The sequence below is a fragment of the Xenopus tropicalis genome, chromosome 8, assembly GCF_000004195.4.
Source record: "Xenopus tropicalis strain Nigerian chromosome 8, UCB_Xtro_10.0, whole genome shotgun sequence".
Lineage (NCBI taxonomy): Eukaryota > Metazoa > Chordata > Amphibia > Anura > Pipidae > Xenopus > Xenopus tropicalis.
In genome coordinates this window covers 30,125,321-30,269,499 of record NC_030684.2, presented here as the reverse complement: position 1 = coordinate 30,269,499, position 144,179 = coordinate 30,125,321, and the positions used below count along the sequence as shown (strand labels likewise).

The 144,179-nt window shown below is 40.4% G+C and overlaps 1 protein-coding gene across 3 annotated transcripts; it reads left to right on the top strand.

Annotated features, from left to right (window-relative positions):
• The first annotated feature begins 53,128 nt into the window (after positions 1-53,128).
• crb2 (crumbs 2, cell polarity complex component) lies at positions 53,129-120,771 on the top strand. 3 transcript variants are annotated; one of them, XM_004918924.4, is made up of 13 exons: positions 53,129-53,399; positions 72,615-73,283; positions 76,051-76,246; positions 77,537-77,676; positions 80,353-80,532; positions 80,860-80,973; positions 96,940-97,881; positions 99,140-99,696; positions 104,603-104,768; positions 106,414-107,275; positions 108,046-108,162; positions 109,566-109,686; positions 119,925-120,771. In XM_004918924.4, the coding sequence occupies exons 1-13, from the start codon at positions 53,321-53,323 to the stop codon at positions 120,147-120,149; spliced, it is 4,368 nt and encodes a 1,455-aa protein (XP_004918981.1). In that variant the 5' UTR covers positions 53,129-53,320; the 3' UTR covers positions 120,150-120,771. The 3 variants fall into 3 exon arrangements, with proteins under 3 accessions (XP_004918981.1, XP_002937280.2, XP_031746761.1); XM_002937234.5 differs by lacking the exon at positions 119,925-120,771 and adding an exon at positions 114,245-115,869 and having other exon boundaries at positions 53,131-53,399; XM_031890901.1 differs by lacking the exons at positions 53,129-53,399; positions 119,925-120,771 and adding exons at positions 67,340-67,432; positions 114,245-115,869.
• The last annotated feature ends 23,408 nt before the right edge of the window (positions 120,772-144,179 follow it).

The window sequence follows — 144,179 nt, the reverse complement described above, 5'->3', positions numbered from 1 at the left end:
GTAATAATAAAACAGTACCTGTACTTGATCCCAACTAAGATATAATTACCCCTTATTGGGGGCAGAACAGCCCTATTGGGTTTATTTAATTGTTAAATGATTCCCTTTTCTCTGTAATAATAAAACAGTACCTGTACTTGATCCCAACTAAGATATAATTACCCCTTATTGGGGCAGAACAGCCCTATTGGGTTTATTTAATGGTTAAATGATTCCCTTTTCTCTGTAATAATAAAACAGTACCTGTACTTGATCCCAACTAAGATATAATTACCCCTTATTGGGGGCAGAACAGCCCTATTGGGTTTATTTAATGGTTAAACGATTCCCTTTTCTCTGTAATAATAAAACAGTACCTGTACTTGATCCCAACTAAGATATAATTACCCCTTATTGGGGGCAGAACAGCCCTATTGGGTTTATTTAATGGTTAAACGATTCCCTTTTCTCTGTAATAATAAAACAGTACCTGTACTTGATCCCAACTAAGATATAAATAATCTTTATTAGAGCCAAAATAATACCACTGGGTTTGAATACTGTTTAAATAGTTTTTGTTAGTAGACTTAGGGTAGGAGATCCGAATTACAGAAAGATCCCTTATCTGGAAGACCCCAGGTCCCGAGCATTCTGGATAACGGGTCCCATACCTGTACTGAAAAAGTATATGTTATGGATTTTACATGTGGGCTATTTTATACAATATATTTTTATTGAGACTTACATTGTTTCCTTTAAAAGACATTTTTCTGATTTTGGAAACCTTAGGATCCTTATGATTTGGTTGTTTGGCCTTCTTGCTTAAATGACCTATTTCTGACTTGGGGATCCTTAAAATTTGGTTTGCTGGTCGTCTTGTTCAAAGGTCCTATTTCTGACTTTGTGATCCTTAAGATTTGGTTGGCTGGTCTTCTTGTTCAAAGGTCCTATTTCTGACTTGGGGATCCTTAAGATTTGGTTGGTTGGTCGTCTTGTTCAAAGGTCCTATTTCTGACTTGGGGATCCTTAAGATTTGGTTGGTTGGTCTTCTTGTTCAAAGGTCCTATTTCTGACTTTGTGATTCTTAAGATTTGCTTGGCTGGTCTTCTTGTTCAAAGGACCTATTTCTTATTTGGGGATCCTTAAGATTTGGTTGGCTGGTCTTCTTGTTCAAAGGAACTAATTCTGACTTGGGGATCCTTAAGATTTGGTTGGCTGGTCTTCTTGTTCAAAGGACCTATTTCTGTCTTGGGGATCCTTAAGATTTGGTTGACTGGTGGTCATTAAGTGGTCCTAACGTGATTTGTTAGGTCTCAAAACTTCTAGTTACATCATTGCTCTTTTTTAAAGCCTTTTGGACCCACAATAGTGAAATGTTTTTCCACCATGTATTTACATGAAAAATTCTAATTTTGCATTTATACAACATGATTATTTCTACAGTACACTCTACAGTAAATCTTATCTATCATCTGTTTGGTTTTATTGTTTTCAGACCCCTAAGCTAAAATAAGAAACATCCTGGTATAAATGTATTGCTCCACATACAGTAGAGTATAGAATTATCACAAAAGCTATAGGTATCCTTTACATGCCATACTAAAGATCGCCAACATATAAAAGACAAGGCTGAAATACTCAAAGCACTATTAACTGTTTCCAATCTCAATAGCTTCCATGGATAACTCTCTAGAATTGCCTTCTGCCAGCTTTAACCCAATCTTGTATCATCATCCAATTTTTTGTCTATAATGAATCCCAGTTTGTTGCAGAACACAGGCTTGAAAATGGGACAGCTGAAAAATATGGGTTGGCCATCTTATATTACAGGCAGCGGAAAAGAAAATTCATGGTCTAATAAAATGAACTTCCATTGCCCAGATATAGTTAATTGAATGTTTTAGCCATCTGACAAATGCTTGCTTGCTTTCCAGGCAGCTGTTGTTTATGTCAGGATTTGCAGTGACAAGGGATTTTTTTTGGTCATGCCCAAGAACAATTGGTCATTGTCAAAATGATTATTTGTTCTGAAGTGCGGTTATCAAGTGAATCAAAGGCAAGACAAAAGTTATCAGCTAAATTGTTTGCAAATTTATATACATCCCACAAATATAAGTTTGTGAAAGTAGAGCAGTGGGCATGCATGTAGCAATGTAAATGAAATACATGTGAATTAAATTTTAATTTTCAGCTATACACACTTTCCTGCTACGATAGGTGAAGTGGTGCCATCTTTGCTTTAGGATGTACTAGCATTTGTACCTCTAGGGTAGGGTAGGCAGAGTATGGCACACACAGGCAGCATAGGGCAGGCAGAGTATGGCACACACAGGCAGGGTAGAGCAGGCAGAGTATGGCACACACAGGCAAGGTAGGGCAGGCAGAGAATGGCACAGACAGGCAGGGTAGGGCAGACAGAGTATGGCACACACAGGCAGCATAGGGCTGGCAGAATATGGCACACACAGGCAGCATAGGGCAGGCAGAGTATGGCACACGCAGGCAGGGTAGAGCCAGCTTCTGGGCCCACTGAGGGAGAGGTGATGTGTAACAGTGACAAGCGGCCCCCCCTTCCTGCCTGTCACCATCACATGATGCTCATGCTCGTCACCACTCACTAGTCCTGCTTTTTAAATTCAACTCCCCACTCAGCAGCACTTGTCAAACTGTGCCAACTCTCCCTACCACTTATTACCTCACTGTCCAGGGGAAACTTAAGGGGGGCTTGCCTCGGGCCCTTCTTTTATTTGGCACAGCACTACAGAGGGTAGTTGTACATGGTGGCATCATTGCAAAGTAAATAATTGCCAAGTAATTTAAAAAGGATTTTAACAAGGAATCAAGAATTGACACCTTCTCTCATCTGTTATTTACAGGTTATTTTTTTCAAAAGGTATCAGTTAATAGAGCTTCTCCAGCAGAATCCTGCATTGAAATCTGTTTTTCAAAAACACAAACAGTTTTTTTTTTTATATCTTATATATATGGCTAGCCATATTCTTCATTTTCCAGGGAGCCACAACCATGTGACCTGTGCTCTGATTAACTTCAGTCACACTTTACTGCTGCACTGCAAGTTGGAGTGATATCCACCCCCCCCCCCCCCCACTCCCAGCAGCCGATCAGCAGAACAATGGGAAGGCAGCAAGATAGCAGCTCCCAGTAGGTATCAGAATAGCACTCAATAGTAAGAAATCCAAGTCTGGCTTGGGACTCCTCCAGTTACATGGGAGTAGGAGAAACAATAGGTTACCTGAAAGCAGTTCTAATGTGTAGCGCTGGCTCCTTCTGAAAGCTCAGACTCAGACTCACAATGCACTGAGATGGCGCCTACACACCAATATTACAGCTAAAAAATACATTTGTTGGTTCAAGAATAACATTTTAAATGGCAGAGTGAATTATTTGCTATGTAAACAGTGTAATTTACAAATATAAAGGATACCATAAAAATTATGACAGTATCCATTTAATTTTAGTTCTTTGGTGGCCCTGAAGTCATAATTTTAAGAACGTCTGAATCCACATATCCCAACCCATTCCCTCCTTTGTTCAGACTCAGGAATAGATACTTACAGGTACCCAGAGTAGCACTAAAATATTTTCTATCATGCAGTACGCATAACATGGAACTCTGTGCACAGTCCGAGAAGCATCTGCTTTGGATGTTTTTTTAAAAGCAGAGCCAAACACATCTGTTTATTCAGGTTTTTTAAGTACAATGAAAAGCATGTCATTAATCAATTAAGTGCTATAAAATGTTATTATTATCTGACCTGCTGGCATGGTCACGTTTTTAATCAAACCACATCTAGTGGTATTAAAGATGCATGATATAGTGATGTATGATATAGTACAAAACAAAGGCAAGAAATAAGGAAGATAACTCATTCAATATGTATAAAGATTAATATGTAGAACAGGAATCCTCAATGTAAACAGCAAATCCTTGTAATTAACTGTGTATTTAGAGGTAATTAATTGTAGTTGTGTTTACAAATTAGTCATTCCTACATTGCTCTTTATAAGCAGCGGAGTTCTAGGGCTGCTAGCGCCTAAAGGTAGCCATACACATTACAATTCTGATCTTTCCTGCGGCCCTCCACTGACGTTCAGGGCTGAATCATCAGATAAGGAGGTAGAAACAGTAGGAATTCTACCCCATCTGACGATTCAGCCCCAAACGCATGCTTTTGCTCGGGCACCTTCAATGGCTCCAAATCTTTTGTCCCGCCCGATCAACGAGACAAACTATTTTTTGAAACTCGTTTTGTACGATATTACTGGTGCGTGTATGGCCAGCTTAAGGCAGAAGCCCGATGCTGCCCCCCACACCCACTCTGTGCCTATCTGTTCAGCATTGGAGTGGGTCAAGGGGGACCACATCGCTAGTACAAAAAGTGCTATCGCGTTTTCTGCACTAGAAATTCCATTTTAAAAAATAGAAGTTTGGCTCTTAAAGTTAACATAGTTGTTTTACCTGGTAAGTGGACACTCACTGCTGCCTGAGGCAAGGTTTGTATATTGTCATATGGCAGGACATCAAAGGTTTAGACTTTTAAGGGTACATTCACAATGCTCCATGCAGTGTGCAAAGTGCTAAACAAGGGTGTAATTTGCTTTTTTTGCACTTTTCACACTATGGGGCTGATTTACTAATCCACTAATCCGAAAAATTCGGATTGGAAAACAAACATTTTGCGACTTTTTCGTATTTTTTGCGATTTTTTCGGCGCCTTTACGACTTTTTGGAAATTGTCGCGACTTTTTCGTTACCAATACGATTTGCGCGAAAAAACGCGAGTTTTTCGTAGCCATTACGATTTGCTCGTATCTTGTCGCGACTTTTTCTTATTGAGCGCTCGTAAGCGGCGGGCGTAACTTTCAGACTTAGCATGATTTTGGAAGCCTCCCATAGGACTCAATGGCACCCTGAAGCTTCAACCCGGCCCAAGGAAAGTCTCCCATAGGGCTCAATGGCACTCTGCAGCTCCAACCCGGCCCAAGGAAAGTCTCCCATAGGGCTCAATGGCACTCTGCAGCTCCAACCTGGCCCAAGGAAAGTCTCCCATAGGGCTCAATGGCACTCTGCAGCTCCAACCCGGCCCAAGGAAAGTCTCCCATAGGGCTCAATGGCACTCTGCAGCTCCAACCCGGCCCAAGGAAAGTCTCCCATAGGGCTCAATGGCACTCTGCAGCTCCAACCCGGCCCAAGGGAAGTCTCCCATAGGACTCAATGGCACTCTGCAGCTCCAACCTGGCCCAAGGAAAGTCTCCCATAGGGCTCAATGGCACTCTGCAGCTCCAACCCGGCCCAAGGAAAGTCTCCCATAGGGCTCAATGGCACTCTGCAGCTCCAACCCGGCCCAAGGAAAGTCTCCCATAGGGCTCAATGGCACTCTGCAGCTCCAACCTGGCCCAAGGAAAGTCTCCCATAGGGCTCAATGGCACTCTGCAGCTCCAACCCGGCCCAAGGAAAGTCTCCCATAGGGTTCAATGGCACTCTGCAGCTCCAACCCGGCCCAAGGAAAGTCTCCCATAGGGTTCAATGGCACTCTGCAGCTCCAACCCGGCCCAAGGAAAGTCTCCCATAGGGCTCAATGGCACTCTGCAGCTCCAACCTGGCCCAAGGAAAGTCACCCATAGGGCTCAATGGCACTCTGCAGCTCCAACCCGGCCCAAGGAAAGTCTCCCATAGGGCTCAATGGCACTCTGCAGCAAAAACCTTGCCCAAGGAAAGTCTCCCATAGGGCTCAATGGCACTCTGCAGCTCCAACCCGGCCCAAGGAAAGTCTCCCATAGGGCTCAATGGCACTCTGCAGCTCCAACCCGGCCCAAGGAAAGTCTCCCATAGGGCTCAATGGCACTCTGCAGCTCCAACCCGGCCCAAGGAAAGTCTCCCATAGGGCTCAATGGCACTCTGCAGCTCCAACCCGGCCCAAGGAAAGTCTCCCATAGGGCTCAATGGCACTCTGCAGCTCCAACCCGGCCCAAGGAAAGTCTCCCATAGGGGTCAATGGCACTCTGCAGCTCCAACCTGGCCCAAGGAAAGTCTCCCATAGGGCTCAATGGCACTCTGCAGCTCCAACCCGGCCCAAGGAAAGTCTCCCATAGGGCTCAATGGCACTCTGCAGCTCCAACCCGGCCCAAGGAAAGTCTCCCATAGGGCTCAATGGCACTCTGCAGCAAAAACCTTGCCCAAGGAAAGTCTCCCATAGGGCTCAATGGCACTCTGCAGCTCCAACCTGGCCCAAGAAAAGTCACCATACTTAAGCTTGAATGAATCAGAACGCTACGAAAAAATCACAACATTTTGCGCAACTTTCAGAATGGCTACGGAAAAGGCGCGACTTTTCGCGCAAGTTTTAACGCTATGAAAAAATTGCCAGATTTTGCGCAATATTCAGAATGGCAACGAAAAAGTTGCGATAATTTTCCGAAAAATCGCCAAATACCGATCATTACGAAAAAAAACGCAATCGGACGCATTCGGCCCGTTCGTGGGTAAGTAAATGTGCCCCTTTGTATGGCATTGTGCAAATATATGCAATGGACCAATGTTCCCTTTAAGCTCGTGAGTATGCACTCAAATTTTGAGGCCAGAGAACACAGCAAATTGTGGTGTGCACAAAGAAATTTGTGTGCAAAAAAAAAATTTTGTATCCATTCTGAACTGAGCCAAGGGCTTTCTAAATCACTCCAAAATTGTTTTTAAAGTTTGTCAGAATGATGTGCTATTTGCTCTTTCCTTCTTAATAATTACAAATACTACAGTAGATAATGTGATCTAATGAAACTGTTTGCAGGCCTTATATTAATATTACAATTGGTGACTTTTAGAGATAGGTAGGCAGGCCTTTACCTTATGTTTCAGCAAGTGCACCAGCCCTTAGTGATTCATTCTATCACAGAGCCTGTATGTACTAATTATTTGAATATGAGCAGATCACAGTGAAATATGTTAGATCAGCAAGTGCAGAGACTGTAGCTAAAAATAAAATATACGGACAGGTCAGCAAAAATCCTATTAGCAATTACTACTTTGCTATGGATTTTATTGTATGCATTGTAATTACTGAGAAATGGCAATAAAAAAGGTTTGAATACACAAGACATGATGACATGGTATTATGCAGTTTTTATGCTTATGAAGTGGGTGGTATAAATGAAGCACTGAATTCAAATTCACTTTGAAAGAAACTTTGGAAGTCACTGATTGGACACTCACATGATTATGCACTGATGTGTAACGGGCACTGATTTGTTTGTATTGGTAAGGGTATTTCAAGTTTGTTGGTATATCATTGAGAAATGTCCTAACAAGGACCGAAACAATTTTTAAACAGGGTGTGCCAGTTTAAAGGAGGCATATCCTATAAAAATTAGGAATGTACCAGTGAATTATACTCCTCTAGATATAGAAGGATTGTGTTTAAAAAGTTGTGTTTCTGACTGATTTACTGAGAAATTCCGCAAAAACCCCACTAGTCCCGCCCATCTGTTCCACTTCCTGCTGGCTGAATTCTCTGTATGTGCAGGGGGATAGGAACCAATCAGCAGCTAGGGAACTGAAGCCTGTCTTTGCTTGTGTGAGTGCAAGGCTGTGATTGGCTATCCCCCTCCTACTGTGCTTCTGGCAGGGACCGTTAGGACACGCCCACTCTTCATTTCACACTGGACAGAGAAGTGATAGGATCTATAGGGAGCTCCAATAAAGGGGCCATTATTACAGATAGGGTTAATTTTTAGCACAAAGTGAAACCAGCACCATATATTATTCATAATTGCCTACAAAATTAGGGTTTTTCCCATTTATCCAATATGTCTCCTTTAATATAATATAATAATATATATATATATATATAATAAATGAAAAAATGCCGCACTCACGGGACTTATTAGTAGAAAATGGTGATTTATTACTCACAGCATAACCCTGACGTTTTGGCTGTTTCCACAGCCTTTTTCAAAGTGAACATAAGGTACAAAGCACTCAACATTTAAACTCAATATGGCGCCAAAAGTTACTGATGACGTCATACATTCCATCAATAAAACCTCCCAAAAATGTACGTGCCCAAACGGTACATAAAAACAAAACAAAATCGCTATATACATAATACATAAAAGTAAGTAAATAGTAGAGGATGAGCCCCCCTAAGGAAATAGTGCAAGAGTATAGCCCAAAAGAAAAATCAAAATTACAAAAGATATTGCCCGTAACCTGTATCGGCTGAACTGTAACTCACCGTTATGGGTAGAAATTCATACAGCACGGTGAAATAAAAGTAGCAGGTGAATCTGTTTGCGTTGCTCCTGAATTTGTAAAGGCAAAGGATCAGTGGAACGATCGTAGACAGAAGCAGTAGCGCTGCTGAGAGAGGCAGTAGCGCTTATGTTATATATATATAATTGTGAGCAAACACAGATTAACAGACAGATGTGGAAAAGCCCATTTTATTATAAACAGTTTCAGACACTCTGTTGCCAGACAGGAGTATAAACAAAATAAAACAAAACCCTTTTCCCCACTTGGGCTCTAACTATTACACAGGGTACTTTCCCTCTCTGTTACTGGTCCCCTACTGGGATTCCCAGTTAAAACCAAAAATACAACTCTACAGAGTCACAGGACCTTCACAGAGTCTTTTCTTTGTTTGGGAGAAAACCAGCAGTACTCCGAGCTATTCCATAAGGCACAGACCTTCCCTCTCTCAGTTCTCAGTCAGTCACTCTCACTGGCTGCTAGCAGATCTAGAGTTTTCTGCCCATCAAGCTTCTTCATTGCATTTTTTTTGCTTTTTGTAAATTTCCCAATTTTCTTGGAAGGTTATGTTAAGTTGTTGCGGAAGCTATGTAAAATTGCATACGTTTTGCCATAATTTTATACTTATCTTACATCATTTTCATGACTTTCGTAACACTGGGCAGCCAAGCTGCAGATGAAATTCAATGTTAATAAATGTAAGTCAGGCAATTCCTTGATGGAGAAGGATGTAGGGGTGGATTTCTCTTTAGAAATTCTTTTTAGAGAAAAGTTTTTTTCAATTGAACTAGGTTCATGAATGTTTACCAGGGTCTATTCTGTTTGCCATCTTGGAGTCAATAAGGAGTATAATTGAGGCTTTTGATGAGGTTTTGCACCTTCCCTGCAGTTAGGCAGGCTTATTGAACTTGATGGATGTGATTCTTTCTTTCAGCCTCATCTAATATGTTACTATAGTAGGCACACTTGTGCCTAGTTTGAATTCATATTGCCCATGGACATTACATAAGTGTTATTGCCCTCCCTGCACTATAAGAGCCAAAATTCCAATATAAAAATCAGAATTTTGTCTCTTAGTTACCAGGAGTAGCTTTTTGACTTCCCTGCTAACCTGCCGGCTGCTGCCACCTGAGTCCAGTTTCTCAACTTGCTTCATGGCAGCAGTGCCCCTGGCCCTATAACAAATAAACTTGGTGCTATCAGGGTTTTTTGCTTTTCCAGAACCTTATACTGTATCTTTAGATTACAAGAGAAGCTGAAGCTCTGGCAAACCTATTAAGAACTGAGGTGTGCCTCTGCTAGATCAAGAGAGGAGTCAGATAATTTGAGAAAGAAGAGCTTGGCAGCTTTGTAAATTAATGGCACTTCTTGAGAACAAGTGCATGGGCACTTAAGCATATTCTGTGTCCTTGTGACTAGAATACATTTACCTCTGTGCTATAAAAGATAAGCGGTCCAGGGAAACTATGCTCTGTGATGCTTTATTCTGCCACAGATGGAGGGAAACAGTCTGTATGAAAGAGGAAATCAATGCCATTCGTGTTCGCCTCTGTAGTGAGCTTCCAGCTGGCAGCAGTGATTGAAAACCTTTCCCTGTTTAATTCTAAGACTGATTTTATATGCCTACTCTAGCAAGATCTACTTAATGCTTTCCTGCATGGAAATGTTTGTAAATGTGCCATTTTTAGCACAGGGTCGGCATCAAATGCCACTATTTTTTCTGGCTACTGGGTCACACAGTGACTTAATAATAGCTGATAAGTATTACTGGCTTCGATTTTCCTGCATAGGTATACTTGTCTACATGCCACATAGAATGCAAATGAAAACTATTCTAAGCCAGTCATCGATCACAGCTCTTAATCTCCATATGTTGCATAAGCCTTAGGCAGTGGTTATGTGTTCAAGTTTCCCTTTGAGGTCCATTATCTAGTCAGGGTCCCAGAGCAAGGTTTGATATGTAAAAATTTGTTATCATTTATTGTAACATAGCACTACAATTTCACTGCATTGTGCTTTAGGATGGCAAGGAAGCATTTTCTCCACTTAGCCAACCCTATCTGCTGCTGGGCCTAGAATTTGGAAGCCTTTGCCACCGGGTAATGTGACCCCAGGCACGTTTGGATTGCAGCAGAATTCTCAGGAAACAGTATGTCAATCAAAACCTGAAGCTACTGCCATATACATTACATGATTTAGGTCTCACACTGTATATTAGACAGGAGGGTTCCCTATTGTGATATTAGCTCTCTAGGAGCACATTTACAAAAGCACGAACGCTTAAGCGTTCATGCGAACGCTCCGAGTGTATTTTCGCCCATTTTTTTCAGGCGTCCGCACGACTTTTTCGTACGTTTGCACGAAAAAATCAGAAAGGTTTTACCGCTGTTTACAATTGTTCGGTACGAAAATTTCGTGACTTTCGGATCGCCAATACGATATTATCATGACTAATACGATTTTTTCGTAAGCATTTTCGTGATATTTGCGATCTTCCGAAATTTTCGTTTCCAATGCGATTTTTTCCCATTCGTGATTCGGATTCGTGGATTAGTAAATGTGCCCCCTAGTGTCATTGCCAATGTAATTAACGTACTGTATTATAGGAAGCATTTACTGTCTCAGCAATTGCAGGTATTATAACAGCAGCAGCTTTTTCGTAACTAATGAGCAAAACCCATTGTAGTAATCCCTTATCCAGAACCCATTATCCAGAAAGCTCCAAATTACAGAAAGGTCATCTCCAATAGACTCAATTTTAACCAAATAATTCAAATTTTTAAAAATGATTTCCCTTTTCTCTGTTACAATAAAGCAGCAGCTTGTACTTGAAAACTAAGCTGCATGGGTTTATTTAATGTTTAAATTATTTTTAGCAGACTTATGGTATGGTAATCCGAATTGTGGAAAGATCCCCTATCTGGAAGACCTCAGGTCCCAAGCATTCCGGAAAATAGATCTGTAAGCATGGAGAGAAATACCAAAGGAAGAAAATGTGCAGTGCACCCACTGGACACCACCCAATGGCAACTCTGTAAGCAACTAAACAAACACTGCTGCACAATAAAACCCTCCCCATTGTGCCATTGCAGGTATAACTGGAAGATGCTGAGTCCCATGTGAAACCGATCTGACCATCCTAGACCTTAGTTAAGATAATTCAACTATAAAGTTCTATTGTTATTTGTAAAAGTTTCTAAAACTGGCTATGGATGATGACTTGGCACAATAAACAGATGTTTGCCTAATTTAGTCACCAATGTGGTGGAACAAAGTTGTCTAAACTAAGCATCCAGCCCTTGAAGCAACTATCTAACCACACAAAGGGGCCTGTGTATTGGGTCAGGCAGCTGATACCTATAAAACATAATAACATAACAAGCTATATGAAGACCCGATGAATGTCTGAAAAAGCCTTTACATGTACTGGTTACTAGTCATTAGGATGCAAGCTTGAAAAAAGGCCAGTTGTGGCCTGAAACGTAATTAGTGTTATCCAGGATATAGCCAAGGTAGAATAAAGGCTTTTTAATCCTATTGCATAGTGCAGATTAATAATTATATATTTGATGTTGTGATAAGTGACCACTAACAAAACGTGCACCAGTTGTGAAGAATTTTGGTGGAGATTTTTTTTTTCTGGTTACTAGTCATGCAAAGCCTAGTGGTTTGGCAATGTTTTTGATAAAGGCTGCCAGTGTTTACAAAAATACCCAAACTCAGAAATTGGAAAAAATGCATTACCGTATAATTTGAGATCACGTTTAATATTAAAATCTGAGATTGTGTTTGTTTCCGCCATTTAACAAAATAGCTGCACTGAAACGTAATCTTTCATTTTTTTCAAAGTGGAGTTTTCTAAACTCAGACTTTTGAGATTTATCAAAAAAATCAAATGAAAAAAATTGTCAGCTAAAAGTGTGAGTTTCCATAGAAGACACTGAGAAGTGACATTTATGCAATTTTGTTTTTCAACATTTTTTTTTTGCTATACAGGTATGGGATCCCTTATCCGGAAACCCATTATCTAGAAAGCTCCGAATTACGGAAAGCCTGTCTCCCATAGACTCCATTTTAATCAAATACTTCAGATTTTTAAAATTGATTTCCTTTTTCTCTGTAATAATAAAACAGTACCTTGTACTTGATCCCAACTAAGATATAATTGATCCTTATTGGAGGTAAAACAATTCTATTGGGTTTAATTAATGTTTTATTGATTTTTTAGTAGACTTAAGGAATGAAGATCTAAATGAGTCCCTTTTCTCTGTAATAATAAAACAGTACCTGTACTTGATCCCAACTAAGATATAATTACCCCTTATTGGGGGCAGAACAGCCCTATTGGGTTTATTTAATGGTTAAATGATTCCCTTTTCTCTGTAATAATAAAACAGTACCTGTACTTGATCCCAACTAAGATATAATTACCCCTTATTGGGGGCAGAACAGCCCTATTGGGTTTATTTAATGGTTAAATGATTCCCTTTTCTCTGTAATAATAAAACATTACCTGTACTTAATCCCAACTAAGATATAATTGATCCTTATTGGAGGTAAAACAATTCTATTGGGTTTAATTAATGTTTTATTGATTTTTTAGTAGACTTAAGGAATGAAGATCTAAATTACAGAAAGACCCCTTATCCGGAAAACCCTTGGTCCCGAGCATTCTGGATAACGGGTCCTATACCTGTACTTAAGAAATTCAATCAAGCTTTTAATGTTTTTTCAAGATCATGTTTCAAAAACCCCCAGAAATTAAGAAATGGACCTCCCTATGTAGATTCCCATTTTAAAGGGATTATCCAAACTTACGGTATTTGCTCCAAAAGAGAGTAATTAGAAAAAAGTAAAAGAAAAAAATAAAGGCTTGAAAAATCAGACCCTGTGCTTTACTTAGTAGGGATGGTACAAAAGGATGCTTGCTTGCGACAGAAAGATTCTTAAAGGAAAAGGAAAGGTAAAAACTATGTAAGCTTTATCAGAAAGGTCTATGTAAATACAGCCATAAGCACTCACAGTAATGCTGCACTGAGTCCTCTATCAAAAGAAACACAGGATTTCTTGTCTCTTTTTTTGTAAACATGATGTTCCAGTGTCTGACTTCCTCTCTCAGAAACATCCTTAATTCCTGTAGCCAGAGTCTGCGCAGTTCTCTCTTCTCTCCCCTCACCTGCTCCCCCTCCAACCAGAATGCTAAGAACTCCCCCCCACCTCCCATAGGAATGTGTGATCTGAGCTATAACCGCTAGACTGCAGGCAGGAAGCTACTTAAAATGGCAGCTGCTATCTTAAGCAAATGGAGAAAGCTTCTAAAGCTGTTTACTCAGGTATAGTAATGGTTTCTGGTTCACTAATGTGGCAAATCTATTGGCAGTAAAATGCCAATGATTTTCCTTCTCCTTTAAAGGAGTAGGAATTGTAGTTAGAGCCCATGATAATCACATAAGTATCCTCCCCAAAAGTCTGTGATAATTTGCAGCTCCACATACTCAAAGTACAGCAGGCACAGTCTATTCTTATTTTTAATGTTAAAAGGGTGGCTTTGGGTGGGATACTTTTTCAGATGACTTTGTATTTCCAGTGTATGGCATTCTCAGTCTTAGCTCTGGACATATGCAGTAAAATAGTTACCCACTCCATTACACTAATGTTTCAGTGGCCAATTACTGGAACTAGTCAGGTTAACTACTGAGGTTGCTGCAATATAGTTGGAGATTGTGAGATGAGAGAAAAAAAATTCTGTGCACTAACATTCACTAGTACTAACTATCCAAACATTTGTAACACTTTGGGGGGGAATTCACAAAAGTGGAGATAGCCCTTTTTGGAGTAAAACTGGTGTAAAACACTTTCTCCACATTCACAAATAGAAATCCACCTAAATACCAACTCAACCACCACTTTTAAGTTTTTTGTGAAAGACAGTTTTCAGACACTTTTGTAAACATGTATGTCTATCTTTATTTTTAAAGCGCTACTTATGTACGCAGTGCTGTACAGTAGAATACATGAATACAAACAGGGGGTTAATAAGATAATAATAGATAAATACAAAGTATAACAATAAATACAAATAAATACAAGGTACAGTTGCAATAAGAGTCAAGAACACAAGATGATGGAAGTCCCTGCCTGTAGAGCTTACAATCTATATCAGCGGTTCTCAACCTTCCTAATGCCGCGACCCTTTAATACAGTTCCTCATGTTTTGGTGACCCCCAACCATAAAATTATTTTTAAGACCATCAGAAATAGGTGTTTTCCAATGGTCTTAGGTGACCCCTGTGAAAGGGTTGTTCGACCCCCAAAGGGGTCCCGACCCACAGGTTGAGAACCACTGATCTATATATATGTAACATAGTAACATAGTGTTAGGTTGAAAAAAGATGTACGTCCAACACATTCAACCATAATGCCTATATATAACCTGCCTAACTGCTAGTTGATCCAGAGGAAGGGAAAAAACCCCATCTGAAGCCTCTCTATTTGCTGCAGAGGGGAAAAAATTCCTTCCTGACTCCAAGATGGCAATCGGACCAGTCCCTGGATCAACTTGTACTAAGAGCTATCTCCCATAACCCTGTATTCCCTCACTTGTACTGAGAGCTATCTCCCATACCCCTGTATTCCCTCACTTGTACTGAGAGCTATCTCCCCTACCCCTGTATTCCCTCACTTGTACTGAGAGCTATCTCCCATACCCCTGTATTCCCTCACTTGTACTGAGAGCTATCTCCCCTACCCCTGTATTCCCTCACTTGTACTGAGAGCTATCTCCCATACCCCTGTATTCCCTCACTTGTACTGAGAGCTATCTCCCATACCCCTGTATTCCCTCACTTGTACTGAGAGCTATCTCCCATAACCCTGTATTCCCTCACTTGTACTGAGAGCTATCTCCCATACCCCTGTATTCCCTCACTTGTACTGAGAGCTATCTCCCATACCCCTGTATTCCCTCACTTGTACTGAGAGCTATCTCCCATAACCAATCTTTTGTGAATTTGTCTCTAAAACAACATGTAAACGTCATTTTAACAACACTTTTTCCTGACTTTTTTTTCCAACATTTTCAAGTATTAAAATACATAAAAACCATTTTGGGGTTAGTTTTAGCCTCTGCCGCAATGTGCTCCTCATTTTCTATCTTTGCCTTCCGGATTGCTGTTTTACAACACTTGCTATAGTGTTTATAATCATTAAATGCATCTACTGTCCCCTCTATATTTCTTAAATGCTTTCCTTTTTTTCACTATTAACCACTTTTCCTCAGAATTAAGCCACATAGGGTGATTCTTAACACTTCCACATTTACTTCTTAAAGGAATAAATTGGTAACAGTAATGATTTAATATCATTTTAAATCCCAACCATTTCTGCTCTGTGTTTTTATCAGAAAACATAATGCCCCAATCTATGCCCTGAAGCGCTGCCCATAGGGAGCTAAAATTTGTTTTTCTAAAATTCAGGGTCTTTGTTGCCCCTTCGTTGTATATTTGTTTTTTGCAACAAACATCAAATGAAATAACATTATGGTCACTATTACCCAGGGGTTCAACCACTTGCACATTTGCTATACGTTCTGGGTCATTAGAGATCACTAGATCCAGTATAACATGGTTCCTGGTTGGCTCCTCAACAACCTGTGACATAAAGTTGTTATGCAGCAAGTTTATAAACTTGTTCCCATTTACTGTCCTGGCAGTACTATTGATCCAGTCAATATCAGGGTAATTAAAATCCCCCATTATTATCACTTGCCCCAAACTAGCAGCCTTTTCTATTAGTAACAGGAGCTGGGCCTCCTCCTCTTCGCTTACATTAGGGGGGCTATAGCATACCCCTACAATTAGTTTGGTGGAATCTTTATCTGTGAGAAGTTCAACCCATAAGGCTTCAGCTCCCTCATTTACCATCATCACTTCCTGGGCACAGTTAGAGGGACCTCCTTCCCACTAACACAGCCAGGATAAGGTTTAGGGGCCTCATTTTTTATACCAAAAAAGCAGTTTTAGTAAAGTGGATGGGCAACAGTGTGCCCACACTTGAATTTTGGCAACAACTCATAAATGCAGCATTACCCCTCATTTTACTGACTGATATTGGTTGGGTCCATGGGAAATTCAACATAATCTGGGTGAGACTCAGGTATGGGGGTAGGATGACACCTCACAAGGTGTCAAAAGGTAACCAGAATTGGGGTCTGTACTGTACCCATTGATGCCTCATATGGGCCATATAAGATAATATAGGTCTGAGAATACTTTTAGAATGGAAAACTCATGCTATGTGCCAACAATCTAACGACAATATATGTAACCCGTTTATGTTTTATTAGCTTTGAAATGAAACAGTATGTGTAAATACGTGATTATAGAAAATAATATGAATACCTATAACATATTTTGAGCTTATTTCAACTTTTTTATCAGGCAGGTGAGAAATGTTGTTTGCTATCCCCACATCTTTACTGCCCTGCTTGTGCAATTTGCCTTTCACGCTGCTGTAATTTGTGCTGCCGCTGTATAGTGGAGAAAAGGATCCAAGTTCTCTGACCCCTTCCAGTTCTAGGGCAAACATTGTGGAATTGATAGATGTCTGTCAAAATAGTGTTCCGCATTTCCCAATTGGCATTAGTGACCGAGTGACCTGTTGTTTCTCGTTTTATGATCGGGGGTGGCAATTTACTTTTAAGATAAACTGTAATCACCTTTTTGCCACAGCAAGCTAAAGACCACAATGGATAATATATATATTTTCCATGCTCCATTATTGCTAGAAGTGTCTCATGTAACCTTTAGTCAGGAAGAAGATTTGGCACAGTGGATAATGGCAATTATCGAAATAAATGATATATTTTCTGGGGTTCCGTTTCTTCCAAGTGTGTTTTGTCTACAAACATACATTCTGTATACAAAAAACAGTCCTCAGTACTCAGAATGAATGTGTGGCCATATACAAAAGACATATTTCTAGTGAAGAATTAAAAATCAATTGTGTGCACAAAAGGATATCATTATATTACAAACTCCATTCTGTAAATTTTATCAAGCATTCTGTCTCACAAATGTATAAAATCTGTAAATCAGAACCAGTTATGTGCAAAGTTACAAAATTAATTATGTAAAACAAAACTTGGACAAAATATGCAATGGTGTGACTGACTAGCATTTTTCAAGTTAGATTTTTATGACTAAATAGATGCTTGTGACAGAAAGGAAGATTTTATAGCACAGAATTCATACTATCAGCAAAATAAATACAGAGTTCCACAAAAGTAATAAAAAAAAAATTCTGTAAAACAATACTTAATCAATTTTCTGAATCAATACTAAGCAAGCATATTCATTATCCAATAACATGCAGGTTTTAATTGAAGCCCATTTACTAGCCTTTCTTCTCACTGTTTTAAGTGGTTCTATAAAGTGTTGACCCACACACAGAGGGTCAAAATTAGAACAATAAACACTTGTGTGGGGGCCACTTGATGTAGTACAATATACCAAACAGATATTTATAGTAACAATGTTAGGCCTATTATAATCACGCGTTATGTTGGGAGCAATAGCGTCTCACCTCAAGTTTTGTCTTTTTTAGAGCTCATTTATCAGGCTCATTGGCAATAATGGCAATTATCGAAATAAATTATGTATTTTATGGGGTGCCGTTTGTTCCAAGTGTATTTTGTCTACAAACATACATTCTGTATACAAAAAACAATCCTCAGTACTCAGAATGAATGTGTGGCCATATACAAAAGACATATTTCTAGTGAAGAATTAAAAATCAATTGTGTGCACAAAAGGATATCATTATATTACAAACTCCATTCTGTAAATTTTATCAAGCATTCTGTCTCACAAATGTATAAAATCTGTAATTCTGTAAATCAGAACCAGTTACGTGCAAAGTTACAAAATTAATTATGTAAAACAAAACTTGGACTTGGCGTTTTTTCTTGCCCAAGGTAAGAGGGGTGGGGTGGGACCCTGAGGGGGCAGATTAGTGACATGGAGAGGGTGAGACAGTAACATAGGAGGGATGAGTGGTAATGCAAAAGGAGGACCAGTGGTGTAGTTGGGTGGGCTGGAGGCCGAGCGACAGGAACCTTGTGTGAATTGGCAATAAAGATCTGGCTTGATTAGGGATTTGGGGCAGGTTTAGGGCGGGCCAGAGGTAGAATGACAGGTGGTTACAAATTTACTAGAAAATACATTGCTGGTAAATTTGTAATACTGCCCCCAGCCTTGGCTGGTATTTTACTGGCAAGGTGGTAACCCTACCAGGTAGCAGCCTTACCATCATAAACATCTGACAAGTCAATAAAACACAAGATATTAATTGCATTATTTTAGTTTTTTTAAAAAACCCTAACAGTAGCAGAATAAACACTTGTGTGGGGGCCACTTGGTGTAGTACAATATACCAAACAGATATTTATAGTAGCAATAGTAGGCCTATTATAATCATGTGTTATGTTGGGAGGAATAGCGTCTCATCCCAAGTTTTGTCTTCTTTAGAGCTCATTTATCAGGCTCATTAAGGCCATTATCAGGAACAAAATCTCTAGAAACTTCATTATATCAGACCAGTAAATGGGCTCCTGAATGTTATAGGATAATGAATATGCTTCCTTCCTATTGGTTCAGTAATTTGACTGACAGTATTGTTTCAGAAGTGGATTACACTCACTCTTTTCTGGCAATCAGCAGACCCCCAAGAACTCTTATGAGTGATACTGGGAACTGGGATTTCCAGCACAGTGCTTCCACCGAGTGGGCACTGAGGAGAACACCTAAGGGCATTTACACACTTTTGCAGCTAAGATTAACTTTATGTAAAAAATAGAAAAATGCTACGGGCATCTAATAAAGAAACAATCCTGCACTGAGGACACTTGGGGGCCTATCTGTCTCTCTAGCAGATAATACACACTGACTGTCTAACTAGCACAGATCTTTTGTAAACACAGTCCCTCAACTCTGGATGGGATTAATAATGCACAGAATAGTTAAATGCAGAATGTCCCTTCCCACAAGCTCTTATACCCCAGGTAGTGCTTACCTGCCCCCAAAGTACCACAGCTTGGATTTAGTAGCCGCTCCCACGTAGCAGGTACACAAACAAAACCTGTCCTCACACAGGGGCCCCACACTTGTAGCCTTGCCAGTATCCTCCCTTTGGAGGGTTACTCACCAGGGGGGCACTCAGAGGCCCACACTCTGGAGTTTACAGCTTACTAGTTCTTTTGTATAGATGTTTTTTTTATTCTTCACTAGAAACATGTATTTTGTAATTTTTTTCCAGTGTATATATGGCCACACATTTATTCTGTGTTTTGTGTATACAGAATGTCATTTTGTAGACAAAAATGTGCTTGGAACAAACAGCATAGTATTTGCATGGTTTCTGTGCTTGTAAATCTCTAAGATATTGCCTTTTTCTCAGTTCATGTATCATTCTTATATCTTCTTCCTTCTGTTCAGGGAATTTCTGATGAAGCTCAGTTATTCTAAGAAATCATCTTATAGTCACATAACAAGCATTTTGTTATTTACTTGAATCAGCATTGCTGTATAACAGGGAGCCATTTGTGTTTTTGAAAAATGGATTTCAATGCAGAATTCTGCTGGAGAAACTGATGCATTTTGAAAGAAAAGTGTTTTCTCATGACAGTATTCCTTTAACAGATTTAGGCCTAATTGCAAATGGAGGTCCAGAGTATCCCAAATTATATTCCAATGTTATTTGAGTTAACAGCTACCTTTCCATTATTTTTCGTAGAGTTTTAGGGTCATGATAATAATAACCAAAACGAAAAAAAAAGCAACATTATCGTTGTGTTGCATATAAATCTGCAGTTGATCGGGATCTGGTTTTTATGATGCCACAAATCAAACAGATGGACTTTGAACTAGACTTGAAGTAGGTGAATTGCTAAGCAAATAAATTCTTCCCATATCCACCATCCAAAATTTGTCCATTTGTGACAAAACAATTAAATACATGCTTTTGATGTAATTACTATGACTTGTACCAGCCTTCTCATAATGATATATATTTATATGTATATATCTGCCTTCTGTTCTGCACTGATGCAATAAATATGGTACGGAAGAGAGCAGATCCATCCCTCTGGGCTGTAATGACCCAACATCAGCATTAATAATTACTTGCATTTGGCAGAGGAATACTTTTGCATATAAAAGGAGCAAAAACCCATTTATCAGTCAAGAGGCAGACTAGGTGGTCTGTGTTTGAACAGTTTGTTTGTGTCAGACTCAAAATACTTCTTATTTAGAGAACTTCTGTAGCCCCAGGTAGCTCTATGTGAGGCTGTTAGGAAAGATGATAAACTAGAAATCCAGCAACATAAAAAACAAAAGGGCTCTTTATGTTTTCAAACAGTACCTCCATCTAGAATATGGAGAAAAGGACTCAATTTGTAAATAAAAATAACTTTTTGAGCCGTAGTCATATTTTTTTTTAATTACAATGTTGTTCTATAAGTTTTTGACCCCTAGGAAATATATAGAGCAATAGTAATAAGGCTAGCCCCACTGCTCAACTTAAAATACCAGTACTCAAAATGAATATACTCAAATTAAAATATCCTTAACTCAAATATTAACTTTTTAGGCAAAGATACATTTTTTTTTTAAATGCAGGTTAATAATAGTTTAATTTAAATGAATATAAAGGCGAAGGAAAGGTAAAGTACGCTTTATCAGAAAGGTAAATATATGTAAATATATGTGAATAATATATGTATAATAGTACTTACAGAACTGCTGCTCTGAGTCCACAGTGAAAAGAAACAACACATTTATTTCATTTTATTCTGCTTACATGATCTTCTGTGTCAGACTTCCTGCTCTCAGAAAAATCACGTCACTAGTCTGCTCAGTTTCCTCCTCTCTCCCTTCTCCTCCTCCCCCTCCTATCTTTCCTCTCTCCCCCTCCCCTCTCTGCTGTGTAATCTGAGCTTAGAGCTGTTCCAGGAGCAGTATGTAGGCAGGGAATTCAGACCAAGCTAAATTGGCAGCTGCTATCTTAAACAAACAGGGGGAACTTCTATGCCTGTTTACTCAGGTAAAGCATCCTGTAGAATATATATAGCATTCTAGCTTGCACTATTGACTATTGCCAATAAAATGCCAAAATGCATTTCCTAAAAATGGGCCTTTTACATCACAAGTACAGTGATAAAAGTTGAATTTTTTTGTTTTCTCCCATAATGTAACATTTTTTCTCAGAATTCCAGGGTCATTGTGGTTGTGAAGGGGAGCTCCGCCTGGTGGAACTACAACCAACACATCACAAAATATTGCCACAACTGTGCTTGAAATTGATTGCAAAGTCTGTTTAGCATAATTTTCAGGGTTCAGTGAGTGCTGCCTGTGCCATATTGTGCAAGTGCACTGTACCTTTTGACACAAGCACTGAGGTAACCATGGAGTAACTACCTGGTCTGGAGGTGGTGGTGGCTCCAGGTTTCCTCTGTATCAATAGTTGCAGCAGTGCTTGATTAGGAACAGGAAGGCAGTGGTTGTAAGGGCAACTATAGGTATGGGACCTTTTCATTCAGAATGCTTAGGACCTCAGGTTTTCTGGATAAGGGGTATTTCTGTAATTTGGAACTCCATACCTTAAGTCTACTAAAAAATCATTTAACAATGAATTAAACCCAATAGGATTATTTTACCTCCAAGAAGGATTAATTATATCCAGAGCTCTCTAAATAATCGGTTTCCGCATAATGGATACCTTCTATACAGATGTGCAAGGATCACACTTTGACACGCTTTAACAAATGGGGTTTTACATGTACCTGACTGCAAAGGAATTTGGACAAATGCAACTACACTTGAGGATATAAATGAGCCCTAAAATGTTGCCACCAATATTGTTTTATACTAATTCAGTAGTTAGCACAAGTACAAAGTATTGGTTTAATATTACAGAGAAAAAGGAAATAATGTAAAAAAAAAGAATTATTGACTTAGACTCTATGGGATATAGCCTTCCCATATTTTGGAACTTTCTGGAGTATTACATTTTCATATACTAGATCCTATACCTGGAAAATTAAGGGGAGATTTAACAATGGTCGAATTTGATTTTTTTTCATCATTCAAGTTTTTTGCGCAAAAAAACTCAAATTCGAGTTATGGTTCGAAAACTTGAATGTCTTGGTAATTATTAAGTGCAAAAACCCAAAATCTCGAATGTAAAAATTCACCACATAAAAGCTTGCAAGCTTCTACAGAACTCCATAAGAGTTGTCCTAGGCAAAGTCAAGCCATATTGTCAATTTGAGATATTCGAGTTTTCGAGTTGTATTCGAGTTTGTAAACCTAAAAATTTGAGTTATTTGAGTTTTCCTAATTGCACGAGCACCACATTAATTAATAAGTGAGCATTCGATATGTGAGCTTTATTGATTTAGAAGATCAAACTCAAAAATTGATAAATAAGCCCATAAAAGTAACTAAGGAGGATATACAGTATTATGTGGAAGCCCTGGTGGATGTGGCCACATCTTTTCTTTGCGCCTAATTTGAGCAACTGATTAAGACTCAGTGGTGCAATTACTGTGTTGTGCCCCCCCTGCAAATAATTCTTCATAGAGGACTTGTGTAGAGTAGCAAACCCATTGGGCCCCCTTCCCTCTGCCCAAGTGCGTTCCCCTACCTGCTCGCATATAAATCCCCACTCCCTGTCTGCTCTCCTACCTGAAAGCTGAAGGGGAGTGGGGAATAATATGCAACAATGGAGGAAGTAGAACCCCCCGTCAGGACCCTCCGTGGCTGCAGAGTCTACTTCCGTTATTGTTACGTCGCTGTTAAGACCTACCTTCATGTCAAGCATTTATGGAAAATACATCAAAGACTATTCTATTTTGACAAACACATCAAAGGTGATTCTATTTTATATAAAAAACAAACATTCATTTTTGGTTCAGCTTTTTATACATAGTGCCCTTTGCATTTTCGTTTTGAAGTCCACTTTCTCTGTAAGGAATGGCTTGGGAATAGAAAGTCATTTGTTTTTGTTCATTAAGATATGATTAATTATTTCTGCATTGGCCATTTTGCAAATCTTATCTCTTTGGGTAGTGAAAAGCAAGGTTTTGTAGGTTGGTGTATACTCCAGTTAATCCTTTGGGGATATATTTTTAGTCAGCCTATTTTTCATTTCCCACTCCTAGCAGATCAGGCAATCCTCTGTAGAATTCCTTACTTCTGCCTTTTGCATTTTCAAGACCTGTGAATATAATTACATAGTTAAGTTGGGTTGAAAAAAAAAAACCCAAAGTCCATAAGGTTTAACCCTTCCAAGAAAACCCCAACGCACACACATAGACCCATACTGACAGATCTACACGGTCACATACAGACCCACACTGACCTATCTATACACTCACATACAGACCCATACTGACCTATCTATCCACTCACATACAGACCCATACTGACCTATCTATCCACTCACATACAGACCCATACTGACCTATCTATCCACTCACATACAGACCCACACTGACCTATCTATACACTCACATACAGACCCATACTGACCTATCTATCCACTCACATACAGACCCACACTGACCTATCTATCCACTCACATACAGACCCATACTGACCTATCTATCCACTCACATACAGACCCACACTGACCTATCTATACACTCACATACAGACCCATACTGACCTATCTATCCACTCACATACAGACCCATACTGACCTATCTATCCACTCACATACAGACCCATACTGACCTATCTATCCACTCACATACAGACCCACACTGACCTATCTATCCACTCACATACAGACCCATACTGACCTATCTATCCACTCCCATACAGACCCATACTGACCTATCTATCCACTCACATACAGACCCACACTGACCTATCTATCCACTCACCTACAGACCCATACTGACCTATATATACACTCACATACAGACCCATACTGACCTATCTATCCACTCACATACAGACCCACACTGACCTATCTATCCACTCACATACAGACCCATACTGACCTATCTATCCACTCACATACAGACCCACACTGACCTATCTATCCACTCACATACAGACCCACACTGACCTATCTATCCACTCACCTACAGACCCATACTGACCTATCTATCCACTCACATACAGACCCACACTGACCTATCTATCCACTCCCATACAGACCCATACTGACCTATCTATCCACTCACATACAGACCCATACTGACCTATCTATCCACTCACATACAGACCCATACTGACCTATCTATCCACTCACATACAGACCCATACTGACCTATCTATCCACTCACATACAGACCCATACTGACCTATCTATCCACTCACATACAGACCCATACTGACCTATCTATCCACTCACATACAGACCCATACTGACCTATCTATCCACTCACATACAGACCCATACTGACCTATCTATCCACTCACATACCTAAACCATATATACCAACATCAATACTAACTGTAGATATTAGTATCACAATAGCCTTGGATATTAGGCTTGTTTAAGAAATAACCCAAGGCATTCTTAAAGGCATTAATAGAATCTGCCATCACAACATCACTGCCCTCACCATGAAAATCCACCTACGCTGCTTCAAATGAAAGTTCCTCTAAAGGGGGGCCTCTGGTGCGCTGATAATTTTTATAATAAAAAGAACATCCCCTATCTGCCTATAATCCCCTCTAATGTACTTGTACAGAGTAATCATGTCCCCTAACAAGTGCCTCTTTTCCAGAGAAAACAACCCCAACCCTGACAGTCTAACCTCATAGCTTAAATCTTCCATCCCCTTTACCAGTTTAGTTGCAGTCTCTGCACTTTCTCCAGCTCATTAATATCCTTCTTAAGGACTGGAGCCCAAAACTGCACTGCATACTCAAGGTGAGGCCTTACCAGTAATGATGAGCGAATATTTTCATCAGGCATGGATTTGCAGCAAATTTCCACATTTCGCCATTGGTGAATTGTTTGGTGAAACTTCTATGAAATTTCACCATGAAAACTCAGTCACGTCAAAATAAAAAGAAAAGGGCGCAGCCCTTTGAGAAATAGAAAACAGGACAGATCTGCTCATCACTCCTTACCAGAGACCTATAAAGAGGCAAAATGATGTTTTCATCCCATGAGTCAATGACATTTTTTATACAAGACTTTGGGGCTGATTCACTAAAGGTTGATAAAACGAGCGCTATTTATAGCATGCGTTAAAAATGTTATCACTTCTTATTTTTTGCGACTTAACGATCAATTCGTTAAGTATCAAAAGGATACTTGCGATAAATAAGAAGCGATGTTCTTGGCATTATTTATCTCGCAATGATTGATTTTCAAGCGGTATTTTCTGCTACGTGCGGTATTTTTAGCACATGCAATATTAGCGCATGTTATTACACACGTAACCGTTACTTTCTGAAAAATACCGTTCTGAAAATGACCATTTCCCTGAAAACTGGAAGATGCATCACTCTAGGAAGATCACATACTTGAAAAAATTCGACTGCAAAGTCCATGTTGTCACCACAGACAATCACCAGCTGCAATCTTGTATAGTAACGCCTACTCCTGGGAAGCGTTAAGTTTCATAGTAATTATCACCACATTTTATGCTTATAACGCTTCTTATGCGTTTGTGAATCATGCGTTAGTATTATTTCTATGCGAGAATTACCTCAATGCGTTAATTACCTCAATGCATTATTTAGTGCATGCGATATGTGCGTTAACGCATGCAAAATGACTTTGATGAATCAGTACTAATTTATTGCATGCTTTTTAACGCAAAAAATCATGCGATAAGCGTTATCTACCTTTAGTAAATCGGCCCCTTTATCCCAAAATCCTTCTCCATTAAGGATCCCCCAACACAATACCATTTAGTGTATAACTTGCATTTATATTATTTCTACCAAAATGCATAACTTTGCACTTATCAACATTGAACCTCATTTTCCAGTTTGCTGCCCAGTTTCCCAGTTTTGCCAAATCGCTCTGCAAAGCGGCAGCATCCTGCATGGAAGTTATAGTTTTGCATAATTTAGTATCAGCAAAAATAGAAACAGTACTGTCTATGCCCACCTCCAGGTGAGATATAAATTTCATTTAATAAACTGGGCCTTTATTTCCTAGCCTCAAACTAAGGAGATGCTGCAGTTATATAATAGATTATTCTTTTATCCAAATATGAAACCGTCCAGAAATAAAAACCATGGAACATAGACACATTTTCATGAGAAAATTCCTAGGGGTCTTTAATGTAACACTTGTCCGCTCGTAATTTGTTTTTCTGCATACAGGTATAAAAATATAGCAGTACAGGTATGGGATCTGTTATTCAGAATGCGCAGGACCTGGGATTTTATGGATAAGTCCTCTTTCCATAATTTGGATTTCCATAAGCCTACTAAAAATGATTTAAACATTAAATAATAAGAGTAAATTAGTTGGGTTTATTTAGTTCCATTACGAAAAAGGAAATATGTTTTAAATTGTTACAAAATATTATTAAAATGGAGTCTATGGGAGATGGCCTCCTCATAATTTGGAGCTTTCTGGATAATGGGTTTCTATATAAGGATCCCATGCCTGTACTTATATTCTATAACCAAATATTTAAACACTGTATGGCATTCCTTATCCAGAAAACCATTATCCAGAAAGCACCAAATTATAGGAAGCCCATCTCCTATAGACTACATTTTCAACAAGCAATTCTAATACTTCGAATTTTCCTTTATCTCTGTAATAATAAAACAGTACCTTGTGCTTCATGGTAGCTAAGCTGCATATATTGGTGGAAAAACAATCTTACTGGGAGAGATTCCTTCTCTGGAGTCCTCAAAACCCTGTTTATCTGATTCAACAATAATGATTTTTGCCCCTTAGGATGTATCTGGTCTCCATTTGCAGGAAATTTACAAACTCGTGCCTCTGGAAGATTTTTTTAGTAAAAAAATGTATTTTATGGTAACAAAACTGCTGTACCTATATATATATACAGTATATATAGACATGTACCTGATTTTCTTTAGTATTGATGAGCGAAACGGGGCCATTTAGCAAAAAAATGCGTAACTTTCTGCTAAAAAAACGAATTTCCTCTATGCTGCAACTGTTCTTCATAGGAAAAAAATGGCTCCCATGTTGCCAGATTCTTCCAAATATTGCATACGGACAGCTTCTCAGGCAGGTGGGCCCTGGGGGGGGGGGAAACAAATTCCACATTTTTGTTTGTGAAACTGCCACAAAAATTTGCTGCAACAAAAATTTGCCACGTGAGGAAAAAGTCGCTAAAAAGTTATGTCTAAAGAAGTTGCATGCCTCAAAAATGTCATGTGGTAGCCACATCTCGCTGCTTATTATTAGTGACCAATATATCTGAAAATGATGTATTGAGGAACTGCTGGCACAAAGCTGCCTCAAACCTGCAAACTTACAACTAGGGATGCACCGAACACACTTTTTTGGGTTCGGCCGAACCCCCAAACCCACCCAGAAGGATTCGTCCGAAACCGAATCCTTAAAAAAAGCTGGGATTTGGTCAAATCCCGAACCGAGTCGGCATTCGGTGCATCCCTACTTACAACACAGAAGATAGAGACCACACAGCAGACAATGTTTTTCCCTGGGAGCTTACCCCATTTATGTCGTTATTATGCCGTTGCAACCGCACAATTCAACATTTCGGGGGCGCTCCCTCCTGACCAATATTTGGTAAAGGCGTAACATTTTTGTAAATGATGGTCTTTTGCAACCATGCATTTGTTTTATCTTCAGCTTGTATGTCTGATCAGATTTCCCTCGTACTGTGCGGCTTTTCTTCAAGTTCGACACTAGAAAAACAGCTTTGATTTGTAGAGGCTTGAGGTTGCCTAGAATACTTATTAGGTCAACGTGCAGAGCATTGATTGTAATGTTAAGCAACAGGGCCCTCTATTGGTGATGAGGCAGCAGTGTATTTACACAATAACGCTGAATGCTGTCCAGCAAAACCCAAACGTTTCAAAAATTTGAGGATGCTGTTCTTTTATATTAAACATTGTCCTGCAAAGTGCTGTCTTCACAGGATTGTTTTGCTTTTATTGAGCACACATCTCACTGCTTAAAATGGACCAAACCTGCCTTTGTGTGCCATATAAAACCAGGGTCGAACTGGGCCACCCAGACCCGACCCTTGTCAGCGCTCCCTCTGCCCGACCGTTCCTCCACGATGCATTAAATTTACGCGTGCTCAGGGGAGGACTTTGGGTGGGGGACCCTGCAGGGGGGTTAGGGGGGCCGGTGTTATACAATGGTTTCCATTGGACTTCATTATCTATTTTTTTTTAGATTATGCATTATTGTACTTCTTCCTCTTACTCTTTCCAGCTTTCAAATGGGGGTCACTGAGCCCAGCAGCAGTTTCTTTCGCTTTCAAAGTCAACTTGTCTTGTAGAAATGCAAAGGTATACATACTGTTAAAAAAATCCAGAAAGAAAACACAATCTCTGTATACTAGTTTGTATAAGTAAACCAGCACATTTATTTCTTGGTTCTGTGTTTTACACAGTGTTTTACTCAGAGCAGTAAAAAAACTATAATAATAAAATCCATCTCGGGTGTCTAATGGTATCGAAGAGATATGCATGGAAGACTAGGCTAATAAGTGGGTTTTAATTACAGGTATGGAACCCATTATCCACAATGCTTGGGGTTTTCCAGATAAGGGGTCTTTCTGTAATTCAGATCTCCTACCTTAAGTCTACTAAAAAAATGATTTAAACAGTAATTAAACCCAATGGGATTGTTTGGGCTCCAATAAGGATTAATTATATCTTAGTTGGGATCAAGTACAAGGTACTGTTTTATTATTACAGAGAAAAAGCAAATCATTTATAAAAATGTCAATTATTTGATTAAAATGGAGTCCATAGGAGATGGCCTTTCCGTAATTCGGAACTTTCTGTATAATGAGTTTCCGGATAAGGGATCCCATACCTATAGTGAATTTTAGACCCATAGTCTATACAGAGTGCTTGTCTTCATTTATTTTATTGGTATGGTTTGTTTCAATCACACAGGTACATTAGGATATTCAGGATACAGTCATGATTTAAACAGCTCTGCCCTACAAGAAATTGCTTGTAACTTTACTGTGTAACATATAGAAGTAAAGGGAGAGCAAGCTACTTAAAACAAAGCAGTAAAAATCTGAAAACTATTCTGGAGAAAAAGAAAGAAAATCTAAAATATTCACTAGACAACCCTACCAGATACCTTAGAAGCCTTGACCAAGGTTATAGATGTTAACCTTATTTTAACCTAATAAATACTGCTGAAAACACACTAGACAGTGGTACAGGTATGGGATCCCTTATCCGGAAACCCATTATCCAGAAAGTTCCAAATTACGGAAAGGCCATCTCCCATAGACTCCATTATAAGCAAATAATGCAAATTTTAAAAACTGATTTCCTTTTTCTCTGTAATAATAAAACAGTACCTGTACTTGATCCCAACTAAGATATAATTACCCCTTATTGGGGCAGAACAGCCCTATTGGGTTTATTTAATGGTTAAATGATTCCCTTTTCTCTGTAATAATAAAACAGTACTTGTACTTGATCCCAACTAAGATATAATTACCCCTTATTGGGGGCAGAACAGCCCTATTGGGTTTATTTAATGGTTAAATGATTCCCTTTTCTCTGTAATAATAAAACAGTACTTGTACTTGATCCCAACTAAGGTATAATTACCCCTTATTGGGGGCAGAACAGCCCTATTGGGTTTATTTAATGGTTAAATGATTCCCTTTTCTCTGTAATAATAAAACAGTACCTGTACTTGACCACAACTAAGATATAATTACCCCTTATTGGGGGCAGAACAGCCCTATTGGGTTTATTTAATGGTTAAATGATTCCCTTTTCTCTGTAATAATAAAACAGTACCTGTACTTGACCCCAACTAAGATATAATTACCCCTTATTGGAGCCAAACAATCCTATTGGTTTTATTTAATATTCAAATGTTTTTTAGTAGACTTAAGGTATGGAGATCCAAATAACGGAAAGATCCTTTATCCAGAAAACCCCAGGTCCCGAGCATTCTGGATAACAGGTCCCATACCTGTATAACAATACAATATTTTCTGGCTTTAGGGCCCTTATTTATAAGGTCCTTCCAACTAACATGAGGGCATCCATTCCAATTAGAAGAAAAGAGGTTCCATCTAAATATTCGGAAAGGATTTTTTACTGTGAGAGCTGTGAAGTTGTGGAATTCCCTCCCCAAATCAGTTGTACTGGCTGATACATTATATAGCTTCAAGAAGAGGTTGGATGGCTTTTTAGCAAGTTGGACTGGTCCGATTGCCATCTTGGAGTAAGGAAGGAATTTTTCCCCCTCCACAGCAAATTAAAGAGGCTTCAGATGGGGTTTTTGCCTTCCTCCATATCAACTAGTAGTTAGGCAGGTTATACAGTATATAGACATTAAGGTTGAACTGGATGGACGTGTGTCTTTTTTCAACCTAACTTACTATGTATGTTACTATGTAACTGTAATCTCGATGTTTAAGGATCTACATAATGTGACCTTCAGCATCCTACTTTACTGCGGTCTTGGGACTTTCTTGGTTCTGTATTTAATATCATGATAATTTCATTTAGTGGTTAAAGTATATATATATATATATATATATATATATATATATATATTGCATCCTATTAGGGGGTTCCCCATGCTTTTGTTACAGAAATTAATAATGAGCAGAGTCCCCAACCCCTCAGTTTCTTTGGAATATTAGGCTGCGTACACCTAAAAATGTAACTCTCCTTGAGGCATAGACTTCCCAGGAGTGTGAACAAAATGATTAATGATTGAGCCAAAGAAATCCGACTTGTGTAACAATAGCTTTATGCTAAAAATGTAAGCTGTGCCCAAGACAGCTGGAGTTCTAAAAGCAGAATAAGATTAATTCTATCACAATGTTATCAACTAAAGGCAAAGTGACTTTCGAAGCAAACTTTTAGATCATTTGAAGGTAAGTAATCATTTCCAAGTACTTACTTATGTAACCAGTGCTATAACCATACTTGAGCTTCACACAGAACTATAAGACACCATTAATTATAAAGGGTTGTAAAACCCCACCAGAGTTCTTCACAGTGCATCACTGGGGGATGCCAAATGTTAATGATTATAACCTGATATCCCAGGCTTTAAGCAAAAAAGTAGCCTTTTCACTCAACTGGGCACGTGCTGGCCCAGGGCCAGATCAGAAATACCTGAGGCAGATTCAGTTTTCTGCTAACAGGAGTACCTGCTCAGGGTATCAGGTAAGTGATTATAATCACTGAGGGGGTGCCAAGCACTTGGCAACCCCCAGAAGGGAAAGGGTAACAGTGAATAGTAAGAGTAGAAAGGGGTAGAGGGAAATAGGAAGATTAGGAATAGAGAAATGTAAGAACGGTACAATAAGTCAGCCTTGATATAATAAAGGGTAGCACTTGAAATATAGTTTTAAATTCACATTTAATGTTCAACCAACACCCTAAACCAGTGATCCCCAACCAGTGGCTCAGGGGCAACATGTTGCTCACCAACCCCTTGGATGTTGCTACCAGTGGGCTCAAAGAAGGTGCTTATTTTTGAATTTCTGGCTTGGAGGCAAGTTTTGATGGCATAAATCTCTGTGTAAAGCCAAACAGAGCCTTCTATAGGGCTGCCAGTCCACATAAGGGCAACCAAATAGCCAATTCTAGCTCTTATTTGCACCCCCAGGAAAGTTTCCCATGCATGTGTTGCTCCCCAACTCCATTTCCATTTGAATGGAGCTAATGGAAGCCAGTTTTCACCACTCCCCTTTTTTAAACCGCACCCACTACAAACCACACCCATGTTATCACAAGAGCTTTTAAGACCATACCCACATTAATGGTGGTTGCGCAGCAAAAACCCAAATGGTTGGTGTTCACTGGGGGATAACAACCTTCATTCATATGTGAAAGAATGATGTCATATTAACATATTATCATACCCTTAAATCCATATGCGTCCTCCTCGACCCTGTGGATAGCACAGCAAACCCCAGCACATAATTACACATCTTAGGGAACATTTAATGGCTATCTCCAACTGCTAACAAACTCCCAGAACAAACCCCTGCCAGGTTCACCTCCCACAAGCAGCATAGGGAAGGCAGAGTATGGCACACACAGGCAGCATAGGGCAGGCAGAGTATGGCACACACAGGCAGCATAGGGCAGGCAGAGTATGGCACACACAGGCAGCATAGGGCAGGCTGAGTATGGCACACACAGGCAGCATAGGGCAGGCTGAGTATGGCACACACAGGCAGCATAGGGCAGGCTGAGTATGGCACACACAGGCAGCAAAGGCCAGGCTGAGTATGGCACACACAGGCAGCATAGGGCAGGCTGAGTATGGCACACACAGGCAGCATAGGGCAGGCTGAGTATGGCACACACAGGCAGCATAGGGCAGGCAGAGTATGGCAGCCACCCATAAATGATCCAACTTGGTCTCAATGTATTAATCTCGGGAGTAGGGGGGCTAAGCGATTTTCTAGAATTTTCTAGAAATTTAGGTCCGCTCCATTGAAGGTTAGAAGAGGTCTTCCTAGGAGAGGGTTGAGATGTTGAGGCAGAGATACTTGGTTGGATGCCAAGTGCTGCTAGGAGCTTATTTCCTCTGTCTGGGTTAAACAGTGTATATTCCTTTGTGGTTAACTATCAGCTTGAAGGAATATCCCCAGGGATATGGAATTTTGCATTCTCTTAGCTTTTGCGTTCTTGGTTCTCTCCTTTTGGCTAAAGTAACAGGTCCGCGAATATCTGCAATTTGTGGTTGTGGAAGTCCACTGAATTAGTGGTGCATTTTGTTAGGAAAATTGCCTCCTTTCCCTTGTAGTAATGAAATTGTGCAATTATATCCCTGGTGGCTTAGTCCTTGTAGGTTTAGGAGTGAACAATGTGCTCTCTCCAGACACCATAGACCAGGAGACAGGTTTGGGCAGAGATGGCAGAAGTCATTTAGGTATTTTGCAATATCAGGTCCTCCAATATTCTCAAGGATACCTCTGAATCTTAAATTCTGCCTCCTAGACCTATTTTTAATGTCCTCACAGGTTTCCCTAAGCTGCACCATTTCATCTTTAAATGTAGAGTTCTCCCAAATTTTTGGCTACGTCATCTGTATAAGTTTCCAGTTTATCGGTGTGCTCTCCCAAATATGTAAGATCTTTTTGTATGTCCTTAATAGCAGTTGTAACTACCAGTGCTACTTTTTGGGAAATAGTGGTTGTTAAGGTCTCTTTTAGTTGAGTGAGCTGCTGTCACCGGTTGTGAGGTGTCAGAGTCATTGACAGTGCAGTGGGACTGACATGTGGGAGTGTTGTGAGCTTTCCGTTTCCACTGTCAGTGAGGAGGGCGAAGCACTAAGTGAAGGCTGGATCCGGTGTGTTGCTAGGCCATTGGCGCCATCTTGGGAAAAGGCCTGATCATGCGGCTGCGTCTTTCTCAGGTAGGAGACATGGTAGGGTTTTGCTCCCTGGGTGCTTGTGTTCGGGCAGATAGATAGGATAGAGCTCTTACAGAGTTTGTGCATGCACCATCTAAGCTGGCCATGCCCCTGAACCTGCTTTCTTGTAATCAGGATGAATGCCGTTGTGTCTGCTGGAAGGACCTACTGGTAAATAAAGCATTAGAGAGATTATTATATGATCTATATATATATTTATACATAGCTGCCCTTCTCTGTACCCACTCTAATTCAATAGTATCCCATTTTAGCACTGGAGACCAAAATGGCACAGTATATTCTAGATGGGGCCTTGCAAACGCTCTGGAAGAATAACCCCCTCCTCCCATGAATATATATCCCTTTTAATAAAGCTCAAAACCTTGTTTGCCCTTGCCGCTGCTGCCTAGCATTGCTTGCTACAGACAAGTATGATCTACAAATACCCCCCATGTCCTTCTCCATTATGGATTTGCCTCCATGGTGCATCCCTAACAGCAGTGCTGTAACAAAAAGGTCAAGCCCACCCTAAGCCTGAAAAACATCTTCTACTAGGGGGGCCTGGCCCCATAACATTATGCCACTGCCTAATTGTAAAGGATCACAAAGTGACCCCTGCAGCTGTACTACATATCCTCAGTCTGAATTTATATACAGGTATAGGACCTGTTATCCAGAATGCTCGGGACCAAGGGTATTCCGGATAAGGGGTCTTTCCGTAATTTGGATCTCCATACCTTAAGTCTGCTAAAAAATCAATAAAACATTAATTAAACCCAATAGGATTGTTTTGCATCTAATAAGGATTATTTATATCTTAGTTGGGATAAATTACAAGGTACTGTTTTATTATTACAGAGAAAAAGGAAATTAGTTTTAAAATTCTGAATTATTTGATTAAAATGGAGTCTATGGAAGACGGGCTTTCCGTAATTTGGAGCTTTCTGGATAACGGGTTTCCGGATAAGGGGTCCGATACCTGTATATATATGATTCTGTGCCTTATCTATTTGATTTCAGTCATGGCTGCTATAGAAGATCATGTCTAGTCAGGGTCCGACTGGGCCGCCGGGACAATCCCGGTGGGCCCCGGCTCTAGTAGGCCCCTGCGGCCCAGACCCGACCCTTGCCGGTGCTCCCCCTCCCGACCGCTCCTCCGACGCGTCAAATTTACGCGCTTGGAGGAGGACGTCGGGTGGGGGGCCCTGCGAGGGGGGTTAGAGGGGCCCCTGCGGGGGGGGGGGTTAGGGGACGCACCTGGCTTGGGGCACCTGCAGGGTCCCTGGGACAGGAGCCCCGGTGGGCCCTTCACCCCCCAGTCTGGCCCTGTGTCTAGTGTGCCATTACTCTTTATGGGATCTAACCCTGATCTAACTTGATTTATTAATGAGACAAGGTGAAAATCTTGCTTACTTTCAACTGACGAGCCAATTTTCTATTTGTATTTTTATTAACTGTAGAGAATAGAATTGTGCTCTCTGCAATAGCGATCTTCCCCCCCACACACACACTGCTCCAGTTTGCGTGAAGTAGAGTATGGGGGAATGAGGGTTGTGGTATCAGGTATTACACCTCGGGGCAGGAGGGCCAGAATTATTCTGTATCCACCTGGATCTTAGCAGCATGGTGACCAGAGAGAAAAAAAAACTTTCAAAATGGGCTGAAAAAGAGTAAATGCTTCCTCCTGTTAGAGGACTTACAGAAAGCCTAGTATCAAGAGAGCTACAATTCATAATCTGAATATTTTGTGTTGGAAGGCAGGATATGTTGCTCACCCACACATTATAATAGACCGAAAGCCACACACAACAGAAAAAAAACTCAGAAGCCTAGGAATGAGCAGGTAGAATTCTAAAGAAAGAATTACTTTACTATTAAAATGACCGATCATCTACCCTGCATGCCCCTTGTGCGTGCAGTTTAAACTGTTGACGTTACGCTATAATAAGCAGGTCATAGAAAGAGTTCTATTAATTAATGTGCTAATTAACAGTCACTTCATTGGGGGTCAGTGGATATGCCCTAAGTTTTAAACCCTACACTCCTTCCTGCCCCTGATCTGTGCTGTCTTTGCTTGATATTGACGTTACAGGAGTGTTTGCATCTAAACTAGGTACAGTTAAGGGCCCAAAAACTAGTCAGTATAAGTTCATAAAAATAGTTTAAAATATGTGTTGAAAAGGCACTCTTTAAATTGAGGGATAAGCTGAGTTCATATATAAGTTGCATAAGTTTCTTTGAAAGTAACATAAGTTTTTGTATTAGGTTACGTAAGCAGCGTAAGTGTAGGGGGCCCCAGTGATGTTACACTATAATAAGCAGGCCATATAAATAGTTAATAAAATACTGTATATACTCGAGTATAAGCCTAGTTTTTCAGCCCCCAAAATGTGCTGAAAAAGTCACCCTCGGCTTATACTTGAGTTGGGAGCCATGGGTCCTTCCAGACTAGCACCCTCTCTCCTTTGTGTGCAAATTAGGCCACCTGCAACCAGACCCTCCAGTGCCCTGGCCTAGGCTCCCACTAGCAATACTTATTCCCCCTTACCTGTCCTCTGGGATCGGGTCTGCTGCCAGTTTGCCAATGCACATGAGCATGGGGTAGTACTCATATTGTTTTCCTTGACCCTCTTCTCCGCTTACAGAGCTAGTTTACTGTTTTTTTTTTAAATAAATATTTTAAAAACATACCCCTGATGCCTCAATTTATGTAATTTACTGGTTTTTATTTTGATTATTGAAACTTAGCAGAAGCTGCTACATTTCCCACCCTAGGCTTATACTCAAGTTAATAAGTTTTTCCAGGTTTCTTAGGTAAAATTAGGTACCTCGGCTTATACTCGAGTATATACGGTAGTTAAATTTATGTGCTATTAAGCCAGTCAGTTAATTGAGGGCAGTAGAATTTACCTTAAGTGTTTTTATTCATTGGTGGTCAGTGGAGTTTGCCCCTGCCTGCCCCTGTCACGCTTCTCTGCATTGTCTTTTTTTACACCTTGCAAACTCTGACAGGTATGATGACAGGGTATGAACCCTGTCATAATACCTGTTACCCCAGTTTTGGACCCCCTCCTTAGACTCCAAGGAATTCCCTGGCTCAGTAAGATCACATACACAGTGAGCATAGATTGGCCTATGTGGATGTGGCCCACGGGAAACCCAGTGGGCCACATCCACATATTCAACGTCTCTGCCTTATAGGCAGTTCAAGTCTTCTAAAATTGACGATAGTGTATGTGATTGTGATTAGGACCTTAGATTGTAAGCTCCACTGGGGCAGGGCCTAATGCGATTAACGTGTAATCTTTGTAGAGCCCTGCATGAATGTGTTTGACGCTATATAAATACCAGTAAATAAACAAAAATAATGATATCACTGAAACAATTTCCTCTGCTTCTTCATTGTTGTTATACATTTCATGCTATTACTAATTTTGACCAATAGGTGGAGGCTATAGTCTGTTAATTTGATTATAAATGCCATTTGGAGAAAAAAATTTTACTTTTTTTGTTGTAACTTCAAAAGGAAAGCTGTATAGTTTGTTTACATAAAAATTTTGATTTAACTGTTTAGTAGAAACTTTTAAATAATCATTTCCAGGGACACATCTATGTAGCTCTTTTAAATCTCAGAATTATGCAAAGGCCATTTTAAGCAAATAACCCTGATATTTAAAAATAATTTACTTTTTCTCTCTAATAATACAACATTACCTTGTACTTGATGGTAATTAAGCTGTATTAATCCATATTGGTGGCGAAACAATTCTATTGGGTTTATTTAATGTTTAACTGATTTAAGGTATGGGGATCCCTTGTCCAGAAATCCCCAGGTCCCAGGCATTCTACATAATAGGTCCCTTACCTGTTTGAGAATTTTTTTTCACCGTTTTCTCTCACTGTGTACAATCTAGCACAATCTAATAGGACTAGCCATACAGGTATAGGACCCGTTATCCAGAATGCTCGGGACCAAGGGTTTTCCGGATAAGGGGTCTTTCCGTAATTTGAATCTCCATACCTTGTCTACTAAAAACTTAATAAAACATTAATTAAACCCAATAGGATTTTTTGGCTCCAATAAGGATTAATTATATCTTAGTTGGGATAATTTACAAGGTACTATTTTATTACTACAGAGAAAAAGTAAATCAGTTTAAAAATTCTGGATTATTTGATTAAAATGGGAGAGGGGTTTCCGTAATTCGGAGCTTTCTGGATAATGGGTTTCCAGATAAGGGATCCCATACCTGTACCTCTATAACTATAATAAACAATAATGCTCGGGACCAAGGGTTTTGCGGATAAGGGGTCTTTCCGTAATTTGGATCTCCATACCTTAAGTCTACTAAAAAATTAATAAAACATTAATTAAACCCAATAGGATTTTTTGGCTTCAATAAGGATTAATTAGGGGGTTTCCGTAATTCGGAGCTTTCTGGATAATGGGTTTCCGGATAAGGGATCCCATACCTGTACCTCTATAACTATATAATAATACAATAACTAGCTAGATGTGTAGTTTTGGCAGTCTATAAAGAATTGCTTTGATACGATGAGCCCCCATATTTAGAAATGCAAAGAGACAACAATGGCAAGTTTTGCACTCACAATAAATGATAGCTGTCAGTGTGACCTTTGCTCTAAACAAAGTAGATCAACTGGAGACCCTGATTCATAAGCGATGGGGTATAAAATGGATTCCAGATGGTCGTGACAGAAGCCAGGCAAGATGCTGGCACAGGTTTATGTGACAGGGGAAGAGATAAGACACGTGAGCAAATACATTCTGCATTCTAAATAGACAGGTCTCCTTTGCAATTGTTTCTATAAGGGTTACAAGAATGACACCAGAGCAGCGGCCCACCAACAGAATCCACTAATGTTATGTTTCCACTGAAAGGACAAAGGCAAGGTGATTTTTTTCTTGACTAATACAATGGAACTACATAAAAATGACCATAATAATTAGAAGATTCGGCTCTATTTTACTCTTCCATTGTTACAACGGTACTGGGGGTTCTTCACCTAGCAGCAACAAGGTTTCTATTGCAGATTACTAGCATGGCCCAGGGGTAAAATAATGACTCTTATCCTGTGATACTTTCACTCTAACCGCAAAATGCAAAAAATCCCCATAAAGTATGAAAACAGAACAATGTCGACCATACTGTAATTTCCCCACAATGATTTAACACTACTTGTTGCAAAGTCTTTTCAAAACCATTTATGACCCCCAAATGCAAAGGCTGAATAGAATACTTTTTCTTCTTTGTTTTTTTTCCTTCAGGTTGTGAACCAGAAGCTAAGCAGGGGGTGAGCATGGTTTCACTGGATTTGTGAAAAACAAAAGGTATTAACTCTGCATTTAGCAAACTAAATTAACTTAGCACTACCATATAGGCACAAAAAATGTTGGATAATACAGAAAATGTAAAATGGGCACATAATTCAGTACTTCTTGAACACATAAAGGTCTGAATTACGGAAAGGCCATATCCGTTCTAATTTTTAAAATGAATTTCCTTTTTCTCTGTAATAATAAAACAGTAGCTTGTACTTGAACCCATCTAAGAAATAATGAATCTTTACTTGAGGTAAAACAATCCTATTGATTTTATTTAATGTTTAAATGATTTTTTAGTAGCCTTAAGGTATGAAGATCCAAATTACGGAATTATCCCTTATCTGGAAAACCCTAGGTCCCAAACATTCTGGATAACAGGTCCCATGCCTGTACTGAACAACACACGTGCAAACAATCTTGATTTCAAATTGTTTGTATGTGCACAAACAGCGAAGCTGCTGCCATGTCGCGAGTTGAGATTGTGCTCTCTACACTAGCCAATCGGCCAACCATGAACCCCCTCTGGCACTGTAAAGGTAAGTAGGGGGGGCTGAAGGGGGGGGGGGGGCAGACATGGCATAAGCCTCATAGCACACTGTTAATACAGATCCTCTCAGCTAAGACGGCAGAGGAGAATCACAATTAGGTTTTTCAAGCCAGCTGGAATAAGCGCAATCCAATCATATAATCCATTGAGATTCTTGTTAATTTAGCGAATACATGCTTCATTTTAATTGCCATTAATAAGTAACTAATAAGAGGATTTGGGAAAGGTCACTGAGGCATAAGGGCACAAATCTACATCTGCTTCCATAAAAGAAAAGACAACAGAGGTCTGCCAGCTTTTTTTCTTTATTTATTTTTGGATAATTTAGTGTAACATATACATGCTTAAGAAGGAATCTGGATGGACTGTAACTGTTCATGGGAATATTGTGCTTTTAGATATTTATTCTGTACACTCGTCATATTGAGTCATGTGAGGCCATACACGATTCATTCACATTACTGTAAATGTTGCTCTATTAATTGGAGTACAATTGCTTTAGCAACAGGAGGGCACCCATCTCTACTCATTTTTTTTTTCCTCTGGTGTTTCAATATGCCTGAAAAGTATTGTTTTGTGCTGTGGGACAGTAGAGTTCTTGCCTTTACTTATGATAAACCCCAAACATAGCAAACATATGCCAGCTGGGCTGATCAATGGCTTGTTCTAAGCTGGGGAGCCTTTGTGCATAATAAGCAAGAAGGTACCTACACATTTTGTTGATCCTTATTACACCCAAACACCTGCTAGATGTTTTACTGAAAACAAATAATCCAAAACATTTATTTGTAAGTATAAGATTCAGATATTTAAAACAATATTAGACTTTTATTTTTTATTTGACTGAAACCATCAAAGCATGGGGTTGCTGGGCTATGTGGTTCACAGCATTTACAGGGTAAGAGTTTTGGCTAAACCAACTCACTACATCTATCAATACATGGGTATTATAACGACATAAGGCACAAAGCCACAGAGTTTTATACAGGTCATAGAACCCCAAGATGATTTCTAATATTCTCATATATTACAGCAGAGGTTAAATTATTTCTTATAAAACACTAGATTTAGTTACATGTGACACAAAGTACATCACTAAGCAACAGTTATAACTAATGATATCACTGAACACTGTTTATAAAGATATACTTTACAGGATAGTAATTAGTCTTGTGTGTGTGTAAATATATATATATATATATATTTATATATCCCTGACGAAAGCTCCTGCGTGGAGCTGAAACGTTGTTCACAATAAACCTCTGATTTATTCCATTTTTTTGATCCTGTGACTCCTTTGTGAAAAACCTGTGTGTGCCGTCACTCCAGCCTGTATATATATATATATATTTATTTTTTGTTGCTGGAATTCAGCGCTGTGCTTCACTGACATTATTAGCAAAGATTAGGACAGTAGTTGAAAATGTTAATAGTAATTTTTGTTGCGGCGCCAGATAGCATTATAAAATACATTCCACCCTCATACTGACTTTCTGTAGCCCTTGCTAGTGTTTGGACAAACCCCATTGTTCGGGGTTTGCTAAAAGCCAAGTGACAGTATTTATTGATGAAACCTAGTACAGGTATGTATCCAGAAACCCATTATCCAGAAAGTTCTGAACTATGGAATTACTGAATCTCCCATAGATTCCATAATAACCAAATAATTTTAAAACTGATTTCCTTTTTCTCTGTAATAATAAAACAGTACCTTGTAAGTGATCCCAACTTAGATATAATGAATCCTTATTGGAGGCAAAACAATCCTATTGGGTTTATTTAGTATTTAAATAATTTTTAGCAGACTTAAGTTATGGAGATCCAAATTATGTAAAGATCCCTTTTCTGGAATACCGCAGGACCCAAGCATTCTGGATAACAGGTCCCATACCTGTAATGCTATAGCAAAAATACAAAAATACACTTGCAAATCACTACTCATGGCTATGCCTTCAATCTGCCTGAATGAATAATACACCTCAAGAGAAAAGGCATAGCAGGCAAAGTCTAATTTTCTTGGAATTTGTTCCAATGAACCAGTGGACCATACTCAGCAACCGAGGATAATGCCAGCTTCTATTCACACCCACATGATCAGCGCCCACAATGTACGCCAGACTCTGGGAGTTTCAAATTTAATTCTAAATACTGATAACGAATGTTTGAAGGGAGTGACCGTGATTCATCCACTTGGAACTGATCAGACAGCAATTTTAATTTATCTAATATTTATAGGTTGTGATAAAGGTTTATTTCTAGAACAAATTTTCAACAACTCATCAGTGAACAACCTAAAAAGCAAATAATGTTCCTAGCTTTAGCCACATTTGCAACATTAAAGGAAATGACATACAAGGAGATTAGTTGTCCCATGATTAAACTCCTCTAGCAGTGGCGACTTATCTCCTCAAATGCTTGCTTACCAACAACAATGTAAACCACCGGTAGGAAAACATATGTGCTGCCTCAGCTTTCTGAAGTTGCCTCGAAAGGACACTTTAGGACCTTTAGGGCTCTGGCACATGGGGAGATTAGTCGCCCGCGACAAAACTCCCTGTTCGCGGGCGACTAATCTCCCCGAGTTGCCATGACCCGCCATCCCACCGGCGAACATGTAAGTCGCAACTAATCTCCCCGAGTTGCCATGACCCGCCATCCCACCGGTGAACATGTTATTTGCGAGTCTTTTTCGGCGATTTCGGGAAATCGCGCCGCCGCGTTTGCCATCCCGCCGGCGACTTACATGTTCGCCGGTGGGATGGCGGGTCATGGCAACTCGGGGAGATTAGTCGCCCGTGAACAGGGAGTTTTGTCGCGGGCGACTAATCTCCCTGTGTGCCAGAGCCCTTAGGGCTGAGACATACAGCCGGTAGGAAGGCATACGTGGCGCTGCGATTTGCCATCCCACTGGCGATTTACATTCTAGCCGGTGGGATGGCATTTCGGGGAGATTAGTCGCCTGCAACAAGGGAGATTTGTTGTGCGGCGAATAATCTCCCCATGGGTCACAGCCCTTAGATCTAAGTTATCCAGAAAGCTCAGAATTACAGGAATGTCATCTCCCATAGACCTATAATGAAATCATTCAAATTTTTAAAGCATAATTCCATTTTCTCTGTAATAAAAAAAAAAAGTACCTTGTACTTGAGCCCAACTAAGTAATCCTTATTGGAGGCAAAACCTATTAAGTTTATTTAATGGTTAACTGATTTTTAGTAAAATGAAAGCACAGAGATCTAAATTATGGAAAGGCCCCTTATCTGGAAAACCCCAGGACCCAAGCATTCTGGATAACAGGTCCCATATGTGTCATGATCAGAGAAAAGGAATTTTATACAGAAGAGGGGATAGTTGTCCAAGAAACATTAGCCTTCTTAACAGTAGTAATTTCTAATAATTCATTCTTATTTCTTGCCCTCATGGGATATTTCTTGCCCTCATGGGATATTTCTTGCCAGCTGTAGTTCAGTCTGGATTTCCCCTGCCCCCAACCCCCATTCTTTTTAAGGCACTGCAGGGTGCCATTAAGTTCAGTATCAGTGATACCAGAGTGCAGAGCCAATGCATCACATGCCTCTGTCATAAAGTCCTGCCCTACAATCCACTTCAGCTTTTGCAAGGGAAAGGGAGGGTTACCATCTACTTCCCATCAACCCACTGGCACTTTTCAGGAGTCCCATCCTGCTGCTGACAAGCAAAACAGAAAGGAGGGCTCACATAATTTCAAAACCTATTTACACCTAGCAACCCCAGCTTTATTTATCAATAGATGTGTGATGGTTGCTATAGTACAGCTGGATGTAAGTTAAAATGAATGTTGACAGTGATGATTTCTCACATTTCTCAAGAAATTGTTACAAGTGCTCATAGGCGGAGGGTGACTTTTTTGTTTGGGGAGGCCATAGGCGGAGGGTGACTTTTTTGTTTGGGGAGGCTAAAGATGGCCCATACACAGACTGACCTACAGCTAATGTGAGACTTAGTGGATTCGCTGCTGGTGTAAAAAATTAACCTCCCAACTACCTCTGGCAGTTCCCACTGACTCCCAGGGATACTGTGCAAAAGTGCGGGTGGGGGGGATTTTTTTAACCCTAAAATGCTTACGATGTAAAAGCATTCATACGTGCACTTCTGTTAGGGGTTCTCTATACATTTGTGTTCAGTTAGGTTAAAGGGGTAGTTCACCTTTAAATTAACTTTTAATATGATGTAGACACTGATAGTCTGAGACAATTTGCAATTGGTCCTCTTTTATTTTTAATGGTTTTTCGGTTATTTAGCTTTTTGTTCAGCAGCTCTCCATTTGGTATTTCAGCAGCTATCTGGTTGCTAGGGCCTTATATACCAGGTAGTGGTTTAAACAAGAGATGGGAATATGAATAGTTAAGGGGCCTGCATGGAAAAATAAAACTGTAGCTTCACAGAGCAATACTTTTTGGTCAGTGACCCTCATTTGAAAGCTGGAAAGAGGCAGAAGCAAAAGGCAAATTATTCAAAAACTATATAAAATTAACTAGGAAGACCAATTGCAAAGTTGCTAGGAATAGGCCATTCTATAATATACTACAAGTTAACTTAAAAGTGAACCTCCCCATTAGATGTGTTTAAGTTAGCTTTATAGAGAGAGAGGCAGCAGGTACTGACATCCCAGGCACGTTATATACAGTGAGACACAGTCTTTATATACAAACCCAGCACATTATATGCAGCGAGACACAGTCTTTATATACAGAACCAGCACATTATATACAGCGAGACACAGTCTCTATATACCGAACCAGCACATTATATACAGCGAGACACAGTCTCTATATACCGAACCAGCACATTATATGCCATGAGGAGCAGTGGGTACTGATGGCACATATTCAGGCCCTGGCACTATAACACTGGCACTGATACACAACATTGGCTCCACTGTAACTTACTATAAATGAAAAAAACAATGACAAAAGTAAAAAAAAAAATAGAAAGTGCAAAAAACCATAACAAATATATAAAAGCACAATGAGCTTTGTCAGGGGGAAAAATTAACTTACCCTCCATCTGTTAGGGTAGGGGATAGGGATATTATAAATGTCAGATGACAAAAAACAATTTAATTCCAGCTAGTGGGTCAGTCTTTAGAACATATACAGTATAGTACCTGTGGGATGAAAACTGCAGCAAAGTTCAAAGCTGGTTCATGGGTAAACTTACAGTCTGCAGATTCTTCTTTTTTAAGTCTTCATTTCTGCAGTTTGCAAAATTTCCCGATCCCTGTCTGCATCTGTGTCTTGATTGGTCAATTTTACTGTCTGTCAAGAACGCTGCGCTCTAATTGGAGAATATACAAGAAGAAAGATCCAATCAGAGCACAGCTGATTAGAGCAGAACCCGGAGCTTGCAGGGACAGGAGAAGATTTGCAGGACAGCGCAGAAACAGAGCCAGGTTTTTTTATTTTATTTTTTTATTTTTAGGGTGCCAGAGCAGGTTTGGGGAGTCTTAGCCTCCCCTAGCCTTATTGAAAATCCGCCTATGCAAGTGCTGGGAGACTGGTGTGCGCTCTTACTTTCAGGCATGCTGGTCCTTGGACTCATCTCGGCATCCTTTCTGGCATGGAATGCGCAGTAGTGTTTGCCGCAGCGTTGTGGCATCAACAGATGCGCTGACATCACTTTGTTGCCAAATTCAAGCATAAATAGCACGCTTTCGCTTGTTTTCATTGCACAAGCTGGCTGAGTATCCAGACCTTAGCTAAGCTTTGTTTTTAATTGTTTTTTGATACTGAATCTTTGCTCCCTGCCCTTGACCCTTTGTCTGACTCTGATGTTGCCTCTGCCTGACCCCTTTTGTACCACGTCAACCATGGTAGCGTATAAAATCCCTGTCTTCCCTGCAGCAGAAAGGGCCCCAAAAGGCTGGGGTTGCCAGGGCTCTTCTATTTCACCTAAAAGGTTTATACTAGCAGTCTACGAGCTTCCTCATATTACAGTCCGTAGCATAAAAATTGAAATCGCGGGCATTGTATTTTGCCCTATTACTGCTACCTTGAAAACAAATGGGAATAAAAAAAGTATATATTTTTTAAAAAAATGAGAGGATATGTTATTTTGTAAACTTATTTTATGCCCATTTGTTTTCAAGGTTAGCAGTAAGAGTGCTTCAATGCCCATGGCACTAGGGTGCTTAATGCCCACTGAAGAGAATATTTCTTGAAAACAAATGGGAATAAAAAAAATTTACAAAATAACATTTTTTTAAAGAAATATTCTCTTCAGTGGGCATTAAGCACCCTAGTGCCATGGGCATTGAAGCACTCTTACTGCTCCCTTGAAAACAAATGGGAATAAAAAATTTTTACAAAATAACATTTTTTTTAAAGGGAGCAGTAAGAGGACTTACCATACCATAAAACAAAGAATGGGTTTGATTGCAAAAAAACAACACATATTTCAAAGAAAAATACACAATAGTGCACATAAAAGAGCAGCTCCTCTACATAAACTTCTGTGAACCATCATGGGAAACAATTGTAGACACTCCATTCCATATCACTATCTGTAGTCCGCACACTTCGTATATCCACAAAAGCATCTATCACTAGTTCTGGGCCCATTCCCCCCACTACAGTACCCCCCACGCCCCGGCAACCCCGCCGCCTTGTGTGTGTGCATCATGCGCCCGCACAATAGGGGGGCTGGCCCAAGCGACCAGGTTGTCTAGGGCGCCCGGTCAGCTTGGCCCGGCACCGTGTGCCAATATAATAAGGTTGCTATGATATCGGTATACTATATGTATAAATATGCAGAGCCGGACTGGCAATGTGTGAATTCTGGCAAATGCCAGAGGGGCTGCTGTAAAATGCTATAGGGCTGGGGTTACTATTTATTGGGCTGGTGGGGGGGGGGCTGTTAGGACCTCTGTGTACTTGAAATGACAGGGCCTATTTTGAATCCCAGTTTGGACCTATACATACGGTATGTCATGTATATTGCATGTATATTTATATATTTTACTCTTCTTCTTTTTATACTTCATATTAAACCCACTATACATTTGTAATCAGACTTACCTCTCCATACTCATTTGTGGTTGCCTGTACTGTCTTCATGGGAATATGATGTTTTTGTACTAGGCGTAAGAAACAAAATGTAACACATTTCCTGTGTCAGAGCTTAATTTAAGAAACCTTATCCAGTCCTTGAGCTGACTGCTAAAAATATTGTCATTCCAAGATCTGCCATGATGCTACTTCTGTTTGGTACTGGAACTTTCTGCAGGGTTCTGTTTGATGGTAAAAATTCATGCATGCCCAACTTGGCTGTTCTGTATGGGTCTCTCACAAGACCTGTTGGAGAGGCTGTGAAGTGGAATAATGTAATCACCCTTGGAATTTGCTGCTACAATGACTCTGTATCTATATTTAGCATTACTTTTAAACATTACTTAAAAGGTAGAAAACCTACTTCTATTTATATATAAATAACAATATAGAACATAATAGAACTAGAGTTTAGAATAAAAACTATGAAACTGGGTGGGTCTTGTTGCTGACCATAGGATGTTGAGAATTATAGTTTCTGACCATAGGGTGAAAATGCAGAGAATATTGGCTACTTCATGTCAGCATAACTATGGGTATTTGCTTTGCCCCTAATACCCTGGTCAGTCCCACCCCAAACTAAAAAAACTTTATGATTTGCGACAATTCGCATTTAATATGAAAATTTCTGATGTGCGTTAAGTTTGAAAAGTCACGTCATGCTTGTACGAAAATATTGTGGTACGATCCGAAAGTTACGAAATTTTCGTATCCGAACGATCGTAAACGGCACGAAAACCTTTCTGACTTTGGACCTTCAGTGCATGATTTTGGAAGCCTCCCATAGGACTCAATGGCACTCTGCAGCTCCAACCCGGCCCAAGGAAAGTCTCCCATAGGGCTCAATGGCACTCTGCAGCTCCAACCTGGCCCAAGGAAAGTCTCCCATAGGGCTCAATGGCACTCTGCAGCTCCAACCCGGCCCAAGGAAAGTCTCCCATAGGGCTCAATGGCACTCTGCAGCTCCAACCCGGCCCAAGGAAAGTCTCCCATAGGGCTCAATGGCACTCTGCAGCTCCAACCCGGCCCAAGGAAAGTCTTCCATAGGGCTCAATGGCACTCTGCAGCTCCAACCTGGCCCAAGGAAAGTCTCCCATAGGGCTCAATGGCACTCTGCAGCTCCAACCTGGCCCAAGGAAAGTATCCCATAGGGCTCAATGGCACTCTGCAGCTCCAACCCGGCCCAAGGAAAGTCTCCCATAGGGCTCAATGGCACTCTGCAGCTCCAACCTGGCCCAAGGAAAGTCTCCCATAGGGCTCAATGGCACTCTGCAGCTCCAACCTGGCCCAAGGAAAGTCTCCCATAGGGCTCAATGGCACTCTGCAGCTCCAACCCGGCCCAAGGAAAGTCTCCCATAGGGCTCAATGGCACTCTGCAGCTCCAACCCGGCCCAAGGAAAGTCTCCCATAGGGCTCAATGGCACTCTGCAGCTCCAACCCGGCCCAAGGAAAGTCTCCCATAGGGCTCAATGGCACTCTGCAGCTCCAACCCGGCCCAAGGAGAGTCTCCCATAGGGCTCAATGGCACTCTGCAGCTCCAACCCGGCCCAAGGAGAGTCTCCCATAGGGCTCAATGGCACTCTGCAGCTCCAACCCGGCCCAAGGAGAGTCTCCCATAGGGCTCAATGGCACTCTGCAGCTCCAACCCGGCCCAAGGAGAGTCTCCCATAGGGCTCAATGGCACTCTGCAGCTCCAACCCGGCCCAAGGAAAGTCTCCCATAGGGCTCAATGGCACTCTGCAGCTCCAACCCGGCCCAAGGAAAGTCTCCCATAGGGCTCAATGGCACTCTGCAGCTCCAACCCGGCCCAAGGAAAGTCTCCCATAGGGCTCAATGGCACTCTGCAGCTCCAACCCGGCCCAAGGAAAGTCTCCCATAGGACTCAATGGCACTCTGCAGCTCCAACCCGGCCCAAGGAAAGTCTTCCATAGGGCTCAATGGCACTCTGCAGCTCCAACCCGGCCCAAGGAAATTCTCCCATAGGGCTCAATGGCACTCTGCAGCTCCAACCCGGCCCAAGGAAAGTCTCCCATAGGGCTCAATGGGACTCTGCAGCTCCAACCCGGTCCAAGGAAAGCCTCCCATAGGACTCAATGGCACTCTGCAGCTCCAACCCGGCCCAAGGAAAGTCTCCCATAGGGCTCAATGGCACTCTGCAGCTCCAACCCGGCCCAAGGAAAGTCTCCCATAGGGCTCAATGGCACTCTGCAGCTCCAACCCGGCCCAAGGAAAGTCTCCCATAGGGCTCAATGGCACTCTGCAGCTCCAACCCGGCCCAAGGAAAGTCTCCCATAGGGCTCAATGGCACTCTGCAGCTCCAACCTGGCCCAAGGAAAGTCTCCCATAGGGCTCAATGGCACTCTGCAGCTCCAACCTGGCCCAAGGAAAGTCTCCCATAGGACTCAATGGCACTCTGCAGCTCCAACCCGGCCCAAGGAAAGTCTCCCATAGGGCTCAATGGCACTCTGCAGCTCCAACATGGTCCAAGGAAAGTCGCGATACCAAAGCTTGAATGAATCTGAAACTTTTGTTGGCAATAGCAGAGGGTTATTCAGTCATTGTAACTACTATCTGAAGCCCCCATATATTGGGATGCATACCTTGTGATTTGTCCCAGCTGAGGATGCTTCAGGTTATTGGTCTCGGGACTGGGTTCCGGGACTGGACTGGCATTCTGTGGATTCTGGCAAATGCCAGAGGTGCTGCTGTAAGATGCAACAGACACTAATGGGCTGGTGGGGAGCTGTTATGTCCTCTGTGTACTCGAAATGCCAGGGCCTATATTGAATCCCAGTCCAGGCCTGTTGGGATCTGTTTACTAATGCATTTTCGTCAGGGTCGGACTGGGCCACCGGGACACCAGGAAAAAACCCAGTGGGCCCTTGCCGGCGCTCCCCCTGTTGACCGTTTCTCTCCTGCTGCGTTAAACTTATGCACGCTCAGGGGAGGACGTTGGGTGGGGGACCCTGTGGGGGGGGGTAAGGGAGGCTCAGCGGGGGCCCCTGTGGAGAGGGGTTAGGGGTGCGAGGGACACGGGCGGCGGGGGAACTGCAGGGCCCCTGGGGCGGCAGGGGGGATAAGATTTACAGAAATAAGGGGAAATTTTACAAATGTCTTGCAGCTGATACACGTTTCAGAATTTAAAACTCTTAAACTATGCTTGCCACCTAGCCAGTATTTTACCAGTCTGACTGGTAATAATAATGCCCCTATTATTAATAGGGGAAAAAGAAATAAAATATAGGAAGGCTAGTATGTTTTTTCTAGAAAAGATGGCAACCCTATTTAAACTCTATACTGCAAGGTTGAAAAGCAGATATAATATTGTTTATAAAATAATATAAGCACATAAGCCTTACACAGGCAGATTTAAGCTGCTGATTTAGTCCCTTTATACCAAGGCTGCAACTTATCTGGCCATGTATGGGGCATTCTGAAGAACCTGCCTGACTGATATGTGGTCAAAAATTAGGAAAAATTCTCCCACGGAGAGGGCCACTTGGTTGCTGACGTGGTTCATTCCCCGATGGCCTGCATTTCCATTGCTGTGATGCAATTGTTTGGCTGTATATCGAAAAAAAATGATACCCTTGTTTACCACCCTTGACAAATAAGCAAATATTTCAATGTATGGCCAGCTTTACTCACTAAATTAGGAAGTCTTCCTCAATCAAGAAGGAATGTGGCATGGATGTATAAGGTCTTCTATAATAGACATGTCAGGACCCCCTAGGATTTACAAATTGTACACATTTTAAGCACAGGGAAACAAAAAGTACGATGCAAAGTAAAAAAATACAGAAGACAGTGTACATACAGTACTTTGCAGAACTGCAGATATATTATGGGGCAGATTTACTAAGACATGAACGCTCTGAGCATATTTTCGTCAAATTTTTCGTCACTTGCGCGACTTTCTCGATGCCCGCGCGACTTTTTCGTACGCTTGTGCGAAAAAATCGGAAATGTTTTCCCGCTGTTTACAATCATTCAGTGTGAAAATTTTGTGACTTTCGGATCGCCAATACGATATTATCGTAACTAATACGATTTTTTCATAAGCATTTTCGTGATATTTGCGATCTTCAGAAATTTTTGTATCCAATCCGAATTTATCCCATTCGGGATTCGAACTTGCTTTTTCATGAATGTGCCCCTATATTTGAAATGCTGAGAAGGCAGAAGGCAAATAAATCACTGGTAAAATGGAAAAGCTAAATGTTATGAAAGTCAGCTGTGCTGTATAACTGACTTGTAGCTGGGTACTGTAGAAATCCACTGTTTCTGCTAAAGCTGTCTGCCCTATAATCATGTATGGAGTCACTTGCAATATGTTGTCTGCTTGTATTCATGTTCCTACAACATTCCAGTGATTAGTAGTCAAAAAGTTACAATATGCAGTTTTTTGAAAGTGCTGATTAGACCCTGTAACATATGTCAGACATATCAAACTATTAATGGAATTTGAAATATAAAGGGGCCCTTTGACATAAGAAATGGCCCTGTCAAATGTCCAGGCCAGTAAAACTTGATTTAATGGGGGGTGCCAATACTTTTGCCCTGGAACAGTGTTCCTTTTAGGAAAAAATGAATGCATCGCAATGCCACCATTTTGCTTACCTTTCTCAGGAATGCCTATCACTGATTGACCCATATGCATTCACTCTACTGTGCATGAACAAGCCCAAGCCGGCTGGGCATCATAGTTCCTCCAAATGACAGGACCTGACACCACCCCCTCCATCGTTTCTCACACACCGAGTAGCTGAACATTTTTCCTTGCAGCTGCATTTGGGGGTGGGGGAGAACCCACAGTTATACAAAAGTGGGCCTGAGTTGCTAGAGCCCACAAAGTTTTTTCCCAGTGTCCCAGTCTGACTCTGACCATAATCAACCCAGCTGGCTTCCCCACCCAATCCCAATACCCCCCCGTATGAGTTAATTGATGAGCCAGCAGTGGGAGGCCACTCACCACTGTGCCTTAGACAGGTGACTTTTCCGCATACCCCTAGCCCAATCCAGGGAAGTTTGGGAACATAGTAACATAACACAAAGCTTTTTCCTAGGCCAGTAATTTTTTATTCAAGAAGGAACCCAATCCATCATGAACAGTGCTGCCAGACTCATACACCTCTCCTCCCGCTCCACAAATACTCCCCCTCTCTGCCAATCCCTGGCTACCTGTCATGTACAGGATTCAGTTCAAGATTCTTGTACTCGCCTACAAAGCACTCACTGGTGCCGCACCGCTCTATTTAACCACCCTAACCCCCAAGTACACCCCCAGACTTAACCTTCGCTCTACATATGACCTCCTTTTCTCCTCCTCACTCATCACCTCCTCTCACTGTCGCATCCAGGGCTTCTCACGCGCTGCACCCATCTTCTGGAACGCCCTTCCCCATCCCATTAGGCACTGCCAGACTCTCCAAGCCTTTAAACAGTCTCTTAAAACTCACCTTTTCACTCAAGCCTATAACCTAAACCCCCCAAGCATTCACTAACCACTGGTTTTTACCTCTCACTCCTCACTTACTGTCACTTTACACACCTACATGAACTCTAACGCCATGCTAGTTACCCTGACCTTATGTCTCAGCCCTCCCTTTTAGAATGTAAGCTCTTGTGAGCAGGGCCCTCCCCCTAGTGTCTCCGATCCTCATCCAAATCTAATTGCAAACCATTTTTGTGAATTGTTTATATGTACATGTTAACTGTTCTGTCTTATGTACCCCTCTATTCTGTAAAGCACTGCGTAAATTGATGGCGCTATATAAATAATAATAATAAGGAAAAAAAACTTTTTACTTGATTTGCAGTCTAACATTTTGGTACCCCCATATTTCCCTGCCCTGTAATGTTTCATGTTTCATCCACAAATTGCCACAGGTTTTAATAGGAACTTGGCATTGACAAAATAACATATATAATGTACTACTCGCTACTTTAATCTACTACCATGACCCATATACAAGTTCCAGACCTGCAGCCCCACATGAATATATAATAAAAAGTCTAAACTGTAAAAAATAAAAATACAAAGGTACAATGTTCATTACAAATACAAAGTGAAGGTACAATGTTTATTACAAATACAAAGTGAAGTTATAATGTTTATTACAAATACAAAGTGAAGTTATAATGTTCATTACAAATACATGTATCCGCTCTGCTAATATCAAAGCGTCGCTTCTGAAACCGTTTGAGGTCCCATTGTCCTGCGACTGGGAACAACGTGTGAAAGTAGTTTGCGCCCATCATTAGAGTCGGACAAAGCGATTTCCTATTGTCAGTGAGCACTTCCCCCGACCCCACTCCAGTGATGGGATTCCGTGCGATCCAGCCCACTATTTATTAGCTGCCCGCTGAGTGAGGCACAAGCATCGCCTGGTCTCTGTCCCCGACCCTAGTGCTGGTCCCACTGCGAAACTGCGCGACCCCTGAGCGATTTCTACTTTATATTTCCATGAGCAGAACTGCACCGGCTCAGCCTGTCCCGACAGCCGCTTTACATGGACTACAGAAGCGTTAGTCGCACTTCACCCAGTCCCGTTATTCTGCTACTGCTACTTCTCTTCTCCTGCGGGCAAGGTAAGTGTCTGATACCCCCCCGCAGGTTTAAATGCAGATATTCCCCCTATCATATAAGGTATACAGAAACCCCACTTTGGGAGCATTGTATTTACAGGTTAAATAAAGCACCCCCACTGAGATAGTGGAATCGTCCATCAAACTTTCATGGTGGAGCCCCATGCAGTCATGTTTATTATCACTAGCTGTATCTATACAGTAGGTGCCCAACTGCTAAAGAAACCAAACTGAGTTTTTCAGGTTAATATAAATACATTTTAATTATATTTTTAGGTAAAAGTTAGTACTTTTACTGTTAACACCTTCCACACAGATAGATATTCCTTTTTTCTGGTTATTTGATCTATGAGCTGAATGTTGTGTATATATATCAGAGAGCACCACAGCTTCATTGTAATCAGCTTGAAAAAGTAACTATAATGTTCTGCAAGCTTGCTATGGTATGTATGTATGTATAACTTTATTTATAAAGTGCCACAAGGGTACGCAGCGCTGTACAGTCTTACAGAATACAAAATTACACACAGGGAGGACAAGTGATATAATAAATAAATACAATAAATATATATATATAAGTGCCACGTGGTATGAGACACAGTAGGAAGGAGATCCCTGCCCCGTAGAGCTTACAATCTATGGTTATCTTAGTTATCCAATAAAGGTATCGCCTTTATACCACTTTTGTTATTTTTTTATTTCATAAGGGTTACCCTGTAACAGATTACTTTGTTAGTAATCTTCGCATGTGCTTCATACTGTAGTCAGGAGCCCCATTCCCTCATTGTGGAGTCATGGTTTGTACATAGTGAAGACAGAAGCAGCAGGCATTCCTTTGTTAGCTGTCACCTCGGCAACTCACAGAGCATGTGAACTATCTGCTAAGCAGCTTCAGCGACTAAGTCTTTACATACAAAAGGAAAGTCCCAAGGAAATCCCTACAAAAGACAAAGTGGCGCAGTCGTTCTGCTTTTCTGTGCAAGACTTTGTTTAGAATGTGCATCTTCGGTATAAGGTTATTTGTAGGTTGTTGAACACCTTGAGTTTCATACCCCCCTTCTCATCTAGATTGTAAGCTCTGTTGAGTATGTATCAGTAGTATTTGTTGCCATTTTATTGAACAGAGCTGAGAAATGTTTCAGCGCTTTACAAATACTTGTGAATTATAATCAGAAACACATTAGAAACCTACTGGTTCTTTCCATGTTGTGGAACTACAACTCCCACAAAAATTCTCCACTCGCCGCTGGCTGTGCCTAGACTGAGCTAAGTAACCTCTATTGTTTGATAACAATAGTTTAAATCATGTTAGAAAGTAGTGAACATATTAAAATTAGTGATGCAAAACTATATCATTTTGGACTAAGCACTTTTGCTCTAAATATGTGTTTTTTAGTCTTTCTCTCTCCCAAATTAAGTCAGAGAGTCAGATCAGTAAGGACGCCAGGATTTTGTGTTCTGGAACCTTGGGGGGGTCTGTGTGTAGATGTACTAGCCACAAAGAAAGGAAAACTAGTAATGGTGACACTACCTATTCAGCACCCAAGGGAAAGCTTATAAATTGACTTTATCCCATAAAGCAAACGTTCAACTTAACCTTTACAACAATGTAGACTGTGACAAATGTAGCTTTTTAGTTTAGTGATTAAAGGGCAACCAAAGTTCCACCCTTTGTTCTAACCCACTCATAGCCCAGGTGACATCATGGGCATGACTGGATTGGTACTTTGTGCATAATTGTCTGTTGCCATTGCCTTTTGTTGTAGATGAAGAAGAGCAGCCTTTTGAGACCCATCCTTGTAAGGAGGTCTTGTTTTTCAAACATAATGAAGCTGCTTAATTAGGGCCCTCCTCAATATTTCTGGGTCTCTGGCAATCACAGGGTCGGCTGCACTCTAATTGCAGCTTTGCTGGAGGAGTAAGCTAGGACAGATGCTAATGCACAAGGCTTATGAACTAACAAAAAACAACTAAGTTTGCATCAAATGGGGGTAGGCACCTGCATGGGAGATGTAAAGCCAGAAAATATGGTTATAGTGATAGCAAAGGCACAGATATAAAACAAAGAAGTTTGCAGCTGGAAGTCAGTCCTGGCATTATTTTAAAATAAAATCAGGGGTTGATTTGGGAGAAAAGGGTTAAGTGACTAGTGTAGAGCTGCTAACAGGATTACACTGTAGCTGAGAGCATGTTAATCTGTAATGCTCTGTCTGGTATAAAAAGGCGCTGGTAGATGTTGCACTGCAACTCAGTTCTTTAAAATCGCCAGTCGGTAAAACAGCTAGCAGGTTATAGGTTATGCAGAGTTTATCTAAACATACCAAAAAACTTTCAGCTTTTGCCCCAGTGGATTGATCTTTGTTGATAGACATAGCATAGAGGGGGAAAGACAAACTAATCACTGACAAAGCCTGATACAAGTGGCAATAAATGGTCAGTTCTCACATTCCCAGTCAACTGATAACTCTTCGGTACTGCTGGGAGTTGTAGTTTATTCATATTGTGAGGAGCTCAGTTCTCACTTTAGTTAAGCTTAAAAAAGAAAAAAATCAGAACTTCCAAACATAAATATTTTTTTCACAGACATAGCTCATGCCATGATTGAAAGGAACCCATGATAGTCTCTCCCCGAGTTGAGAAACTCACCTTAAGGTGGCCATACACGTTAAGATCCTCTCGCTCCCGATATCCCCACCTACAGGTTGGCGATATCAGGCTAATTCGGTCATTTGGCCCTGGGGCCAAGCGATCGAATTAGATCAACGGGTATAGGCGAAGTCGGTTTGGGGACCGCATCAATGAGCTGATGCGGTCCCCAATCCGACTAAATTTTTAAACCTGGCCGATCGATATCTGGCTGATTCCAGGCCAGATATCTGTCAGGCAGGCCCGTCGTTTGCGCCCCTACACGGGCTGATAAGCTGAAGAATCAGTCTAAGGGACCAATATTGGCAGCTACAATCGTCCCGTGTATGGCCACCTTTTGGGGGCAGTGCCACATCAGTTACCAAAAGTGGCAAAAAGCCACTCCTGGTAAGTTTAAGAGTTGATTTTTCATTTTTTATACTGGGAATTTGGCTCTTCTAGTGCAGGGAGTGCTATTGCGCTCTCTCCACTAGCGATGCAGCCCCTTAGACCCCCTCTGGCGCTCTATTGGTACAGAACCGCAGCTGATCCAATGTGAAGTGATGAATTCTGAGACTTAAACTCCCTCTGCTTTCCGTAGTGGGTGGTGCAAAGATTCTTTTGAAAGCAAGCGGACTTCAGATCCCATGATATAAAGCTAGGTGATGTCTCATTTAAAGAATTATTATTGTAAAACTGGGTGAGTTCATGTGCAGAATTATTTTATTTTATCAGTCAGAAAATGGATGCAGTCAGCATGAAGTCAGGCCGGTGGCATTGCGTGGGGACTTGCTATGTCCGTTTGTGCAACACATTTGATCTGAGAAAATTTGTTACTGCAAAAACTATGTCAAGGACAAACTTGTGATTATGTGTAATTGGCATTTCTTATTTCTGGTCAGTCCCAGACTGGCAATCTGTGGGTTCAGGCAAATGCCAGAGGGGTTGCTGTAAGACGCCATAGACAGTCACTAATTATTGGGCTGGTAGAGGCTGTTTGGGCCTCTGTGTACTTGGCTTGCCAGGGCCTATGTTAAATCCCAGTCCAGGTCTGTTTCTGGTGTTGTGTTTGTTGTTTCTCTCTAAGACAATCTTGGCACATACATCTGTTCTTGCCATTTGCTGCCCTGTGTGTACATGGTCCAGAATGCTAACACACACAGTGTGCCACACATGTGGCCATACACTATAGGATCTGATTGTTTGGCAAGGGTGCCAAATGAGTGAATTTTTTTCCCCAAATATGTCCACCTAAAAGTGGTCATACATGTGCAGGTGCAGATTTAAGCTGCTGATTCAGTCCTTCAAAGTGGGTTGAAAGGTAAATAAATTGATCAACCACTTTCAAGAAATCCACATTTTTGCCTAGTTTGGTAGGAAGGCCTTATTTATATATAGGCACCCAAAGGGCATTCTGAATGCCAGCAGCAGAAGTGACATCATGCACAAGTAACATCACAAGCACTAATGCACATGATATCATTTCCATAAACTGGGGGAGGGGCGATTCTGTGCCCCACCCACCCAGAGGTGGGACTTCAAATGTCACCCCCGCTCCCTGCTTCCAATAGGAGGTTTCCTCGGCACAGGTCATAATTTATGCGCTAAAAGAGCATAAATTACAATTGAAAAATTGGAATATAAGACAACTGTTGGTGGGCCCCTGTCTTGATGGGACATCCTATCGATTAAAGTGGTCCTGTTTCCATTATATACGCACTAGATCAGGGGTCCCCAACCTTTCTTACTCGTGAGCCACAGTCAAATGTAAAATGACTTGGAGAGCAACACAAGCATCATAAAAGTTCATGGAGGTGCCAAATAAGGGCTAAGATTGGCTATTAGGTAGCCTCTATGCACACTAGAGGAGCCTACGGGAGGCTTTAATTGGTAGTAAATCTTGTTTTTATCCATTCAAAACTTGCCACCAAATCAGAAATTCACAAATAACTCCCTGGTTTGGGGGCACTGACAGCAACATCCAAGGGGTTGGCGAGCAACATGTTGCACTCGAGCCACTGGTTGGGGATCACTGCACTAGATCATTAGTTGACTGAAATCTGGACTGTCCCATGACTTGTAGAAATTTCTTAACTGCATTTCTTTTACATTAAGTGCTGAGATTGTAGGGTTAGATGTGCTGTCACCCTGTGGTGTCACAGAGATATGAGGCTGCAGATAGAGAACTTGCTGAGGTGTTAGAGACTGGCAGAACATTCCACCAGGAGGGAAATAGTACTGGGACCCTCATGGCACTGCTCAATGTTTATTTATGTGTAAGATACAATAGGGTTGATTCACTAAAGTGCGTTAAAATGAGCGCTATTTATAGCATGCGCTAAAAATTTTATCGCGTCTTAACGCACCATTCACTAAAAGGATATTTGTGTTAATTTAGATGCGATGCTGTTTGCATTATTTAAGTCGCGAAGACTATATTAGTGCGGTATTTGACGCAACGCTAATTAACGCAGTGCGCTACTTGTCGCGCACGCTAATTAACGCATGTGCGCTACTTTTTGCGCGCAAGCCATATTAGCCATACACAGCATTACATTCGTAAAACTACTTTTTTTGAAAATGACCATTTCCCTGCAAACTGGAGGCTGCATCACTCTAGGGCCAACACAGACTTGAATAGATCACACTGCAAAATCCATATTGTGTTGCCAAAAGCTCACGAACTGTACTTTTCTATAATTACCACCTGAATACGATAATACTTTAGCGAATTGCGCGTTTTTTTGTGCGTCAATTTTAAAGCAAAAAAGCATGCGACAATCGTTATTGCACTTTAGTGAATCAACCCTAATAACTTAAAGCCAAAGAGAACAAAACTGCAGTACTCGTGAAATGGAGTAAGAAAGCCATACATATAAAGATCTGCTCATTTGGCGAGGTTGCCAAATGAGCATATCATTTACTGATATGCCCACATTGAGATAGGGCTGATTGGATAATTTGCAGTACAAGCAGGCTGTCAGGGCGAGGACTGCATCATGGAGTTAATGCATCCCTTGCCCCAACTGGCACAATGGCATTGTAAATGCCCACATGCTTAGATGCTGTGTATCATATTAGATGCAGTTCTCAGCTTAGAGGTGATACATGCACCCTAGTTATGGCAGTGACTCCTTTTTCTCAGTGTTTTCAACTTGCCGCTCTGGAATACCCTTGGTCACACTCTCTTAACTGAATATACCACTTCTGTTCTGACAGCATGGCCACAGCATAAGTTTATCTTTGAGGTTTGGGTTAGCACAATCTGCTTTATATTCTGTGTATGACTTTTTGTCCCCTTTTCAGGGTCGGTGCTGATACTGAAAATTACTTTCCCCTTTGTTCCAAGCTTACAGCATTAGACACCCTGCAAGATTCTATTGTCCTATGGATTTAGTACATAGCTTTGTTACAAAGTTGTGCTTCTCAATCTGTCTATGCCTTGGCCCTTACCCAGCACATCTCACAGTGTGGAAGTGGAGGGATTATGCTTCCAAATACACTGGAGGAAGAGCAAATACTGAAACACTATCAGCTATGTTGTGATTTCTACAGTTAGCTGAACATAGTTTATCAGGCAGGGAGAAATGCCAACTCCAGACAGAGGACCTCAACTTTATGGACACAGGGGCCCAGTGACTATTACAGGAAGGGCCTGGGTTTGTCACCTCACCCTTGAAATCTGGACATATATACAATCAATACAATAACTAATTAGCAATTAAATAAGAGGCATATCTTCACAGAAACCAGTTCTGTCTGCAACATGTGCAGCAACTAATTACTATAGCTATTGAATGCATTTATATAGCATCACAAATGAATTACTTAAGTGCTAGGAGTGCAAATGGAATGAAGTCTCTGCCCCAAAGAGGTTACAATCTGTTAGGAACAGGAAACAGGAAAAAAATAGGCATGGGGATCCATGCTGGATAAATTATATGCCTGGTTTTCAGAGTTCTCCTACTTTGGCATTTGTAGGTACATTATTGTGCGGTGGATTTATTGTGTATTCCACACAGGAACATGGGAGTCAGCTGACCCATACCACCCAACTGCCCCAATTTTCGCGGGATATTTACGATTTTAACAGCTCAGCACGCAGTACCAGATTCTTACTGAAAAGTCTTTCCCTGGAAGATCTCCGGCACTGAACGCTAAAAAAAGTTACAAACTTAATTAAATAAGTAGGCTTTTGGCAGAGAGCCCAGAAAACTTAAGAGGCAACACCTGCACGTAGATACAGTTGTAACTAATAAGCTAAATACGTCTCTTGGGGGAACTGAGACTTGCAGCTTATTCTGTTATTCTGTATTATTATAGCAAAACTGTAATAACACATAAAACAAGACCCCAAACCCCCCAGAAATGTGTTCAAACTTTAAATAACCTGTCAAATGTTACTTTTTCAGTAACATTCAGTTACTAGTCAGGGGCACTGCATGTTTCTTACCTTTCTCAGATATCCCTTGGCAGACTTAGACTCATACCTGCACATAAGTGTAAAGTGCAGTTTCTCTGTTACGCATATATGAGCCTAAGTTTGCTCTAGGGACCCTGGAAAAGGTAAGCCTACTGGACATGGTTATACTTTTACCTGAAAGGGACTAGCCAAGGGACTAAATTCCCTAGGATGATGCCTAACTAACTTATGGCACCTTTAGTGAGTTTAGTTTTTGTTGTACTGCGGTGTTGCAGTGTGCTAAAATGCACAAAACCTTACACACAAGAAAACCTTAGACCAAGGGTTTTCCGCATTATTTTTCTTCTTCTCCTCAGTAGGCATGCTTATTCTCCTAGTCATACTTTTGTATACTATCATCTATCATCTTTTCATTGTCCCTCTGTGTTCTTATGCAGAAAAGAGGAATGGCCAAGATATAGGCATATGAGACACATTGAAGTAGGAGGGTCCATTGACACCTGGACAAACTGAGAGTCTTCCTGGTATCCTGGCCACATCCAGGATAGAATTGACTGGGCTGCAGATTTTTGTGCAATCTGATACATTAATTATAATACCCTTCCCTAAGTCATTAATAAACAAGACCTTAGTTTAAAAAGCAGTCATTTGTGGGGCACAGTATTAAATGCTTTGGAAAAATCCAAATAGATCAGATACTGCAACCCCAATATGGTTGTAACCATATTGTTACCAATTCAATGGGGCCACACTCTCAACCTGCATCTTTTTACTATTAATATACTAATACTAATAACATTTTGGGATTAGTTTTAGCCTCTGCTGCAATGCGCTCCTCATTTTCTATTTTAGCCTTCCGGATTGCTGTTTTACAGCACTTGTTATAGTGTTTATATTCATTAAATGCAGCTTCTGTCCCCTCTGACTTATATTTTTTAAATGTTTTCCTTACTTTCCCTGTTAACTTCTTTACCTCTGAATTAAGCCACATTAATGATTCTACATTTACTTCTTAATGGGAATAAATTGAGTAATGATTTAATATAATTTTAAATGACAACCTCTGCTGTTCTGTGTTTTTAGCAGAACACATAATGCTCTGAAGCACTGCCATTAAGGAGCTAAAAATTGCTTTTCTAAAATGAAAGCTCTTTGTTGCCCCAGTGTATATTTATTTTTTGCACCAAACATCAAATGAAATAACATTATGGTCATTATTACCCAGGGGTTCAACCACTTGCACATTTGCTATACGTTTTGGGTCATTAGAGATCACTAGATCCAGTACAGCATGGTTTCTGGTTGGCTCCTCAACAACCTGTGACATAAAGTTGTTATGCAGCAAGTTTAGAAACTTGTTCCCATTTACTGTCCTGGCAGTACTATTGATCCAGTCAGTATCAGGGTAATTAAAATCCCCCATTATTATCACTTGCCCCAAATAAGCAGCCTTTTCTGTTTGCAACAGGAGCTGAGCTTCTTCACTTACATTTGGGGGTCTATAGCATACCCCTACCATTAATTTGGTGGACTCTTTACAATCTGTGAGAAGCTCAACCCATAAGGCTTCAGCTCCCTCATTTACCTTTATATTTGCTTTTAATTCCCCTCCTCCTTTTCTATTGCCTCTGTCTTTCCGAAACAAAATATAGCCTCCAATATTAACTGCCTAGTCATTTGACTCATTCAACCATGTTTCAGCAACACCAATCACATCATATTTCCTCTCCAGCGCCAGCACCTCCAGCTCTCCCATTTTCCCAGTCCCAGTAAACATGCATGGGTACCAGCATGATATTTTGCATATACAACTTATGGGCCTCCCTAGCACCAGGCAAGCATCATACAGTTCTGCATGTTGTAGGGGCCTTGTGACAAATGACCCTATCTACCTTTCTAATAATTGAATCCCCTATAACTATAGCCTATCTTCCTTTCCTAGCACTACTCCCCCCACCTTTATTAGAGGTGCTGCCCCCAGAGTGCTCTGAGAGTCAGCCTGCTCCATACATTTCAAAGCTGTCCTCCCCAACATCTTCACCTAAGACGGTAAATCTGCTGGTTTGGACAATCTGTGGACCAGACCCCTACCCTTTCCATTCCCTACTTCCCCTCTTGACTGTTACTAACTTGTCTCCCTCATTAACCTGCGCTGTCCCTTCTCCACCCCCCACTACACCTGCCCCTGCCAGTGGTTGCTCAGTGAGCCTCCTGTCCTCCCCCACGTTTGCAGCTGCCCTCAGTGCTGCTGGTTCCCCCCTTAGAGTCTGCAATTCCGACTCCAAGAGGAAAACCCACCTGCATCTCTCACAAGTAAATGCTGCATGGAACTGCTGCTCCAGGACCACATACATGCAACAAGATACACACTGACACCGGCAATCATACTGGAACTCATATTGTCATTGGGTACTTCCAGTCTCCCAAGTGCAATCCTCGTATTACTCCTTTTTTACTTCAAACGCCTTTTGGTTTTTAACGCCTTCTAATACTCGCTTAGCAGCCCCCACACTCGCTGTGCAGTCAGTAACTTTTTGAGGTTCAAACCAACATTTTCTAACATTATTTCCTATTTTTTTGTAATAATAGAACAGTACCTTGTACTTGATCCCAACTAAGATATAATTAATCCTTGTTGGAGGCAAAACAATCCTATTGGGGTCAAACGATTTTTTAGTAGACTTAAGCTATGGAGATCCAAATTACAGAAAGACTTCTTATCTGGAAAACCCCAGGTCCCGAGTATTCTGGATAACAGGTCCCATACCTGTACTGTCTAGAGCAAAAGTATCATAACTGAGCACTGTGTATAACAAACATGCAGTTTAGCTATATGGGGCCTAAGGAAAATGGAAACCACATTATTAATGTATTATAAATTACCCTTTCCTAATGTCACAGCAAAGATGCTGAATTTTATTATTTTATTATTTTGTATTAAATGTTGAAACAATTTTGCCTGAACAGAAATGCATTTTTTCAGTATGCAAGTGGCAATTTTTGCAATTTTAATATTTTTAACAGCAAAAATGATTGTATATGGCAGGTCTCAAGCCAACCCATTCCTGATAGCAGATCCTAAACCTGTACCGAGAAAGGCAGTGTGCATCATTGAGGGCATTGTACTTGTGTGAATGTAGTTAAGCCTCATGCAAAAAAAATGGTGTTTTCACTCTGTCTGTTCTGTATGATAACCTCAGCTCTGGCTCTCAGGATTGGAATGTTAAGTGAGACTTTAAGACCTGTTATCAGCAGAGCTGTCTGACAGAACCATATTGCAGGTACAGCGCACATGTGGGTAGCGTCACAGAATGACAGGCAGATATGTGAAAACACACAGAACAATTTACTGCACCTTCTCACTTAAAAGTATTTCAGCTGAGCACACTGTCAGATTTATATATAAGGTTGCATCTCTGTATTATAGTCACATAGTGTGCAAATTATAGCTGCACTACAACTTCCAGAATTGTTATACAATGAATTAGGCTGTTGGGAACCCTGTTTTATCCTAACCTAACCACAAATTCAGTCATTTTCAGTGCCGCTCCACTGCTTGTGTAATTGTGTTTTGCTCTAAAACATGTAACTATCATGGTGCTTTGGTTACACTTATCAGTGCTCACATGAAAGCACAGCGGGTATTAGTAGGAGTGGGTTCCCAGAATGATTATGATGTCAGCTGACACACAGAATGATAATAATGAAAAATCACTGATGCGCAAGAATGTGCAGTACTAACTCATGTTCCACAAACTCCATGATACACAGAAATCATAGTATTTTGCTCTTTGGGTTAATGAAGCTGCTCTAAAAATTGTAGTATTTAAACAGCAGGAAAGTGGAGTTCCAAAACAGCCATGGCTTACCAGCAAAACCAGCTTGATCCTTCATATACTTTTGCATGAAGAAGCAAGCTGTTAAACATTGTGATTTTAGAGCCTTGCATTCTGTAATGTAATGATTCAGACCGATATCTAAAAAGTGTAGAGATCCAGTCATTTGTATTGTCACTACTTGTGATTAACTTCTATATTCCACACCAGGGATCCCCAACCTTTTATACCTGTGAGCCACATTCAAATGGAAAAAGTGTTGGGGAGCAACACAAGCATGAAAATGGTTCCTGCGGGTGCCAATGAGAGCAATAATTGCCTATTTTAAACCCTCTATGTGGACTGGCAGTCTACAGAAGGCTCTGTATGGAATTATACTGGGTTTTATGCAACCAAAACTTGCTCCCAAGCCAGAAATTAAAAAATAAGCACCTGCTTTGAGGCCACTGGGAGCAACATCCAAGGGGTTGGGGAGCAACAAGATAGAGGATAATTTACTGAATAGTAATAGGTAAACTGCTATTTTAAAGTAAGAGAGCAGGGATATCTAATTTAATGATCACATCTCTCTGCTCTGATCCAAACATAAGAGCACTAAGTGAATTTGGGTTGACAACTACAGAAAACATAATATGAAGGGTGATATTCTGGACCAGATATGGTTGCTAGGGTCCAGGCAGCAGTTTGAATGAGAAACTGGAACATGAATCGGAGTATATCTGAATAGAAAGATAAGTAGTAAAAAGTAACAATAGCAACAAAATTGTAGATGAATTGTGTGGTGGCTTTTTTATGATAAAGGTTGCCTTGTTGGTGGGGTCACATTATTACTCTTTATATTATATTTCCCAAGCAATATTGGTCCTTATAAATCTATGTTCTTATTCTATGTGCTGTTGCTCTGCAAAAACCTGGTGTTTTGGCTACAGAAAAGCTACTATATAAATAAGCTGCTGTGTAGCCATGGGGGCAGCCATTCAATCTGGAAAAAAGGAGAAAAGGCACAGGTTACATAGCAGATAACTAGTAGATAAGCCCCATATAATCTGGGTTTGTCTGTTATCTGCTAAGTAACCTGTGCCTTTTCTCCATTTTTCCAGATTGAATGGCTGCCCCCATGGCTACACAGCAGCTTACTTATATAAACTATAGTAGTCTTTCTGAGGCAAACACACCAGTTGTAGCAATGCAGGGCAACAGTACGTTATATTGTTATTACTTTTATACACTTTCATTTTTTGGTGTTACTGTTCCTTTAAACCCTTGTACAGGTGTGGGGTCCATTATTTGGAAACCCATTATCCAGACTGAATTATAAGAAGGCCATCTCCCATAGACTCTATTTTAATTAAAGATTTCAGATTTTTTCTGCAGTAATAAAGCAGTACCTTGTACTTTATCCTAAGTAAGACATAATCAATCTTTTTTATAGGCAAAACATTTCTATTGAGTTTAATTAATGTTGAAATATTTTTTTTATTAACCTTAAGGTATGGAGATCTTAATTACAGGAAGACCCTTGGAAAACCACCAGGTCTCAAGTATTCTGGATAACAGGTCCCATACCTGTGTTCATTTCTGTATTCAGAAATGTATCCACTGGATAAAGTATGATTATTTTGGCAAAGTTTGAACATGGTACTTTTAACTCAACCATAGCTGTTATGTAACTAATGGTAATACCATGGGTGTTTTATAGAAAGCTTACATCCTTTTGTCATTTTGCAAGTTCAAGGGTTGGATTATATTAAAATGAAGATGTTACACAGGGTCGGATTGGGCCACTGGGACACTGGGAAAAATCCTAGTGGGCCCGGGCGGCCCAGACCTGACCCTTGTTCGCGCTCCCCCAGCTGACCGTTCCTCTCCTGACATGTTAAACTTACACACGCTCATGGGAGGAAGTCGAATGGGGGCCCCTGCGGGGGGTGTCGGGGACGCGGACGGCGGGGGCACCTGCTGGGCCCCAGTCCAACCCTGATGTTACACAAGAAGAATATAGAGTCTTTAAAAAATTGGGGAAATAAAGTCTCTTGGAAGGTCACTTCTAGCCTGTTAGCCCTGCTTTTTGAAGGAAAACTTTACCCCCAAAATGAATTCTTAACCAACAGATAGTTTATATCATATTAAGTGGGCTATTAAAGTATCTTACAAAACTGGAATATATATATATATATATATCAGTAAATATTGTCATTTTACATCTTTTCCCTTTTGTGATATTTGTGTGCTGTATCGGAGATCACCTGATAGGAAATAATGCAGCCCCAACTCTAACAGGAAGTGTGAGAGTAAAAGTGAGAACGTTATTCGGTAATTGGCTCATGTGACCTAACATGTGTGCCTTGGTTTGTTTGTGTGCACTGTGAATGGTATGATTCCAGGAGGCGGCCCTTTTCAATGGCAATTTTCTATTCAGCAGTACACATGCAACTAAAAAGTATGTTTTTATAAAAAGGATTTATTTAGATGAAACAGGGTTTTACATATGAGCAATTTAATGCAATTTCTTTTTATAGACCTACATTGTTTGTGAGTATAGTTTTCCTTTAAGAACAATACACAGAAAACTTTACATGGGATGAGCATAAATTACCCTTCTGCACTCCTCTCTGATTTACCCTTCCCTATCACCATTAAATACAAACTATACAGTGAAACCTGATCCAACTTTAATTTGTTTAAAAAGACAAGTCCATTTCTGACTTGTGACCTGAGCTTCAAAAGGAGTTAGGTTTATTAATAGGCGTTTTGACCCCGTGAGCACCTCTGTGGCCATGGGAATGGATCTGCTTTTTGCATTTATCCACTAGCTGGAAAAAGAATACATTTTCCAAAACAAAAAAGTTCTGAAAAATAGAAAGCCCACATGGTCCAGGACCAAATATGAACAGAGATCTATGGTTAATGTCAAATGAGGCGTTTTGTTTGCTGCAGAAATGCTGGCAGGGAAAACCTCAATCAGCTCCAATTTACCCTGTAGTCTGAGCTCACTAAAAGAAACTGCTTTCACCTGTCCACATCGACATGGTGTGGATTTCTGCCCAAGAACTCACTTACCCTTCCTTGCACTTTAAGAAAGGCTAAAGGAATGGCACATCTCTAGTCCAGAGTTTAAGCTCTAAAAAATAAACAAATTCTGGAAATGCAAGGTATGGGCCTGAATTTTTTTATCTGTGTAGAAGCCTTTCCCACAGAGAACTCGGAAAGCTAGGAGCTTCAGCAACATTTTGGTAATGTATGGTTGTCAAAAATAATTAACTTTCCCTTTTAGGAGCCTTGAGGGGGGCTTATTATAAGGCAGCTGGCTGATATTCCGGTGGCATTTATTTAGTTTTTCCAAAATATGCTAGGCATTCCAGTGATAGTCAGATTAGGTCTCAATCTTGTTTAAAAACTATAAACTATAATTAACCCAAAAATATACCCTTAGGGTAAAAACAACCAAAATGGGCCATATGCCATCGTCGTAACGGTATATTTTACAGCAGGGGTGCCCAGAATTTTTCCTGCGACAGTCGACTTTTGGCTCTTCCCCACTTACGTACGCAATGCAGCGTACGTAGTAAACCCAATAAACGCCCTGAACCACTGCACTTCCGCATTTCCCGGCTTCGACGCGGTCCACTAGAAATCCATGGGTGATCGACTAGTGGATCGCGATCAACGTTTTGGCCACCCCTGTTTTACAGGGTAATTAGAGCTGTGGTTACGACAAGTCAGCAGTGGGAATCAACAGTGGTAAAATGTCAATATCCGGCGCTTGCACAATAAATGTTTTACAAAGACACCAAGATAGTTGAAATTTAGTGTGGGTGACAAATTTCCTGTGTGCCATAACCCTTATAAACAGTGTTTAGTTATGTTATAAGTTCAATTATAATCAGTGCTTAATGATGTCACATATATTTTTTAAGATTGTAAGCTCTTTTGGGCAGGGCCCTCTTCACCTCTTGTATCGGTTATTGATTGCTTTATATGTTACTCTGTATGTCCAATGTATGTAACCCACTTATTGTACAGCGCTGCGGAATATGTTGGCGCTTTATAAATAAATGTTAATGTAATGTAATGTAAAAAATTTGTATATTATAAAAAGCAATCCCTTGTTGTAATATATAAGGAGATTAGAAGTCACCTTGGAGTTCCATGAAAATGAAGCTGCTGTTCAACAGCTACCAGAGTTGGTTCCTGGGTTATGTGAATCAGTCACTGTACTAGTTTGTGCACTATGTAGGGAGATGTAGTTTAGCTACAGCTGAATAGTAATAAAGCTGATTTGCTGAACATACAATTTAGGAGTTTATTTTACTTGCTATGATTTTGGTAGCTTTAGGGACCTTTGCTTTGTTCCATTTCTACATTTTTGTGTACAAACCACTGGGCTTAAGTATTTTGATTCCAAATATGGTACATTCCAAACCAATCCTTTTATCCAATACAAGGACTATGTTGTCATTGGAAGAGGAATTCCCTGCCCTCCCCCTCCAGCCCATTTGCATTGTTACAGCCCTGTCATTAGGAATAGGATGCAGGGGACCAGCCATTGATGGAGTTCACTTGTCACATACAATGGGACCAAATTCCCACCGTCTCTGGGCTTTGTCATTAAGAATGAGCTCCCTGCTCTCTTGTCACTAATTAGTACAACATTCCAGCAATCTGCTATCGGGTGAAAGCATCCCTAAAAGGGTTAAAGGAACAGTAATACCAAAAAATGAAAATGTTTTAAAGTAATTTAAATATAATGTACTGTTGCCCTGCACTGGTAAAAGGTGTGTGTTTTCTTCAGAAACCCTACTATAGCTTATATAAACAAAGCTCCTGTGTAACCAATGGTGCAGCCATTCAAGCTGGAAAAAAGAAGAAAAGGCACAGGTTACATAGCAGATAACAGATAAGTGCTATGCAGTGGGAATCTGTTATCTGTTACATAACTTGTGCCTTTTCTCCTTCTTTCAAGCTTGAATGGCTGCAGCAGCAGCTTTATTTATATAAACTATAGTAGGGTTTCTGAAGAAAACGTATAAGCTTTACCAGTGCAGGGCAAAAGTATGTAATATATTAATTACTTTGATATAGTTTTATTTTTTGGTGTTAATGTTCCTTTAAACCAAATTTACTCCAAATTTTTGTACCATTCTAGTGTAAACCTTGTTATCTTTAAAAAGTTACTGTTAGATACTGAAAGAAGTGAGTAGCTAAATTCATCTATGTATACAACAAATAACTGATTAAACCCATGTACATTTTGTGAATAGAGGTTCTTTAATGTATCCCGGCAGAGGTTTTTACCAACCCCATTCATGGTACATGGTCAGGACCTATAACAAGCTTGTGGGTACAGGAATAAATAGTTTTACCAATCATGCTATAATTACAGGGGTATTAAAGTATTCACTTAAAATTTTGTCCTAATTGGCCACCAGGCCTCTCTAACTATACTATGCTTTATTAGAGTGACCTGTATGTTGAAGTATAGAAGCAAGGTTAAATATCTGTGGTGCTACCAGTGTGGTTCAACTAAGAGTCCCAAGTCTAGCCTGGTTAAATGTACCTATCACGGCGGAAGAGGTTGGCTTGGTGATACAGACCCTCCCCTCTAACAAAACCCCCAGGCTAGATGGACCAGACTGGTATAAGTTCCTGAATGACCTGGGGCCCCTCACTTACTAAACACCTTCCAGGCAGCCTGGGATTTTCAATCCTTACCGACCTCATTTGCTGAAGTCCTTATTGTAGTTATCTCTAAAGCTTGTTGAGATACCACCCTCTGCCCGATATCCCTCATCAATGCAAAATGTTGGTAAAGGTACAAGCTGCCAGACTTACTCTGGTGATGGAAGACTTAGTGCACCCAGACCAATCGGGCAACGGATTTCAATCTCTGATGTCTATTCACTTACCTCCAAATTCCCCACGCCAATAGCTGAACCAGAGTAGTGGCCTCTCTCGACTCGGAGAAGGCCTTTGATTCGGTAGAATGGGACTATATTTGGGAAGTGCTCCAGAAATTTGGCCTGGGGGACCAGTTCATTCAATGGGTTAAACTACTTTACAAGTCCCCAATAGCCAAGGTCAGGGTAAACAAAACCATCTGGTTATGTAGGGGAACCAGACAGGGGTGCCCACTCTCGCCAGTCCTCTTTGCATTAACAATCAAACCCCTGGCCGTTACAATACAGAACAATCCAGATATAAAAAGGGCTCCAATATGCTAACATTACTGAGAAGATGTCACTTTTTGCAGATGACATACTGTTATACCTGGCGGACCTAGAAGATCCGCTTTCCACCCTTTTAGAGGTTATCCAGAACTTCCGTTCTCTGGACTTAAAATTAACTAGAATAAGTTACAACTATATAATATTGATCCCAACCCAGACATACAGGTCCCACAAAACACACTGTTGAAGAGGGTCACATCCTTTAAATACCTGGGGGCCTAGATACCCCCAGACCCACATTCATCCATGCAGCTCAATCTAGTCCCCATAATTAACTCTTTCTCTCTAACACTTAAGAACTGGGCGAAGCTTCCACTTTCTTTATGGGGGCAGGTGAACATTATCAAGATGATATATTTACCAAAATTCCTCTACATACTCCATAATACCCCGTTCACCATTCCCTGCTCCTTTTTTAAGAAACTAAATAAATTGATTAACCCATTTATATGGGCAAATAATACACCCCAAATCTCCTGGGTGAGGTTGACTTCCTCACTTCTATTTCTATTATTTGGCCTCCCAAATCTATTATTTTCTTTGGTATCTCTCACCCAATCCATACAATCTCAATATGACTCTCCAAGCCTCTATCCTCCATTCAGTTAAATGTCTGACTGAATCAGACAGACCTATCCTATCCCTACAGGCATTCCTCTGATATGGCACACTGATTTAGTGTAACTTGAAACCACCCCACCAAGTCTTCAGGGGGGCCAGTGCTCTCACTATCTCCTTGTAGATTGTAAGCTCTTTTGGGCAGGGCTCTTTTCACCTCTTGTATCGGTTATTGATTGCTTTATATGTTACTCTGTATGAAACCCACTTATTGTACAGCGCTGCAGAATAAATGTTAATAATATCTCTTAACAGCGGACTAGTGATGTGCAGGTTGGAAAAACACACCCAACCCAAACAAGCCTTTGTCTGCCTGCACACAATTCAGCCCAATGAGCCATCATTATTTATATACCTGCACCCGACCCCTCCATCTCTGATGTCAGCAGAAAGTATATGAATAAGCCTCACTGCAGAGCTTGGCCCTCTACCACCCATGACCCAGTAAAGATGTGCTTTGCCTGCCTGACCCACAGGTCAGAGGTTCCCATATACAGGCAGATAAGCTGGTCTGAAGGACTTGAGTTGGCAGCTGAAATGTTGAATTGGCAGCTACATATGTATGGCCGCCCTAATATGGACAAAAAGTTATGCAGAAAATATTCATGGTTATATTTTTGTTAGCAATGCACATTTTTACTGCATTATGCCAGTGCCAGTACAGTGGTGGTACTGGGATACTGCTCTCGACTAGGGTAGGTGCAGATGAGAGCTGTCAACCAACCTTGATTTTCCATGAAGCACAAAGTTTTTGTGGGCGGAGTTGAGAGCATTATTGGGTCATAATTGGGACTAGCTAGGTGGTAATTGGCAGTTGTAGGGTTGCTTCACGGAAAAAAAAAAAACTCCAGGGAATCACCTCTGGAATGTGGACACAACTGGCAGATTGGGATACCCAGTATTTGATACCCAGCTTTGATGCCCAGTATTGCTTGGGTCAATAATTTCCTAACCCTTAGCTTTTCAACATGAACCCATTCCAGCCTGAGGTTGAGGGACTATTCTACCTGTGCCCAACCTGACCTCTATGGTGATTTCAGAAATGAAAAGGTTTAGCACTACACTATCCCCCAGTGATAGACAGGGGAACATGGTGGCTCACACCCAACCCAAACCCTCCCTTGAGTATCGTGCCAGCCTGCACACCACAAATATCCAGTTAAAAAGTATTTTCTTATAGTGTAGAGCATAAAAAATACCAGGAAAAATGTAATTTATTTAGAACATAATATACTCTTGTTCTGTAATAAAAGAGATTGTTAGAATGAATTCTGTGCTTCCTGATTCTATAACTCCATTTATAAAGTTATAATTTAAAGTTTGTTGTATATAGTGTAGCTTATGAAACGTGTACATACCTGCATATTTTTTAACTTTGTATGGGAGTAGCACCAGTGATCACAATCTGCCATCTCACCTTTTTGCATGTTTGCATTTATAATCCAATGTATCTCTTTTCATCTTCATTTATTCCGTGTTTAATCTCCAGGACTTGCCCAGACCTGTGTGTCGTCCCCTTGCCTGAATGGTGGAACATGCCAGGAAACAGCAAGTGGATTTACCTGTCTGTGCCCAGCGGAGCCATTGGCATTTACTGGAACTACCTGTGGAGATCTGTATGATGCCTGTGCCATTGATAGATGCCCCAGCACCCATAGCTGTCAGAGCACCCCAGGGCATCCTCATTTTCAGTGTGTTTGCCAACCTGGGTTGAACTGCACCAATGAGTGTCAGAGAAATTCCTGCCCATTCCAAAATTTTCAGTGTACAGTTGGTGAGGACAGCTTTATGTGCAAGTGCCAAAGTGGGTACGGTGGAGTGGACTGCAACTTTGAGGTATCACCGTGTTTTCAGAACCCCTGCCAGAACAATGCCACCTGTTTGGCAGAAGGAGACAGCTTCAGGTGTGTATGTGAGCCAGGGTTCACAGGGCAGGAATGTGAGGTCAATGTGAACGAATGTGCTTCAAACCCATGCCAGAACGAGGCTCTCTGTGTGGATAAAGTGGACAGATACATGTGCTTCTGTGTGCCCGGCTTCCAAGGCCACCATTGCGAAATAGACATCAACGAGTGTGCTTCCAGACCATGTCAGAACAACGGAACTTGTATGAACCAACTGGACCAATATGAATGTGCTTGTGCCAATGGTTACACAGGTAAGAATGCAAGGAACACCATTAACTTCCTTGTGGTTTCTCCATTGATCTTGGTTTGTAATATTTCTTCTGGAACTTGCCGGTTTAGGACTGCTACCTAGTTGTTAGGCTGGAAAATACAGGACATCATTACAAGAAAGCGTTTAGAGTGATTTTCAATCCAGATCTTCTGGTATGAAGATCTTGTGATTTTAGTACAGTGTTGGTTCAGGAACAGGTTGGTGGTCATTTTGGAACAATTGTTTCCCATTCTGAAATAACTTGAAGTCATCTACTTTCTCTAGATCAACAAAAAGTTACAGAGGTGTATCTTTTATCAATCATATCATATATGTAACTATATATATAGACCATTATATTTGCTGGTTCATATGGCAACCTGCAAACCTTCCATTCTTGGACCTGTAATGCACTTAGCCGCCTTTGTCAGCTCAACTCTTCCTAATCCGTTTTGTATTAAACCAGTTAATAAGAATGATTTGATGACAACCCTACTCTCAAATATAACCACTTAGCAATTAATTTATACCCTTTTATTTGCTGATCTTCCACTGCATCTAAGGTTGGACCTTACACTTGAGTCTGAATATAAACCCTGAAGGACACTTGGAGTTGATGGTATTTGAAGTTCATCTGCTGCTTAAGAATCAATGACGTCAACTCTGTATTATGCTTACTAACCACCCTTTAAAGCAGCACTCTTAGTAAAATGCATATAAACTAAAAAATACAGTTCAGCAATGCACTTTGCTAATCTTTTGGTCTGAAATTCAGGCCACAAATTTTTCCAGCTCTGTCTTATTATACTTACATGGAGGCTGGTACCAGCAGCCTGGGAAAGTGACAGGTATACGGTATACATGTGTAGATATCGGGTATTGTTTTATACATTACTTGAGTGATCAGTCACAGTTCCTACACTTAAAATCTTCTCGCCAATAAAGCAGACTCGATTGCATTAGAGCAGATGTTTGAGACTTTTTTTTCAAGGGGTTGTTCACCTTTAAATTAAAGTTTAGTATGTTATAGAGAGTGCTATTCTGAAACAATTTGCAATTTGTCATTTTTTAATGATTTTGCTTTAGTCAGCAACTATCCAGATTCGCCTGGATTTTTAACAGCTATATGGTTGCTAGGGTCCAGATACCCTAGCAACCAGGCAGTAGTTTGAATAAGAAACTTGAATATGAAGTGGAACAAAGGGGTATTTAGCAAGTGATATCCCAAAAGAAAATCAGTGTTATGCTTTCCTTGGGGAAACAAGCAGGAATCATAGGAAGGAAGGTTTGCATGCTGTAATGAAAGCCACCTGACTGGGTTTAGAGCATGGCAAAGGTATCTGCTGATCAGATTCCACTACAGACCAGTTTCATCATCAAGATTTTAGCAAATTCTAATGGCACAAATGCAGATTAAGGTAGGATGAGGTGGCCAGATAGCCAGTATACAGCATTTCCCCAGCATGGTGGAAAGGAGTCCTATCATTATCTATACAACTGCCTTGCAACCAGCAGCGCTGCACTCTGTATCTAGGGTTGCCACCTGGCCGTTAAAAATAATGCTTCATGTTAATGTTAGTAATAAGGAAGAAAGATAAAAATATAGCAAGGCCAGTATTTTTTTCAAGTATATTTTTTTTACCAGAATGTGCTAGGTCCAAGTGATGCATTATTTACAAAGTAGGTCTACTAATGCCTTCTCTAATATGACAAAACTATGTTTCACATTAATATTGTAGCACTATTTAAACAGAGAATAACGTTGGTTAATCTTCTTCTGCCACCTGCTGGCAGTTTCTTATTACTGCATGAATATTTCTTGAATTAAGGTGGCCATATGTGCACCACCAATATTATTGTGTGATAATCGGTGCATATATGGTGGGGGACGAGGTGACTGATATTGGTAAAAGCCTTGGATAGCGGTTATCTCGTTGATTGGTTAGGACTGATTTTTATCAGGTGCCTTTGAAGGTGTCCAAACATCATAACATTAATGCCAAATCGTCAGATAGGGGTAAAGAATTCCTTTGTTTTTACCTGCATATCTGACGATTCAGCTCTTAACATTAGTAGAGTGGATGAATGATCTTTCCTATAAACAATGGTCGTGGAAAAGATCATAATTGTAGCATGTATGGCCACCTTTAGCTGTCTCTAAAGCGTTCCTTAGTGTAACTTTAACATTACTGGAGATGTACTAAATCCTGCATTCGGCCAAATAGCAAATCCACAAGAGATTCAGCCCACTTAAATTTTTATCGCACCCCAATTCTATAAAAAGATCCACCTAAAATCTGTTTTTTGCCTAATTAAATAAAATGTCATTCTAAGCAACTTTCCAGTATACATTTGTTTAGAATTTTCAATGGTTTTCATGTTATTTGTAAATGCAATTACAACTGAAAGCAGTATTTGTTTATCCCTGCTCTCTGCATTTGCTCCTGGTTCTGACTTTCACAGCGATATAGCAGAAGTCATTTTTCCTCCAGGTGTAGCTTTTGCCACATTGTTTCAAGAATCAAGCAAGAACAGGGATGCAAAGAACAGAAAGTCACATATAGATACTGCTTTTAATATCAAACTTACAAACAATAGTGCATCCCTGAAGGTTGCCAATGTTGAACATTTGCCTTGTAGCCTTGGCTGCAGTATTGCACAATGAGAGGGAATGTTTGTAGAGACTCGGATCAAACCAGTAATGCTTATAAAGATGACTTCGATTTTATGTGCCCTACAAACTGACTGTTGTACTTTTCTCTCTGAAGGAATTAACTGTGAGATGGAGATAGATGAATGTCAGTCAGTTCCATGTCAGAATGGAGCTACATGTAGGGACCATATTGGCTACTTCACGTGTGACTGCCCAGCGGGCTATGATGGAGAACAGTGCCAGCATGACATTGATGAGTGCCAGAGCCAGCCCTGTCAGAATGGAGGGCAGTGTATGGATGAAATTAACAGGTAAACCAAAAGTGTCACAGCATTATTATTCTGCCAAAATTCCAAAATTGGGAGACTCACAAAAATTTCAGGGTAGTTGACAACTCTGTATTGAGCTTTTATCAGATTTCCAGGTCTAGGTTAACAGCCACCAGAACTCATCAAATCCACACACATAGGGGCAGATTTACTAATCCACGAATTTGAATCCCGAATGGGAAAAATTCGTATTGGAAACGAAAATTTCTGAAGATCACAAATATCTCGAAAATGCTTGTGAAAAAATCGTATTAGTCACGATAATATCGTATTGGCGATCCGAAAGTCATGAAATTTTCGTACCGAACAATTGTAAACAGCGGTAAAAACTTTCCGATTTTTTCACGCAAGCGTACGATAAAGTCGTGGGGTGTACGAAAAAGTCGTTCAGTGTACAAAAAAGTCGTGCGGACGCCAGAAAATACGCTCAGAGCGTTCGTGCTTTTGTAAATGTGCCCCATAGAGTTGCTACCTTTAGGGCTCTGGCACACGGGGAGATTAGTCGCCCGCGACAAATCTCCCTTGTCACGGGCGACTAATCTCCCCGAGTTGCCATGACCCGCCATCCCACCGGCGAACATGTAAGTCGCCGGCGGGATGGCACACACGGCGGCGCGTTTTCCCGAAATCGCGGAAAAAGATTTGCAAGATTGGTCGCCCGCGAACATGGAGTTTTGTCGCGGGCGACTAATTTCCCCGTGTGCCAGAGCCCTAACCCTTGAATACTGGTCACATATTGAATTGACTTCCTGCAAGGCTAATTAGCAATGTATCGATATACATGCTGCAGACTGAACTGATTTATGTGCAACCATGCAGCATGCATCTAAATGAATTGTTACTTGACATGCAGCATGTTGATTCAATGTGTGGCCATTATTAAAAAGTCGATGGAAAAAAACAGCTTTAGTGGTGAACCTTTGCAGATAACCTGACTGTCTATGGTAATGAATTAAAGCAAATGGCTAAGCAATGGCTAAGCACCGACTCATATCCAGTAAATTACACAAAAATGCTGTTATTGATTCACATTATATTGTGCAAAACATGCAACGCAACACATCAAAACATGCCACTTTGTATCTGAAGATTACATTTTTTTAGCCTTTCTTTGGCTCATTTATCAGCCCAACTGTTTCATACTATACCTCCTCCATCAGGCTGCCTTGGTAGAACATAAAAGTATGTTTAATGTACAGTGCCTCCATCTCCCTGCCAGTAAGGCCAGAGTGTTTGTTCTGAATGCAGATTGATCTGGGCTGTGTATTTCAGGTTCCGCTGTGATTGCAGTAATACTGGCTTTGTTGGTGGCCGCTGTGAAGTAGAAATCCTGGAGTGTGACTCAAATCCTTGTCAGAACAATGGCACGTGCATGGAGAGAGTCAATGGCTACGAATGCTTGTGCTGGAAAGGTGAGGAACAGATTTTTATGCTTTTGAGCATTCCTGCTCTGCAATACTTGGTTATGGGTTCAGTTTCTCTCCTAGCAGCAAGGTAGGAGCAGCAGGACACACAGCCCAGCATTGGGGCCCTGACCTTACTGCCAGTCCTAATGCACAGTGAGCATTGCGTGCCCCCCTGGGGTGAAAAATGACCTGTATAATCTTCATACCTACAGAACTTGCCTCTTAGTCAGGAATTTAAAAAAAAAGAACCTGATTTGATGCCCGTGGGAGCAACATCAAAGTGGTCAGTGAGCACAATGTAGCCACTGTTTGGGGATTACTGGTCTAGTAGAATTTTTAAACCTGCCTAATTAAAATCTGTGCTATCCTGAATCAATGTTTTTCAGACAATCAAAAAAAAAAAAATGTCAATTTGGGACTACATATTAACCAGGCCAGTATGCATACCTCCCAACTGCCCCAATTTTTGCAGTCCTAGATTCTTATTGAAAAGTCCCTCATTTCCTATTCTGCATTGAACGCCAACAAAGACACAAAGTTTCTCAAACTTAATTAGATAAGTAGGCTTTTGGCAGAAAGCCCAGAATACTCAACAGTCAGCACCTGCATTTATATATAATTGTAACTACTAAGTTACACAGGTCTTTTGGGGGAACTAAGACTTGCATGTTAAAGGGCAATTTCACCTTCAGTAGCAAAACTTTAATAACATATTAAACAAGACCCAAAAAAACCCAGAAATGTGTTAAAACTATACATAACCTGCCAAATGTTGTAAAATGGGGGTGGTATTTAGGGGGTGTGGTCACAAAAATGGGCATGACCGTTTTGTATTTTCCTAATGTTGGGAGGTAAATGACTGAAATATTGGCTGGTGTTTTGTTTTCCTTGCTGCTATTAAGGGGCCATTGAGTAGTCCAGGGCAGGGTACAACATGCACAGTCCACCATGTCTTTTCCATACTAAAACATATGGTTATGCTCTCCCCTGTCAGCTATAGCAGAAGAAAACATCCATAAGCATTAAATACCTCCCCAACGCCAACCTCCAAGTTCTTACTTTAAAGCTGAAAAATACAAACAGAATAATTAATGGGGGGGTGGGGTAGGCTGCCCTGGGGATGTCATTCCCCGGCAGCATACTAAAACACATGGGTAAATACCAAAGCAATACCAAGGGAGGGAATGAATACAAGATATTTATTTCTGAGAAACAGACAGCACAACTGCCCAAACTGAGCATCCGCTGCAGAAAAGAAATCTATTTTGTAAAATGGGAGAGAAAGATTCCCAATTCATAATCGGACTGACTTCCTTCAACAATCTGATGCTGTTTGTCTGATGCTGCTTTCTCATGTACGATAGCGCTGTAAGAAGCCAAACAGCACGCTACTAAGGGCATAGATGCCTGCACCACATGAAACTGAGGGGATGACCATCATGATGTATTCATGATGTCTGGAAGCATGTGCCCCCTACCCATCTCCTAACTTACTCATCATTCAGCTTTTTTGCCCCTTAGTGCTCTTGTGCCTTTGTCCAGGGTCATAGTAAATAATGCCTGCAGTATCAGTGGTAAACAGTGAATTAAACATTGATTCATATTACACTTCAGTATCTTGTTATATAATACTAATATACAGTGTAGGCTAGGCCAGGTGCCATAAGCAACCTAGCTGGCCACCTTGCCACCCTGCACATAAGTTTGCACATGTGCAGTGACATGGTTGGGTAGTGGGGAGGATTTACAGTGGTGAGGGGGCAGTGAGGAGCTGGTGCCACATATTGGACTATTGTGAGCAGGACTGGAGGGACTAGAGGGGTAGGTAGGCAAGAGGCATGCATCTTGCACTCCCCCACTGTTGCACCTTAAGCACATGCTTTTTTTGCCTACCCCTACTTCCAGCCCTGCTAATATGTTTCATTCTGTTCTGTATTTAGGGCTCAGTGGACCAGCTCATTTACCTGTTCTCCTGCTTAGTTAGGGCAAAATTGCTATATTAGTGTGCACTGCTGCACACCAGTGGCTCAGGGGCAACATGTTGCTCCCCAACCCCTTGGATGCTGCTCTCAGTGCACTCAATCCTGGTAGGTTTTTTTAAATTCCTGACTTGGGCGCAAGTTTTGGTTGAATAAAAACAAGATTTACTACCAAATAAAGCCCCCTGTAAGCTGATAGTGTGCATAGAGGCTGCCTAATAGCCAATCTTAGCCCTTATTTGGCTCCTCCATGAACTTTTATGATGCTTGTGTTGCTCTCCAAGTCTATTTACATTTTACTGTGGCTTACAAGTAAGTAAGGTTGGGGACCTCTGCTTTAAGGGGATGGTAAACCAAAGCTTGAGTGGGTGGGGTTAAAACCAATTGAACAACCTTGATAAAGAATATGAGACAATTTTCCCTGTGACTCAGGCACCAAGAATCAGATTGTGTACATTCAGTCTTGGTATAGTACATATATATATGACTGAAAGATTTACCCCAAATGGATTGCCCCATCTTTGCATTGGAGTTTTATTGATATTTACGACCATTCCTCTGCTTTAAATGCATAAACATTTTCTTTTGCCCATGCTCTGCCTCTGGAGGTAAATAAACCATGAAATATGGGCATGTAATAGTGTACGGCTATTAGTGGTTTATGGTTGTTTGAGCTTATTTCTTAAAACCTTCTCTCTTTCAGGTTATTCTGGAATTCATTGTGAAATAGATGATAATGAATGTTTTGAGGAGCCATGTGTAAATGGTGGCCTATGTCTTGAACTATCCAACCAGTCATATTATGGCACTGAACCAGAATTTAACAAGTTCAGCTACAGCCAAGCAGCAGGATATTTGTGCCGCTGCCAGCAAGGATTTACAGGTGAGTGTTGGGCATGTCCATGTGCAAAGACTGGAAGTAATGAAAAGTTTGTATCAGCTCTAGTAACCAATTGCAACTAATTAAATATTTGCTTTGTTTGTTAATATAAGCTGCTGTTGACTACTGTTCATAGCAACAATCTTAAGCTATTAGAGGGCTCACCAACAGCTGAAGGGCTATGGTTTGGTCGTTGCTTATTCATCTTGGGTTTTTGGGGGGACGGAGTCAGGCATCCTTCATTGCTTGGGGTTATGTTTCTCAAAAGTTATATATACTATGCCTGATGGATAAAGAATTGTAAGTGTAACTGGAAATATATGTCTGCAGGACCAAACTGCTCTGTGAACATTGATGAATGTGAATCTTGGCCTTGTCTGAATGGCGGAACCTGCACCGACTTAATCAATGGCTTCCTGTGTAACTGTGCTTCTGGATATACAGGTAGGACAAACTGGTTATGTTATGGTTACCCAACTCATATCCTAGGATACCCAGTAACTGTAATAGTTGGCTCTGGCTTAATATCCAAATAGTAACCTGGGGCCGAGGCATGACCTTAGATGTAAACTATGAGGCTGCTTCCTGGGAGTAGCTTGGAGCATTGGCAGGGGCCTCACCCTGAAGGTCTGTTAGGTATAGAATAACAGAGAATACCTATGCTCTTCATGATACACCAGACAGCCCTGCTTCAAGAATCAGTAGTTTGAAATTAGAACCTAAAAAAAGGAATAATATATAATGAAGCATATACAGTTATGGAATCCCTTATATTGTTCTAATTTTTAGAAATATTTTCTCTTTCCTCTTTAATAATGAAACAGTAACATGGTAAGTTAGGTTGGAAAAAGACATACCCATCAAGTTCAACCTAAATGCCTATATATAACCTGCCTAACTGCTAGCAGATGCAGAGGAAGGCAAAAAAACACCATCCAAGTCTCTCAAATTTGCCACAGAGGGGGAAAAATGAATCCCATCTGGTCCTGGACCTTTGTTTACCTTTATATGTTCAAGTCTCTTTTGAATTTCCTCCTGAGTGACCCACGCGTCAGTAGTTATATGAATTGGGCCTATTAAAAGACATGTTAACACCAAAAATAAGTTTTTGCCTAAGAAAAGAAAACTATGGCGCCCGTTTACTAAACTGTGCTAAAATTGTCTATGACTTTCTGCAGGTTATCGAAGAGAATATTCTTGTGCCAGAATATTGGCCATGTCAAAGTTAACTATGCAAACGTACCAGTTAACGTTGGCGTTCATTTTAGTGAGTTGCGAATATTCTGGCGACAAAATAAGTTTGCAGATATTTCTGCTATAAAATAGTCTTCTTTTATGGCGTTTAAGTTTGTGATTATTCATGCTATAAAATAGTCTTGTTTTATGGTGTTTATTTTTACACATTTATGGCCAGATATGCATCTTCAAAACTGATAAACTTTAATAAGTGATTGTGAAGATACCATCAACAACATAATAAACACATTTTACCCAATTAAACATGTATTCATCATATAATCCATCCAGTCACAAGCCTTACCCCCATTAATACAAAAAGTATTGTAATAAATGTTGTTTTCTTTTTTTAGGCAAAAATACAATATATTCTGGGTTGACTTGTCCCTTAAACCTTGAACTATTTGATATGTTTGCTCCAGGTTGCATGATTGGACTGCACCATTCTTTAACTTCGGTAAATTACTCTATTTTACTTTAAATAAAAAGTTGGCAAATTCCTTCAGCTGATGTTGCCTACAAACACTGGAATCTTGCCATAGAAAACTAGGCTTTGTGGGGGAGCCGTCTGCTCTGCTCTGTTCTCTCTTTTGCTGTGTAAGGTGCCAGCCTTCATGTATTTGGGTATGAGGGAGAGACTAGGAATTCCGTGGGAGTTGCTTGAGAGATAACATCACCTACAGTAATTGTGAGAAGGAAAATATATTGTGGATACTGGTGAGCAGACCAGGAATGTCTACTGTGGCTGAGCTTCAGCTCCCCTTAGCTAGGTATCTGCTTATTTTCTGTAGGTGCGACTGATGTATACAATGGGCTTCACACATGCTTTGTAGCTTTAAGAGAATTAGCTGAATAGAGTTGCTAAGCAGGGAGAGAGAGAGAGACTGTGTGAACAGCCTAACCAGAAAGGAAAATAAAGCCAATAATCCCCCCCTGCTTTGTTTATTAATCCTTCCAGAGTCAGATTTTTAGTTCCTATTAGGATCACAGACGCTTCACATGGCTAGCTAAAAAAGAGAAAAGGACAGCACCGGGACATCATTACTAAGTGACGGTCCCTTGCCTCTCTCACATTGCCTCACAGGCATTACCACATTTGCCCTTTTTTTTTTATTCCAGTTTAAAATCTAGGCTTTTAACTGTGTCATTGGTTAGGTTAATTTATCACTTCGCCACACAAATCCCTGTATTAGTTCCTTAAGATCTACAGGCCTGAGACTGACCTACAAAGCCTCTTGCTGTGACATCTTCTCTACATACTCTTGTAATTACCCCCATTGCCGTTAATGTTTAACGTTAATGTTTACATTTAGTTTTTTTTAAGTGGAATTCAGTTAGAGTAAAGCACTGTATTTTTTCCAAGTAGCACCGCTGCCTTCTGGAATTCTACAGAGGTGCAACCAGGACTGGAACAAAGGCATAAAACATAGACAAATGCATGGCAGGCCCCACTAAATCCCAACCAACAGCACATTGGTAGGATGTAGACATTGATATTCTAAGACAATTTGCAGTTGGTCTTCATGATTTATTTTTTTATGATTTTCAGTTATTTAGCTTTTTGTTCAGCAGCTCACCAGTTTGGTATTTTAGCAGCTATCTGGTTACTAGGGTCTTATTTACCCTAGCAACCAGGCAGTTGTTGAAATGGGAAACTGGAATATGAATGGGAGAAGGCCTGCATAAAAAAAAGATAAGTAGTAAAAAGTAACAACAGAGCAGTAGATTTTAACTGTGGGGTTCAGTAACACTCCATTTGAAAGTTGGAAAGAATCAGAAGAGGAAGGCAAATAATTAAAAATTGTAGTTGTGGGTAGGACTGGGCTACCGGGGCATCGGGAAAAAAACGGTGGGCCCCAGTGACCCAGACCCGATCTCAACAGGGCACCTCCCCAAACTTCAGGTCTCCCTTCCCACGAAGTGCTGAAGGTAAGTTTAATTTACGCACACTTGGGGGAGGGGTTCAGATGGGTGGTGGGGGCCCTCCGGGGGTGGGGGGGGGGAGTGTGAAGGCCATTACGATTAGCAATTAATTCTGATTGTTATTACATGGCAGCTAAGAAACCAGCACAATTAGAATTATAATATAATAATCACCCCTGTAGAATCAGCTTGACAGGCTCATAGGCAAACTTGATTTTCTGCTTTATAATTTGCGACAACCCCTAAGCTTAGCTTCTCAACAGCTACTCACAGCGCATGGTGCCGACTCCGAGTCCAACACAGTGAGATACTGTGGCAACTTTGAAGGCCTCAGTCTTTACTGTTGCAGAGATACCAAACCTTTAGGCTGGTAACGTAAATGCAGTAGATAAAATATGGAATTTTTAGCCATATTTGTTTTTACGGCTTTGTAGCCCTGCCACATCAATGTTCCCTAAGGATCCCTGTTTTTGTTTTATTTGTGCACTTTCTTTGAATGACTTTCCATTTTCAAAAAAACTGTTCCAAGTAACCAAACACTTGTAGAAAGTGCTGAAATGCCTAATAAAAGCGCGGAGGGACTGTGGAGCCAAGTAACTACTCAATTCCCTCCATGCATAATAGGGTTAACGCACCCAGCTTGTTTTCCTGCGAAAAAAGCAGTCGCCTTGCTCACCACTCCTCTTCCCGGCATCTCCCACACTGCGATCCCCTCCTTTTGCCTGGTGTGTCCGGAGCCGAATCGCCCTCCCTGTTTCAGGCACATTTGTCTTAAGACATCTAAGCTCTGTCAGCTACATATATAAATTTCAGTAAAGCGGTTTATTCTTATTGCTAAAAAAAAAAGAAAGAAAAAGGTAAATATTTTGTCACAGCGAATGGCGGGTGATAGTCCTTGGCCATTTAATCTATGGTGTTATTTGATGTCTTCCACATGACAGTGGCTGGCATTCGGTTATAAAACAGCTACTGTATACAGTTTGTTAAAAGTTTGGTAAAGGTGAAATGCATGGCAAGAACTATCGATGATGTATCCTATAATAAAGCTGTGGCCAAACTCCACCCCACTTAATGTGTGTCCTCTTGGTTAGACTAGTACATTGGGGTAAGGTAGGAAGGGAGGGAATAAGTCTCCACAGTCTGAGTTGGGTTGCCACTTGTCCAGTGCAAATGATGCTTGATGTAATAGGGGAGATAGATGAAACCCTAGGTAGGCTGCTATTTTGTTTTCCCATAAAAAGGCAACTTATGTAGCTCACTATTATTGTTCAGTTATGCTCTAGGGGTTTATGATTCTCTGCTCTCTGAAAAGGCAGTGTTACACAGTTGAGGGGACAGCCTGCAAAGTGGCCTTTTTGTGCTCTTTTCACACTGTGTCCTGCATGTTAAATGAGCCCTAATGATTTAATTCCATTTTAAAGAGCTCAACATCAGTTATTCGTCTGTTATTGTTTGTGCAGCAATATCTGGGTCACATAAATGGAATTTTGATTACTTTGGAAATTATCTTTGTGCTGTACGAGTTGCAGATTGTACAGAAGTTGGTTTATGGCAAATTGCGTTTACATTGAAAGATCGCCGGGTAAATATACAGTACAATAAGGGTCATTTATGCCACAAGTTCAGCGTGCAAAGAACCCATGTGTTTTAACCCATAATGCAGCAAAAGCAGCTGAAAGAGGGAGATATATACATCATTTGCATTTAATGTTGTTTTGGGGAGACTGAGAATATATATATATATATTACGGTTACAGTAAGAACTGTAATAGTGGCTGCAGTTCTCCAGCAGTGAAAATCCTATTCTTTGTGCTTGTTGGCTTGATGGTTGCATCTCTAACAAGAGCTACTTGTGTTTTTGGTACAGGGCAGAGAAAGCCAGTTCCTTTGTGCTTGTTGGTGTCAGACTGCTCAGAGCTGGATATCAAGCAGTAATTGTTTCTGAAATGGGTGGCAGAACAGCAGGCCATTAACACCATAGTGTGTGATACCACTGCACCCAGGAGCCCTTGCACATAATCGTTAGTCACGTTTGCTGCACAATTCTGTTCCTTACTCAAATGCAAATTCTGTCCTGAAACCTGCTGAATAAATTCAGGATAGTGGTCCCTTTCCAGTCTACCATAGATACTATTACTTACTTACCATAGATACTTCTCACATAGATACTTCTCACAATGCACTGTTTTACCCAGAATTCTGGTGCCATTAATGATGCAAATAGGTGATTCTCTTTATGCAATTGTGCTGCACAGGTTGCCCGCTGCACTTGCAGATGTACCTCAAATGTACCTCACATTCTATCTAAAAAGCTCCTTACAAATAACTACTACAATAATCTATGTATCAACGTGTTTATCAGCTGCTACACTCTATCTTCTGCTTCATCTAATAGGTGCTATTTTCATTGCTTGTCATTAATTTGCTGCTGTAAACATCTGACATATACTATTGTATATAGGCAGCACAGTAGGCCATTGGGTAGTACTTCTGCCTTGAGGTAGTGGGGTCCCGAGTTCTATTGCAGCTTGGGCACTCTTTGCAAGGAGTCTACAAAGGTACCATACCCAATTCCTCAGCGCTTAAGATAAAGTTCCAGTGAAGTATATAATGGCTGTGATGCTGCTGCTCCTCTTACGAAAATAACCCCTTTGACCGGGTCTCAAACGTGTCCAGAAAAGTGTGAAGGGAGCGCAAATAAAATGAAACAAAACAACTAATAGTGTAATAACGTTTTAAACCTTTGTTCAAATAACAAAGCCGATCACCTTATTGTGAATAATAATGTCTGTATGTCATCCCCGTGTCTGTGTGCATTTCCTCCCAAATTGCAAAAACATAGAGGCAGGCTGTAACTCCGCTGGGGCAGGGACTGATGTGAATGATGTATAATCTCTGTATATCCTTGAGTAAATGTGTCAGAGCTATAACAGATTATACATTGTTTTTTTGATATATTAAAGGAGCCCCAAATATTTTTACATATCATTTTTAAGTTTAGGTAGGCTGGCCAGCTACAGATTTAGTCTCTAAGTAATACAGTTATTAGATTCTTCTGTATACAGTGACTTAAGGTGGCCATACACAGGCCAATTGTAGCTGCTGATATAGGTCCCTTAGATCGATTCGCATCTTATCGGCCCATGTATGGGCACTACCGACGGGCCTGCCTGACCGATATCTGACCTGAAATTGGCCAGATATCGATCAGGCAGGTTAAAAAATGTAGTCGGATCAGGGACCGCATCGGCTCGTTGCCCAACCGACTGCGCCTATTACCTGTGTTCTAATTCGATCGTTTGGCCCCAGGGCCAATCGACCAAATTAGTCTAAATTCACCCAGTATCGGCCACCCGTAGGTGGGGATATCGGGAGAAGATCAGCTCGCTTGGCAACCTCACCAAGCGAGCAAATCTTAATGTGTATGGCAACCTTTATCTCTTAGTATATAAAGCGAGTGCCTTATAGGGGACTATTGGCTGAAAAATCAGTGGGGAAAAAAATACATAAAAGAGGTTACTTTTAAATGAACGTATAGCACCATGCCTGGAACACATTGGAAGAAACCACTAAGTCAGAGCAATAAAAATGCTCAGTACAAGGGCTGCAGAACATCATTTTCATTTACAAAAGAAATGGTATTGCTTAGGAATTTGTCTTTAATAAAAGGAACTATGTCTAACGTAAGGTTATGCCCTTAGGAATTTATAATATGCATGCTTAATGGGACAAAAATTGTTATGGAGAAGGTCCTATAATTACTTGTGTATAATAAATATATCTGGAACAAGTAAGGTAATCAGCAGATACAGCCAGCAAGGTATTGTCATGTGTTAAAAGGGGTACAGGCTTACAGGAGGAAAGAGTAGTTCTTCCCTTTTAGGGCTCTGGCACACGGGGAGATTAGTCGCCCGCGGCAAATCTCCCTGTTCGCGGGCGACTAATCTCCCCAAGTTGCCATCAGTTGCCATCCCACCGGCGACAATGTAAGTCGCAGGTGGGATGGCACACGCGGCGGTGCGATTTCGGCAGATCGCCGAAAATGCCTCGCGAGGCAACTTCGTCGATTTGCCGAAATCGCCTGCGTAGCTTGTACCATCCCACCGGCGACTTACATGTTCACCGGTGGGATGGTAGTTCGGGGAGATTAGTCCCCCGTGACAAGGAAGATTTGTCGCAGGCGACTAATCTCCCCATGTGCCAGAACCCTTATACTGGTAAAGCCCTGTCTAGAATATGCAGTGCAGTTCAGAAGGGAGATTATTGAAATAACAAGAGTTCACCTGAATTTATTTACAGCAGAATTTTCTACAAGGCAGGGCACTTTTCCTTTTTCACTTTTCTGATTATCCATGTAGGGGTGCCTAGGCCACAGAAGTTGCAACCCTTGAAGTTAGCTTATATAAAAGGTTTCATAATGACAGACATACTTCTTTTTCAACCTCAGCCGCTATGTAAATATGTCAAATTGTGGGGCAGTGCTTGGGGCAGTGGTTCGAGAATGCAAGTGTTTTTTATTGTTTATATATTCTGCCTATAGATGATACTTCTTTAAAATACATAAGCCAGTTCAGTGAGCCTATGATAGACTAAATGCCCGACAGGAGAGTTGTAGAAGAAAAAGAATGTGTGTTAATGTATACTGTATATATAATTATATGTGTGTGTGTACATGCTAAACACTTTGCCCTTCTCCAACATCTGCTGTGCATTACGGCACACTGTACAGCTTAATGAGTGTCGTGGCATTCGGAAGACTTTTGACCCTAATAATGCAGTTCCTGGGCTGGTGTTTCTTGCTGTTGGGCTGTATTGGGGTTAGGAGTAATTCCATGGCTGCTTGCTTTTACTAGGACAGAACAGACAGGCAATCTATGAGTCAGCAGTGACATGAGCCAGCTGGTTGCTTGCACGGGGAAGGGATTACATGTGTAGCTCAGTTCTCTAGCTCCATGCAAATCCAATTCCTTTTGCCTGACTGGCATGAGAGAAAGAGCCTCATCGTCCTAAACAGCTACGCTCACCACCTACCTGCCTAACCCACCCTGATGCCAGTGCCACAACATGACTAGGATATGGGTTGTGTCTTTATGGACTGGAATCTGTCTTCTTGCAGGTAGGAGAAGGGGATGGGGGGACTCTAGTTATTCCGGAGCACTGGAAAAACTTAAAAAGTGTGGGGTGGGTTTTATAGTGACTGCATATTCTAGCAGAGACCCCGGTCTGTGTAAAGCTTTATTTCTTTAATGTATGATGGTACATCTCTGTATCTTTATATTGATTAACTATATCTCCTAGAAGTCTTTTCAGTACAGAGTGCTGTGGATTGGGCTTCTGAATGTTTAAATATTAAACCGTATTTATGCAAATACTGTTATCCAGAATGCTTGGGATCTGGGGTTCTCTGAATTACTCATAAAAAATCATTTAAACATTAATTAATTAAATCCAACAGTATTGTTTTACCCCCAATTAGCATTAATTAGATCATATTTGGAATTAGGTACAAGGAAATCTATTTTACAATTTTGAATTATTAGATTAAAATTGAGACTATGGGAGATGACCTTCCCCATAATTTTGGAACTTTCTAAATAAAGGGTAATGGATCCAATACCTGCCATGAGTAATGTGTTTATTCCGTTTAAATTGATAATGAAATCTGTTTTTAAAAAATTAAGTCTGCAACAGCCAAGTTGCATTAAATTTGTACCTATGTGTAATTATAAAGCAGTACCTGTACTTGATCCCAACTAAGATATAATTACCCCTTATTGGGGGCAGAACAGTCCTATTGGGTTTATTTAATGGTTAAATGATTCCCTTTTCTCTGTAATAATAAAACAGTACCTGTACTTGATCCCAACTAAGATATAATTACCCCTTATTGGGGGCAGAACAGCCCTATTGGGTTTATTTAATGGTTAAATGATTCCCTTTTCTCTGTAATAATAAAACAGTACCTGTACTTGATCCCAACTAAGATATAATTACCCCTTATTGGGGGCAGAACAGTCCTATTGGGTTTATTTAATGGTTAAATGATTCCCTTTTCTCTGTAATAATAAAACAGTACCTGTACTTGATCCCAACTAAGATATAATTACCCCTTATTGGGGGCAGAACAGCCCTATTGGGTTTATTTCATGGTTAAATGATTCCCTTTTCTCTGTAATAATAAAACAGTACCTGTACTTGATCCCAACTATGATATAATTACCCCTTATTGGGGGCAGAACAGCCCTATTGGGTTTATTTAATGGTTAAATGATTCCCTTTTCTCTGTAATAATAAAACAGTACCTGTACTTGATCCCAACTAAGATATAATTAATCCTTATTGGAGGCAAAACAAAAATTATGGAGATCCAAATTACGGAAAGATCCCTTATCCGGAAAACCCCAGGTCCCGAGCATTCTGGATAACAGGTCCCATACCTGTAATCAGTGTCTTTATTCTTTTCTAAATAAAAGTAGATGAGTGTTACATATGACTTAACATTAAAATATAGAAGAGAAAGCAAATGTTGAATTTAATGACATTAATTAATAAGCACAAGTAAATAGACCAGTGATATTGGGAGCCATGTGTGTGACCTCTGACTATTTTGAAAGGGCTGCATGTTTGTGGTAGTTTTCATGTTAATTTAGTTTTTTAGGAAGGGTTGTAACTTGCGGAAAATGCTGGATTGGTATAAGCAATTATTGAATGAACATTTGAAAAGATAACATATAATTGTACATATTTCTAATATTATATTTAATATGATGTATTTATAATCACATATGCCAGTGATTTTTTTTAATGTACATTCATACTGATATTTCTAAGTGTGCAATTAATAGATTTTCTTCAATTGGCCTTACAGAATGCTTAAATTAGTGTGTGCCACTGGGCAGAAAGTGACCTCCTGTTGGCCGGGTATCACTTTTGAGTGTCTTTCTAGATCTGCTGACACCCACTGGGTGCTGTGATTGCTAGTGTAGAGAGTGTAATTGTTTCGTCTGGAATAAAAGAGCTGCATTTCAGGTTTAAAAACGGTTATTATTAGGCATACCCAAAGATTGCAATGTTGAATTTTTGCCCCACTGTTATTGTGTTATTGCTGCCCACTAGTGGAATGGTTAGTGGAGTATCACAGACCTCACCATCAGATCTAAAAGAGAAGGGTACAAGCTCATTTGCTCAAGTTGACACCTGTCTCATAAGGTTGTGTGGAGAGGTAAAGAATTCATTTGAAACTCACCTAATTTCTCCTTGGCCTCTATTATAATGAATAAATGGATAACCATGAAATTAACAGTATAGTTAATTTATTTGCATAAAAGGGCAATGTGTCTTAATGGGGCACATGGAAAGATACCAATGTAGAACAATAGATGATATTCAAGTCTACATCTCTCTCTCTCTCTATATATATATATATTATATATTTCTTGTTGGCTGGGCAATATTGAGCATTCAGTTGCAAAACCTCACTCCATACAAAAAGATGGAGCTTGCAGTCTAAGGTCCCTATGGCATTCATAGAGCAGTCTAGGGACAGTATTATCTAGAACCCATTACCCTGCTGCCTGTATGTTTTTTGAGGGTATGGGCAAACTTAATTACCCAGAGGAAACAACACAAGTATGGGAAGAAACTCCCAACCTTGATTTGCTTTGGCTTGTCTGCTTTTTTATTGCAGATGTCTTCCGCCAATGTAGGCTACTAGGTGCTACTTGTATGTAGCCACACAGGAAACCAATGTTGGGCAGTGATACCTGCAATTTAGGAATCAATTATTATTATTATTAAAATTTATTTATAAAGCGCCAACATATTCCGCAGCGCTGTACAATAAGTGGGTTTCATACATTGGACATACAGAGTAACATATAAAGCAATCAATAACCGATACAAAAGGTGAAGAGAGCCCTGCCCAAAAGAGCTTACAATCTACAAATGAAACCTAATTGAAGCCATCTACTGAGCTTCACATCTGACATGAGTCTAAATCTAAATGTTCATTCCATCTAGATATGGAACTTTTCCAAGGGAATAATCAGGTGGGAATGACCTTGAATTAATGTAAAAATACATCTCTTATTAGGGCTTTTTGTTTACATTTATTTCTTTTTACTGAGACACTAAAGAAATGAAGTAAATGATATTGCTGTTAGTAAAGAAAAGAGACTGAGTATGGTAGCTCACTACTATGAAGAAATATAGTGAAGCAATGTTTTTATATACATTACAAGATAACTTTCTGTATATTTAGGGGCAGGCCAATTCAAACAAAAAATGAATGTGGAATGCAGTGAAAATGTATTGCTCTAGCCTGCAGAAATGCAGAATATTTTAGCCTCATAGATCAAATGTGTACTTTATATTTAATGAGAGTTTGCATACTGGTAATGTGTTGCCATACCTACATTCCTTCCTACAATTCTGTCCAAAACCAGAAAGGACAAATATTACCCCCCCCCCCCTCCATTCCTGGTCTGTATGTGGCTGGTGCTGGCAGGTACGGATTATGTTAGCTTTATGGCTTCAGCTTGTGCCGAGTGCCCGAGAGAATCCTTTGCATTCCACTGTTCTCTGACTCCCGCTATACATGAAAAGGAAATTCTGGGGTTGGGAGATTAAAGTGAGTCTGAACAAATGCTAATTCTTGACAAGAATAACAGAACCACAACTCCCAGCATTCTTAGCTGGCTACTGGTAAATTATGGGGTGCTGTTTGTTCCAAGTACATTTTGTCTATAAAAAAAAAGAGTCTGTATACAAAAAACAATTCCTTGTACAAAGAATGAATGTGTGGCAAAGAATTCATTTTAGCAACAAAATGAATACTCAGTTCCACAAAACTGATAAAATATCCATTCTGTAAAACAAGTCAGTCAAATTCCTGAACCAATAAGAAGCAAGCATATTCAATATCCAATAATATGCAGGGGAACAGCTGACTTACTTCAAGGTATCACATTTATGTTTTGAATGCTTTAAAATACTTAATTTTCATCTACACAATGCATATCATTAGATCAGTTTTGTGCCACAGAATCAGTACAGCATTATATTTCTCATCAATCTGTAAGACCTAGGGGCACATTTACTAATCCACGATCCGTCCGAAGGCGTCCGAATGCGTTTTTTTTGTAATGATCAGTACTTTCGTAAATTGTCGCGACTTTTTCGTAGCCGTTACGATTGCTTCGCAAAATGTCGCGACGAAAGTTTTGGATTCATTCAAGCTTCAGTATCTTGACTTTTCTTGGGCCAGGTTGGAGCTGCAGGGTGCCATTGAGTCCTATGGAAGACTTTCCTTGGGCCGGGTTGGAGCTGCAGAGTACCATTGAGCCCCATGGGAGACTTTTCTTGGACCATGTTGGAGCTGCAGAGTGCCATTGAGCCCTATGGGAGACTTTCCTTGGGCCGGGTTGGAGCTGCAGAGTGCCATTGAGCCCTATGGGAGACTTTCCTTGGGCCGGGTTGGAGCTGCAGAGTGCCATTGAGCCCTATGGGAGACTTTCCTTGGGCCAGGTTGGAGCTGCAGAGTGCCATTGAGCCCTATGGGAGACTTTCCTTGGGCCAGGTTGGAGCTGCAGAGTGCCACTGAGCCCTATGGGAGACTTTCCTTGGGCCAGGTTGGAGCTGCAGAGTGCCATTGAGTCCTATAGGAGGCTTCCAAAATCATGCTAAGTCTGAAAGTTTCGCCCGCCACTTACGAGCGCTCAATACGAAAAAATCGCGACAAGATACGAGCGAATCGTAACGGCTACGAAAAAGTCGCAAAAAATACGAAAAAGTCGCAAAATGTTTGTTTTCCAATCAGAATTTTTCCATTTCGGATTCGGATTCGTGGGTTAGAAAATCAGCCCCCTAGTGTTTAACAGCCGCCCTTTTAAGAGTGTTTGTTTGTTCTTTGTAAATGGTTATTGCTATGCAGCACAGCAGACATTAGAGGGCGCCCTCTATAGCAGGCCAGACAGTATCCTCTGCACTAGGGATGGCACAGCCATGTGGGGCAGAACTGTCAGATTTTCATCTTGCTAAATAAATCCTACAAACAAATCATTCTCCGTGTGTGGGGTCAACACTTTATAGAACCAGTGCAAACAGTGGGAAGAACAACCAGTAAATGGACTTCAGTTAAAACCTGCATGTTATTGGTTAATGAATATACTTGCTTCTTATTGGTTCAGTAATTTGACTGACAGTGTTGTTTCACAGAATGGATATTTTAGCAGTTTTGTGGAACTGAATATTCATTTTGTTGATAAAATAAATTTTGTGCTATAGAAACTTCCTTTTTGTCACAAGCATCTATTCTGTCGTGAAAAACTAGCTTGGAATATGCTAGTCAGATACACCATTATATATTTTGTCAAAGTTTTGTTTTACATAATTCATTCTGTAAAGTTACACATAACTGTTTCTGCTGTATAGATGTTTTACATACATTTGTGAGAATGCTTTTTAAAATTTACAGAATGGAGTTAAAAATATAATTATATCCTTTTGTGCACAAAATTGATTTTGTTCTCAGAAATGTATCTTTTGTATATTTTTTACCAGTGTATATGGCCACACATTCTGTATACTGGGGACTGTTTTTTGTAAACAGAATGTATTTTTGTAGACAAAATGTACCTGAGACAAACGGCACCCCATAGTAAAGTAACAAGACATGCCTCTATTACACCCTGAGGGAGTTCAAGATCTTTGGCTGATTATGTACCTTTTGGCTCTGTTATTTTGGTTTTCTCTCCAGTTTCATTAAAGTTGGATTAATTCCTTCTTTGAATAGAGTCTTCTCCTACCGGCTCGGATCTTGTGGAAATGAATAATATATCCTTGTTTCAGAGAAACATCTACAGTAGTCTATAGGCCCTCAGCTTCTTACTGATCTCAGCATTTCATGTCAATATACTGCATCCTGTTCTAACCAACGTAAATCCCATTTCTTATGTTTTTTCCTGATCAGTTTAAACCCTGATTCCTTTGCCACATGTTATGTTTATTGGATTACTGCAGTAATCTGCACAAGGCAGAATAAGGACAAATCTTATTAGGGGGACAGATTGGCCAAGCGGATATCTGGATTGTATTAGCTGATAGATAACAAAACTATTTAGCCTGATACAGGTAAACGTATATGCAGTAAACTGTCTTCTGCAGATAGCTACTTACCCAGCTCTAGAATATATATTGAGTAAATCCAATCCACAGGTCTAGGATCGTAAGAAAACTCACCTAGCCTATAAAAGTTCTAAGCATGGCCCATGTACACACATGCATTGAAGAAGTCCTAGTCACTAAACTCATCTTCTATTCCTTTCAACTTCAACTACTTGTTTCAAGTGGCTGTTTCTCTGTAGCAGTATTGTAGGAACAGCAGAAAGAATCACTGGTGGCACTCCCATCCCTGGACACAATGTCCTAACTAACACCTAATTTCATGCCCCCCTCTTGCCAACCAACACCCCCCTCCCCTGTTGTGTGCACTCACTCAGCAAAAACAGAAAGTGGCACCATACAAAAGATGCATTGTTGGGTCTGCTGTTTGGTAGTTAGACCTCGATTTGGCTTGGTGTAGGGAAAGAACAGTGATCTGGAAATCAACCAGGACTCCCAATAGAAGTGCAGAAGACCAGTTATTATTAACATATATAATTCCTATATTATTAGGAATAGTTCCTACCCCAGAGCAGTCAAATTAATGGCCATTGATAATGAAGGTTCCAAATTACGGAAAGGCCATCTCCCATAGACTCTATTTTAAGCAAATAATTTAAATTTTATAAAATGATTTCCTTTTTCTCTGTAATAATAAAACAGTACCTTGTACTTGATCCCCAACTAAGATATAATTACCCCTTATTGGGGCAGAACAGCCCTAATGGGTTTATTTAATGGTTAAATGATTCCCTTTTCTCTGTAATAATAAAACAGTACCTGTACTTGATCCCAACTAAGATATAATTACCCCTTATTGGGGGCAGAACAGCCCTATTGGGTTTATTTAATGGTTAAATGATTCCCTTTTCTCTGTAATAATAAAACAGTACCTGTACTTGATCCCAACTAAGATATAATTACCCCTTATTGGGGGCAGAACAGCCCTATTGGGTTTATTTAATGGTTAAATGATCCCCTTTTCTCTGTAATAATAAAACAGTACCTGTACTTGATCCCAACTAAGATATAATTACCCCTTATTGGGGGCAGAACAGCCCTATTGGGTTTATTTAATGGTTAAATGATTCCCTTTTCTCTGTAATAATAAAACAGTACCTGTACTTGATCCCAACTAAGATATAATTACCCCTTATTGGGGGCAGAACAGCCCTATTGGGTTTATTTAATGGTTAAATGATTCCCTTTTCTCTGTAATAATAAAACAGTACCTGTACTTGATCCCAACTAAGATATAATTACCCCTTATTGGGGGCAGAACAGCCCTATTGGGTTTATTTAATGGTTAAATGATTCCCTTTTCTCTGTAATAATAAAACAGTACCTTGTACTTGATCCCAACTAAGATATAATTACCCCTTATTGGGGGCAGAACAGCCCTATTGGGTTTATTTAATGGTTAAATGATTCCCTTTTCTCTGTAATAATAAAACAGTACCTGTACTTGATCCCAACTAAGATATAATTACCCCTTATTGGGGGCAGAACAGCCCTATTGGGTTTATTTAATGGTTAAATGATTCCCTTTTCTCTGTAATAATAAAACAATACCTGTACTTGATCCCAACTAAGATATAATTACCCCTTATTGGGGGCAGAACAGCCCTATTGGGTTTATTTCATGTTTAAATTATTCCCTTTTCTCTGTAATAATAAAACAGTACCTGTACTTGATCCCAACTAAGATATAATTACCCCTTATTGGGGGCAGAACAGCCCTATTGGGTTTATTTAATGGTTAAATGATTCCCTTTTCTCTGTAATAATAAAACAGTACCTGTACTTGATCCCAACTAAGATATAATTAATCCTAATCATTTTTAGCAGACTTAAGTTATGGAGATCCAATTACAGAAACATCCCTTATGCAGAAAACCCCAGGTCCCAAACATTCTGGAACAGGTCCCATCACTGTAATGTATTTTAAGTATTTTATTATGCTGTATATTTCCCACATCTTATTTGTGTTATTGTATTGTCCTTTTCATGGTGTTTTGGCTGCTACTGCAAATACATTTCCTATTTACTCTTGTACAAAATACAAATAAACTTGTCTTGACTATCTTTTAGGTTTCGACTGTTCCATAAACATCGATGAGTGTAAAGACAGCCCATGTAAGAATGGGGCAAGCTGTGAAGATGGAGTTGCTGACTACTCCTGCATCTGTCCACCAGCTGCCCAGGATGGGACAGTATGGGGTGGTAAAAACTGTTCTGTAATGTTGATTGGATGCTTGGAGCACAGCTGCCAAAACGCAGCAGAGTGCATCCCTTTATATACTGGACAAAGCCACAGTTATACCTGCAAATGTCAACCAGGTTTTGTTGGGAACAATTGTTCAACCCCTACAACATTTTCCTTCTTGTCCCAGGGGTACCTAATGTATGATTCACCTTTAAGTAATGAATCGTATCAAAGCAACATGTCAGTGAGATTCAGGACAACATTACCTGACATGGTCCTCATGTACCGAGGAGATGAAGATAGCTTTCTCGCACTTGAGATTTATAATGGATTTCTGCACATGCGCCTTAAGGGAAATGGAAGGTTGTTTCCGCTGGTTATTGATGATTACAAGGTGAACGATGGCCACTGGCACAATGTGGAGGTAGACCTTCTATCAAATTCATTCTTGAAGATCAGCCTTTTTCATAATGATTGCCGTAATGGACTCTGCTCCCAAAAACAGACACCCACTGAAGGATTTGACCCCTATCTTCCAGAGTCCTTCAGATCATTGTATATTGGAGGACTTATTCAAGAGTCATTAATCAAGAACACTCTAAGTCAGCAAAACTTCACTGGCTGCCTGGAGGACTTGGTTGTTGACTTGGTTACTCAGCTGCCGCACAACGTAAGCAGTGACAGGTCCTTTGGAATGGTACTCGGATGCAAAAAGGCGGAGGTGTGCCATCCAAACCCATGTCACAATGGGGCAAACTGCATTGATCTCTGGTCCAGCTTTACATGTGAATGCATCAGGCCCTTTAAAGGGTCCACCTGTATGCAGGGTAAGTGTATAATCATTACATGTCGGGAATCTTAAATCCAGTAGTGTTATAGTTAGTTATCCAGCCTTAATTGCATTAGATGATTATGTTTTGTATTTATGTGTGCATCTGTTCATAGCAAAGGCAATACAGTGTGGTGGCAGTATTCATGTATGTTCTTCTGATTGAGTATGTTCATAAAAACCCTATAGTTTGGGAAAAGACCCTGAACACCAAAGGTTTTACTATTGCCCATGGTGGTGTGATTTTCTGTTAAGACATCATTGTGTAATTTCAGTAAGAATTGTGCAGATTTGGAGCAGGATGTACTATTAAATATATATATTTCAAGGATTAGATGCTATTTTAGACAGTTTCTACCTGTACTGGTTTTCTAAAATTGATATTTTCCTCTTTAGCCTGATTTCCAAAAATAATTTTGATTGGTCAAAATCAAAAGGTTTTCTTTTTTGCATGTTAACTTGCATCTGTAGACGCAGTGATGGACTGTGTTCACAGACAGTGGTGCAGTGATTTCAGTTTCAAGATTTGATGTTGTCTTTGAACTTTTTGCTGGTAAATATAGCGTTATATTTTTTTACATTTTACACAATAATCCAGCTTTTTTGGAAACAGGTTTGTACATTGCCTACTTTGAACCCGCTTCACACTAGCTAATGCTTGCTGTATCCAGTAACTGTCCTTGTCCTACATCCTAGGAGTAGTTGGCCCATAAAACCAAGTGATGGGATCTAACAGGTTACATAGTTACATAGGGTTGAAAAAAGAGTCCACCCTTCCAAGTCCCACCACTGTCTGTAATCTGTCTCTATCCAAGCACAAATATTATGTTCTAGGCCAATATTCCTAATTTTTATCATTAACTTTTTGTGAGGTACTGTATCAAATGCTTTAGCAAAATCTAAGTAGCTGCATGTTAGGTAATATGACTTTAAATGTTTTTTAACTGCTGGTTTTGGGTTCATTGTTATTACAAGATTTTTGCCTCTGTCCCCGGTTCCTCCAATAAGGACTCTTTGGTTTCATCTACATGTATAGCAGGAGTCATTTGGAGTTTTGAAGCGTGTGGAAAAGTGGGTTCTGTAAATGGGTTCTTCGTTGAATTCAAAAAGTTTTTTGAAAAAATGTAAAAAAGAAAAGATGAATCCAATGCAACTGTACAGCTATGAGCAGACACATAATTTAGTGCAATGTTCAAAGTTCCCATTGGCTTCATTTATGCATTGACCACAAACATCCTTGTGCTTTGTTTGTGCAGAGTATATAGCAGGAACATTCTTCAGGGAGGGGATTCCAAGCCACTCTTACTTTGAACTCAATCAGGATTTCGGAACGTCTTTCAATATATCTGCTTTTATCAGAACCCTAAAATCGAATGGTCTCCTACTGCAAATCAGCTACGGAACAACGCCTTACTTCAGAACTTACCTGAATAATAGTTGGATCCACATTGAGACACTATCTGCACAACCTCTTGTCTTTAAGAAGAACGTCAGTGATGGCATGAAGCACTTTATAAGTATTTCTGTCAGGGAAGGTAACGTTACAGTCACTGATCTTCAGCAGGAAGTTTACTTGGGAATGTTGCCGCCGGTGATCATTACCAAAGGAGATGCAGTCCATGTGGGCGGTTTGGCTACAGCAGACAGTACTATTTTTTGGGGTGGGTATTTCAAAGGATGTGTTCAAGATTTAAGGATTAACAACGATCACTTGGAGTTCTTCCACCCAGAACATATAAATGTACAAGAAACCTTATACTTTGGGAACAACACCAACGTCACTGAGAACTGCATCTCTGATGATGTTTGTCATGTAAGTATGTTAATATGTTAAGCACATAACATGCAAAGCTTGTTGGTGTCCGGCCCAGACTGGCAATCTGTTGATCCTGGCAAAGGCCAGAGGGGCTGCTGTAAGATGTCTCAGACAGTCACTATTTTTTAGGCTGCTGAGGGCCTCTGTGTAATTGAAATTCCAAGGCCTATTTTGAATCCCAGACTGGGCCTGGTTGATGTAATCAGTTTGTATAACCAAAGCTGTATAATGTCAAATAAATCCAGTGTTAAATGCTTGAATAATCCTAACTGGCATACAGCACAAGGGTGTTTGTAAACTGGACTCCAAAATTTCATCAATGTATAGTTCCATAGTAGTACAGGTATGGGATCCCTTATCCAGAAACCTATTAAGTAGAAAGTTCTGAATTACGGAGAGGCCATCTCCCATAAACTCCATTTTAATCAAATAATTCACATTTTTAAAAATGATTTCCTTTTTCTCTGTAATAATAAAACAGTACCTTGTACTTGATCCCAACTAAGATAAAATTACCCCTTATTGGGGGCAGAACAGTCCTATTGGGTTTATTTAATGGTTAAACGATTCCCTTTTCTCTGTAATAATAAAACAGTATCTGTACTTGATCCCAACTAAGATATGATTACCCCTTATTGGGGGCAGAACAATCCTATTGGGTTTATTTAATGGTTAAATGATTCCCTTTTCTCTGTAATAATAAAACAGCACCTTGTACTTGATCCCAACTAAGATATAATTACCCCTTATTGGGGGCAGAACAGTCCTATTGGGTTTATTTAATGGTTAAATGATTCCCTTTTCTCTGTAATAATAAAACAGTACCTGTACTTGATCCCAACTAAGATATAATTACCCCTTATTGGGGGCAGAACAGCCCTATTGGGTTTATTTAATGGTTAAACGATTCCCTTTTCTCTGTGATTATAAAACATTACCTGTACTTGATCCCAACTAAGATATAATTTTCCCTTATTGGGGGCAGAACAGTCCTATTGGGTTTATTTAATGGTTAAATGATTCCCTTTTCTCTGTAATAATAAAACAGTACCTGTACTTGATCCCAACTAAGATATAATTACCCCTTATTGGGGGCAGAACAGCCCTATTGGGTTTATTTAATGTTTAAATGATTCCCTTTTCTCTGTAATAATAAAACAGTACCTTGTACTTGATCCCAACTAAGATATAATTACCCCTTATTGGGGGCAGAACAGCCCTATTGGGTTTATTTAATGGTTAAACGATTCCCTTTTCTCTGTAATAATAAAACAGTACCTTGTACTTGATCCCAACTAAGATATAATTACCCCTTATTGGGGGCAGAACAGCCCTATTGGGTTTATTTAATGGTTAAATGATTCCCTTTTCTCTGTAATAATAAAACAGTACCTTGTACTTGATCCCAACTAAGATATAATTACCCCTTATTGGGGGCAGAACAGCCATATTGGGTTTATTTAATGGTTAAATGATTCCCTTTTCTCTGTAATAATAAAACAGTACCTGTACTTGATCCCAACTAAGATATAATTACCCCTTATTGGGGGCAGAACAGCCCTATTGGGTTTATTTAATGGTTAAACGATTCCCTTTTCTCTGTAATAATAAAACAGCACCTTGTACTTGATCCCAACTAAGATATAATTACCCCTTATTGGGGGCAGAACAGTCCTATTAGGTTTATTTAATGGTTAAACGATTCCCTTTTCTCTGTAATAATAAAACATTACCTGTACTTGATCCCAACTAAGATATAATTACCCCTTATTGGGGGCAGAACAGCCCTATTGGGTTTATTTAATGGTTAAATGATTCCCTTTTCTCTGTAATAATAAAACAGTACCTGTACTTGATCCCAACTAAGATATAATTAATCCTTATTGGGGGCAGAACAGCCCTATTGGGTTTATTTAATGGTTAAATGATTTCCTTTTTCTCTGTAATAATAAAACAGTACCTGTACTTGATCCCAACTAAGATATAATTACCCCTTATTGGGGGCAGAACAGCCCTATTGGGTTTATTTAATGGTTAAATGATTCCCCTTTCTCTGTAATAATAAAACAGTACCTGTACTTGATCCCAACTAAGATATAATTACCCCTTATTGGGGCAGAACAGCCCTATTGGGTTTATTTAATGGTTAAATGATTCCCTTTTCTCTGTAATAATAAAACAGTACCTTGTACTTGATCCCAACTAAGATATAATTAACCCTTATTGGATGCAAAACAAGCCTATTTGGTTTAATTAATGTTTAAATAATTTTATTAGCAGACTTAAGGTAGGAGATCCAAATTATGGAAAGACCCCTTATCTGGAAAACCCCAGGTTCCGAGCATTTTGGATAACGGTTCCTATACCTGTACACAGTCTTGAGTCAGGAGATATTTCCAGTAGTTGTTTTGAGTCCAGGTACAAATCTACATGATAAGTGTAGCTGGAAACAACACCATGCAGATTATAAAATCCTTTCAGTAAGAGGCGTCCATAAGCAAATGTTTTTCAAATCTATATAATTAAAGGGGTTGCTCACTTATAAATCAAATTTTAGCATGATGTAGAGAGTGATCTCCTAAGACAATCTGCAATTGGTCTTCATTTTTAGCTGAGATTTAGCTCAGCAGCTTTCCAGTTTGGAATTTCAGAAGCTATCCCGTTGCTAGGGTCTTGTTTACCTTAGAAAGCAGTGGGTAGTGGGTTGGACTAAATAGGGGGAATAACTAGAAAGATAATTAATAAAAAGTAACAATAATATTAAAATTGTAAGCTCACAGATCAATAGTTTTGTGGCTGCAGGGGCTGAAAGCTGGAAAGATGTAGCAGAAGAAGGCAAATAAATGAAAAACTATACAAAATAAACAATGTAGACCAATTGCAAAGTTGCTAGGAATAGGACATTCTGCCTGGGATTGCTGGCAAGCTTTTTATTTTATGCATAAGCCTGCTAGTGTGGAAAAATCTAGTTCAGCAGTCAAAGTAATTGATTGCAGAGAATGTGAGCTCAGGAACTCGAAGTTTCTACAAGCGTTTTCTGGAAATCCTTTCTCCAGAAGTTACAAAAAAAAGTCAGTTTTTAAGTTTAAAAAATGATTTGCTTTATCTCAGTAATAATAAAACAGTAGCTTGTAATTGCTAGGAACTAAACTGCATGAATTAATATTGGTGGCAAAACAATCCTATTGGGTTTCTTTAAAGCTTAAATAATTTTTAGCAAAGATTATGGAAATATCCCCTCTGGAAAACCCCTAGTCCCAAACATTCCAGATAATAGATCCTGTATAATAAAACAACTGCGAGTGTAACTAATGCACATGTGCATAAATATTTTGGGAGCTTATCCAAACCTAATACAGCTTTAATGACAGATTAGGTCCTTTTCCGAGTTTCTGTGTCTAAGCTTACTAAAGAATACTGCAGTTTGCAGAAGCAAGAAGGGGAAAGCAAGATTTTAACATTAACCCTTTGGGGCTGATTTACTAATCCACGAATCCGAATGAGAAAAATTCGGATTGGAAAACGAACATTTTGCGACTTTTTCGTATTTTTTGAGATTTTTTCGTTGCCGTTACGACTTTCCCGTAATTGTCGCGACTTTTTCGTAACCGGTACGACTTTTTCATAGCCATAACAAATTTCGTGAATTGTCACGACTTTTCCATTGCCATTATGCCTTTGGAGAATTGTCGCGACTTTTTCATTGCCATTATGCCTTTGGAGAATTGTCACGACTTTTTCATTGCCATTATGCCTTTGGAGAATTGTCGCGACTTTTTCATTGCCATTATGCCTTTGGAGAATTGTCGCGACTTTTTCATTGCCATTATGCCTTTGGAGAATTGTCGCGACTTTTTCATTGCCATTATGCCTTTGGAGAATTGTCACGACTTTTTCATTGCCATTATGCCTTTGGAGAATTGTCGCGACTTTTTCATTGCCATTATGCCTTTGGAGAATTGTCGCGACTTTTTCATTGCCATTATGCCTTTGGAGAATTGTCGCGACTTTTTCATTGCCATTACGACTTTCGCGAATTATCGCAACTTTCGTATTGAGAGCTCGAAAAAGTCGCGACAATTCGTGAAAAAGTCGCAAAGTACCGATCATTACGAAAAAAACGCATTTGGACGCTTTTCGGACCTTCGTGAATTAGTAAATGTGCCCCTTTGCGTGGCAATGACACATGTATGTGTTATGTCATCAGCAAGCAAAATGATTGGCTGCCAATGACCTAGGCCATACGTTTCCAGATCTAGTTACGCTTCACATAAAATGCGTTGCCTGAACGCACGCTTTTACCGAAGTGCCCTTCACTTGACAAAAAAGCAGTTAAATGGTTAAATAACCATAGTTTAGTTTTTGTTGGCCTTCAGTTTTAATCATGGGTAGAAGCATAACTCAAGTAGCCCTCTGACCTGTTATCCATTCAGAGGGGATGTTATGTTAGTCTTTGCTCATTTACATCAATACACTTAAGGTCCCCATACACGGGCCGATTGTAGCTGCCAATATCGGCCCCTTAGACCAATTCGGCATCTTATCGGCCCATTTAGGGGCAGAAACGAGGGGCCTGCCCAACAGATATCTGGCCTGAAATTGGCCAGATATCGATCGGGGCAGGTTAAAAAATTCAGTCCGATCGGGGACCACATAGGCTCGTTCATGCGGTCCCCGAACCAACTGTGCCCATTACTGTCGTTATAATTCGATTGTTTGGCCCCAGGGAGAAGATCCGCTTGCCTGGCCTTTACGTGTATGGCCACCTTTACTTTGCATGTGAACCATCATGTTCTGTGTATGTACAGTGGAGACATTACATTTAGAATAAGAAAACCCAACTCACATGGCTGTGATGCAGTAAATCGTAACTTTATGGTTATGTGTTCATCTGTTCTTACAGCAAGGCCCATGCAGAAATGAAGGAAACTGCTCAGTAACCTGGAATGACTTTGTTTGCAGCTGTCCGGCCAACTTCACCGGAAAAAGATGTGAGGAGCCGGTTTGGTGTCGACGCTCTCCCTGCTTGCCAGGCTCCACTTGCGTGGATGTTCCCAAAGGATTTGTGTGTATGAACTTTTTGTATTGTTATGTAAACAGCACCAACATATTCTGCAGGGCTATAGAGTAGGTGGGTGTATATATCAAACATACAGATTACATACAAGACTTGATATATACATGAGGCACAGAGGGGCCCTGCTCACCAGAGGTACACAATAAACTCACTTCAACCTTTTTTCTGCTTTTTTATACTTCTACTAATCCATCTGTCTTTCTCTTCACTTCTTTAGTTTTATGTTATTCTTTACTCTCATTATCCCTTTTGCCTTCTCTCCCATTCTTTTTCTCCATTCGTAATTTTTCTGTAATAGTTTCACCCCATCCTCACCATTTTTCACTTTCATCACTTTTCTAATTTTTTTTGTTCTGTCTGAAAAATCCTCTTTATTCTTCCCCTTTCACTTCTTACACCCATCTTTTTCCTGATCTCTCCCTCAGTGCATTTTGCTATATTCCTATAGTACAAATCCTTTTAGGAGAGCTCCCCCCTGTTAAAGGGGACTTGATGGGTAGAAAAGTATGGGGCTGCTTGAAATCAGAATATCTGGATACTTTTGTTTAAGGGGTTGTCAAAGTTCTAGACAAGAGGCAGTATATAGCCCCTAGGCTGCTGTCTAACACCATTTCATCCACCAATGACAGACAGCATAGATTCTGCCTCCTACTTGCCCACAAGTGTAACATAGTAACATAGGTTGAAAAAAAGACACATGTCCATCACGTTCAACCATAATGCCTATATATAACCTGCCTAACTGCTAGTTGATCCAGAGGAAGGCAAAAAAAACTTTATCTGAAGCCTCTCTAATTTGCCGCAAAGAGGAAAAAATTCCTTCCTGACTCCAAGATGGCAATCGGACCAGTCCCTGGATCAACTTGTACTGAGAGCTATCTCCCATACCCCTGTATTCCCTCACTTGTACTGAGAGCTATCCCCCATAACCCTGTATTCCCTCACTTGTACTGAGAGCTATCTCCCATACCCCTGTATTCCCTCACTTGTACTGAGAGCTATCTCCCATACCCCTGTATTCCCTCACTTGTACTGAGAGCTATCCCCCCTACCCCTGTATTCCCTCACTTGTACTGAGAGCTATCTCCCATACCCCTGTATTCCCTCACTTGTACTGAGAGCTATCTCCCCTACCCCTGTATTCCCTCACTTGTACTGAGAGCTATCTCCCATACCCCTGTATTCCCTCACTTGTACTGAGAGCTATCTCCCATAACCCTGTATTCCCTCACTTGTACTGAGAGCTATCTCCCCTAGCCCTGTATTCCCTCACTTGTACTGAGAGCTATCTCCCCTACCCCTGTATTCCCTCACTTGTACTGAGAGCTATCTCCCCTACCCCTGTATTCCCTCACTTGTACTGAGAGCTATCTCCCATAACCCTGTATTCCCTCACTTGTACTGAGAGCTATCTCCCCTACCCCTGTATTCCCTCACTTGTACTGAGAGCTATCTCCCATAACCCTGTATAACTTCACTTGCTAAAAAGCCATCCAACCCCTTTTTGAAGCTATATAATGTATCAGCCAGTACGGAAAAGTGTGTATTTTCTATTTGAAATTTAAGGTACAGTAGGAAAGATTCCCCTATAAAATATGAACGTAATGCTGAGATAACTGTCTCTGCCTTGTCTGCAGGTCTGGCCAATGTGAGCTTCCAGGGCCACAGCTCTGCAGTATTCACTCCCATTATTTCAGAAGAACACAATCTTACATCTATCTCATTGGCCTTCAGAACCAGAGACAGAGATGCAGTTTTGCTCCAGTCTTCCAAAAATGTGGATTCTGTGCTAATAGAAATTCAGGGGGGTTACTTGTTTGTTGATCTGCAAAGTGGAAATAATGTGGATGGAGTCCAGCTTAATGGAACAATAGATGTTGCTGATGCTATCTGGCACAGAGTAGTAATAACCATGGAAAGAGCGACTAAAGTGAATTCTCATTGGACATTCCAGCTGGATGACAGTGTTCAAAAGAAATTTCAGTGGGAAGGCGACAACTTGAATTTTATGAGAAATAACATTTCCATTGTATTAGCTGAAGGCTACACTGGATGTTTGGGCGATGTGTCAATTGGAGGGATTTACCTTCCATTTACAGACCATGTGTTGCCACAGCAGGATCAGTTTATAAGGAAATCTGATGCTTTGGAGTTGGGATGCAGAGGGGCAGATGTTTGTTCTGAGAGTCCCTGTCTTCATGGTGGAACATGCCAAGATCTTTTTAACTCCTTTAGCTGTACGTGCAGAATAGGGTGGAATGGGCATCGTTGTGAGATCAACATCGATGACTGCAAGTCTAGCCCATGTCTTCATGGTTTTTGTATAGACCTAGAGGCTGATTATCAGTGCAGCTGTGAGGCTGGTTATACCAGCAGGAACTGCGAAATCAACATCAATGACTGTCAGCACCATCAGTGCCTGAATGGGGGGACTTGTGTTGATGGCGTAAATAACTACACATGCAAGTGCCCAGCCAACTATGCGGGGACCTTCTGCCAGTAAGTATAAAACTTGCTGCTCTTATGCAGCTCTTCTTCACTTCTTGCTGTTAGGAAGGAGGCCATGCCACATGTGGTTCCTCATACGCTCTCCTTCCTATTGGCCCATGACAGCATGCCTGACTTGCCTAGTCTCATAGCAGAGCAGCTTCAAACAACAGCAGGCTTCTCCCATGTCCTTTACAGGCTTCTGTTTTCTCTGGAATATGCAAGCCACTGCCCTCACTAATAGTACCTCAGATAGCCTAGCCCTAGCCTAATCTGAGCCAGATACACTATAGGCCTCAGCTGTTATTACTTTCCCACTAAACCAGAGCTGTCAACCTCCCCATTTCTTCGGGAGTTACCCAATTGTAAAGGCTCTCCCTGTTTTCCCATCCCCCAGCAGCATTCTCCTGATTTTGCCAAAATCTCCCGAAGTCCTGCACAACCAAATCTTGTGATCAGCCCATTAGCAATCGAAAGTGCATTAACCATTCAGAGATATGGGTCCCTGCTTTAGAACCATAATCTATACCAAGATCAGTTTGCAATTCTGGTTTCATTCATAGGTAAAGGCCCAATACTGCATCAGGTGAAACACAAACCCGTGTAAATACCGAATTTGAATCTGTGTCTGTAAATTGTTGGGTGGGGGACGGAATAAAATGATCACATTTGTTGATCTGAATCCAAGAGCTCGATGCATGAATAACCACCACAAAAATAGCACAGAACAAGAAATACAATTGAGGTTGTGCTTTATTAACCACAATGTATTCACTCAACAGATGGCCTTTTCCACCTGAGCAGTGCAATAAAAACATCACGTGTTTTAATGGAGGCAGATGCAACAGTGGAATTTGGGGAGCTAACTGCACATGTAGACCAGGCTTTAGTGGCAGAAGGTAAGTTAGCAGATGAAACACCCTATACTGGCATCTCAGATGCACTGCTGCTCTCAGGTTACCCTTGAGTTCTGTGATTGGTATGGCTAAGTGCCCACTGACTCCGCAGATACCTGTTCCACCATATCCTTACAGGCACCATTGTGACACTGTAAATTCTAAAGTGCAGCTTGTGACTGCAGGAAAGGATTAGTGAACATAATATTACCCCATGGTGTAAGCCAAGGTTATGTATAGCATGGCTGAATGGCATTTCCAAGCATGGTCCCTGCAAGCTGGTCACTAATTTTTCAGGTACCACTAGTCCAGCTTGCCTCTTGGTGGGTACAGGTTCTTTGCTGGTATTTAAGTATCAGAGAGTATACAAGATAATGCTTACTGACGTTTCTAAGGCATGTCAGGACCCTACATTTGTGTATGTGGTGGGATGTAGGTGTTTGGGGCTATGTAGGTGCTTGGGGCTACTGTCTATGGAAGCCTGTGCATGAACCCCAAAATATCCCTGGGCTTTAGTTTCAAGTATCTGTCTTTCTTTTTTTTTTTTTAAATGGACACTAATTCTATATGTTGTTGCTATCTAGAGGCAATATTATATAGTATATAAGTACTTGTGAATATTTGATGCTGAGAAGATTATGTAGAGCCCATGAAACCATTTCATAATAGTTAAAAGCCAATGTATTTATTAAATTGTTTATATGTGATTAATGCAACCTAAAGTATTTTGTACACCTAGTCGTTGTTGTCATCTTTCTTCTTCTTTCTTCTTCCACTGAACATACAGAATTTCATATAAAGAAACCAATAACCTTGCCCAAAAGAGTTTATAATCTAAAAGGGAAAGGGGTTAAGACACAAGGTGTGGAAATGGGCAGGATTAGATAGCAATACTATGGGGGAGATTTATTAAGACACGAACGCTCACGCTCCGAGCGTATTTTCGCCGATTTTTTCCACGCTTGCGTGACTTTTTTGTAAATTCAGAAAGGTTTTGCCACTGGTTACGATCGTTCGGTACGAAAATTTAGTGACTTTTGGATCGCCAATACAATATTATCGCGACTAATACGATTTTTATGTAAGCATTTTTTTGATATTTGAGATCTTCAGAAATTATCGTATCCAATCCGAATTTTTCCCATTCAGGATTCAAACTCGTGTTTTAATGAATAGGCCCCTAAGTTTAGCATTAGTATTATATGTATATGTACATATTGCCTGCTTGGTGTATGCGCCTCCAGCATTCATACCCTGCTAGGAGCATGTGTGCGCCAGTATGCATACCCTGCTTGGTGTATGTAAATTAAACACACATTGTTAAAATGTTTATATCAGCACTAAATGCAGAACGGTTTTGTAAAGTTTTTTTTTTTCAAAAGAGTAAAGATTTTTGGGTTTTTCAGGTGTGAAATAAATGTCAACGATTGTGAATCAAACCCATGTCTCAATGGTGGAACTTGCCAGGATTCTGTAAATACCTTCAAATGCATTTGCAATTCCAGCTTTAGTGGGGTGCGCTGTGAGGTAAGCCCTGACCCTGTTCATTGTTACATTATTATTATCCTTTATTAATATACCGCCCTGATAAACATGATATGGATAGGGGTTTCCATTCACAGAGTAAACATATGAGGGAACAGCTCACGCTTTTCACTTACAAGGTATTTAGATTTTATACTGGCTAAAAAACCCTGTTATTTGGGTTTGTTGGTATATATAACCCCGTTATTTGGGTTTGTTGGTATATATAATCCTCTTATGGGGGGATTTTTGAAACCCTAGCACCTGGATTTTTGTATAATCTTAGTGGGCGCCATCTGGCCCTGTGCCATTGAAATATAAACTGTTCTTGTGCAGTCACATTCTCTGGCAGTGCCTTGGCTGAGGCAAGTAGTATGGCACCTTTCACTAATATTTAAGGACGCAAATAAAACACCAGTCACTTGGCGTCTGATTTAATTAGGATCTGATCTTAAGGTCCAAGGGCCAAATGAACACTGGGCCCCACACATTAGCACTGATATTGGTTAGTAGTCAAAATATATCACTATAGAAGTGTCTAGCAGCTATGGCCTCTAACATACAGTAGGTTACTGAAAAATAGATTTATTGTAGATTGTTTATTCCCTAAGGATGGACAGACATTAATTTATTAGGAAAAGCCTAGCATTATCCTTTTTTGGTTTGTTTGTGTGTGTGTTTTTACACTTGTGGGTGTCCTAAAAAATGACTTGACTAACATTTGTATTATAACCTTGCATGTTTCTAATGGAATGTATCTCTAAACCTTTCTGTGTCTAGCATGCACTGTGCACTAACATTACTGCATCGATTGTAACTTACTGGATCTGTTGTTCAATATACACTTATAATGTACTAGAGCCATGAATATTCTGTAAATATATCTTTATAAATGGTGCTTCGTGATGTCATGGGTTATAATCAATACGTAGTGGTGTAATTTGTGTCACATGACCCACAGGAATTTGTTCATTATAAACGATAATGTTACCCTTGTTGTGAAATTTGAGGATATTAGAAGTCATCTCGGAGTGTCATGGCCTAGAACTCCACTATGACATCTCATATACTTATCTTTTATGGGAGGGGTATGTTATTCCCTATGCAATGACCTGTCCTGTATTTCTATATGTCTATAGACACCCATGTCCTCATATTTACAGCAAAAATTCATTTAATGAATTTTAAAAGATATGTAAACCCTGAAAACAAATAAAAGGGAAACTGACTTGTTCTAGGTTTTAACAGGGATGTGTCATTATTCCTCTATAGACCCAGATATCACTAGCTTTTACTAGTTCAGATGCCTCCCCCCCAGTTCACCACTTACAGTACTGAATGTGCCAATCATCAACACATATGGGGTGGGCATATAGTTACATAATTAAGTTGGGTTGAAAAAAGACCAAAGTCCATAAAGTTCACCCCCTCCAAGTGAACCCAGCACACACATACAACTATCCTGACCTATCTATATACTCACATACTGGCTATAAACTATATATACCAATATCGATACTAATTGTAGATTTTAGTATCCCAGTAGTCTTAAATATTATGTGTGATCAAAAATTCATCCAAGCCACCCTTTAGGTGGCCATACAAGTTCAGATTTTAGTCTTCTGCCAGCGAACATTCAGATAGTGATCGTACGTTTAAATGAAACTACCTAAAACTAATAGACTGAATTTGTAGGTTAAGCCCTAAGAATAACAAATCGGAGAATGTTCTGAACATGAAATATTTGGCAGACACTGATCGTATAAAAGTGACTTCCAGTGTAGGTCCCCCAAGGATATTGTCAGATACACGGGCAGATTTTATTGTTATCCGACCAAAATTTTCTGGGGCGATATTGACAGCTTTTTTGACACAACAGCGCCACTGCCTGGTCATTTCTGGAGAGTGTCTGGAAATGGATTTGCTCAGTTCTAAGCAGACCAGCATCACAACGCCTGTCTTTTTTTAGGCTTAATAAGTAATGTCAAATTCATTGTATTAGTTTACAAACTGCTATCTTGAAAATGAGAAAAAAATGAATGAAAAGTACAGAGTGCTCTGAGCAACTAAAGTTCTATAAAGGTGATGGGCTTTTGCGTATTTAGGTAATTTGTGTTTTTTTGAGTTATGAGTTTCTCATTAAAATTAATTTACCGTATATACTCGAGTATAAGCCGAGTTTTTCAGCACACAAAATGTGCTGAAAAATTAACTCTCGGCTTATACTCGAGACCCTCCTGACCCCCTGCTGGTAATTCCCGCTGCCCCGGCCAACACGACCTACCCTCAACCAACTCTAAAGCCCCACATGCACACACCCTGCACGGACAAAAACTCCTGCAAACTAAGTTGCAGTTTTACATACCGGCACTTAAAGTTCCCTCAGTCCTGCTCTCTGCCTATGTCAGCTTCCCAGAACCACCATCCTCCTAACTGTGCGCTCTTCCGCTGTGCGCGCTTCTGCTCTGCTGGGTGCCGCAGTCGCGCCAGTGACGTCACGCGCCCCCTTCAGTTACCTATACCTTGTAAGATGAGGCCATGAGTAACTGAAGGGGGCGCGTGACGTCACTGGCGCGACTGCGGCACCCAGCAGAGCAGAAGCGCGCACAGCGGAAGAGCGCACTGCAGAGCAGAAGAGCGCACAGTTAGGAGGATGGTGGTTCTGGGAAGCTGATTTTGGCTACACTGCCTGATCCCGTTGATAGAGGTTTTATCTGTCATGATGGAAATTTTTAATCGGTTTGTAATGGAACTGCCCATAACTGGTAGATCCTCAATAAGTAAAAGGGGACTAGGAAGGCCTTTACTGCAAGAAGAAGGTATGTAGCAAGTCAATGTGAGGAACCAAGGCAGAATTTATTGAGAGCTTCTCAAAGTTGTAGCAAACATGCTGCAGTACTGGTTGCTGGCTCCCCTATATCTCTGTCATGACCAGCATGCAGTGCATAAGCCTCTGAGCTGTCACTATAGCTCCACTAGGTTCCCAATAATTTAATCCTAAACACTCTAGTTCCCTAACTGGCACTCAACTGCCTTGGGTCTCTTCCCCAAATAATCCCTCTTCGATGGGACAAACTGTCCTTATACCCTGGCTATCTTGCACCCCTAGAGTGACATAACATAAATCTCCTAACCCACTTCCTAGAACTAACATGGTACTGCCTCCCACCTGGTCTGGCTCTGTGGACATCTGTCGTTTTGCTTGACGTTCCTAGGCCAAAGAGGAAGTCTCTAGCTACTGAACTTTCTTATATACATGTAAGTTCATGTAGAGGAATTCCCCACAGGCCAACTTGTTACACTCTTGTCTAACTATTGCCTATTATACACTCTTGCATCTCTATTTAAGTGTGGACTTTGTGAAAACTCGGGTATATAGGCAGCAGCAATAGGTTAATGTCAATATGCTTTCTGCTGAGAATGGGGGGATCTATGCCAGTTATCTATTATCAGTTCTCAAGCAATATCGTGTAACAAGATTATCCTGCTATACTTCTTGTGCTTCGTGTGCTGGCTCGCTCGCACCAGCCCTACTGGTGACACCCTAGGCTTATACTCGAGTCAATAAGTTTTTCCAGTTTTCTTAGGTAAAATTAGGTACCTCGGCTTATATTCGGATCGGCTTATACTCGAGTATATACGGTAGTAAAGCACTTTCATTTATTTATACAGTTGATTTTAAATTCTATAATGCCAGGATTTCCTGTGTAATACTTTTTGTGTAGCACATCTTATTGTCTCTGCATCACAAGCTTCCATCAAGGCTTTTGAGGCCATGAAAAATAAAAAAAAGTTTATGGAAATAGATTTTCATTTCCGTACCTAGGACAGCTGATTAAATGTATCATGAATAACACCAGATCAGTACAGATCAATACCTATTATTGGAACTGTTCCTTTTCTATTCTGTCTTGGTAAAGATGTGTGTGTGTAAAGCACAGTGTGTGCTCTGTACTTAAGGGAAAGTTTGTTGTGGGCACTTGCATGTTTTATGTTGCATGTTACTTTGTGTTGCATGTTACCATTGCTGTTTTTTTGGCCTATATGTGGGTACTGAGTCTGAATTCTATGGAAAATCTAGCTGGAGATTCCTGATCTATATAGAAGTGTTTATAGAGGGTAATGTCATGATGATGGGAAGGGTTCTAATGGTGCTGGAAGAACAGTGTTGCATATAAAGGAAATGCTATGGCAACGCAAGAAAAATTAAGAAAGCTCTTTAAGGAAAGGTACAAAGGGGAGATTAGACCGTGTTAATGCTTGGGCCACAGTTAAATTGTGTACTGTATATTTCAAATGACCGTACCTCAGCATTGGTAAAAGGCAACCCCTTGATTACTTTGCACAGCTACATCTCGAGCTGCTTATCTCCGCACTTTCGGGCCATAAATCTGCTAGTTTAAGCATAGGAAACTCTTTATGTTACATAAGCTTTCAGAATCCAGCAAGTGAGCCGAAGAAGGGATTATGTAGTCTGCAACATCTGGGGGGATAATTGGTTGCCTATCCCTGTTCTAGTTGTGGGGGGGGGAACTCATGATTTCCTATTCATTTTTTGCAGAAAAGCGATGCAGCCTCAATGTTCCCCTTTCCTCTTGTTGGAGTTGCAGTACCTGTAACCTGTGGGGTTTTACTTCTACTTGTTATTGGGGTCATATTCATGGTGCTGACAGCAAGGAAGAGGAGACAGTCAGAAGGAACCTACAGCCCAAGCCAACAAGAAGTTGCAGGAGCACGACTTGAAATGGACAGTGTTCTAAAGGTGCCTCCGGAGGAACGATTGATTTAATGAATCAAATTTGCACTAGAGGCAACAGAGTGAGGAATCTAACCTTGTTACTCAATACAATGGGCACTTGGCCCCCAGAACTGAAGTCCAGAAAACAAGTGTGGCTTTAAAATCTTAGACTGAGCTTATTTATTGGGAATGTGCAGGCTGCTCCTTAATCTCAGCTACAACTTTTACTCTTAAAATTAAAGAGTATTTTAGAGCAGGAATGCACCTAATAGGAAGAAACTGTATGCGAGAGGAAATTCAGGATACTTTCTAAAACAGAGGATGATAAGACACCACTTTCCAAGACCAGAAACTTGGCAGCGTGAGGAAGCCTTGGCAATAATTTGTGTTGGATTGTACCTAAATCTATCCTTTGAATACACAATATTTGGTATATCATAAAAAGTGTCTTGTACTTAACCCTCTTTTTGGCCTGGCTGCTTTTGGCCCAGGCTGATCACATTAAAGGCATTTGTTGCAAGGATTATTTTATGAAGCCACTACTACTACTGAGCTACTCCTGTACGGCTACTACTGATTTCGCATGTGCCTTTAGGATATCTATTACATGGTGATATTTACTGAACTGGGCCATAATGTGCTTTAGGATTGCAGAAGATTGGCTCTTAATTCTGTGCCTTAGTTCTGCCATTACCTCATTATATATTTTGTACACTGGATGTCATTGACCACTGGATGTTATCCCTTCTTCTGTTGGACTGCAGTGCATTCTGGAACTCCTGCAGAATCATCTGGTGAAGGATGGGTTATTTATGGAACTGTGATGCAACAAAATACCCAGTCCCGGCTCAGTTTTGAGCTAGTGCCTTATGGAATCACTGCAAAACTTTATTAATAGTGCTGCCGACTGGTAATGCTCCATCTCTGGCATCTTCTCACTGCCCACAGTTATGCTGCACTGTATTACAATGCCAAGTAATAGTCTAATGTCTTGATTACCTATGGGGACATAGATGTATATGTATACATGGCTTATATCACCTTTGACTCATCTAAGGAGATGTCGTTTATAAAAGGTGGGAGACTAAAATCCTTGGTGTAGCAAACTGGCAGAAGGGGAAATGTCTGACATTTAATGGGTTAAGGTGTAAATCCATAGGAGCACTACTTACTGAGTTTCAATCCATCACATGACTTCTGCCCAGCAAAATTGGGTTGTTCATATTAGCTTTAGATTTTGGCACCTAAAACAGAAAATTCAGTGAGTTTTCTATATCTCATGTTTAGCAACTGGTGCTTTTTGTATGCAGCCACAGATGTGTAAACACTGGTTTTCCGCACAGGAACATAGATGTGAATAGAACTGTACAGTAGTGACGTGTATATATTGTCTTGCATCAAGAATGCTGCGTTTGGGATACTGAATAAAAAGGATAAACCAAAAGCTACCCCAGCCCAGGTGAATTCATTTAAAAGAAAGACTTGACAATACTCGACTATGCTGTGATTGTGTATGCATTTGTGTGAGTGTTCTGTGCATTTTATTGTAATTATGAGATCTGTGTGTTATGTATGAATGTAATTTGTGTGATTAGCTACTATGGGAATTCAAATGAAGCTTAAAGGTAGAACCCAAGCTGTATATGCGAGGAGATAATACCAGGTTTCATGGTTTAAAAGATGACCTTTGGTAGACTGAAGGAAAGCAGCTTAAAGCATGGCGTAGCTGTTTCCATGCAAACCAACACACACTCGGCAAACTGTGAGATTAAAGGGCAACTCAAACTAATCAGTATAAAAACTGCATTTGATATAACATTCAACAATGTGTTAAAGCAGGAATAGTGTCAGACTGGCCCACCGGCATACCAGGAAAACTCGTAGTGGGCCCATGGGCCAGTGGGACCTCGTTCTTGCCCAGCCATTTGCTTTTTATGTTTATACCTTGGCCATTCCCCATTTCTATATGAAAAAAATGGAGAGAAGAATAAATTATACGATGTAAGAAAAAGTAATTAAGAGAATAATGAAAGTGAGAAAAGAGATGGAAAAATAATTTGGAAAGTGGGAGTCAAAGGTTTTATGGTGGATTCCTGACTCCACTGTGTGACTGTAACATCCTTGTGGTTATATGGAGCTCAGAAATGTAAAGGGCCTAGTAGGACTGATGTCTACATACAATATAGTGAAGCCGATGTCGCTAAAGGTTTTCATTCATCTGGGTACTGCTGAGTCTATAGCAACTGAACTTGCATGTGTAAACATTCAGTGAAGCTGCAGAAGCTGCTCAGACGAATGGTAAACCGTTTTTTGGTTGCTTTATACTTATTGCTTCTTGGATACTGTATAGTGAAGAGTTTTAGGGCCCTACAGAGGTCAGCTGGGGACCCAGTATCTTCTAGTTAATCTACTGTGTGTAATGTCTCAAACACTGACAAATGTTAAAGGGATACTGTCATGATTTTTATGGTGTACTTTTTATTTCTAAATTACACTGTTTACATAGCAAATAGTTCACTCTACCATTTAAAATGATATTCTTGAACCAACAAATGAATTTATTTTTAGTTGTAATATTGGTGTGTAGGCGCCATCTCAGTGCATTGTGCCTGAGTCTGAGCTTTCAGAAGGAGCCAGCGCTACACATTAGAACTGCTTTCAGGTAACCTATTGTTTCTCCTACTCCCACGTAACTGGAGGAGTCCCAAGCTGGACTTGGATTTCTTACTAATGAGTGCTATTCTGATACCTACTGGGAGCTGCTATCTTGCTGCCTTCCCATTGTTCTGCTGATTGGCTGCTGGGTGGGGATTAAAACACTCCAGCAGGATTCTGCTGTAGAAGCTCTATTAACTGATGTGTTTTAAAAAAAAAAAAATTTTTTACCATGACATTATTCCTTTAATGTAGATCTATTCTACTGATTATAAGTATTCTTTATTACATCACTGTTAACTATATGTTACATAGGGTTGAAAAAAGATCCTTACAAGTGAACCCAGCACACACAAACCCATTTTGAGCTATCTACTCACTCACATACACAAACCATATACACCAACATCAATACTAACTGTAGATTTTAGGATCACAATAGCCTTGGTGCTTGTTTAAGAACTCATCCAGGCCCCTCTTAGGGGCCCTTATAGAGCCCTTATAGGCATTAACAGAATCTGCCATCACAAAATCACTAGGAAGGACATTTCCCAACCCTACACCCTTAGGGTGCAGACACACGGAGCTACTAGTGGCAGCTACTTGTCAGGGCTACAGAAATAGACAATGCTGATCAATTACTGATAATTGTCTCTATGTGTGTTTTAGCAGAGGCAATTCTCAGTATTCTCTATAGCAGGGTATTTTCTGGTGTTTAGTAGCTGTGACAAGTAGTTGCTACTAAGTAGCTTTGTGTGTCTTCACCCTAAATCAGCTTGCAACATTGTTCTGATTTGTCTGAGTTAGAGACTGAAAACAGGCAGACATATACTGCTTTAATATTAATTGCACTTTAAAACACTATGTATATTGAAAAGTTGCATAGAATGACATTCTCTTTCACTAAGCAACCAGCAGTTTTTAGGGTGGAGAAAAAAAACCAATACTCAGTTTAGCATATGTGATTATTTGTAATATGCATATTTATAACTAATGGAAACCTCCATGACGAGTGTTTCCCAAAAGTAATGTTTCTGGATACTTCTAAAGCTAGACACGCTGTATGAGTAAGCTCTAAATGATGGCATTCTGTCAGGAGCTGTTTGTATAAAGTGTATTGTGTAACAAAAAATGTATGATATAAAGCCAGTTTTCTTCTGGCAGTGCACCTTTTTGACCATTTAAAGAAATTAATTCTGTGAGCACAGAAATAATTTTGTACTATTTTTGAATTTTTGGTGGCAAGATTTGTGTTTGCAAAATATATTTTTTTATTGACAAAATTCACTTTGTTACAACGATTATTTTTGTGTTCATAGAGTCCAGTTTTTCATTTTGCATCGACAAATTTTATGTAGTGATTATATAGAATTCAGTTTGTGTGGACATATTTGATTTAGTGTTTATGTTTTATTCATTGTGTTCTTTGTTTTGTGTTGCTTTTGTCGTGACCAAAGTCATTTTGTGATCTGAAATGAATATTGTGTAAAAGAAAAAAGTATTTACAAAATGTATTTTGAAATGAATAACCTGACTGGATGTGATGTGTTGCTTCTCATATCATATAAATATCGTACAAATAACAACACAGAGGCACCAATATGTTGTAAATGCAAAAAATGTTGTTCAATAAACTAATTTTCTTTCTTATATAAACCATGAAATATGAGGGGCAAACTTTCACAAATCATGATTACATTTAGAGTTGTAAGACCTAACAGTCTCATCTGGTGGTTCCAATGCCTCATGCAAGGCAAACTTTCACAGAGCAATATACATATGGAGGTAGCCGAAGATGATCTTTGAAAATAGTTGTGTTTCTTTAAAAATATTAGATCTAATGGATACTAATATTATGCATTGAAGATAGTTATTCAGTCCAATAGACCAGACACCAAACAGAAATCCCATGAGGTTAAAAACCCTGCCCTGAAACATTGATCCTAAGTAGATCTATTATTGCAGAATCTTAGGTGAGCAACTGAACTAACCTAGGGCAACGTAGAGTCAGGTGGGCTCAGCCTCACCTCTATCCCTGCCTCACTATGGAAAAGTAAATCAGGACACCAGTAAAACATCTCCCCTGGTGTCCTTCTAGCCCTCACGTGTATTGCTGGCTCTGTATTAAGCAGTTGCTCACACCTCAGTCACATCTGCAGCCACGAAGGCCTTTGACAAAGCTTTTTTATAGGCGAAATGTGCGTAAGGCATTTCCCTCTGAGGGGGGTACTTTTGTTTTCACTTTATGTAACTGCTCGAGTAGTGATCGAATGATACTTAGATTTACTTTTCCTTAGTAGGGATAGAGGTGAGACTGAGCCCACCTGACTCTACATTGCCCTAGGTTAGTTCAGTTGCTCACCTAAGACTGTGTGTAATGTGAGGTGGGGTCAGTCCAGTATTGTAAAGAGCACAGAGGTAGATTGGGGAATCAGCACTGCCATTTGCTGACAAATGTTCTAGAGCAGGGGTCCCCAACCCTTTTTACCAGTGAGCCACATTCTAATGTAAAAAGAATTGAGGAGCAACACCAGCATGAAAAAAGTCCTGGCTGTGCCAACTAAAGGCTATGATTGGCTATTTGGTAGCCTCTATGTGGACTGGCAGCCAACAAATGGCTCTGTTTTGCAGTACATTTGGTTTTTATGCAGCCAAAACGTGCCTCCAAACCAGGAATTCATCAAGTAGGGGATCACTGTCCTAGAGATTCTAAAGGTCCTTGGAAGTTTTATTCTTCATGTCTTATTATTTCTAACTTTGTATTAGTAGCATTCATTATAGTTTCTAATTCCATCTGGCCCCTGATGGCTTTTCTAATATCTTTTGACCCCCTCCTTGTCCCATACAGAAGCCACGCCTGCACCGTGAAGCAAAGGCCTCCACTCTGGTTGGGTCGGCAATAGGAACAGGAATGCTCTTCATACTGCTTTCTGTCATCACTGCAGTTTTGGTGACTATGAGAAATAAGAGAGCAACTCAGGGGACTTACAGTCCCAGCCGCCAGGAGAAGGATGGGGCTCGAGTGGAAATGTGGAATGTCCTGAAGCTTCCACCCACCGAGCGTCTTATTTGACTTTAAACCTCTGCATCCGACAGATCTCTCACAGAGAGTAAGGCTGTTGCCAACAAACCTAGCACTTCTCATCACTGAACAATCTGCCATTTTGTTGGATTGAACATTGTGGATGGTTTGATTTTGCAAGCCAGGACATTAAAATGCTTAAGCATGCACATTGCATTGCTGGGGACTATATGAAAATAAGGTAAAGAAACAGCATCTCTACTTATACACTGGAAATAATGGTATGTAACTTTTCATTGGAAAGGTTAGCAAATGTGGCCTATGCAGAATAATGCAGCTCAACAGTTTGCAGATATGTGAATGTCCCATTGCCTGTGTGATGATATCTCTATTGCCAGTAGCATAATATGGCAATAGTGTTTCTATGGAACCAAACACTGACCAATACCAAGCATTAGCTTTCTCCTCTGTCCAACAGAAGTCTATAAAGTCAAAATGGCCTATGCAGAATAATGCAGCTCAACAGTTTACAGGTATGTGAATGTTCTGTTGCCTGTGTGATGCCAATAGCATAATACGACAATAGTATTTCTATGGAACCAAACACTGACCAATCCCAAGCTTACCAATCCCAAGCATTAGCTTGGTATATAGAAGCATAGAAAGTAAAAAATGCAAAAACATCTGCTAATAGGGCACCAACCTGGAGTATCAGGTAAGCGATTTTAATCCCACCCCCCCAGTGATTCCACCTTTCCTTCTCCTTTAAAGTACCAGCAACAAAGAAAAAGCAAACCCAAGTCTTAAAAAAGGAGTCAGTTAATGTCATTCCTGCTACCTGATATACAGTACATGTTACCTGTTACATGTATTATCAGTACAGGTATGGAACCCCTTATCCGGAAACCCATTATCAGAAAGTTCCGAGTTACGGAAAGGCCATCTCCTATAGACTCCATTTTAATCAAATAATTCAGATGTTTAAAAATGATTTCCTTTTTCTCTGTAATAATAAAACAGTACCTTGTACTTGATTCTAACTAAGATATAATTAATCCTTATTGGAACCAAAACAATTGTATTGGGTTTACTTACTGTTTAAATAATGTTTTTAGGAGATCCGAATTAAGGAAAGACCCCTTATCCAGAAAACCCCAAGTCCCAAGCATTCTGGATAATGGGTCCCATACCTGTATTTATCATTTTAGTAGAAAGGATAAGATTTATCTCATGAATGTGTTTGCTCTATGTACAGATGATCACAGCTGTAAAATTATTCATACCTTCTTCTCTATTCCAAACAACTTTGAAGTTGATTTTTGAAGTACAAGGTATTATTAGTCTTATTATTCTATCAATTTCTCTCCTGCACCTGTGGTTGCACGGGGGACTGGGGGGTATTGCTTCCTTTATAGCTGAAAAGAATTCTTCCCTCCTCAGCCGCTTTCTTACCTGCTGGCAGGAAGAGAGACACAGACGGGAAGGAGATGTGAGTGGGGAGCAGGGAATGGGTGGGTGGGGGCAGAAAGTGGGCAGGCAGCGGATCCCGGTATGGATTGGTGTATTTTGGGCCCCTTCAAAGGTCTTTTTTGCAAAGGTGTCTGGCGCACTGTAGTTATGCCACTGCTTATATTTATTGCCTATATCTGTATGTAAACCTTATGCTATTTATCTTCCATTCTGACTTTCCGACTGCTACTTGGTTGCTAGGGTACGTAAGCCCTAGAACCAACAGAGCTGTTAAAATTCCAAGCCTGATAGCTGCACGTTTTATAGAATTTGAAAACCACAAAGAAGACTAGCTGCAAATTGTTCATATTCAAAGTGAATTTTAAGGTCAACTAACTATCTTTGCTGGGCATGAAACTAAAGATTTATAAATTCTTTGACGTGTGATTTATTTCTAATATCATACTACCTTTATGTAAATGTTTTGGAAATGATTGCGCCTCATGGTAACCTCCCTTCCCCCAGAGCAGTAAGTTATAGGGTTAATAGCAATGGAACATATTGTTGAAACCAGTGCAGACAGTGGGGGACAAAACCATACACTTTTATTGTTAGTATTGTGCCAGCAATAAATACACATATCCTTAGGTTGTATATGAGGTTTGTGCAGGAGTTAATTGGATCTTAATGGTATATTATGCATAAGAACCTATTTGCTATCGACCTACCAATCCTTCAGCAAGTCAGTAATATTGACATGATTGCCAGACCCAGTGCTCATGTATGAATTAAGGAGGATTTCCAAACAAACTGCTCTGCTCCCTGTGCTAGCTGATTAGTGAGAAGGCAATGCAGTGTCGACCACTGACCCGCCACCCAATATACTGCTTTTATCAACTGTAGTGTGATTGAACCAGGAACATGCAACCCAAAGTGTACAATCCATTTACAATATTGACATAAGCATACGGACAGCAACAAAAGGTCCTCTGACATTATCAATATATACAGTATAGGACATTAACACATTCTGTGCATTAAGAAATGACCTCCCCTTTAAAGGACAAGGAAAGGCTAAGTCACTTGGGGGTGCCAAAATGTTAGGCACCCCCAAGTGACTTTAATCGCTTACCTTGTACCCCGGGCTGGTGCCCCTGTACAGAGAGAACAGCACCAGCCCGGGGTACCTGTAGCGAGCGCTTCCTCCTTCCTGCTTCCTTTTGCCGGGTCCCCACGACCGGAGCATGCGCAGTAAAGTGAAAAGCCGACTTCTCTGTTAAAGAGACTCTGCCTTTCCTTTTCCTTTAAGCAAAATGGGGATTGTTTGTCCATATACTGCAATATACTTCAAGCTTCAATGCACTGAATGTTGCTGTCTGTATACATTTTGTGGTCACAGCCTAATTGTACCCCTGCCTAATGGTAAAAAATGTAGTGTAATGTAGTGAGCACAACTTTCCTTTGTTTGCTATAGTACTGATATAAGCTGCTTGTAGTACACAGTTCCTAGCCTAGCGTCAGACTGGGGCATTAGTGGCTCACTGGGCTGTGACTTCAGAGGTCCTCCTCGCAACCCCCAGGGCCCTATTCCCTGTCCTCCCACCCACGCTGCTTACCGCATAGCTTCTTCCTCCATAGCTTTGAGGGGGCGGATGGACTGGGAAGCCAAGTAGGGTTGGCGGTGCCCATAAAGGCCAGGGCCCTCAGGGTTTTCTCTCGATGTCCCGACCCTGACTATATTATGTTACTCAGTTACAACTAGCAAGGCAGTTAAAAAGTTGTATACAGTTGTAAAGTCAGACATTACTCAGGTCTTAAAAAACTACTTATTATGGTACAAGGCCCTAAAATGTTAAATGTACTGAGTTTCTGATAGCAGCTCTGACTCCCATTACTAACCATGGTTATGTTTTTCTTACCTGCACACAGGTTGACAGGACAATGGTTATTAAACCTGTTCATAATAGTCCCCCACCCCCAAATATGATTAGATAGATAGATCGATAGATAGATGATAGATCGATAGATAGATAGATAGATAGATACAGCAGTACAGAAAGATGCGAAATTTTTAAGAATAATTTGCCACGTAGAACACAATGCAAAATAAGGCCAAAGTCATATATTTTTTTACCCAATACATTGCCTTCTGACTTTCAAGTTTTGCTACAGGTGTAGTATTGATGCCCCGTTGATGCCCCTTATTTCTCACCTACCAAGCATTTGCACCCTGGGGAATGCTGTTCTCTGAAAAGGAGTGCAGTGACCTGCGGCTTCCTCCCACAGATACAGTGTTACTGGGTTAATCAGTGCTGCATTGTGAACAAGTTAGGGAGCTGCTGGAGGCAAATGGGCACTGTCCTTACTGCCTGCCTCAAATGCTGGATTATTCTGTCACTTGGTGCCGAAAGCAGCATTTCACAGGGTGCAAGTGCTTGGTACTGAGCACTAAGGTAAGTACTCTTGCACCCTTTAACGCTCTACCATAACATATTTTATACCTATATAAAACCTAACTACTAGCTCATCCAGAGAAAGACAAAATTCCCCATCCAATTTGCCTACAGGAACTTTAGTGCTGGCCCAAGCGGTACTTAAAGCCTGCCTTATTAGCAATTGTACATTTTCAGCAGACAGAAGAACTGTTCTCCATTCATTTGTATTGATCTGCTAATGTGTCCCATTTCGCTTTGGCAAGAAATTAGCGAATCTGCTGAATAATTAGCGAAACAGCATTGAAGTCTAGAGGTGACTTTTTTTTAATGTGTTACACCTGCCAATTTTTTTTTTACATTTTTTATGTGCAACTTTTTTTCTTACTCCAAATGTATTAACGTCAAAAGGAGTTTTTTCTCACTCCAAAATGCATTAGAGTCAATAGCAGTTTTTTATTGCAGCAACTTTTTTGTCTCGGTGACATTTTTTCGTTAAAGAGGAAGAGGAGCGCTCTCTCGCAGCTTCCCCAAGCTGGTGTGGTTTTCTCCTAACAGGAGCTCCAGCCCAGGGTATAAGGATTACCTTGCCCCCCCCCAGTGATTGTACCTCTCCTTCTCCTTTAAGTAATCCCAGAATCCTCTGACAATAAGTTGTACTATAGCCCCAACTGGATCAGGCAAGGTTTACTTCTTACTGCTTCATTAAGGTTGGAATACTGAATTCAATCCTTACTGAACATACTTAGGGGCTGATTTACTAACCCACGAATCCGACCCGAATTGGAAAAGTTCCGACTTGAAAACGAACATTTTGCGACTTTTTCGTATTTTTTGCTATTTTTTTGGCGTCTTTACGAATTTTTCGTTACCAATACGATTTTTGCGTAAAAACGCGAGTTTTTCGTAGCCATTACGAAAGTTACGTAAAATCGCCCGATTTTTCCGTAGCGTTAAAACTTACGCGAAAAGTTGCGCCTTTTTTGTAGCGTTAAAACTTAAAAGGTGCAAAGTTTCGCGTAAGTTTTAACGCTACGAAAAAAGCGCAACTTTTTGCGCAAGTTTTAACGCTACGAAAAATCGCCAGATTTTACGCAACTTTCGTAATGGCTACGAAAAACTTGCGTTTTTACGCAAAAATCGTATTGGTAACGAAAAATTCGTAAAGACGCCGAAAAAAACGCAAAAAATACGAAAAAATCGCAAAATACCGATCATTACGGAAAAAACGCAATCGGACTCATTTCGACCCGTTCGTGGGTTAGTAAATGTGCCCCTTAATGTAGCTTATATGTCAGAGATGACTGAAGAAATGAAATACAGACAGACATACCTGTATCTACATGCTACACCTATATCATATTTGGGATATAAAGAAAAATCATATACCAGAATTTTATAATAAGAGCCAATGCTGGAAGAAGGAGAGAAAAGAAAGTTTGTCACAATACAACCCACTCACACTTTATCAGCCACCTTGGATCCCTGTCCAGGGAATACCATTTCTTTGTCAGGATCTTAGATTATTTTGTAACCCTTGTTTATTTATTTTAAGACCACTGCTTGTTTTAAATTATTATAAAGCACTGTGTAGCTTGCAGGCTCTGTATGAATAAATTATGATTTGAAACTAAATGTTTTTTTTTATATTGAGCATTGCAAACACAAACAGAGAGACCCGTAAATACACAGAAGCAGGCGAGATGTTCTCTTCTCCTTTATGTAGCATAGATATAGTGACTTACAGCATTGACATACACCTATATTGTATAAATAAGCAGTTTAAGTGAGGTGACAATCTAGCTATATTGCCGATGGTGAAAAATCCTGTTACACAGTTACATAGGGTTGTAAAAGGACCAGAGTCCATCCAGTTTAACACTTCCAAGTAAACCCAGCACACCTAACCCACACCTACCAATCTATACACTCACATACATAAACTATATATACAACCACTAATACTAACTGTAGATATTAGTATCACAATAGCCTTGGATACTATGCTTGGTCAAGAATGAATGGAGTGAGAGTAGGAAAGACCTTCCATTCCGAACTTTTCAGTAGCCCAGCGGTAGGGAGCTGCCTGATTAGGCTTCAGGTGAGCAGCAAATAAAAGGGCTGTGGGATTACACAGTAGTTGGGTGTTAAATAGAGAGTTGGGGGTTGGTGTAGACTCAGAGAGAGGGGTTCACTCTCAGAGCAGGGCAGGAAGGCTGCCGGCCTGTGTTAGGAACTCCCAGAGGGCTGAGTGAGTAGCCCAGAGTGTTCATGAGTGTGAGAGTCACCCCAAACTGGAAAAGGTTCCAGTGTGTGAGAATTTCCCTAGAAGGTGAGAGCCCTGAAGAAGGGGCAAATCATAACCGTGTTTGATGAACTGTTCATGAACTGACTGTTATGTTTATGTTGCTAGGAGTGTGCCCCAAATAAACGTATGTTTTTGAGAGAAAAACGTGTCACATGCGGTGTCTGTGTCTCTTATGCTCCTGATCCTCTGCTTACCTGCCTACAATAGCTAATTCCCCCCAAAGTATGTGTACAGACAGACAGCATGTCATACTTGTCCTTTGTTAAAAGATCAAGTGAAAAAGCCCAAACTGGAAAAAGTCACGAAAACCAAAATTTTTTGGACTTTCCGCATTATGACCACAATTTTTTTTGAAAACCACGAGGAAAGATAAAAATGACATCTGCCCCTGACTTCTACATGATCCCGAAAGGTTTTAGCTGGAATGTTTTTTGTTTGTGAATTGTCGCAGTTTTGCCGCATAATAATTCCCCAAAATGTTGCACGAGTGTGTACACTCGCCAAAATGCGCGTTGTGTGCGTGTGCAAAGGGACAGGGCCGAAACCCAATATTAGACAGTTTGGGTTTTTAGTGAAAAAAAGCCAGACATGAAAAGGTCACAGTTTAGTAAATGCCCCCTCAAGAGTAGTTATTCTGGATTGTCTACGTTATTCAGGGTAAAACCTGTTGAAAAAATGGATCACACAGAACAGAATCAGAATACCAAGAACTGCATATTTTTAAGATGGACCCTGGTGTGTTAGAAAGAAATAATTTCTGAACATTCTGTTTTTTCCAAGAAAGTCTGGCATTCTCACCTGAACTCAGCAGAATGGAGACGGAGACTTGGAAGGCAGAATAGAAAAGTAGTTAGAAATCCACAGAAAAAGTAAAACACCGAGCCAATGGCCTGGTTGCTACTAGTAGTGTATCTTTGAAATGTTCAGAGCAGCAAGTTACAAGCTGTAGTAAAGGCTCATAACTCACTGCAGTTTTGATGCAGCTTATACTTTCCCTGCCAGTTCCCTTTGTACCAGTTCAATAGCAGCCAAGATGCCTGCCCAGATTTTGCCCGAATGAAGTAATTCTCCCAATGAATGGAGATTATGCTCTGCAGCTGAGTTTAAACCCTGTACAGTTTGTCATTGGAATACCATAGAGAGAATTATACTGCTGAAAGAGTAACAGACTTTATGGGTGTCTCTATTACAAGCATTTTGTAGTATAGATGAGCTTCTTGCATAAGAATGCAAAGCATTGCCTAAAGCAGGGGTCCTCAAACTGTGGGCCGGATGCGACCCCCCGCGGCCATTTACCTAGCCCCCCACCCCCGCGGGCCGTAGTTTGAAGCATAAATAAATGAATTGCAGTCAGTCTCCTCCGTCTACTACTGTGTCGGTGTTCTGCTCTGCCCAGCGCATCACCATGTAACGCAGCGACGCGCTGGGCAGAGCAGAATGCCGACACAGTCGTAGCCGATGGAGACTGACTGCACCAACAATGCGTTACGCGCCGACGCGCTGAGGAAGAGCAGAACACAGACATTCACTGAATCCCGCATCCTTTTATTAATAGTAGTGTACAATACTTTAGGGCTCTGGCACACGGGGAAGATTAGTCGCCCGCGATTAACTCCCTGTTCGCGGGCGACTAATCTCCCCGAGTTGCCTAGCCCTGCCATCCCACCGGCGGGATTGGCAGACGCGGCGGCGCGATTTCGCACAAATCGCCGAAAAAGACTCGCGAGTCTTTTTCGGCGACTTCCGGAAATCGCCCCGCCGCGTCTGCCATCCCGCCGGCGACTTACATGTTCGCCGGTGGGATGGCAGGGCTAGGCAACTCGGGGAGATTAGTCGCCCGCGAACAGGGAGTTAATCGCGGGCGACTAATCTTACCCGTGTGCCAGAGCCCTTAACTAACTCTATCTTGTACTGCATTTTTCCTTGGACCCCACACTAGTGATCATGGGACTATGATGCAATGTGAGAGGTGTGGCACCCACTTATTTGAAGCCCAGCAACGGATTGGAGGGGTGATGTAACATTTGGCTGTTCTTTAGCTGAAATGTAGGTGTCCAAATTATTATAGCCATTCTCTGCTCTTCATTGTAGATATGAATTGCCACAGGCCTACTGACCAGTTTGGTGCCCAATATGCATAGATATACCAAACTATGTGGGGTACAGAGGCACCCAAATGAAAATAATGCAGGTGAATTTTCAGGTCTGACGCTCTGGCCGCTGCAATATAATCTCCCCGCATGTGTATTATGTGCCATAAGACCCCCTAACAGTACGGAGACCCTAGAAAACCATGTATTTTCTGAAAGTACACATTCTCACAAAAATAAAAATGGGTAAATACATCTTACTTATCTACTGCAAACTACAAAGCTATGCTAAACATAAGGGTTTTTATTTTTATTTTGGCTTGGCCAAATTAGTTATATGGACAAAACAACGAACAACACATATGCAGAACTGAAGATGCAATAAAATGGCTAAAAATGCAATAAAATGAATACAAAAGCACCGAAATCACAGAAAATGTAATAAAACCACCGAAACATACAGAAAGTATTGTGCAGCCAAAATAAAAATGCGATAAAAAAAAATTGTGTGCGTGTGTACACTCGCCAAAATGTGCGTTGTGTGCGTGTGCAAAGGGACAAGACCGAAACCCAATATTAGACAGTGGTGATCTTTGGCCTTTGGGCAGCACTGCATTAAAATAGAGCCAGTGATTCTTTATTGGAAATGGAAATGGGCTCAGAAATACTTCCAAAAAGCATTGCCTGGGAAGTCAGTTACTCATTTATCCACAAATGTAAATGAAAACTCTCCCATGCAATGAAGCAACTGTTTATAAACATGATCCAGAAATACTGCCACCTTCTCTGGGCCCGAGCTCATTTAAGATGGACTGAGGCAAAGTAGGAAACTGACCAATCAAAATCTGAGGAGAACGACCATCTGTTTTGTTATCAGCACACAATACAAATGGCAGCTTCCATGATGGAATGGGGAGCTTGCACACGTGGGAAGGCGCCATTAATGCTGGACCATATATACAGGTATTGGCGCAACACCTGCTGCCATTCAAATGGCATCTTTCTCAGGGAAGGCCGTGCCTATTTCAGCAAGACTATGCCAAACCCCATTCTGCATGTATTACACTAGCATGGCTCCATAGTAAAAGAGTCTGTCCCCCTTTGAAAACATTTGGTGAATTAGGAAAGAAAACATGACAACCGAGACCCCGAACTGCTGAGCAGCTGAAACCCTACATTGGGGGAAGAATGGGACCACTTTTCATTTTCAAAACTTCAGCAATTGGGCTCCTCAGTTGCCAAACGCTTGTTAAAATAAGAACTGGTTAAACCCAGTGGGAAATATGCCCCGTGCCTAACCTTTTTATTGCCGGCGTCAAATGCAAAACTAACATGTATTTTACAAAAAGCAATAAAATCTGTAGTATTTTGTAATTAAAATATAGGTGTTAAATCACTTGCAAATCACCCCATCCTCTTTTTATTTACATTCTACAAAGTGTTCCCAACAAGATACATTTACAAAGGGCATTTTTACTACTATTCACTACTATATATTTATTTATTTATTTAGCAAATCTGTACGATTGCATAATATTTACATAATCATCACTACATATTGTACATATATGTTAATGTATTTGTATAATGGAATTTAAGACAATTTAAAAATATCTTGCTACTCTAATGAGATGTCAGTTGTTTTAGGGAGTGCAAACAATTTGCAAAAAATGTGTCATGTCACACAGAAATGATGACATCACAATGGCCAAGAAGGGTTAATAAACCTCACGGCTGCATGTGTATCAGTCTGCATTAAGACACAGCGACTGGCAGAGGTGAGTGGATTTTAGAAAAGTTTAAAATGTATTTTTCTTGTTAGTTAATATGATTTATACAATAATTAAGCAGAACTATAAATGCAAATCCTTGTATAATTGTGGCAATAAAGAATTTAAACCTTTCCTTGATACTATAATGTGACATGATTATACATCAATCTCTTTTTAATGTTTCAATTGTAAAATTTGTGTGTATATATATATATTTATACTTCGTTGCACATTGGAGGTTTAAATCATTCATCAAATTTGTCTAGAATCTTCATTAGAAACCAATATGTGCATGACAATACTATGACGTTCCAACACATTAGTCCTTATAGAGGTTACACACACTTTGCGCCCAACTGTTTAGTCACATGACATGACATTATGACATCACAATGCCCAGGAAGGGTTGCTAACCATCCCAGCTGCATGTGTATCAGTCTGCATTAAGACACAGCGACTGGCAGAGGTGAGTGGATTTTAGAAAAGTTTTTAAAAAATTCGTGTTAGTTAATATGATTTATACAATAATTTAGCAGAACTATAAATGGAAATCCTTGTATAATTGTGGCAACAAAGAATTTAAACCTTCCCTTGATACTATAATGTGACATGATTATACATCAATCTCTTTTTAATGTTTCAATTGTCACATTTGTGTGTGTTTAAATATATATTTATACTCTGTTGCACATTGGAGGTTTAAATCATTCATCAAATTTGTCTAGAATCGTCATTAGAAACCAATATGTGCATGACAATACTATGACGTTCCAACACATTAGTCCTTATAGAGGTTACACACACTTTGCGCCCAACTGTTTAGTCACATGACATGACATTATGACATCACAATGCCCAGGAAGGGTTGCTAACCATCCCAGCTGCATGTGTATCAGTCTGCATTAAGACACAGCGACTGGCAGAGGTGAGTGGATTTTAGAAAACTTCCATTAAACGTATTTTTGATTTATTGATTAGTAAGTTTGTTTTACAAATCAATTTAGCTGAACCTCTATATACTGGGAGAGTTGAGCAACAGTTGTAGGAAAGTTTTGCTCCAGAACTGATTATCCTATATATTACTCATTGCAAACTAGGCTATTCGTTTCTAAATAAAGTTTTATAGTTTTATAAACTACTAAGATCATTGGGCCATAAACTTAAACAGTTTAAGTAATGTGCAAAAATGTGTAACTTCCATATCAAGCAACAACAGTGCAAAGCAGGAGTAGAAAGGATTGTAGGGTTTATACTTAGGGCAAATCCCACTGCTTCCCAATAAACTGAATAATTAGCACATTCATTAATTCAACTATTTGCTTATTATAATAGAGTCGCATTAGCTGTTTCAATTGGGATCTGTTTACTGAATTATTGGACTTTAAAGCAGTGCAATAATTGGTTATTGGGCCCCGCAGCAGGATCATTGGGCCCTTAAACACATACAATTTCAGTAACTTGTGGAAAAACTTACGTAACCCTGGGCCGGAGCTCCTATTCACTAAAAGTACCCCAGTACGGGGTTTTATCCTTCTATCCAGGGTCTATCTGCTCACATCCCCGATCCTCTGCACCGTCCTATATAGAGCGCATGTACAGTAAAGTATAAATCTAAAGTGCATACAGTATATGATCCCAAAAACCCTACTCAGTTATACACATTTTGCAAGCAGTTTTGACATTCTATTCGCATTTAGTGAATAGCGCAGATGAGAAGAGGGATGTAATATGATTGTTTATCATTAATTAATATTTGATGTTGTACATAGGGATGCAGCAAACTTTTGTGCATAGTTGTTATTGCTACATTACACTAACAAGGATGGGAATTGATAGTTTTTTGTAGATCTTTCTTTCATAATAATAATATAAATATAAATTATATATATGATCATTTTTATTTCTCCCTTTAGGTTTAGGGTAAACCATGGCCTCTGCTGGAAACTTTTCTTTTATAAAACATATTCCTTTTACTTTAACCAAATTATTTAAGAGAACAAAAAACAAAGATGAAAAGAAGATACAAACACATTGTGGCTGTTTTTCTGCTTTTAAGAGTCTAATAGGAAAGAAGAAAAAGACCAGCAGTGCTGAATCTGAAAATATGCCACAACCTTGTATGTGTGAAGAAGAGGTCAAGTATACCTCAACCACTTGCATACAAGAAGAGGAGAAAATTGAGGCCCCCATTCCTTGCCAAACAGAGCAAGAAATAGGCAATGACTCCGCCTGTATACAAGAAGAGGAGAAAATTGAGGCCTTACTTCCTTGCCAATTAGAGCAAGAAATAGGCAATGACTCCGTCTGTATACAAGAAGAGGAGAAAATTGAGGCCCCCATTCCTTGCCAATCAGAGCAAGAAATATGCGATAACTCCATCTGTATACAAGAAGAGGAGAAAATGGAGGCCCCTATTCCTTGCCAATCAGAGCAAGAAATAGGCAATAATTCCACCTGTATACAAGAAGAGAAAATTGAGACATCTATTCCTTGCCAAGCAGAGCAAGTAATCAGCAATGACTCTATCTGCGTAAAGGAGGAACAGAAATGTGATCCCTCCAAAAAGGTGGCAAAGAAACGTAAGAAAAAGAAAAAACAGACAAAAATGATGGAACCAGAAAAAAATACACAACCATGCTCCAATGAAGAAGAGGGAAACAAAATCTCAACCGAGTGCATAATAAAGGAAGAAACAAATGAGGTATCCCCTTCATTCGAAGCAGAGCAAAATAGAAGCGATAGCTCCACCCCTTATACAAAGGAAGAACAGGAAGCCAAACCTGACTTCCCTTCCTGTACAAATGAGAAAAATAATAATGAGCCCTCCACTATGTGCTTAATGGAGGAAAATACCAAAAAGAAAAAGAAACGGAAGAAAAAGAAAACACAGAACACTAAGGTGAAAACAGAGGTAAAACATGAGGCGTCCAATCTCAGAAAGGGAGAAGAGAAAAAATGTGCCTCTACCACCTCCACCAAAGTGCAAGAGACAAACCAGAATTGTCCAAAGAAGCAAGAGACAAACCAGATTTGTCCAAAGAAGCAAGAGACAAACCAGTATTATCCAAAGAAGCAAGAGACAAACCAGTATTATCCAAAGAAACAAGAGACAAATCAGATTTGTCCAAAGAAAAAAGAGACAAACCAGATTTGTCCAAAGAAGCAAGAGACAAACCAGATTTGTCCAAAGAAGCAAGAGACAAACCAGATTTGTCCAAAGAAAAAAGAGACAAACCAGTATTATCCAAAGAAGCAAGAGACATACCAGTATTATCCAAAGAAGCAAGAGACAAACCAGTATTATCCAAAGAAGCAAGAGACATACCAGTATTATCCAAAGAACCAAGAGACATACCAGTATTATCCAAAGAAGCAAGAGACATACCAGTATTATCCAAAGAACCAAGAGACAAACCAGTATTATCAAAAGAAGCAAGAGACAAACCAGGGTTCCACTTTTTACCAAAAGGTGGAAAAGCCCAGGAACAATAACTGGATCCCTGAACTCAATCTAACACAACAGCATAAAATGGAACTGAAGAGTAATGCCTGGCTGGATGATATTATAATTGATGCAGCTCAGAACCTGCTGCAAAAGCAGTTTGGTTGTGAGGGGCTTCAGCCCTGCATCTTTTCTCAGCTGGAATTTAGTCCTGTATATGGACCTTCTGTACAGATACATTATGATAGCCAGAGACACCACTGGTTAACAAGCTGCTTTAAAGCAAAGCAAGTAGAGATTGCGGACAGTATAAAAACACGAGTACTGCCCCACAATATTAGACAACAGATACAGTATTGTTATCGGGAACTGGTGAGAGATCCAGCAAGTACAATAAAAGTACTTGATGTTGATCAACAACCAAACGGATATGACTGTGGTGTTTATGCGATTGCCAACGCATACGAGTTCCTGTCCAATGGAAACCCCATCTGCAAGTACAATAACAAAGAAATGAGAAGCCACCTCATTCGTTGTTTAGAGAGTGGCGAGATTTCTGCATTTCCCAAACGATCATGAATGCCAGTAGCGAGACTGAATAAAAGTAATTCCATGGGAAGGCCAGCCAATCAATATATTCAATAAAGGCTGGTGCAAACAATAACTGGCGAAACGGCAGTAGAATCAACTTCAAGCATGATCCACCGATGATTCCTCAGTGTAGGAATAAGGATGAATATTACTAATAATAAATAAAGAAATATTAATTTGTAATATATAAAACTTTAGAAATCATTCCCTTTCCCCCCCCCATTCCTTTCTGTACCCCTACCTATCCCATGTTAAAATGATAAATAAAGAATATATTAAAAAAAAAAAAACTTTAGAAATCCTTGTCTTTTTTTGATTATTCCTACAGTATTTGGTAGTGGTCAGAGTGTAACCAAAGTGGGCGCCAAATACTTGGTTTTGAGGTGAGAGTGCTCACATACAGACCCATACTGACCTATCCACTCACATACAGACCCACACTGACCTATCCACTCACATACAGACCCATACTGACCTATCTATCCACTCACATACAGACCCACACTGACCTATCTATACACTCACATACAGACCCATACTGACCTATCTATCCACTCACATACAGACCCACACTGACCTATCTATCCACCCACATACAGACCCACACTGACCTATCTATCAACTCACATACAGACCCACACTGACCTATCTATCCACTCACATACAGACCCACACTGACCTATCTATCCACTCACATACAGTCCCACACTGACCCATCTATCCACTCACATACAGACCCACACTGACCTATCTATCCACTCACATACAGACCCACACTGACCTATCTATCCACTCACATACAGACCCACACTGACCTATCTATCTACTCACATACAGACCCACACTGACCTATCAATCCACTCACATACAGACCCACACTGACCTATCTATCCACTCACATACAGACCCACACTGACCTATCTATCCACTCACATACAGACCCACACTGACCTATCTATCCACTCACATACAGACCCACACTGACCTATCTATCCACTCACATACAGACCCACACTGACCTATCTATCCACTCACATACAGACCCACACTGACCTATCTATCCACTCACATACAGACCCATACTGACCTATCTATCCACTCACATACAGACCCACACTGACCTATCTATCTACTCACATACAGACCCACACTGACCTATCTATCCACTCACATACAGACCCACACTGACCTATCTATCCACTCACATACAGACCCACACTGACCTATCTATCCACTCACATACAGACCCACACTGACCTATCTATCCACTCACATGCAGACCCACACTGACCTATCTATCCACTCACATACAGACCCACACTGACCTATCTATCCACTCACATACAGACCCATACCGACCTATCTATACCTTCTCAGGAATTTTTCAAGATTGATATTAGTGCTAATATGAACTAAAATGAACTGCTAAGCGCTATGTTAGTATTTGTTGTTGAATTGTGGTTTACTTCTGAATTGTGCTCATATTTTTATTTTTAAACATTATTGTGTATGATGTCATGAATGAAAGTGGGCTGACCAGCCAATTTTAACTATAATAAAGTTTATATTGCAGCAATAAGTCTCGACATTTATCAATTGTTTGTGCTGATTTAAACTTACCGTGTTTTCAAACTTGCAGGAAATTGTTGTCCCTGTTACAAAATGCCCCACAATAGCTGTTTTTAGTTGTTAAACTTATAACATCAAAACAATAGATGTAAATGCACAGGTTGGATCAAGCAAATATGGTATCAGCACTCATAATGAGAGCAGAGTATATTCAGCCATTATCAGAATTAACATTACTTGTCTAAAGCATAGAATAGCAGTAGGTGTTAAGAGTTTTAGAACATTCTAGGTAAGCTCCTATGGCACCAGGAGACCTTGCAATTACATAGTGGCATCAGTCCAGTATCAGTATATTGTCCCATATCTCTGGGGCAGCCCCTGACTGAATACATAGGTTGTATAAGAGAAAGAAGGGACAAGATTAAGTTGAGCCACTTGGCAGCTTTGTAGGTGAGGGCATCCATGCCAGCCCTAAACTTGGGGGCGTTCATGGCACACCCTCCCCCCTCACACTCAGTGCCGGCCCTAGGCCGATTAGACCTATTGTGCCCAATCGGGCCCCGGCCCAATGGGGGCCCCGCACCATAGCAGAATCCAGGAGTTTTACTACCCCTCCACTCTACGGTAGAAGCTCTACCCATGGATGTTCCAATAGGGGGAAACCGTTGGCAGCAGCTAGCTCGCTAAGCCTGCCCAAACCTGCCTCACAAAATATATATATTGGTAAAAAAAACTCGTGGGCTGGTGTTTAATATAAAAATAAAGGTACTCAGAAGGGGCGTGGCCGCATGGCGAGGGAGTAAGACGCACTTTACAGAGCTCCGTGCCACAGTCCGAGAAATACACTAAATCTGGGACTTTATAACAAGATGGGGAAACACAGCAGGCATTTCCCCTCTGCTGACCGCCCCAGGCAAAAAGATCTGCCCCTCTCCGGAGGCATAAAGCAATTTTTTCCGCGCTCACAAGAAATACCTGAGTCGCTGGATGAGGACAATATGGCGGAGGAACTTTGCGGCCCGCCGGATAGGCCCGGCACAAGCCCAGATCCACATACTGCCTCAGACTCGGCCTCGGAGGTAAGCGGTAACCTTGAGGGCATTTTTAATATACTCTCACAAATGCCACGTAAATCCGACTTACAAACAATGGGCACCGATCTCAAACAAACAATATATACAGAGACTGCTGCATTAAAACAAGAGCTAGTGAGCGTAAGGGATACACTGGGCGAATTGGAGGAGTGCATCACACAAATAACGGCAGACACATTAGCCAATACCAAACAACTACAAAAACATGATCAAGCTATCTTAGATCTCAGGAGACACACCGAGGATCTGGAAAATCGCAGCCGTAGATGCAACATACGCATTAGGGGAATACCCGAATCAGTGCCACAGGAAGAATTGCGGGAGGTGGCTACTAAACTGTTCATGGAGGTTCTAAATGATACTGAAACCCCTGAAATAAACATAGAAAGGATACATAGAGCGGGCCCCCAAAGAGCCAATTTCCCCCGGGATGTATTATGCTGCTTAGCTCGATTTGAAATTAAAGAGCTGATCATACAAAAAGCCCGTAACACAAATGGTATTCACTTTGAAGATAACACCATTAACCTGTACCAGGACCTTGCGGTCTCCACTATAAACCAAAGACGTTTAATAAAACCCCTAACTACGGTATTAAGGGAACGCAGCATTTCATATAAATGGGGCTTTCCATTTGCTCTACTAGCACATAAAGGTGGTAAGACCGTTGCCTTACGCTACCCCATGGAGATAACACAATTTTGCCAACAGCTGGAAATACCGGTCCCAGACATTTCAGAATGGCGCAACTATATCTTGGGACCCCCTGAAGACAGCCCAGCGAACCAACCACCTGAACCACCCACTACTCCGCTACCGAGGAGGGATGCAACCCCATCCAGACAGTGGAGGAAGCGTATCAATACCCAATCTCCAGCCCGCTCACCCAGTGTCCCCCGAGACAAACGGCACATGTGAAGCCTCGAATATACTACAAATGGATGACATTCTCTACTTTGCCTTAAGGTTACCTGACAACCTGAAACAGGTTCCTTTTCCACGGCCCAGCAGTGTATTGAGAAAGGCTGCTCTGCTACCCCAGAGCAAACAAAGGCTATAGTTGGAACAACATACTGTTATGTGATTTCCTTCTGTATCATATTGATGGGTACTCAACCGCAACAGGCGACACGAGTAATCCCCCCCTTTTTTTTTTTTTTTTTTTTTTCTATTATCCCTCCCTTTCCCTTATGCCCCCCATAGCATATAAAAATTGCAAGATATAACGCTATGCTTATGTGTTTTACAAACATAGCTACTTGTAAAAGGATTTACATTTTATAACAGTTATGCGATTTCCTTTTGTGCTATATTGATGGGTATATATTCTCTACAGATTGCACAACTCCCCCCCCACCTTTTTTTTCTTTCCTTTTTTTTTTTTTTTTTCTTTTTTCCTTTTCTTTTTCTTCACTTGGTTGCCCCTTACAGCAAATCTAAACTGAAGGTTTTAATGCAATAACGTTACACTATGCATGAATAGCCAGAATGAAAAGGTTCTATATTTTGTTTACAATGGTTACTGTTATTCGTTATTGTTTAACTATACTTATGTGACAACGGACATCCTGACGCTACTACATATTGTTTTCCCCCTCCTAAGGAATACTACATAGGTAACTCTCTAGTAAAGACCCAGATCCTAATTTTAGATATCCACAATAGGTCTGTGGCACGGAGACTAGACTAGACAAATCCTAATACCCCGAACCTTCCTCAACCCCCCATAAGGAACCCACTCCTTACCACAAGTGCAGACTAAACTGGTTTACCAGTTTTTCTAGTGGTTTTAACTCCCCCAAGTTAATACACCCCCAAATTCACTAACCTACCCTCTCATATCTTTCCTCTATCTTCCCCCCCTACCCCTCCCCCCCTTTCCTTTTTTTTTTTCTTCCTCTTCTCTCTTGCTTCTACGTCTCCTCCTCTCCTTTCCCTCTTTCGCCTTTCCTCTCTGCTTTCCCTTTCCCTTCCTCCAAACCCTATAGCTTTCCCCTAGGCGGAAGAAACACCCCACAATGCCCCACCTCAAACCCAGACCCCCAGTCACAACAACGACCTTAAAGGTCTACTCGATCAATGCAAATGGCCTAAACTCACCCTGGAAAAGGAGAGCCCTATTGCAAGAATTGAAAACCAACAAAATACAACTTGCATTGATTCAGGAGACACATTATAAGCTGAACCAGACACCAAAATGGTATGACAAACACTACTCCACAATTATACATAGCACCCCACAAGATACAAAAGTCAGAGGCACTGCAATCATTCTAGCTAATAATCTACAACTAGAGCTCATCGCCACTAAATTGGACCCACAGGGAAACTATACATTTCTCAAAGGCAAAATAAGCTCTTGCATATACACATTTGCCTCAATCTACTTGCCAAATAAAGAACAGACTGACACTATGAGACAGATCTATGATTCACTACTCATTTTTGCAGAAGGCACATTAATTATGGGTGGAGACTTCAATACCCCACTAGTGCCAAAACTAGACTGCTCGTCAGGAACGACATCCATTTCACTTAAACAAACCAACAGACTTAAACAACAATTGCATTCACTCCAATTAGTAGACGTCTGGAGAACTCTCCACCCCCAAGACAAAAACTATACTTTCTACTCACATAGTCATGACATATATAGCAGGATAGATTACATTTTTGTAGCACACAACGCATTGGACGACATCCAAAAAGCATCAATAGGCTCCATCACATGGTCAGATCACGCTCCAGTATATATAGATTTCTCTCTTAACACTCCTGGTGAGAAACAATTCTCTTGGAAAATTAATGATGGCCTACTCAAAAATCCTGACATACTGGGAATAATAACTAAAGCAACAAAGGAATATTTCACCAATAACGCCAATACTGCTAGTAATGCCATAATAGAATGGGAAGCATACAAATGTTACATTAGAGGTATACTGATTCAACAAGGCTCCAAACTGAAAAAAGAAAGATTTAGAAAGAAACAAGAACTACTCCACCAGATCCATAAACTAGAACTATCACATATGACATTAAAAATGCCTCAAACTCTTACTGACCTAACAATAGCTTGTCAGGAACTTAAATCCCTATTACAAACAGAAACAGATAGGGCCTCATTTCTCCTACGGAAGCTGTTTTACGACCATGGCAACAAATGTAGGCGAATGCTAGCTAGAATGCTTAAAACCAAAGAACAAAAAAACCATATATTCAAAATGAAATCTCCACAAGGCCAGGTTCTTGAATCTCCTAAAGAGATACACAAGACTCTAACAGACTACTACAAAAAACTCTATCAGATCAACAACCCAAAGTCAACACATCCCCCCCCCAACAACTATAGCGCTCAATATAAAGATTATCTGATATCTTCCCAGATTAGCCAGGGAGATCAAGAATGGATCACACTTATGGAAACAGACATGGAAAGCCTTGAACTAGAACAAGTGCTTAAAAACTCCCCGTCTAACAAATGCCCAGGCCCGGATGGATTCTCCATGGGATTTTTTAAAGCACTGAAACAACACATAGTGCCCCCACTGATCAAAGCATTTAACGCAATAAAAAATGGCCACACATGGTCTCCACCCTCCCTGGAAGCCCACATTAGCTTAGTATTAAAGAAAGAAAAGGATCCAGCCTCTCCAGCTAGTTACAGACCTATCTCGCTAATCAATAACGACATGAAACTTCTTGCAAATATTATAGCAACCCGGATGAAACCGGGACTCTCTGAAATTATACATATGGACCAGGCTGGATTTCTTCCTCGTAGGGAAACCAGAGACAATCTCAATAGAATACTTAACTTAGTATTAGCAGCAGAATGCGATAACATCCCCCTTTTTCTCCTTTCCACTGATGCCGAAAAGGCCTTTGATAGAGTAAGATGGGACTTTATGTTCCACTGTCTAAGACATATAGGACTCGGACAAAACTCCCTAAGTTGGATTAGCTCATTATACTCAAATCCCACAGCCAGACTCAAAATCAATGGCTCTCTCTCTGAACCTATACTTTTACAAAACGGCACTAGACAGGGCTGCCCCCTCTCTCCATTGTTATTCGTGTTAACACTAGAACCCCTGCTTTCAACCATCAGAAATAACCCAAATATCCAGGGTATTACAGTAGGAACTGTGAACCATAAAATTTGTGCCTATGCTGATGACTTGCTTTTCTCCCTCACCCAACCAATCACCACTATACCTAACCTTATATTGGAAATAGACCGTTATAGTGGATTGAGCAACTTTAAAATAAACTATAACAAATCATGTGCGCTCAACATCAGCCTACCCCATTCCACAATATCCGCTATAAAAGATAAATCTCTCTTTTCCTGGTCGACAGATAACATGACATACCTTGGTATCCTCTTGACGGCTAACCACAAAGACTGGGCCCCCATTAATTACCACGCTATCATTCTAGAAATTAGAACCAATATTGATGATTGGACGAAAAAGCCCTTATCATGGTTTGGCAGAGTCAACACCCTCAAAATGAACATTTTACCAAGATTACTATATATTTTTCAGTCTCTCCCTCTAAAACCACCTCCAGACTTCTTTCCCATGCTGAATAAGCTAATTAGCAAATTCGTATGGAACAACAAACCGCCACGCATTAAACAAACCACACTCCATCGTCCGAGAACAGATGGCGGCTTAGGACTACCAAACTTTCACTTGTATCACCAGGCCTGTGTCCTTCAACGCATTATGGACTGGACTTATCATGAACACCACAAGGCCTGGATACCAGTCGAACAAACATTTGCCACACAGCCGCTAAAACTGCTACCATGGCTTCAACCTAAACACCGTGTCGACTCCTGGGATAAACATCCATCACTCTCCTATGCTTTGTCCATATGGGACTCAACAAAATACAAACTTAAGCTTATGGCAAAACAATCACTATTGACCCCTCTAACAAATAACCCGGCATTTTTACCTGGACTGCAGACAGACTACTTTGTTAATTGGCACCAGGATAAAACATTACAGCTTTTTCAGCTATGCCCCAAAGCATTACTACCGCGTTGGGAACTGTTACAAAACACACTATCTTTGCCACAACGAGAATATTTTAAGTACCAACAAGTTGCGAGCTTTATAACACCTATCCTCAAGGGCAATACTGCGGATCAAATCTTCACAAGTTTTGAAAATTTATGTCGGCAAAAGACACCTCCCGCACGATGTATCTCCTCCATATACCAAATTCTACTAACACAAACAAATCCTTCTTATGCAAACCTATCACATTTCAAAAAATGGGAAAAAGCTTTAAACAGGCATTTTACAGAACAAGAACTAGAAGGAATAATACTCAAGTCATTTACCGGACAAAGGAGCTGTAGAATACTAGAGAACAACTATAAAATCATTACAGGCTGGTACAACACACCGTCTAAACTGTGCAAAATTTTCCCAGGAGTGTCGGACAGTTGCTGGCGCTGCGGACAATCACCAGGCACTTTACTCCATATATTATGGGACTGCCCACAGATACAAAAATTTTGGACTGAACTGTTACAGATTTGCAACGACAAACTACAACTGGACATAAACAATGACCCAGCAACAACTCTACTACATCATAATGTTCAACCAATCTCTACCTACAAAAAATCGCTTACCCAATACGCACTTAATGCGGCTAAACTGCTGATCCCTCGGAAATGGAAATCGACAACATTACCCACAATTATAGAATGGATCAAAGAGATGGAGGACGTACGCAAATTTGAGGACTTACACACAGAATCATACAAGGCCGCACAAAACCATTGGGCCGCATGGCGACCTTGGCAAACATACTTGGACACCTGGAAAACAGAATCACCGAATGAGGACACGGGTGCTGACTCTGCCTGACTGCATATAGAAAATAACCCTAAGGGCTAAGCAATCATTCAAGGTAGTAACATAGATTAGTCAGACTTTGTATTTTGTATAACTAGTGCTCTTTGATGCTCTCCTTCCCAACTCCCTACTGGACATCCTTCCGCTTAGAACCCCCCCTTTTTTCCCTTCCCACCACCCCCTGACAAAATTACCCAATCCAACATCTATCAGCCACCCCGACAACGGACAGCTTTATAATATTTGCACTTTTGACTTTCTTATTTTTTGTATATGCATATTCATACAAAAGGCGGTAGGAGTTACAAAATCTTCCAAATTTACCCCAATATACCTACTATGCCTGCTATTCTTTAAAGAAATTCATTTATTGTCTTATTCAATGTAATGTTGGACTGTTTATAAAACCTAATAAAAATTTAAAAATTAAAAAAAAAAAAAAATAAAGGTACTCAGAGTTGAAACACGGTCCCCAATGATGTTACTGCACCTCAGATCTCACGGGAATACCCCAGGAGTGCGCTGCAGCTAAGCACCCTGTCCTATTGGGTAATGTTACTTTGGCGCGTTTGTTTCTCCTTCCCTTCGCCGTTATCAGACATCTCCTTGTCCCTTCTGCACATTTTGCTACATTTACTGTGGAAGACAGCAAAGTCCCTCAGTGTCAATCTATTAACCTTAACAAGTCACTCATTCTCTGCAAAAAGTAATCTGTGATCTCCTGTCAAGAACAGACGTTCCTTCTTCCCCTACAAATACAGGTATGGGATCCCTTATCCGGAAACCCGTTATCCAAAAAGCTCAGAATTATGGAAAGCCCATCTCCAATAGACTCCATTTTAATCAAATAATTCAGAATTTTAAAACTGATTTCCTTTTCTCTGTAATAATAAAACAGTACCTTGTAATTGATCCCAACTAAGATATAATTAATCCTTATTGGATGAAAAACAATCGCATAGGGTTTCATTACTGTTTTATTATTTCTTTAGTAGACTTAAGGTATGGAGATCCAAATTACGGAAAGACCCTTTATCTGGAATACCCTTGGTCCTGAGCATTCTGGATAATGGGTCCTATACCTGTATTTCACTTTGCTATCCTTGTTTCTCTCAGGAAAACTTGGCAAAAGTAAATCTATTAAGATTCCTTATAGGGAAAAAATTGCACATAGTGTAAAAGGTCTTGGTTTGGTAAGGTAAGTTTAATCAAAATGCTGAAATGTGTGGAAGCCAGGTTTCCCCTTATTTAACCCACTTTAATATACAGTATTTGTACCATACACCACTGAAAAAGGGTTGTGGTACAGCTGACTTCTATGTTGATGAATTGGTTAATTAAAAGGCCCACTGCAGATAAATTAATTTTTGGGGTTTTTTTTGCCAGAAATCTGCAGTTAACCAAAACACTCTGCCATGACTATAGTAGGAAATCACTGTAAAATGCACATAG

Coding starts and splice junctions, on each gene's coding strand:
- crb2 (XM_002937234.5), top strand. CDS start 53,321: ATGGACTACAGAAGCGTTAGTCGCACTTCACCCAGTCCCGTTATTCTG. Junction 77,677..80,352: donor CGAATGCTTGTGCTGGAAAG/GTGAGGAACAGA, acceptor TCTCTCTTTCAG/GTTATTCTGGAATTCATTGT. Junction 108,163..109,565: donor CCAGGCTTTAGTGGCAGAAG/GTAAGTTAGCAG, acceptor TGGGTTTTTCAG/GTGTGAAATAAATGTCAACG.